The sequence below is a fragment of the Salminus brasiliensis genome, chromosome 6 (genome assembly GCF_030463535.1).
Source record: "Salminus brasiliensis chromosome 6, fSalBra1.hap2, whole genome shotgun sequence".
Taxonomy (NCBI): domain Eukaryota; kingdom Metazoa; phylum Chordata; class Actinopteri; order Characiformes; family Bryconidae; genus Salminus; species Salminus brasiliensis.
The window spans coordinates 17,338,762-17,482,940 of NC_132883.1; positions in this window are offsets into that span (position 1 = coordinate 17,338,762).

A 144,179-nucleotide genomic window follows, 5' to 3' on the forward strand; every position below is an offset into this window, starting at 1 on the left:
GGAGAGAACACATCCTTGAGGAGCACCAATGTTGACGGTCTGTGTGCAGGTGCATGAGTTTCCCCAACTGCACCCGCTGCTTCCTGCCTGACAATGGTGTTGAACGCCGAGCCGAAGTCAAGAAACAGAATTCTTGCATATGTCCCTGGGCTGTGGAGATGTTGCAGGATGTAATGCAGATCCATGTTGACCGCCTTATCCACTGACCTGTTTCCTTGATATGCAAATTGTAGAGGGTCCAGCAGGTGTCCTGTAACATCCTTCAGGTGGGACAGCACCAGACATTTAAAGGACTTCATGACCACTGATGTTAGAGCGACAGGCCTGTAGTCATTCAGAAGAAGAATCTTCACACAGCTCCACAGTGATCTGTTGAAAATGTTTGAGAAGACTGGAGCCAGTTGTACAGCACAGGTTTTAAGGCAGGAAGGTGAAACACCGTCTGGGCCTGGTGCTTTCCTGATCTTTTGTCTCTGGAAGAGTCGGCTCACATCAACTTGACATACCTTCAGAGCAGCTTGAGTGGTGGGGGGGTTGATAGAGGTGCGATGCTGGTTGTAGATTCCGTTGCAGAGTTTGGAAATGAGTGAATGTGTCTCTCTTAAATCTACAATAGAAGTCGTTCAGGTCGTCAGCCAGGCCTTTGTTTGCCACAGCAGGGGGGGGGGGGTCTTCTGTAATTAGTAATGTGTTGAAGACCTCTCCACACTGATCCAGGGTGTCTCCTCTGTCAGTGTGTTCCTGGCCTTTTTACACAGATTTCTGTAGGCTTCTGCTTTAGCCTGACTAAGCTGACTCAGTTTAGTTGTGAACCATTGCTTGTTATTGCTGAATGTGCAGGTGGTCTTGGTTGGCACACACAGCTCTTCACAAAAGCCGATGTAAGAAGTCACAGTGTCAGTCATTACAGCCAGGTTGTCAGTAGCAGCTTCGAAAACACTCCAATCAGTGCAGTCAAAACAGTGCTGCAGTTCTTGCTTTGCTTCTCTGGTTCACTTTTTCACCGTCTTCACTACAGGCTTTGCAGATTGAAGTTTCTGCTTGTAGGTTGGAATCAGTGATCAGTGTCCCAAAGCTGCATGTGGGACAGAGCAATAGGCATCCTTCAGTACAGTGTAGCAGTGGTCTAGTGTGTTAATATCCCTGGTGGGACAATTAACGTGTTGCTTATATTCTGGAAGTTCGTGGTGAAGTTTTGCTCTGTTAAAGTCCTCGAGAATAATGAAAAGTGAGTCTGGATATTTTTGTTCCGGACTAGTTTTTCGCTCCGCCAGGTTTTGCAGTGCGTCGTTCACGCTGGCTTGAGGTGGACTGTAAACACCGAGCAGAATGAATGAAGAAAACTCCCGCGGTGAATAAAAAGCTTTACAGTTTATAAAGTGTGAGTCTCCAGGTTAGAGCTGCAGTGTTTATTCAGCACTGAGACATCTGTACACCAACCTTCGTTAATAGGAAAGCAGATTCCTCCGCCTCTCGCTTTCCCCGGTAGCTCCGTCACACGGTCTGCTCGGTGTAGATGAAAGCCCGGCAGATGTAGCGCGCTGTCCGGGATGGACTCGCTGAGCCAGGTCTCAGTGAAGCAGAGGGCAGCTGACCGGGCCAAACTCTTGTTAGTCCCGTTGAGGAGAAGAAGTTCATCCTCTTTGTTGGGTAAAGAGCGGAGGTTCTCTAGATGAACAGACGGGAGAGCGCTTCTGAATCCTCGCTGTCGGAGCTTTAGGTCCACTCGTCCCCCGCCTGCGTCTCCTGCGCGCTCCCCACAGAGCCGCCGCTCCTCCAACAATTAACTCCAATAAACTGTCCGCGTTCTCGAAAACTGGCGAAACCCTTTCAGATGTGGACTGTCTTGTGTTAAGCGGTTGTCCTCTGGTGTAAATAATGGGGTCTGACCTGCATGAAGCACAAAAAACAAGTGAAAACATACAAATGACCAGAGAGCTCTGTGCCGAGGCAGCCACTCGCGGCGCCATCTTGAAAAGCCTCTAGTTTTATGCCTTTTGCAGGTTCTCCTCTTCCTTCTCTTTCTCTTTCTTTCTACAGGAGATTCTGCTGCAAACCCTTCTGCAGTCTGCAAGTTTAAGAGCTTTAAGTTTCAACTGCAAATATAAAAATACATGTATTATATGAGGTCAACACTGAGAAAGCTCCAGCTTTAAAAGACTGAGACGAGACTAATGCTAACGTTAGACAGTGAGGCTGTGTCCCAAACCGCACACTTTGCACTTTCCCACTACTGACAGCACTTCTAACTGTGGTGTACCATTTTTACACACTATTTAGAGCCGTATGAAGTTCGGGACGAGGCCACAGTCTAACTTGATGTTTCAGTGTGCTTTCTACCAGCTTGAGCACAGTGTGAACGTTTGCTAACCCAAACCCAGAACAGTACCATAACAAGACGTTACACACCTGCTGTTCTCTTAGCTATATATTGTTAGATTTCACTTCAAAGGCAGAAACATGTTTTTGGAGAGGTAGGGTAGTGCACTATAGGCCCCTGTGGTGCGGCCTAAGCTCTTGGCATTTGTTTTTCTGACATTACTTTTACTTTTACACTTTAAGTCATTTTCAAACCAGTACTTTTATACTTTTACTTGAGTAAAAAGCTCAAGTTGATACTTAGACATCTATAGACGTCTTTTTAAACCCTAGTATCTCCACTTCCACCTGAGTAATGAATGTAAATACTTTTGATTCCCACTCATCCCACCTGGTTCCTACGCCAATTGGTTATTGTAGTAAAGCTAAACATATATTCCACATTAGATTCCTCTGTAGAGTTGGTGATAAGAACCAGGGGTTATCATGTTTACAGCACAGCCCCACTCCTTGTAATAGCTGTCAGGTGAGCCTCCTCCTGTTCCTGTGAAAGTGTAGTCTCTATGTGTGGAGCTGTGCCTTAGCTTGGTTCAGGGCAGGCAAATACAGGAACCAGTTCCATTTCAAATGATCAGCTTTTAACAAAGCTGCTTTTGAGTTGATTCTGAGCTTAGTCAAGAGCTCTCCAACTTCACATTTCTTAATACTTCATGTGGTTTTGTAAACAATGTACAGTATTTCTCCACCAGCTAGTGCTCTCTAAATTGTTCTTTTTTTAATTGATTTATTTCACAGTTTACATAATTGATGTAATAACACTTTAAGAATACTGTTGTTCTGTTAACTCTACATTTGCTATTCAATAAACTACTTTAAACTTAATGGTAAGAGTTGTATATTTGACTTTTCCTAAGTATTTTATATTTATGCCATGTGTACCACCCAAGTTTCTCTCCATCCTGCAACAATTGCATGAAACAGTTTGGAGGTATTCCACTTTCTATGCCTTCAATAAATTCTCACACTGTCCTGGGATGAAGGAATCTCACACACTGACATTCTCTCAATGACCAACACCATCTGTATTGAAGCAGCGTCGGAGAAAAAGCGTCTGCGCTGTGTGGGCCACATGATTCGTATGTCTGGCTATGGCCTCCCTCACCAAATACTGTACGGGTAACTGAACAACTCAAAACGAGCTGCTGGCGGTCACTGCAGGACTAGACCAAGGAACATCAATCCAAGCCATCTTGAGGCCCTAGCACTCAACAGGACAACATGGCAAACCGTCTGTAGAACAAATAAACACCATCTTTCTGCAGAGGAGGACTGTTGGTATCGCCCCGACATCAGGGTACCTTTGCTCCATCCGTGGTCGAGTGTGTGGCTCTAAAATCGGCCTTCATGGTCACATGTGAAATATTAAATCGAGGGAACGATTTATTAAGCCAAGAGAACAATTTATACATTGAGGGAATGATTTATTTATTCACTGTTGGTACAATTTATAAGGACAGGGAATGTTTTATCAAAGTGATGGAAAATAAATATTTTTTTTATAGTTTCTAAATATAATATTTCTGCCTTGATCATGTAGGGGCTCCAGATACACTATATGTCCAAATGTGTGTTTGGACATATAGTTACTCCACCAAAAGCAGGACGAACTGTTTTTAATGCTCCTGATTTTGGAAGAAACGATGAATATGAGCAGGTGTCCCAATATTTCTGTCCAAAAGTTCCCAATTAATGTCATGGTAACGCTCCCGTTACCATGTTTCCCACGAGCTCGCATTGTGAGCGCAGCGCAGCGTCAGAGTTCTACGCGGCTGGAATCGAACGCGGAGCTGCAGTCGTTAACCGAACCGACCCAACGAGCTGCGCTAAACCTGAGCTCCGTCTCCCGGCGCTGATGAACTTACTCAAGAGACTGCTTTCGTTACTTCTGCAGGTGTGGAGATGCACGGCAGAGGTCAGCCGTCGATGTGGAGGTCCTGACCGCTGCTGAAAGTAGGTTGTACGCAGCCACAGGCTCCTTTACACAACTTTGCAGAAAAGCTAGCCTAACTCGCTAGCTAACCAGTTAGCACTACTAGCTAGCTGTTGACTAGATCGCAGAGTTGACCACGCCCACGCGAGTTACGTAGCGCCAGATACACGATTTAGAAATGAACTTTTCTTAATATAGTTTAATATTCTCAGCAGCACTGCTAATAAACAGAACACAAGCTCAACTACACACTGTTAGAGGTGTTTATCAGGTGGTTGCTATAGGGTTGCTAGGGAGTTGCTCGGTGGTTACTATGTTAGAGGGAGTTTTTGCTGAACACTTTCCTTTTTTCTCTTTACATGCTGTTTGAGTCCCCGTTTCTAAAAAGGGATACTGACTGACCTTCACCACAATCTCCCTGTAAGTTCATTATGCAGTCCTCCATATTTCTAACAGTCTGTTTATGTTATATAGTGAAATATGTTCACATATTTCTCTCTTCATCCTCCTCTTTCTACCTGCATTCATCTGTGTGATGGAGCTCCAGCACTGCAGTTTGCAGTGAAACCTCCAGAAGGAGCAGTTGGAGATTTCCCACAAGGTGACTTTTCTCTTCTTTTCCCTGATTTTAGCCACACCCACATTTGTAGACATATGAACCCTTCCTTTATTTACCTGGAATGTGTTTATATAGAATCTGCATAGTCTGTGTTTGAGATGCTGTATTATCTGTGTGACATGTTAATTCAAAGTATACTTTATTATCCCAAAATAATAAAGATACCTAAGATACAAAAATAAAAATAAAATCTGTGTGTTTATGACTTTTTGCTGAACACTTTCCTTTTTTCTCTTTACATGCTGTTTGAGTCCCCGTTTCTAAAACGGGATACTGACTGACCTTCACCACAATCTCCCTGTAAGTTCATTATGCAGTCCTCCATATTTCTAACAGTCAGTTTATGTATAGTGTGAATTACACTGAGACTCCCTCTCACCACATATTTCTCTCTTCATCCTCCTCTTTCTACCTGCATTCATCTATGTGATGGAGCTCCAGCACTGCAGTTTGCAGTGAAACCTCCAGAAGGAGCAGTTGGAGATTTCCCACAAGGTGATTTTTCTCTTCTTTTCCCTGATTTTAGCCACACCCACATTTGTAGACATATGAACCCTCCCTTTATTTACCTGGAATGCATTTATATACGTAGAATCTTTGTAGTCTGTGTTTGAGATGCTGTATTATCTGTATGACATGTTAATTTAAAGTATACTTTATTATCCCAAAATAATAAAGATACCTAAGATACAAAAATAAAAATAAAATCTGTGTGTTTATGACTTTTTGCTGAACACTTTCCTTTTTTCTCTTTACATGCTGTTTGAGTCCCCGTTTCTAAAACGGGATACTGACTGACCTTCACCACAATCTCCCTGTAAGTTCATTATGCAGTCCTCCATATTTCTAACAGTCAGTTTATGTATAGTGTGAATTACACTGAGACTCCCTCTCACCACATATTTCTCTCTTCATCCTCCTCTTTCTACCTGCATTCATCTATGTGATGGAGCTCCAGCACTGCAGTTTGCAGTGAAACCTCCAGAAGGAGCAGTTGGAGATTTCCCACAAGGTGATTTTTCTCTTCTTTTCCCTGATTTTAGCCACACCCACATTTGTAGACATATGAACCCTCCCTTTATTTACCTGGAATGCATTTATATAGAATCTTTGTAGTCTGTGTTTGAGATGCTGTATTATCTGTATGACATGTTAATTTAAAGTATACTTTATTATCCCAAAATAATAAAAATACCTAAGATACAAAAATAAAAATAAAGTCTATGTTTTTATGAGTTTTTGCTGAACACTTTCCTTTTTTCTCTTTACATGCTGTTTGAGTCCCCGTTTCTAAAAAGGGATACTGACTGACCTTCACTACAATCTCCCTGTAAGTTCATAATGTAGTACTGCATATTTCTAACAGTCAGTTTATGTATAGTGTAAATTACACTGAGACTCCCTCTCACCACATATTTCTCTCTTCATCCTCCTCTTTCTACCTGCATTCATCTGTGTGATGGAGCTCCAGCACTGCAGTTTGCTGTGAAACCTCCAGAAGGAGCAGTTGGAGATTTCCCACAAGGTGATTTTTCTCTCCTTTTCCCTGATTTTAGCCACACCCACATTTGTAGACATATGAACCCTCCCTTTATTTACCTGGAATGCATTTATATACGTAGAATCTTTGTAGTCTGTGTTTGAGATGCTGTATTATCTGTGTGACATGTTAATTCAAAGTATACTGTATTATCTCAAAATAATAAAGATACCTAAGATACAAAAATAAAAATAAAATCTGTGTTTTATGAGTTTTTGCTGAACACTTTCCTTTTTTTCTCTTTACATGCTGTTTGAGTCCCCGTTTCTAAAAAGGGATACTGACTGACCTTCACCACAATCTCCCTGTAAGTTCATTATGCAGTCCTCCATATTTCTAACAGTCAGTTTATGTATAGTGTGAATTACACTGAGACTCCCTCTCACCACATATTTCTCTCTTCATCCTCCTCTTTCTACCTGCATTCATCTATGTGATGGAGCTCCAGCACTGCAGTTTGCAGTGAAACCTCCAGAAGGAGCAGTTGGAGATTTCCCACAAGGTGATTTTTCTCTTCTTTTCCCTGATTTTAGCCACACCCACATTTGTAGACATGTGAACCCTCTCTTTATTTACCTGGAATGTGTTTATATAGAATCTGCATAGTCTGTGTTTGAGATGCTGTATTATCTGTGTGACATGTTAATTCAAAGTATACTTTATTATCCCAAAATAATAAAGATACCTAAGATACAAAAATAAAAATAAAATCTATGTTTTTATGAGTTTTTGCTGAACACTTTCCTTTTTTCTCTTTACATGCTGTTTGAGTCCCCGTTTCTAAAAACGGATACTGACTGACCTTCACCACAATCTCCCTGTAAGTTCATAATGCACTCCTCCATATTTCTAACAGTCTGTTTATGTTATATAGAGTTATATATCACATATTTCTCTCTTTATGCTCCTCTTTCTATCTGCATTCATCTGTGTGATGGAGCTCCAGCACTGCAGTTTGCAGTGAAACCTCCAGAAGGAGCAGTTGGAGATTTCCCACAAGGTGATTTTTCTCTTCTTTTCCCTGATTTTAGCCACACCCACATTTGTAGACATATGAACCCTCCCTTTATTTACCTGGAATGCATTTATATAGAATCTTTGTAGTCTGTGTTTGAGATGCTGTATTATCTGTATGACATGTTAATTTAAAGTATACTTTATTATCCCAAAATAATAAAAATACCTAAGATACAAAAATAAAAATAAAGTCTATGTTTTTATGAGTTTTTGCTGAACACTTTCCTTTTTTCTCTTTACATGCTGTTTGAGTCCCCGTTTCTAAAACGGGATACTGACTGACCTTCACCACAATCTCCCTGTAAGTTCATTATGCAGTCCTCCATATTTCTAACAGTCAGTTTATGTATAGTGTGAATTACACTGAGACTCCCTCTCACCACATATTTCTCTCTTCATCCTCCTCTTTCTACCTGCATTCATCTATGTGATGGAGCTCCAGCACTGCAGTTTGCAGTGAAACCTCCAGAAGGAGCAGTTGGAGATTTCCCACAAGGTGATTTTTCTCTTCTTTTCCCTGATTTTAGCCACACCCACATTTGTAGACATATGAACCCTCCCTTTATTTACCTGGAATGCATTTATATAGAATCTTTGTAGTCTGTGTTTGAGATGCTGTATTATCTGTATGACATGTTAATTTAAAGTATACTTTATTATCCCAAAATAATAAAAATACCTAAGATACAAAAATAAAAATAAAGTCTATGTTTTTATGAGTTTTTGCTGAACACTTTCCTTTTTTCTCTTTACATGCTGTTTGAGTCCCCGTTTCTAAAAAGGGATACTGACTGACCTTCACTACAATCTCCCTGTAAGTTCATAATGTAGTACTGCATATTTCTAACAGTCAGTTTATGTATAGTGTAAATTACACTGAGACTCCCTCTCACCACATATTTCTCTCTTCATCCTCCTCTTTCTACCTGCATTCATCTGTGTGATGGAGCTCCAGCACTGCAGTTTGCAGTGAAACCTCCAGAAGGAGCAGTTGGAGATTTCCCACAAGGTGATTTTTCTCTTCTTTTCCCTGATTTTAGCCACACCCACATTTGTAGACATATGAACCCTTCCTTTATTTACCTGGAATGTGTTTATATAGAATCTGCATAGTCTGTGTTTGAGATGCTGTATTATCTGTGTGACATGTTAATTCAAAGTATACTTTATTATCCCAAAATAATAAAGATACCTAAGATACAAAAATAAAAATAAAATCTGTGTGTTTATGACTTTTTGCTGAACACTTTCCTTTTTTCTCTTTACATGCTGTTTGAGTCCCCGTTTCTAAAACGGGATACTGACTGACCTTCACCACAATCTCCCTGTAAGTTCATTATGCAGTCCTCCATATTTCTAACAGTCAGTTTATGTATAGTGTGAATTACACTGAGACTCCCTCTCACCACATATTTCTCTCTTCATCCTCCTCTTTCTACCTGCATTCATCTATGTGATGGAGCTCCAGCACTGCAGTTTGCAGTGAAACCTCCAGAAGGAGCAGTTGGAGATTTCCCACAAAGTGATTTTTCTCTTCTTTTCCCTGATTTTAGCCACACCCACATTTGTAGACATGTGAACCCTCTCTTTATTTACCTGGAATGTGTTTATATAGAATCTGCATAGTCTGTGTTTGAGATGCTGTATTATCTGTGTGACATGTTAATTCAAAGTATACTTTATTATCCCAAAATAATAAAGATACCTAAGATACAAAAATAAAAATAAAATCTATGTTTTTATGAGTTTTTGCTGAACACTTTCCTTTTTTCTCTTTACATGCTGTTTGAGTCCCCGTTTCTAAAAACGGATACTGACTGACCTTCACCACAATCTCCCTGTAAGTTCATAATGCACTCCTCCATATTTCTAACAGTCTGTTTATGTTATATAGAGTTATATATCACATATTTCTCTCTTTATGCTCCTCTTTCTATCTGCATTCATCTGTGTGATGGAGCTCCAGCACTGCAGTTTGCAGTGAAACCTCCAGAAGGAGCAGTTGGAGATTTCCCACAAGGTGATTTTTCTCTTCTTTTCCCTGATTTTAGCCACACCCACATTTGTAGACATATGAACCCTCCCTTTATTTACCTGGAATGCATTTATATAGAATCTTTGTAGTCTGTGTTTGAGATGCTGTATTATCTGTATGACATGTTAATTTAAAGTATACTTTATTATCCCAAAATAATAAAAATACCTAAGATACAAAAATAAAAATAAAGTCTATGTTTTTATGAGTTTTTGCTGAACACTTTCCTTTTTTCTCTTTACATGCTGTTTGAGTCCCCGTTTCTAAAACGGGATACTGACTGACCTTCACCACAATCTCCCTGTAAGTTCATTATGCAGTCCTCCATATTTCTAACAGTCAGTTTATGTATAGTGTGAATTACACTGAGACTCCCTCTCACCACATATTTCTCTCTTCATCCTCCTCTTTCTACCTGCATTCATCTATGTGATGGAGCTCCAGCACTGCAGTTTGCAGTGAAACCTCCAGAAGGAGCAGTTGGAGATTTCCCACAAGGTGATTTTTCTCTTCTTTTCCCTGATTTTAGCCACACCCACATTTGTAGACATATGAACCCTCCCTTTATTTACCTGGAATGCATTTATATAGAATCTTTGTAGTCTGTGTTTGAGATGCTGTATTATCTGTATGACATGTTAATTTAAAGTATACTTTATTATCCCAAAATAATAAAAATACCTAAGATACAAAAATAAAAATAAAGTCTATGTTTTTATGAGTTTTTGCTGAACACTTTCCTTTTTTCTCTTTACATGCTGTTTGAGTCCCCGTTTCTAAAAAGGGATACTGACTGACCTTCACTACAATCTCCCTGTAAGTTCATAATGTAGTACTGCATATTTCTAACAGTCAGTTTATGTATAGTGTAAATTACACTGAGACTCCCTCTCACCACATATTTCTCTCTTCATCCTCCTCTTTCTACCTGCATTCATCTGTGTGATGGAGCTCCAGCACTGCAGTTTGCAGTGAAACCTCCAGAAGGAGCAGTTGGAGATTTCCCACAAGGTGATTTTTCTCTTCTTTTCCCTGATTTTAGCCACACCCACATTTGTAGACATATGAACCCTTCCTTTATTTACCTGGAATGTGTTTATATAGAATCTGCATAGTCTGTGTTTGAGATGCTGTATTATCTGTGTGACATGTTAATTCAAAGTATACTTTATTATCCCAAAATAATAAAGATACCTAAGATACAAAAATAAAAATAAAATCTGTGTGTTTATGACTTTTTGCTGAACACTTTCCTTTTTTCTCTTTACATGCTGTTTGAGTCCCCGTTTCTAAAACGGGATACTGACTGACCTTCACCACAATCTCCCTGTAAGTTCATTATGCAGTCCTCCATATTTCTAACAGTCAGTTTATGTATAGTGTGAATTACACTGAGACTCCCTCTCACCACATATTTCTCTCTTCATCCTCCTCTTTCTACCTGCATTCATCTATGTGATGGAGCTCCAGCACTGCAGTTTGCAGTGAAACCTCCAGAAGGAGCAGTTGGAGATTTCCCACAAAGTGATTTTTCTCTTCTTTTCCCTGATTTTAGCCACACCCACATTTGTAGACATGTGAACCCTCTCTTTATTTACCTGGAATGTGTTTATATAGAATCTGCATAGTCTGTGTTTGAGATGCTGTATTATCTGTGTGACATGTTAATTCAAAGTATACTTTATTATCCCAAAATAATAAAGATACCTAAGATACAAAAATAAAAATAAAATCTATGTTTTTATGAGTTTTTGCTGAACACTTTCCTTTTTTCTCTTTACATGCTGTTTGAGTCCCCGTTTCTAAAAACGGATACTGACTGACCTTCACCACAATCTCCCTGTAAGTTCATAATGCACTCCTCCATATTTCTAACAGTCTGTTTATGTTATATAGAGTTATATATCACATATTTCTCTCTTTATGCTCCTCTTTCTATCTGCATTCATCTGTGTGATGGAGCTCCAGCACTGCAGTTTGCAGTGAAACCTCCAGAAGGAGCAGTTGGAGATTTCCCACAAGGTGATTTTTCTCTTCTTTTCCCTGATTTTAGCCACACCCACATTTGTAGACATATGAACCCTCCCTTTATTTACCTGGAATGCATTTATATACGTAGAATCTTTGTAGTCTGTGTTTGAGATGCTGTATTATCTGTGTGACATGTTAATTCAAAGTATACTTTATTATCCCAAAATAATAAAGATACCTAAGATACAAAAATAAAAATAAAATCTATGTTTTTATGAGTTTTTGCTGAACACTTTCCTTTTTTCTCTTTACATGCTGTTTGAGTCCCCGTTTCTAAAACGGGATACTGACTGACCTTCACCACAATCTCCCTGTAAGTTCATTATGCAGTCCTCCATATTTCTAACAGTCAGTTTATATATAGTGTAAATGACACTAAGACTCCCTCTCACCACATATTTCTCTCTTTATCCTCGTCTTTCTAACTGCATTCATCTGTGTGATGGAGCTCCAGCACTGCAGTTTACAGTGTAACCTCCAGAAGGAGCATTTAGAGATTTCCCACAAGGTGATTTTTCTCTGTTCTCAAATTTGAATAGTTTTATGCAGAATCTATGTAGTCCATTTATGTTTTACAAACTTTTCATGATTATTACAATATGTAAAAGCTGACAGAACTGAAAAAAGCAACTGAAACATTTTGCACAATGACAAAATATTAAATATATTATACAAATACTGATCTAGATTCCTTTTTTCTATAGATTCATCATCAATGATTGAATTTTTTAACAGTCTTTACATGTTTGAGTTCACATTTTTAAAGCTGACAGAACCTGAAATACAAAAATAAAATTAAAATCTGTGTTTTTATGAGTTTTTGCTGAACACTTTCCTTTTTTCTCTTTACATGCTGTTTGAGTCCCCGTTTCTAAAAACGGATACTGACTGACCATCACCACAATCTCCCTGTAAGTTCATAATGCAGTCCTCCATATTTCTAACAGTCTGTTTATATGTAGTGTAAATGACACTAAGACTCCCTCTCACCACATATTTCTCTCTTCATCCTCCTCTTTCTACCTGCATTCATCTGTGTGATGGAGCTCCAGCACTGCAGTTTACAGTGTAACCTCCAGAAGGAGCATTTAGAGATTTCCCACAAGGTGATTTTTCTCTTTAATCAGATTTCATGCTGAATCTATGTGGATCCACAATGCCTGACCCATCATTGAGCTTGCTTGGGAACATTTTACTGGACACTGGGTATTAATAAAGTAAGAATGTGTTTGTACTTACCTGAACCTGCTCCTCAATGACTTCCTGGGGGACTGGCGCCCCAGCCAGCTCCCTCTCTTATTGTAGCCATTGGGCCCTCGGCTCACCAATGTGTGGGAGGGTGTTCTCTTCTTCTGGGATACCTGTGGGGGAGAAGAAGGTTAAGTTATTCATTGTAAAGTGATGATACTTACCTGCATTGTGCACAAGAAAAACATGAAACGTCTGTATATATTCTGTGAACAGTAATCCCGGGTTTATATGTTGGTATTTTCTGTTTTTACCCTGTCTGTAGTAATGGTAGAGGCCAGGCTGATTAGGGGCGGAGCTACAGATTGAAAAGAGGGAAGTGGGAGACTTAGGGGGGGCCTGTTTTAGAGGGAAAGTGTTGTGTAGACAGTCCTGTGGCTGTAGACTAATTCTGGCTGATGTCAAGTCAGTAAAACTTACTATATGTACTGTGGGAAATCTTGTGAGACTAGAGTCCTTTAAAGGCATTTAATTTTCTTTTTCTACAGTTTTTCTTTTCTGTTTTTTTTTTTTTTTTGGTATGAGGTGAACATTCATAAAAATCACTTGGGATTTCGAACTTACCTGGCAGTGTTCGGCTGTCTTCAGGTGGTGAACCCCGTTTCCATTCCTGACACATGACGACACAGAAATCCATCTTCAGAAGTCTCCACTATACTTTCAGAAAACATTACATTTTTCAAAAGTTTTAAGGCTGCAATTTAGAATAGAACAACACACTGTATTTTAATTTTTACTGACCAGTGTTTTTTTTTTCTGGACATGATGTTTGAGTCCACATTTCTGAAGCTGACAGAACCTAAAATCCAAAAAATAAATAATAATGTCATAATACAGTACATCACATATGCAGTAGTGTATATGTCTAAATGAGTAAGAGTATATGTCTAAACTGCATAAGACTCCCTCTCACCACATATTTCAATCTTCATCCTCCTCTTTCTACCTGCATTCATCTGTGTGATGGAGCTCCAGCACTGCAGTTTACAGTGAAACTTCCAGAAGGAGCAGTTGGAGATTTCCCACAAGGTGATTTTTCTCTTTTCCCATATTTGAATAGTTTTATGCAGAATATATGTAGTCCTCATTATGTTTATAAAAACTTCAAAATACATTTATGTTTTACAAACTTTTCATGATTACTACAATTTGTAGAAGCTGACAGAACTGAAAAAGTAACCGCACAGCCCTCCATGTGCTCACCAGAGGTAGCCTGACTGCCATTAGGTACCGAGATGAGATCCTCAGATCCCTTGTGAGACCATATGCTGGTGCGGTTGGCCCTGGGTTCCTGCTAATGCAGGACAATGCTAGACCTCATGTGGCTGGAGTGTGTCAGCAGTTCCTGCAAGATGGAGGCATTAAAGCTATGGAGTAGCCCACCCGTTCCCCAGACCGGAATCCGATTAAGCACATCTGGGACATCATGTCTCGCTCCATCCACCAACATCACGTTCCACCAGACTGTCCAGGAGTTGGCGGACGCTTTAGTCCAGGTCTGGGAGGAGATCCTCATCAGGAGCATGCCCAGGCATTGTAGGGAGGTCATACAGGCATGTGGAGGCCACACACAATACTGAGCCTCATTTTGACTTGTTTTGAGGACATTATATCAAACTTGGATCAGCCTGTAGTGTGTTTTTCTACTAATTTTGTGTGTGACTCCAAATCCAGGCCTCCTTTGGTTAATAAATTTGATTTCCATTGATGATTTTTGTGTGATTTTGTTGTCAGCACATTCAACTTTGTACAGAACAAAGTAATCAATGAGAATATTTCATTCATTCAGATCTAGGATGTGTTATTTGAATGTTCCCTTTTATTTAGTTTAAGTACACATTTTTAAAGCTGACAGAACCTACAATACAAAAATAAAATTAAAAACTGTGTTTTCATAATGCAGTCCTCCATATTTCTAACAGTCTGTTTATATGTTTAAATGACACCAAGACTCCCTCTCACCACATATTTCTCTCTTCATCCTCCTCTTTCTTCCTGCATTCATCTGAGTGATGGAGCTCCAGCACTGCAGTTTACAGTGTAACCATTCAGGTGGTTTTTCTTTTTTCCCAGATTTGAATAGTTTCAGAATCAGATTTATTGGCCAAGTATGTTTACACACACAAGGAACTTGTTCCAGCTGTTAGTGACTCTCTAGTGTTAACAATATACAGCTACATATCATCTACAGAGAACAATAGTATACACAGTATACATAGACTATACAAGGACATTTCTATACAGTGTGCTTTACAGTGTTATTTCCAGAATAGCAGTAAGCAACACTATACAGATTAAATATTGTGCAACCACAGCAGTGTTTAACATGAACTCAGTAATGGTGCAGTGATGCAGTGACTGTAGGATAAGAGATTATCTTATGTTTATCATTAGTATCTATGGCCTGTAGCTGATGATGGTGATCAGCTGTTCATGAAGATGCTGGCCAGAGGGTAAAAACTGTGTTTGGGTCTGACAGTCTTAGTAGACATATTTCCGTAGCGTCTGCCAGACGGGAGCGGCTGAAAGAGGTTGTGACCAGTGTGCGAGGAGTCTGTGAGGAATTTCTCTGCCCGTTTTCTGGTTCTTGAGCAGTACAAGTCCTGAAAGGAGGGCAGAGAATCACAGATGATTCTCTCAGCTGTCCTCACTGTTCGCTGCAGTCTGTTCCTGTCCTGCTTTGTGGCTGCTCCAAACCAGACAGGGATGGATGTACACAGGATGGATTCGCACTGCAGTGACTACAGTGTAGAACTGGCTCAACAGCTTCTGAGGCAGACCCAACTTCCTCAGCTGATGCAGAAAGTACATCCTCTGTTGGGCCTTTTTGAGGATGAAGATGTTCCCACTTCAAGTCATGAGAAATGGTGGTACCCAGGAACCTGAATGGTCTCTGTAGCTGACATAGGGTTGTTGAGGATAGTGAGGGGCAGCAGAGCTGGGGGTGTTTCCTAAAGTCCACTCTCATCTCTACAGTCTTGAGCGTGTTCAGCTCCAGGTTGTTCTGACTGCACCAGAGTACTCTCCGCTCCGCCTCCTGTCGACATAATCGTCATCGTCCCAGATGAGTCCGATGACTGTAGCGTCATTTGCAAACTTCAGGAGTTTAGCAGACGGGTAATTTGAGGTGCAGTCATTGGTGTAGAGAGAGAAGAGCAGCGGGGAGAGAACACATCCTTGAGGAGCACCAATGTTGACGGTCTGTGTGCAGGTGCATGAGTTTCCCCAACTGCACCCGCTGCTTCCTGCCTGACAATGGTGTTGAACGCCGAGCCGAAGTCAAGAAACAGAATTCTTGCATATGTCCCTGGGCTGTGGAGATGTTGCAGGATGTAATGCAGATCCATGTTGACCGCCTCATCCACTGACCTGTTTCCTTGATATGCAAATTGTAGAGGGTCCAGCAGGTGTCCTGTAACATCCTTCAGGTGGGACAGCACCAGACATTTAAAGGACTTCATGACCACTGATGTTAGAGCGACAGGCCTGTAGTCATTCAGTCCTGTGATGGAGGATTTCTTGGGGACTTGGATGATGGTGGAGCGTTTGAAGCAGGAAGAACCTTCACACAGCTCCACAGTGATCTGTTGAAAATGTTGGAGAAGACTGGAGCCACTTGTACAGCACAGGTTCTAAGGCAGGAAGGTGAAACACCGTCTGGGCCTGGTGCTTTCCTGATCTTTTGTCTCTGGAAGAGTCGGCTCACATCAACTTCACATACCTTCAGAGCAGCTTGAGTGGTGGGGGGGTTGATAGAGGTGCGATGCTGGTTGTAGATTCCGTTGCAGAGTTTGGAAATGAGTGAATGTGTCTCTCTTAAATCTACAATAGAAGTCGTTCAGGTCGTCAGCCAGGCCTTTGTTGGCCACAGCAGGGGGGGGGGGGGGTCTTCTGTAATTAGTAATGTGTTGAAGACCTCTCCACACTGATCCAGGGTCGTTGGCTGAAAGCATTTTTAGCCACTCTGATCTCCTCTGTCAGTGTGTTCCTGGCCTTTTTACACAGATTTCTGTAGGCTTCTGCTTTAGCCTGACTAAGCTGACTCAGTTTAGTCCATTGCTTGTTATTGCTGAATGTGCAGGTGGTCTTGGTTGGCACACACAGCTCTTCACAAAAGCCGATGTAAGAAGTCACAGTGTCAGTCATTACAGCCAGGTTGTCAGTAGCAGCTTCGAAAACACTCCAATCAGTGCAGTCAAAACAGTGCTGCAGTTCTTGCTTTGCTTCTCTGGTTCACTTTTTCACCGTCTTCACTACAGGCTTTGCAGATTGAAGTTTCTGCTTGTAGGTTGGAATCAGTGATCAGTGTCCCAAAGCTGCATGTGGGACAGAGCAATAGGCATCCTTCAGTACAGTGTAGCAGTGGTCTAGTGTGTTAATATCCCTGGTGGGACAATTAACGTGTTGCTTATATTCTGGAAGTTCGTGGTGAAGTTTTGCTCTGTTAAAGTCCTCGAGAATAATGAAAAGTGAGTCTGGATATTTTTGTTCCGGACTAGTTTTTCGCTCCGCCAGGTTTTGCAGTGCGTCGTTCACGCTGGCTTGAGGTGGACTGTAAACACCGAGCAGAATGAATGAAGAAAACTCCCGCGGTGAATAAAAAGCTTTACAGTTTATAAAGTGTGAGTCTCCAGGTTAGAGCTGCAGTGTTTATTCAGCACTGAGACATCTGTACACCAACCTTCGTTAATAGGAAAGCAGATTCCTCCGCCTCTCGCTTTCCCCGGTAGCTCCGTCACACGGTCTGCTCGGTGTAGATGAAAGCCCGGCAGATGTAGCGCGCTGTCCGGGATGGACTCGCTGAGCCAGGTCTCAGTGAAGCAGAGGGCAGCTGACCGGGCCAAACTCTTGTTAGTCCCGTTGAGGAGAAGAAGTTCATCCTCTTTGTTGGGTAAAGAGCGGAGGTTCTCTAGATGAACAGACGGGAGAGCGCTTCTGAATCCTCGCTGTCGGAGCTTTAGGTCCACTCGTCCCCCGCCTGCGTCTCCTGCGCGCTCCCCACAGAGCCGCCGCTCCTCCAACAATTAACTCCAAAAAACTGTCCGCGTTCTCGAAAACTGGCGAAACCCTTTCAGATGTGGACTGTCTTGTGTTAAGCAGTTGTCCTCTGGTGTAAATAATGGGGTCTGACCTGCATGAAGCACAAAAAAACAAGTGAAAACATACAAATGACCAGAGAGCTCTGTGCCGAGGCAGCCACTCGCGGCGCCATCTTGAAAAGCCTCTAGTTTTATGCCTTTTGCAGGTTCTCCTCTTCCTTCTCTTTCTCCTTCTTTCTACAGGAGATTCTGCTGCAAACCCTTCTGCAGTCTGCAAGTTTAAGAGCTTTAAGTTTAAACTGCAAATATAAAAATACATGTATTATATGAGGTCAACACTGAGAAAGCTCCAGCTTTAAAAGACTGAGACGAGACTAATGCTAACGTTAGACAGTGAGGCTGTGTCCCAAACCGCACACTTTGCACTTTCCCACTACTGACAGCACTTCTAACTGTGGTGTACCATTTTTACACACTATTTAGAGCCGTATGAAGTTCGGGACGAGGCCACAGTCTAACTTGATGTTTCAGTGTGCTTTCTACCAGCTTGAGCACAGTGTGAACGTTTGCTAACCCAAACCCAGAACAGTACCATAACAAGACGTTACACACCTGCTGTTCTCTTAGCTATATATTGTTAGATTTCACTTCAAAGGCAGAAACATGTTTTTGGAGAGGTAGGGTAGTGCACTATAGGCCCCTGTGGTGCGGCCTAAGCTCTTGGCATTTGTTTTTCTGACATTACTTTTACTTTTACACTTTAAGTCATTTTCAAACCAGTACTTTTATACTTTTACTTGAGTAAAAAGCTCAAGTTGATACTTAGACATCTATAGACGTCTTTTTAAACCCTAGTATCTCCACTTCCACCTGAGTAATGAATGTAAATACTTTTGATTCCCACTCATCCCACCTGGTTCCTACGCCAATTGGTTATTGTAGTAAAGCTAAACATATATTCCACATTAGACTCCTCTGTAGAGTTGGTGATAAGAACCAGGGGTTATCATGTTTACAGCACAGCCCCACTCCTTGTAATAGCTGTCAGGTGAGCCTCCTCCTGTTCCTGTGAAAGTGTAGTCTCTATGTGTGGAGCTGTGCCTTAGCTTGGTTCAGGGCAGGCAAATACAGGAACCAGTTCCATTTCAAATGATCAGCTTTTAACAAAGCTGCTTTTGAGTTGATTCTGAGCTTAGTCAAGAGCTCTCCAACTTCACATTTCTTAATACTTCATGTGGTTTTGTAAACAATGTACAGTATTTCTCCACCAGCTAGTGCTCTCTAAATTGTTCTTTTTTTAATTGATTTATTTCACAGTTTACATAATTGATGTAATAACACTTTAAGAATACTGTTGTTCTGTTAACTCTACATTTGCTATTCAATAAACTACTTTAAACTTAATGGTAAGAGTTGTATATTTGACTTTTCCTAAGTATTTTATATTTATGCCATGTGTACCACCCAAGTTTCTCTCCATCCTGCAACAATTGCATGAAACAGTTTGGAGGTATTCCACTTTCTATGCCTTCAATAAATTCTCACACTGTCCTGGGATGAAGGAATCTCACACACTGACATTCTCTCAATGACCAACACCATCTGTATTGAAGCAGCGTCGGAGAAAAAGCGTCTGCGCTGTGTGGGCCACATGATTCGTATGTCTGGCTATGGCCTCCCTCACCAAATACTGTACGGGTAACTGAACAACTCAAAACGAGCTGCTGGCGGTCACTGCAGGACTAGACCAAGGAACATCAATCCAAGCCATCTTGAGGCCCTAGCACTCAACAGGACAACATGGCAAACCGTCTGTAGAACAAATAAACACCATCTTTCTGCAGAGGAGGACTGTTGGTATCGCCCCGACATCAGGGTACCTTTGCTCCATCCGTGGTCGAGTGTGTGGCTCTAAAATCGGCCTTCATGGTCACATGTGAAATATTAAATCGAGGGAACGATTTATTAAGCCAAGAGAACAATTTATACATTGAGGGAATGATTTATTTATTCACTGTTGGTACAATTTATAAGGACAGGGAATGTTTTATCAAAGTGATGGAAAATAAATATTTTTTTTATAGTTTCTAAATATAATATTTCTGCCTTGATCATGTAGGGGCTCCAGATACACTATATGTCCAAATGTGTGTTTGGACATATAGTTACTCCACCAAAAGCAGGACGAACTGTTTTTAATGCTCCTGATTTTGGAAGAAACGATGAATATGAGCAGGTGTCCCAATATTTCTGTCCAAAAGTTCCCAATTAATGTCATGGTAACGCTCCCGTTACCATGTTTCCCACGAGCTCGCATTGTGAGCGCAGCGCAGCGTCAGAGTTCTACGCGGCTGGAATCGAACGCGGAGCTGCAGTCGTTAACCGAACCGACCCAACGAGCTGCGCTAAACCTGAGCTCCGTCTCCCGGCGCTGATGAACTTACTCAAGAGACTGCTTTCGTTACTTCTGCAGGTGTGGAGATGCACGGCAGAGGTCAGCCGTCGATGTGGAGGTCCTGACCGCTGCTGAAAGTAGGTTGTACGCAGCCACAGGCTCCTTTACACAACTTTGCAGAAAAGCTAGCCTAACTCGCTAGCTAACCAGTTAGCACTACTAGCTAGCTGTTGACTAGATCGCAGAGTTGACCACGCCCACGCGAGTTACGTAGCGCCAGATACACGATTTAGAAATGAACTTTTCTTAATATAGTTTAATATTCTCAGCAGCACTGCTAATAAACAGAACACAAGCTCAACTACACACTGTTAGAGGTGTTTATCAGGTGGTTGCTATAGGGTTGCTAGGGAGTTGCTCGGTGGTTACTATGTTAGAGGGAGTTTTTGCTGAACACTTTCCTTTTTTCTCTTTACATGCTGTTTGAGTCCCCGTTTCTAAAAAGGGATACTGACTGACCTTCACCACAATCTCCCTGTAAGTTCATTATGCAGTCCTCCATATTTCTAACAGTCTGTTTATGTTATATAGTGAAATATGTTCACATATTTCTCTCTTCATCCTCCTCTTTCTACCTGCATTCATCTGTGTGATGGAGCTCCAGCACTGCAGTTTGCAGTGAAACCTCCAGAAGGAGCAGTTGGAGATTTCCCACAAGGTGATTTTTCTCTTCTTTTCCCTGATTTTAGCCACACCCACATTTGTAGACATATGAACCCTTCCTTTATTTACCTGGAATGTGTTTATATAGAATCTGCATAGTCTGTGTTTGAGATGCTGTATTATCTGTGTGACATGTTAATTCAAAGTATACTTTATTATCCCAAAATAATAAAGATACCTAAGATACAAAAATAAAAATAAAATCTGTGTGTTTATGACTTTTTGCTGAACACTTTCCTTTTTTCTCTTTACATGCTGTTTGAGTCCCCGTTTCTAAAACGGGATACTGACTGACCTTCACCACAATCTCCCTGTAAGTTCATTATGCAGTCCTCCATATTTCTAACAGTCAGTTTATGTATAGTGTGAATTACACTGAGACTCCCTCTCACCACATATTTCTCTCTTCATCCTCCTCTTTCTACCTGCATTCATCTATGTGATGGAGCTCCAGCACTGCAGTTTGCAGTGAAACCTCCAGAAGGAGCAGTTGGAGATTTCCCACAAGGTGATTTTTCTCTTCTTTTCCCTGATTTTAGCCACACCCACATTTGTAGACATATGAACCCTCCCTTTATTTACCTGGAATGCATTTATATACGTAGAATCTTTGTAGTCTGTGTTTGAGATGCTGTATTATCTGTATGACATGTTAATTTAAAGTATACTTTATTATCCCAAAATAATAAAGATACCTAAGATACAAAAATAAAAATAAAATCTGTGTGTTTATGACTTTTTGCTGAACACTTTCCTTTTTTCTCTTTACATGCTGTTTGAGTCCCCGTTTCTAAAAACGGATACTGACTGACCTTCACCACAATCTCCCTGTAAGTTCATAATGCAGTCCTCCATATTTCTAACAGTCTGTTTATGTTATATAGAGTTATATATCACATATTTCTCTCTTTATGCTCCTCTTTCTACCTGCATTCATCTGTGTGATGGAGCTCCAGCACTGCAGTTTGCAGTGAAACCTCCAGAAGGAGCAGTTGGAGATTTCCCACAAGGTGACTTTTCTCTTCTTTTCCCTGATTTTAGCCACACCCACATTTGTAGACATATGAACCCTTCCTTTATTTACCTGGAATGTGTTTATATAGAATCTGCATAGTCTGTGTTTGAGATGCTGTATTATCTGTGTGACATGTTAATTCAAAGTATACTTTATTATCCCAAAATAATAAAGATACCTAAGATACAAAAATAAAAATAAAATCTGTGTGTTTATGACTTTTTGCTGAACACTTTCCTTTTTTCTCTTTACATGCTGTTTGAGTCCCCGTTTCTAAAACGGGATACTGACTGACCTTCACCACAATCTCCCTGTAAGTTCATTATGCAGTCCTCCATATTTCTAACAGTCAGTTTATGTATAGTGTGAATTACACTGAGACTCCCTCTCACCACATATTTCTCTCTTCATCCTCCTCTTTCTACCTGCATTCATCTATGTGATGGAGCTCCAGCACTGCAGTTTGCAGTGAAACCTCCAGAAGGAGCAGTTGGAGATTTCCCACAAGGTGATTTTTCTCTTCTTTTCCCTGATTTTAGCCACACCCACATTTGTAGACATGTGAACCCTCTCTTTATTTACCTGGAATGTGTTTATATAGAATCTGCATAGTCTGTGTTTGAGATGCTGTATTATCTGTGTGACATGTTAATTCAAAGTATACTTTATTATCCCAAAATAATAAAGATACCTAAGATACAAAAATAAAAATAAAATCTATGTTTTTATGAGTTTTTGCTGAACACTTTCCTTTTTTCTCTTTACATGCTGTTTGAGTCCCCGTTTCTAAAAACGGATACTGACTGACCTTCACCACAATCTCCCTGTAAGTTCATAATGCACTCCTCCATATTTCTAACAGTCTGTTTATGTTATATAGAGTTATATATCACATATTTCTCTCTTTATGCTCCTCTTTCTATCTGCATTCATCTGTGTGATGGAGCTCCAGCACTGCAGTTTGCAGTGAAACCTCCAGAAGGAGCAGTTGGAGATTTCCCACAAGGTGATTTTTCTCTTCTTTTCCCTGATTTTAGCCACACCCACATTTGTAGACATATGAACCCTCCCTTTATTTACCTGGAATGCATTTATATAGAATCTTTGTAGTCTGTGTTTGAGATGCTGTATTATCTGTATGACATGTTAATTTAAAGTATACTTTATTATCCCAAAATAATAAAAATACCTAAGATACAAAAATAAAAATAAAGTCTATGTTTTTATGAGTTTTTGCTGAACACTTTCCTTTTTTCTCTTTACATGCTGTTTGAGTCCCCGTTTCTAAAACGGGATACTGACTGACCTTCACCACAATCTCCCTGTAAGTTCATTATGCAGTCCTCCATATTTCTAACAGTCAGTTTATGTATAGTGTGAATTACACTGAGACTCCCTCTCACCACATATTTCTCTCTTCATCCTCCTCTTTCTACCTGCATTCATCTATGTGATGGAGCTCCAGCACTGCAGTTTGCAGTGAAACCTCCAGAAGGAGCAGTTGGAGATTTCCCACAAGGTGATTTTTCTCTTCTTTTCCCTGATTTTAGCCACACCCACATTTGTAGACATATGAACCCTCCCTTTATTTACCTGGAATGCATTTATATAGAATCTTTGTAGTCTGTGTTTGAGATGCTGTATTATCTGTATGACATGTTAATTTAAAGTATACTTTATTATCCCAAAATAATAAAAATACCTAAGATACAAAAATAAAAATAAAGTCTATGTTTTTATGAGTTTTTGCTGAACACTTTCCTTTTTTCTCTTTACATGCTGTTTGAGTCCCCGTTTCTAAAAAGGGATACTGACTGACCTTCACTACAATCTCCCTGTAAGTTCATAATGTAGTACTGCATATTTCTAACAGTCAGTTTATGTATAGTGTAAATTACACTGAGACTCCCTCTCACCACATATTTCTCTCTTCATCCTCCTCTTTCTACCTGCATTCATCTGTGTGATGGAGCTCCAGCACTGCAGTTTGCAGTGAAACCTCCAGAAGGAGCAGTTGGAGATTTCCCACAAGGTGATTTTTCTCTTCTTTTCCCTGATTTTAGCCACACCCACATTTGTAGACATATGAACCCTTCCTTTATTTACCTGGAATGTGTTTATATAGAATCTGCATAGTCTGTGTTTGAGATGCTGTATTATCTGTGTGACATGTTAATTCAAAGTATACTTTATTATCCCAAAATAATAAAGATACCTAAGATACAAAAATAAAAATAAAATCTGTGTGTTTATGACTTTTTGCTGAACACTTTCCTTTTTTCTCTTTACATGCTGTTTGAGTCCCCGTTTCTAAAACGGGATACTGACTGACCTTCACCACAATCTCCCTGTAAGTTCATTATGCAGTCCTCCATATTTCTAACAGTCAGTTTATGTATAGTGTGAATTACACTGAGACTCCCTCTCACCACATATTTCTCTCTTCATCCTCCTCTTTCTACCTGCATTCATCTATGTGATGGAGCTCCAGCACTGCAGTTTGCAGTGAAACCTCCAGAAGGAGCAGTTGGAGATTTCCCACAAAGTGATTTTTCTCTTCTTTTCCCTGATTTTAGCCACACCCACATTTGTAGACATGTGAACCCTCTCTTTATTTACCTGGAATGTGTTTATATAGAATCTGCATAGTCTGTGTTTGAGATGCTGTATTATCTGTGTGACATGTTAATTCAAAGTATACTTTATTATCCCAAAATAATAAAGATACCTAAGATACAAAAATAAAAATAAAATCTATGTTTTTATGAGTTTTTGCTGAACACTTTCCTTTTTTCTCTTTACATGCTGTTTGAGTCCCCGTTTCTAAAAACGGATACTGACTGACCTTCACCACAATCTCCCTGTAAGTTCATAATGCACTCCTCCATATTTCTAACAGTCTGTTTATGTTATATAGAGTTATATATCACATATTTCTCTCTTTATGCTCCTCTTTCTATCTGCATTCATCTGTGTGATGGAGCTCCAGCACTGCAGTTTGCAGTGAAACCTCCAGAAGGAGCAGTTGGAGATTTCCCACAAGGTGATTTTTCTCTTCTTTTCCCTGATTTTAGCCACACCCACATTTGTAGACATATGAACCCTCCCTTTATTTACCTGGAATGCATTTATATAGAATCTTTGTAGTCTGTGTTTGAGATGCTGTATTATCTGTATGACATGTTAATTTAAAGTATACTTTATTATCCCAAAATAATAAAAATACCTAAGATACAAAAATAAAAATAAAGTCTATGTTTTTATGAGTTTTTGCTGAACACTTTCCTTTTTTCTCTTTACATGCTGTTTGAGTCCCCGTTTCTAAAACGGGATACTGACTGACCTTCACCACAATCTCCCTGTAAGTTCATTATGCAGTCCTCCATATTTCTAACAGTCAGTTTATGTATAGTGTGAATTACACTGAGACTCCCTCTCACCACATATTTCTCTCTTCATCCTCCTCTTTCTACCTGCATTCATCTATGTGATGGAGCTCCAGCACTGCAGTTTGCAGTGAAACCTCCAGAAGGAGCAGTTGGAGATTTCCCACAAGGTGATTTTTCTCTTCTTTTCCCTGATTTTAGCCACACCCACATTTGTAGACATATGAACCCTCCCTTTATTTACCTGGAATGCATTTATATAGAATCTTTGTAGTCTGTGTTTGAGATGCTGTATTATCTGTATGACATGTTAATTTAAAGTATACTTTATTATCCCAAAATAATAAAAATACCTAAGATACAAAAATAAAAATAAAGTCTATGTTTTTATGAGTTTTTGCTGAACACTTTCCTTTTTTCTCTTTACATGCTGTTTGAGTCCCCGTTTCTAAAAAGGGATACTGACTGACCTTCACTACAATCTCCCTGTAAGTTCATAATGTAGTACTGCATATTTCTAACAGTCAGTTTATGTATAGTGTAAATTACACTGAGACTCCCTCTCACCACATATTTCTCTCTTCATCCTCCTCTTTCTACCTGCATTCATCTGTGTGATGGAGCTCCAGCACTGCAGTTTGCAGTGAAACCTCCAGAAGGAGCAGTTGGAGATTTCCCACAAGGTGATTTTTCTCTTCTTTTCCCTGATTTTAGCCACACCCACATTTGTAGACATATGAACCCTTCCTTTATTTACCTGGAATGTGTTTATATAGAATCTGCATAGTCTGTGTTTGAGATGCTGTATTATCTGTGTGACATGTTAATTCAAAGTATACTTTATTATCCCAAAATAATAAAGATACCTAAGATACAAAAATAAAAATAAAATCTGTGTGTTTATGACTTTTTGCTGAACACTTTCCTTTTTTCTCTTTACATGCTGTTTGAGTCCCCGTTTCTAAAACGGGATACTGACTGACCTTCACCACAATCTCCCTGTAAGTTCATTATGCAGTCCTCCATATTTCTAACAGTCAGTTTATGTATAGTGTGAATTACACTGAGACTCCCTCTCACCACATATTTCTCTCTTCATCCTCCTCTTTCTACCTGCATTCATCTATGTGATGGAGCTCCAGCACTGCAGTTTGCAGTGAAACCTCCAGAAGGAGCAGTTGGAGATTTCCCACAAAGTGATTTTTCTCTTCTTTTCCCTGATTTTAGCCACACCCACATTTGTAGACATGTGAACCCTCTCTTTATTTACCTGGAATGTGTTTATATAGAATCTGCATAGTCTGTGTTTGAGATGCTGTATTATCTGTGTGACATGTTAATTCAAAGTATACTTTATTATCCCAAAATAATAAAGATACCTAAGATACAAAAATAAAAATAAAATCTATGTTTTTATGAGTTTTTGCTGAACACTTTCCTTTTTTCTCTTTACATGCTGTTTGAGTCCCCGTTTCTAAAAACGGATACTGACTGACCTTCACCACAATCTCCCTGTAAGTTCATAATGCACTCCTCCATATTTCTAACAGTCTGTTTATGTTATATAGAGTTATATATCACATATTTCTCTCTTTATGCTCCTCTTTCTATCTGCATTCATCTGTGTGATGGAGCTCCAGCACTGCAGTTTGCAGTGAAACCTCCAGAAGGAGCAGTTGGAGATTTCCCACAAGGTGATTTTTCTCTTCTTTTCCCTGATTTTAGCCACACCCACATTTGTAGACATATGAACCCTCCCTTTATTTACCTGGAATGCATTTATATACGTAGAATCTTTGTAGTCTGTGTTTGAGATGCTGTATTATCTGTGTGACATGTTAATTCAAAGTATACTTTATTATCCCAAAATAATAAAGATACCTAAGATACAAAAATAAAAATAAAATCTATGTTTTTATGAGTTTTTGCTGAACACTTTCCTTTTTTCTCTTTACATGCTGTTTGAGTCCCCGTTTCTAAAACGGGATACTGACTGACCTTCACCACAATCTCCCTGTAAGTTCATTATGCAGTCCTCCATATTTCTAACAGTCAGTTTATATATAGTGTAAATGACACTAAGACTCCCTCTCACCACATATTTCTCTCTTTATCCTCGTCTTTCTACCTGCATTCATCTGTGTGATGGAGCTCCAGCACTGCAGTTTACAGTGTAACCTCCAGAAGGAGCATTTAGAGATTTCCCACAAGGTGATTTTTCTCTGTTCTCAAATTTGAATAGTTTTATGCAGAATCTATGTAGTCCATTTATGTTTTACAAACTTTTCATGATTATTACAATATGTAAAAGCTGACAGAACTGAAAAAAGCAACTGAAACATTTTGCACAATGACAAAATATTAAATATATTATACAAATACTGATCTAGATTCCTTTTTTCTATAGATTCATCATCAATGATTGAATTTTTTAACAGTCTTTACATGTTTGAGTTCACATTTTTAAAGCTGACAGAACCTGAAATACAAAAATAAAATTAAAATCTGTGTTTTTATGAGTTTTTGCTGAACACTTTCCTTTTTTCTCTTTACATGCTGTTTGAGTCCCCGTTTCTAAAAACGGATACTGACTGACCATCACCACAATCTCCCTGTAAGTTCATAATGCAGTCCTCCATATTTCTAACAGTCTGTTTATATGTAGTGTAAATGACACTAAGACTCCCTCTCACCACATATTTCTCTCTTCATCCTCCTCTTTCTACCTGCATTCATCTGTGTGATGGAGCTCCAGCACTGCAGTTTACAGTGTAACCTCCAGAAGGAGCATTTAGAGATTTCCCACAAGGTGATTTTTCTCTTTAATCAGATTTCATGCTGAATCTATGTGGATCCACAATGCCTGACCCATCATTGAGCTTGCTTGGGAACATTTTACTGGACACTGGGTATTAATAAAGTAAGAATGTGTTTGTACTTACCTGAACCTGCTCCTCAATGACTTCCTGGGGGACTGGCGCCCCAGCCAGCTCCCTCTCTTATTGTAGCCATTGGGCCCTCGGCTCACCAATGTGTGGGAGGGTGTTCTCTTCTTCTGGGATACCTGTGGGGGAGAAGAAGGTTAAGTTATTCATTGTAAAGTGATGATACTTACCTGCATTGTGCACAAGAAAAACATGAAACGTCTGTATATATTCTGTGAACAGTAATCCCGGGTTTATATGTTGGTATTTTCTGTTTTTACCCTGTCTGTAGTAATGGTAGAGGCCAGGCTGATTAGGGGCGGAGCTACAGATTGAAAAGAGGGAAGTGGGAGACTTAGGGGGGGCCTGTTTTAGAGGGAAAGTGTTGTGTAGACAGTCCTGTGGCTGTAGACTAATTCTGGCTGATGTCAAGTCAGTAAAACTTACTATATGTACTGTGGGAAATCTTGTGAGACTAGAGTCCTTTAAAGGCATTTAATTTTCTTTTTCTACAGTTTTTCTTTTCTGTTTTTTTTTTTTTTTTGGTATGAGGTGAACATTCATAAAAATCACTTGGGATTTCGAACTTACCTGGCAGTGTTCGGCTGTCTTCAGGTGGTGAACCCCGTTTCCATTCCTGACACATGACGACACAGAAATCCATCTTCAGAAGTCTCCACTATACTTTCAGAAAACATTACATTTTTCAAAAGTTTTAAGGCTGCAATTTAGAATAGAACAACACACTGTATTTTAATTTTTACTGACCAGTGTTTTTTTTTTCTGGACATGATGTTTGAGTCCACATTTCTGAAGCTGACAGAACCTAAAATCCAAAAAATAAATAATAATGTCATAATACAGTACATCACATATGCAGTAGTGTATATGTCTAAATGAGTAAGAGTATATGTCTAAACTGCATAAGACTCCCTCTCACCACATATTTCAATCTTCATCCTCCTCTTTCTACCTGCATTCATCTGTGTGATGGAGCTCCAGCACTGCAGTTTACAGTGAAACTTCCAGAAGGAGCAGTTGGAGATTTCCCACAAGGTGATTTTTCTCTTTTCCCATATTTGAATAGTTTTATGCAGAATATATGTAGTCCTCATTATGTTTATAAAAACTTCAAAATACATTTATGTTTTACAAACTTTTCATGATTACTACAATTTGTAGAAGCTGACAGAACTGAAAAAGTAACCGCACAGCCCTCCATGTGCTCACCAGAGGTAGCCTGACTGCCATTAGGTACCGAGATGAGATCCTCAGATCCCTTGTGAGACCATATGCTGGTGCGGTTGGCCCTGGGTTCCTGCTAATGCAGGACAATGCTAGACCTCATGTGGCTGGAGTGTGTCAGCAGTTCCTGCAAGATGGAGGCATTAAAGCTATGGAGTAGCCCACCCGTTCCCCAGACCGGAATCCGATTAAGCACATCTGGGACATCATGTCTCGCTCCATCCACCAACATCACGTTCCACCAGACTGTCCAGGAGTTGGCGGACGCTTTAGTCCAGGTCTGGGAGGAGATCCTCATCAGGAGCATGCCCAGGCATTGTAGGGAGGTCATACAGGCATGTGGAGGCCACACACAATACTGAGCCTCATTTTGACTTGTTTTGAGGACATTATATCAAACTTGGATCAGCCTGTAGTGTGTTTTTCTACTAATTTTGTGTGTGACTCCAAATCCAGGCCTCCTTTGGTTAATAAATTTGATTTCCATTGATGATTTTTGTGTGATTTTGTTGTCAGCACATTCAACTTTGTACAGAACAAAGTAATCAATGAGAATATTTCATTCATTCAGATCTAGGATGTGTTATTTGAATGTTCCCTTTTATTTAGTTTAAGTACACATTTTTAAAGCTGACAGAACCTACAATACAAAAATAAAATTAAAAACTGTGTTTTCATAATGCAGTCCTCCATATTTCTAACAGTCTGTTTATATGTTTAAATGACACCAAGACTCCCTCTCACCACATATTTCTCTCTTCATCCTCCTCTTTCTTCCTGCATTCATCTGAGTGATGGAGCTCCAGCACTGCAGTTTACAGTGTAACCATTCAGGTGGTTTTTCTTTTTTCCCAGATTTGAATAGTTTCAGAATCAGATTTATTGGCCAAGTATGTTTACACACACAAGGAACTTGTTCCAGCTGTTAGTGACTCTCTAGTGTTAACAATATACAGCTACATATCATCTACAGAGAACAATAGTATACACAGTATACATAGACTATACAAGGACATTTCTATACAGTGTGCTTTACAGTGTTATTTCCAGAATAGCAGTAAGCAACACTATACAGATTAAATATTGTGCAACCACAGCAGTGTTTAACATGAACTCAGTAATGGTGCAGTGATGCAGTGACTGTAGGATAAGAGATTATCTTATGTTTATCATTAGTATCTATGGCCTGTAGCTGATGATGGTGATCAGCTGTTCATGAAGATGCTGGCCAGAGGGTAAAAACTGTGTTTGGGTCTGACAGTCTTAGTAGACATATTTCCGTAGCGTCTGCCAGACGGGAGCGGCTGAAAGAGGTTGTGACCAGTGTGCGAGGAGTCTGTGAGGAATTTCTCTGCCCGTTTTCTGGTTCTTGAGCAGTACAAGTCCTGAAAGGAGGGCAGAGAATCACAGATGATTCTCTCAGCTGTCCTCACTGTTCGCTGCAGTCTGTTCCTGTCCTGCTTTGTGGCTGCTCCAAACCAGACAGGGATGGATGTACACAGGATGGATTCGCACTGCAGTGACTACAGTGTAGAACTGGCTCAACAGCTTCTGAGGCAGACCCAACTTCCTCAGCTGATGCAGAAAGTACATCCTCTGTTGGGCCTTTTTGAGGATGAAGATGTTCCCACTTCAAGTCATGAGAAATGGTGGTACCCAGGAACCTGAATGGTCTCTGTAGCTGACATAGGGTTGTTGAGGATAGTGAGGGGCAGCAGAGCTGGGGGTGTTTCCTAAAGTCCACTCTCATCTCTACAGTCTTGAGCGTGTTCAGCTCCAGGTTGTTCTGACTGCACCAGAGTACTCTCCGCTCCGCCTCCTGTCGACATAATCGTCATCGTCCCAGATGAGTCCGATGACTGTAGCGTCATTTGCAAACTTCAGGAGTTTAGCAGACGGGTAATTTGAGGTGCAGTCATTGGTGTAGAGAGAGAAGAGCAGCGGGGAGAGAACACATCCTTGAGGAGCACCAATGTTGACGGTCTGTGTGCAGGTGCATGAGTTTCCCCAACTGCACCCGCTGCTTCCTGCCTGACAATGGTGTTGAACGCCGAGCCGAAGTCAAGAAACAGAATTCTTGCATATGTCCCTGGGCTGTGGAGATGTTGCAGGATGTAATGCAGATCCATGTTGACCGCCTCATCCACTGACCTGTTTCCTTGATATGCAAATTGTAGAGGGTCCAGCAGGTGTCCTGTAACATCCTTCAGGTGGGACAGCACCAGACATTTAAAGGACTTCATGACCACTGATGTTAGAGCGACAGGCCTGTAGTCATTCAGTCCTGTGATGGAGGATTTCTTGGGGACTTGGATGATGGTGGAGCGTTTGAAGCAGGAAGAACCTTCACACAGCTCCACAGTGATCTGTTGAAAATGTTGGAGAAGACTGGAGCCACTTGTACAGCACAGGTTCTAAGGCAGGAAGGTGAAACACCGTCTGGGCCTGGTGCTTTCCTGATCTTTTGTCTCTGGAAGAGTCGGCTCACATCAACTTCACATACCTTCAGAGCAGCTTGAGTGGTGGGGGGGTTGATAGAGGTGCGATGCTGGTTGTAGATTCCGTTGCAGAGTTTGGAAATGAGTGAATGTGTCTCTCTTAAATCTACAATAGAAGTCGTTCAGGTCGTCAGCCAGGCCTTTGTTGGCCACAGCAGGGGGGGGGGGGGTCTTCTGTAATTAGTAATGTGTTGAAGACCTCTCCACACTGATCCAGGGTCGTTGGCTGAAAGCATTTTTAGCCACTCTGATCTCCTCTGTCAGTGTGTTCCTGGCCTTTTTACACAGATTTCTGTAGGCTTCTGCTTTAGCCTGACTAAGCTGACTCAGTTTAGTCCATTGCTTGTTATTGCTGAATGTGCAGGTGGTCTTGGTTGGCACACACAGCTCTTCACAAAAGCCGATGTAAGAAGTCACAGTGTCAGTCATTACAGCCAGGTTGTCAGTAGCAGCTTCGAAAACACTCCAATCAGTGCAGTCAAAACAGTGCTGCAGTTCTTGCTTTGCTTCTCTGGTTCACTTTTTCACCGTCTTCACTACAGGCTTTGCAGATTGAAGTTTCTGCTTGTAGGTTGGAATCAGTGATCAGTGTCCCAAAGCTGCATGTGGGACAGAGCAATAGGCATCCTTCAGTACAGTGTAGCAGTGGTCTAGTGTGTTAATATCCCTGGTGGGACAATTAACGTGTTGCTTATATTCTGGAAGTTCGTGGTGAAGTTTTGCTCTGTTAAAGTCCTCGAGAATAATGAAAAGTGAGTCTGGATATTTTTGTTCCGGACTAGTTTTTCGCTCCGCCAGGTTTTGCAGTGCGTCGTTCACGCTGGCTTGAGGTGGACTGTAAACACCGAGCAGAATGAATGAAGAAAACTCCCGCGGTGAATAAAAAGCTTTACAGTTTATAAAGTGTGAGTCTCCAGGTTAGAGCTGCAGTGTTTATTCAGCACTGAGACATCTGTACACCAACCTTCGTTAATAGGAAAGCAGATTCCTCCGCCTCTCGCTTTCCCCGGTAGCTCCGTCACACGGTCTGCTCGGTGTAGATGAAAGCCCGGCAGATGTAGCGCGCTGTCCGGGATGGACTCGCTGAGCCAGGTTTTTGGAGAGGTAGGGTAGTGCACTATAGGCCCCTGTGGTGCGGCCTAAGCTCTTGGCATTTGTTTTTCTGACATTACTTTTACTTTTACACTTTAAGTCATTTTCAAACCAGTACTTTTATACTTTTACTTGAGTAAAAAGCTCAAGTTGATACTTAGACATCTATAGACGTCTTTTTAAACCCTAGTATCTCCACTTCTACCTGAGTAATGAATGTGAATACTTTTGACACCTTTGGATTTGATTCCCACTCATCCCACCTGGTTCCTACGCCAATTGGTTATTGTAGTAAAGCTAAACATATATTCCACATTAGACTCCTCTGTAAAGTTGGTGATAAGAACCAGGGGTTATCATGTTTACAGCACAGCCCCACTCCTTGTAATAGCTGTCAGGTGAGCCTCCTCCTGTTCCTGTGAAAGTGTAGTCTCTATGTGTGGAGCTGTGCCTTAGCTTGGTTCAGGGCAGGCAAATACAGGAACCAGTTCCATTTCAAATGATCAGCTTTTAACAAAGCTGCTTTTGAGTTGATTCTGAGCTTAGTCAAGAGCTCTCCAACTTCACATTTCTTAATACTTCATGTGGTGCCTTCAATAAATTCTCACACTGTCCTGGGATGAAGGAATCTCACACACTGACATTCTCTCAATGACCAACACCATCTGTATTGAAGCAGCGTCGGAGAAAAAGCGTCTGCGCTGGGTGGGCCACATGATTCGTATGTCTGGCTATGGCCTCCCTCACCAAATACTGTACGGGTAACTGAACAACTCAAAACGAGCTGCTGGCGGTCACTGCAGGACTAGACCAAGGAACATCAATCCAAGCCATCTTGAGGCCCTAGCACTCAACAGGACAACATGGCAAACCGTCTGTAGAACAAATAAACACCATCTTTCTGCAGAGGAGGACTGTTGGTATCGCCCCGACATCAGGGTACCTTTGCTCCATCCGTGGTCGAGTGTGTGGCTCTAAAATCGGCCTTCATGGTCACATGTGAAATATTAAATCGAGGGAACGATTTATTAAGCCAAGAGAACAATTTATACATTGAGGGAATGATTTATTTATTCACTGTTGGTACAATTTATAAGGACAGGGAATGTTTTATCAAAGTGATGGAAAATAAATCTTTTTTTTATAGTTTCTAAATATAATATATCTGCCTTGATCATGTAGGGGCTCCAGATACACTATATGTCCAAATGTGTGTTTGGACATATAGTTACTCCACCAAAAGCAGGACGAACTGTTTTTAATGCTCCTGATTTTGGAAGAAACGATGAATATGAGCAGGTGTCCCAATATTTCTGTCCAAAAGTTCCCAATTAATGTCATGGTAACGCTCCCGTTACCATGTTTCCCACGAGCTCGCATTGTGAGCGCAGCGCAGCGTCAGAGTTCTACGCGGCTGGAATCGAACGCGGAGCTGCAGTCGTTAACCGAACCGACCCAACGAGCTGCGCTAAACCTGAGCTCCGTCTCCCGGCGCTGATGAACTTACTCAAGAGACTGCTTTCGTTACTTCTGCAGGTGTGGAGATGCACGGCAGAGGTCAGCCGTCGATGTGGAGGTCCTGACCGCTGCTGAAAGTAGGTTGTACGCAGCCACAGGCTCCTTTACACAACTTTGCAGAAAAGCTAGCCTAACTCGCTAGCTAACCAGTTAGCACTACTAGCTAGCTGTTGACTAGATCGCAGAGTTGACCACGCCCACGCGAGTTACGTAGCGCCAGATACACGATTTAGAAATGAACTTTTCTTAATATAGTTTAATATTCTCAGCAGCACTGCTAATAAACAGAACACAAGCTCAACTACACACTGTTAGAGGTGTTTATCAGGTGGTTGCTATAGGGTTGCTAGGGAGTTGCTCGGTGGTTACTATGTTAGAGGGAGTTTTTGCTGAACACTTTCCTTTTTTCTCTTTACATGCTGTTTGAGTCCCCGTTTCTAAAAACGGATACTGACTGACCTTCACCACAATCTCCCTGTAAGTTCATAATGCAGTCCTCCATATTTCTAACAGTCTGTTTATGTTATATAGAGTTATATATCACATATTTCTCTCTTTATGCTCCTCTTTCTACCTGCATTCATCTGTGTGATGGAGCTCCAGCACTGCAGTTTGCAGTGAAACCTCCAGAAGGAGCAGTTGGAGATTTCCCACAAGGTGACTTTTCTCTTCTTTTCCCTGATTTTAGCCACACCCACATTTGTAGACATATGAACCCTTCCTTTATTTACCTGGAATGTGTTTATATAGAATCTGCATAGTCTGTGTTTGAGATGCTGTATTATCTGTGTGACATGTTAATTCAAAGTATACTTTATTATCCCAAAATAATAAAGATACCTAAGATACAAAAATAAAAATAAAATCTGTGTGTTTATGACTTTTTGCTGAACACTTTCCTTTTTTCTCTTTACATGCTGTTTGAGTCCCCGTTTCTAAAACGGGATACTGACTGACCTTCACCACAATCTCCCTGTAAGTTCATTATGCAGTCCTCCATATTTCTAACAGTCAGTTTATGTATAGTGTGAATTACACTGAGACTCCCTCTCACCACATATTTCTCTCTTCATCCTCCTCTTTCTACCTGCATTCATCTATGTGATGGAGCTCCAGCACTGCAGTTTGCAGTGAAACCTCCAGAAGGAGCAGTTGGAGATTTCCCACAAGGTGATTTTTCTCTTCTTTTCCCTGATTTTAGCCACACCCACATTTGTAGACATATGAACCCTCCCTTTATTTACCTGGAATGCATTTATATACGTAGAATCTTTGTAGTCTGTGTTTGAGATGCTGTATTATCTGTATGACATGTTAATTTAAAGTATACTTTATTATCCCAAAATAATAAAGATACCTAAGATACAAAAATAAAAATAAAATCTGTGTGTTTATGACTTTTTGCTGAACACTTTCCTTTTTTCTCTTTACATGCTGTTTGAGTCCCCGTTTCTAAAACGGGATACTGACTGACCTTCACCACAATCTCCCTGTAAGTTCATTATGCAGTCCTCCATATTTCTAACAGTCAGTTTATGTATAGTGTGAATTACACTGAGACTCCCTCTCACCACATATTTCTCTCTTCATCCTCCTCTTTCTACCTGCATTCATCTATGTGATGGAGCTCCAGCACTGCAGTTTGCAGTGAAACCTCCAGAAGGAGCAGTTGGAGATTTCCCACAAGGTGATTTTTCTCTTCTTTTCCCTGATTTTAGCCACACCCACATTTGTAGACATATGAACCCTCCCTTTATTTACCTGGAATGCATTTATATAGAATCTTTGTAGTCTGTGTTTGAGATGCTGTATTATCTGTATGACATGTTAATTTAAAGTATACTTTATTATCCCAAAATAATAAAAATACCTAAGATACAAAAATAAAAATAAAGTCTATGTTTTTATGAGTTTTTGCTGAACACTTTCCTTTTTTCTCTTTACATGCTGTTTGAGTCCCCGTTTCTAAAAAGGGATACTGACTGACCTTCACTACAATCTCCCTGTAAGTTCATAATGTAGTACTGCATATTTCTAACAGTCAGTTTATGTATAGTGTAAATTACACTGAGACTCCCTCTCACCACATATTTCTCTCTTCATCCTCCTCTTTCTACCTGCATTCATCTGTGTGATGGAGCTCCAGCACTGCAGTTTGCTGTGAAACCTCCAGAAGGAGCAGTTGGAGATTTCCCACAAGGTGATTTTTCTCTCCTTTTCCCTGATTTTAGCCACACCCACATTTGTAGACATATGAACCCTCCCTTTATTTACCTGGAATGCATTTATATACGTAGAATCTTTGTAGTCTGTGTTTGAGATGCTGTATTATCTGTGTGACATGTTAATTCAAAGTATACTGTATTATCCCAAAATAATAAAGATACCTAAGATACAAAAATAAAAATAAAATCTGTGTTTTATGAGTTTTTGCTGAACACTTTCCTTTTTTTCTCTTTACATGCTGTTTGAGTCCCCGTTTCTAAAAAGGGATACTGACTGACCTTCACCACAATCTCCCTGTAAGTTCATTATGCAGTCCTCCATATTTCTAACAGTCAGTTTATGTATAGTGTGAATTACACTGAGACTCCCTCTCACCACATATTTCTCTCTTCATCCTCCTCTTTCTACCTGCATTCATCTATGTGATGGAGCTCCAGCACTGCAGTTTGCAGTGAAACCTCCAGAAGGAGCAGTTGGAGATTTCCCACAAGGTGATTTTTCTCTTCTTTTCCCTGATTTTAGCCACACCCACATTTGTAGACATGTGAACCCTCTCTTTATTTACCTGGAATGTGTTTATATAGAATCTGCATAGTCTGTGTTTGAGATGCTGTATTATCTGTGTGACATGTTAATTCAAAGTATACTTTATTATCCCAAAATAATAAAGATACCTAAGATACAAAAATAAAAATAAAATCTATGTTTTTATGAGTTTTTGCTGAACACTTTCCTTTTTTCTCTTTACATGCTGTTTGAGTCCCCGTTTCTAAAAACGGATACTGACTGACCTTCACCACAATCTCCCTGTAAGTTCATAATGCACTCCTCCATATTTCTAACAGTCTGTTTATGTTATATAGAGTTATATATCACATATTTCTCTCTTTATGCTCCTCTTTCTATCTGCATTCATCTGTGTGATGGAGCTCCAGCACTGCAGTTTGCAGTGAAACCTCCAGAAGGAGCAGTTGGAGATTTCCCACAAGGTGATTTTTCTCTTCTTTTCCCTGATTTTAGCCACACCCACATTTGTAGACATATGAACCCTCCCTTTATTTACCTGGAATGCATTTATATACGTAGAATCTTTGTAGTCTGTGTTTGAGATGCTGTATTATCTGTGTGACATGTTAATTCAAAGTATACTTTATTATCCCAAAATAATAAAGATACCTAAGATACAAAAATAAAAATAAAATCTGTGTGTTTATGACTTTTTGCTGAACACTTTCCTTTTTTCTCTTTACATGCTGTTTGAGTCCCCGTTTCTAAAACGGGATACTGACTGACCTTCACCACAATCTCCCTGTAAGTTCATTATGCAGTCCTCCATATTTCTAACAGTCAGTTTATGTATAGTGTGAATTACACTGAGACTCCCTCTCACCACATATTTCTCTCTTCATCCTCCTCTTTCTACCTGCATTCATCTATGTGATGGAGCTCCAGCACTGCAGTTTGCAGTGAAACCTCCAGAAGGAGCAGTTGGAGATTTCCCACAAGGTGATTTTTCTCTTCTTTTCCCTGATTTTAGCCACACCCACATTTGTAGACATATGAACCCTCCCTTTATTTACCTGGAATGCATTTATATAGAATCTTTGTAGTCTGTGTTTGAGATGCTGTATTATCTGTATGACATGTTAATTTAAAGTATACTTTATTATCCCAAAATAATAAAAATACCTAAGATACAAAAATAAAAATAAAGTCTATGTTTTTATGAGTTTTTGCTGAACACTTTCCTTTTTTCTCTTTACATGCTGTTTGAGTCCCCGTTTCTAAAAAGGGATACTGACTGACCTTCACTACAATCTCCCTGTAAGTTCATAATGTAGTACTGCATATTTCTAACAGTCAGTTTATGTATAGTGTAAATTACACTGAGACTCCCTCTCACCACATATTTCTCTCTTCATCCTCCTCTTTCTACCTGCATTCATCTGTGTGATGGAGCTCCAGCACTGCAGTTTGCTGTGAAACCTCCAGAAGGAGCAGTTGGAGATTTCCCACAAGGTGATTTTTCTCTCCTTTTCCCTGATTTTAGCCACACCCACATTTGTAGACATATGAACCCTCCCTTTATTTACCTGGAATGCATTTATATACGTAGAATCTTTGTAGTCTGTGTTTGAGATGCTGTATTATCTGTGTGACATGTTAATTCAAAGTATACTGTATTATCTCAAAATAATAAAGATACCTAAGATACAAAAATAAAAATAAAATCTGTGTTTTATGAGTTTTTGCTGAACACTTTCCTTTTTTTCTCTTTACATGCTGTTTGAGTCCCCGTTTCTAAAAAGGGATACTGACTGACCTTCACCACAATCTCCCTGTAAGTTCATTATGCAGTCCTCCATATTTCTAACAGTCAGTTTATGTATAGTGTGAATTACACTGAGACTCCCTCTCACCACATATTTCTCTCTTCATCCTCCTCTTTCTACCTGCATTCATCTATGTGATGGAGCTCCAGCACTGCAGTTTGCAGTGAAACCTCCAGAAGGAGCAGTTGGAGATTTCCCACAAGGTGATTTTTCTCTTCTTTTCCCTGATTTTAGCCACACCCACATTTGTAGACATGTGAACCCTCTCTTTATTTACCTGGAATGTGTTTATATAGAATCTGCATAGTCTGTGTTTGAGATGCTGTATTATCTGTGTGACATGTTAATTCAAAGTATACTTTATTATCCCAAAATAATAAAGATACCTAAGATACAAAAATAAAAATAAAATCTATGTTTTTATGAGTTTTTGCTGAACACTTTCCTTTTTTCTCTTTACATGCTGTTTGAGTCCCCGTTTCTAAAAACGGATACTGACTGACCTTCACCACAATCTCCCTGTAAGTTCATAATGCACTCCTCCATATTTCTAACAGTCTGTTTATGTTATATAGAGTTATATATCACATATTTCTCTCTTTATGCTCCTCTTTCTATCTGCATTCATCTGTGTGATGGAGCTCCAGCACTGCAGTTTGCAGTGAAACCTCCAGAAGGAGCAGTTGGAGATTTCCCACAAGGTGATTTTTCTCTTCTTTTCCCTGATTTTAGCCACACCCACATTTGTAGACATATGAACCCTCCCTTTATTTACCTGGAATGCATTTATATAGAATCTTTGTAGTCTGTGTTTGAGATGCTGTATTATCTGTATGACATGTTAATTTAAAGTATACTTTATTATCCCAAAATAATAAAAATACCTAAGATACAAAAATAAAAATAAAGTCTATGTTTTTATGAGTTTTTGCTGAACACTTTCCTTTTTTCTCTTTACATGCTGTTTGAGTCCCCGTTTCTAAAACGGGATACTGACTGACCTTCACCACAATCTCCCTGTAAGTTCATTATGCAGTCCTCCATATTTCTAACAGTCAGTTTATGTATAGTGTGAATTACACTGAGACTCCCTCTCACCACATATTTCTCTCTTCATCCTCCTCTTTCTACCTGCATTCATCTATGTGATGGAGCTCCAGCACTGCAGTTTGCAGTGAAACCTCCAGAAGGAGCAGTTGGAGATTTCCCACAAGGTGATTTTTCTCTTCTTTTCCCTGATTTTAGCCACACCCACATTTGTAGACATATGAACCCTCCCTTTATTTACCTGGAATGCATTTATATAGAATCTTTGTAGTCTGTGTTTGAGATGCTGTATTATCTGTATGACATGTTAATTTAAAGTATACTTTATTATCCCAAAATAATAAAAATACCTAAGATACAAAAATAAAAATAAAGTCTATGTTTTTATGAGTTTTTGCTGAACACTTTCCTTTTTTCTCTTTACATGCTGTTTGAGTCCCCGTTTCTAAAAAGGGATACTGACTGACCTTCACTACAATCTCCCTGTAAGTTCATAATGTAGTACTGCATATTTCTAACAGTCAGTTTATGTATAGTGTAAATTACACTGAGACTCCCTCTCACCACATATTTCTCTCTTCATCCTCCTCTTTCTACCTGCATTCATCTGTGTGATGGAGCTCCAGCACTGCAGTTTGCAGTGAAACCTCCAGAAGGAGCAGTTGGAGATTTCCCACAAGGTGATTTTTCTCTTCTTTTCCCTGATTTTAGCCACACCCACATTTGTAGACATATGAACCCTTCCTTTATTTACCTGGAATGTGTTTATATAGAATCTGCATAGTCTGTGTTTGAGATGCTGTATTATCTGTGTGACATGTTAATTCAAAGTATACTTTATTATCCCAAAATAATAAAGATACCTAAGATACAAAAATAAAAATAAAATCTGTGTGTTTATGACTTTTTGCTGAACACTTTCCTTTTTTCTCTTTACATGCTGTTTGAGTCCCCGTTTCTAAAACGGGATACTGACTGACCTTCACCACAATCTCCCTGTAAGTTCATTATGCAGTCCTCCATATTTCTAACAGTCAGTTTATGTATAGTGTGAATTACACTGAGACTCCCTCTCACCACATATTTCTCTCTTCATCCTCCTCTTTCTACCTGCATTCATCTATGTGATGGAGCTCCAGCACTGCAGTTTGCAGTGAAACCTCCAGAAGGAGCAGTTGGAGATTTCCCACAAAGTGATTTTTCTCTTCTTTTCCCTGATTTTAGCCACACCCACATTTGTAGACATGTGAACCCTCTCTTTATTTACCTGGAATGTGTTTATATAGAATCTGCATAGTCTGTGTTTGAGATGCTGTATTATCTGTGTGACATGTTAATTCAAAGTATACTTTATTATCCCAAAATAATAAAGATACCTAAGATACAAAAATAAAAATAAAATCTATGTTTTTATGAGTTTTTGCTGAACACTTTCCTTTTTTCTCTTTACATGCTGTTTGAGTCCCCGTTTCTAAAAACGGATACTGACTGACCTTCACCACAATCTCCCTGTAAGTTCATAATGCACTCCTCCATATTTCTAACAGTCTGTTTATGTTATATAGAGTTATATATCACATATTTCTCTCTTTATGCTCCTCTTTCTATCTGCATTCATCTGTGTGATGGAGCTCCAGCACTGCAGTTTGCAGTGAAACCTCCAGAAGGAGCAGTTGGAGATTTCCCACAAGGTGATTTTTCTCTTCTTTTCCCTGATTTTAGCCACACCCACATTTGTAGACATATGAACCCTCCCTTTATTTACCTGGAATGCATTTATATAGAATCTTTGTAGTCTGTGTTTGAGATGCTGTATTATCTGTATGACATGTTAATTTAAAGTATACTTTATTATCCCAAAATAATAAAAATACCTAAGATACAAAAATAAAAATAAAGTCTATGTTTTTATGAGTTTTTGCTGAACACTTTCCTTTTTTCTCTTTACATGCTGTTTGAGTCCCCGTTTCTAAAACGGGATACTGACTGACCTTCACCACAATCTCCCTGTAAGTTCATTATGCAGTCCTCCATATTTCTAACAGTCAGTTTATGTATAGTGTGAATTACACTGAGACTCCCTCTCACCACATATTTCTCTCTTCATCCTCCTCTTTCTACCTGCATTCATCTATGTGATGGAGCTCCAGCACTGCAGTTTGCAGTGAAACCTCCAGAAGGAGCAGTTGGAGATTTCCCACAAGGTGATTTTTCTCTTCTTTTCCCTGATTTTAGCCACACCCACATTTGTAGACATATGAACCCTCCCTTTATTTACCTGGAATGCATTTATATAGAATCTTTGTAGTCTGTGTTTGAGATGCTGTATTATCTGTATGACATGTTAATTTAAAGTATACTTTATTATCCCAAAATAATAAAAATACCTAAGATACAAAAATAAAAATAAAGTCTATGTTTTTATGAGTTTTTGCTGAACACTTTCCTTTTTTCTCTTTACATGCTGTTTGAGTCCCCGTTTCTAAAAAGGGATACTGACTGACCTTCACTACAATCTCCCTGTAAGTTCATAATGTAGTACTGCATATTTCTAACAGTCAGTTTATGTATAGTGTAAATTACACTGAGACTCCCTCTCACCACATATTTCTCTCTTCATCCTCCTCTTTCTACCTGCATTCATCTGTGTGATGGAGCTCCAGCACTGCAGTTTGCAGTGAAACCTCCAGAAGGAGCAGTTGGAGATTTCCCACAAGGTGATTTTTCTCTTCTTTTCCCTGATTTTAGCCACACCCACATTTGTAGACATATGAACCCTTCCTTTATTTACCTGGAATGTGTTTATATAGAATCTGCATAGTCTGTGTTTGAGATGCTGTATTATCTGTGTGACATGTTAATTCAAAGTATACTTTATTATCCCAAAATAATAAAGATACCTAAGATACAAAAATAAAAATAAAATCTGTGTGTTTATGACTTTTTGCTGAACACTTTCCTTTTTTCTCTTTACATGCTGTTTGAGTCCCCGTTTCTAAAACGGGATACTGACTGACCTTCACCACAATCTCCCTGTAAGTTCATTATGCAGTCCTCCATATTTCTAACAGTCAGTTTATGTATAGTGTGAATTACACTGAGACTCCCTCTCACCACATATTTCTCTCTTCATCCTCCTCTTTCTACCTGCATTCATCTATGTGATGGAGCTCCAGCACTGCAGTTTGCAGTGAAACCTCCAGAAGGAGCAGTTGGAGATTTCCCACAAAGTGATTTTTCTCTTCTTTTCCCTGATTTTAGCCACACCCACATTTGTAGACATGTGAACCCTCTCTTTATTTACCTGGAATGTGTTTATATAGAATCTGCATAGTCTGTGTTTGAGATGCTGTATTATCTGTGTGACATGTTAATTCAAAGTATACTTTATTATCCCAAAATAATAAAGATACCTAAGATACAAAAATAAAAATAAAATCTATGTTTTTATGAGTTTTTGCTGAACACTTTCCTTTTTTCTCTTTACATGCTGTTTGAGTCCCCGTTTCTAAAAACGGATACTGACTGACCTTCACCACAATCTCCCTGTAAGTTCATAATGCACTCCTCCATATTTCTAACAGTCTGTTTATGTTATATAGAGTTATATATCACATATTTCTCTCTTTATGCTCCTCTTTCTATCTGCATTCATCTGTGTGATGGAGCTCCAGCACTGCAGTTTGCAGTGAAACCTCCAGAAGGAGCAGTTGGAGATTTCCCACAAGGTGATTTTTCTCTTCTTTTCCCTGATTTTAGCCACACCCACATTTGTAGACATATGAACCCTCCCTTTATTTACCTGGAATGCATTTATATACGTAGAATCTTTGTAGTCTGTGTTTGAGATGCTGTATTATCTGTGTGACATGTTAATTCAAAGTATACTTTATTATCCCAAAATAATAAAGATACCTAAGATACAAAAATAAAAATAAAATCTATGTTTTTATGAGTTTTTGCTGAACACTTTCCTTTTTTCTCTTTACATGCTGTTTGAGTCCCCGTTTCTAAAACGGGATACTGACTGACCTTCACCACAATCTCCCTGTAAGTTCATTATGCAGTCCTCCATATTTCTAACAGTCAGTTTATATATAGTGTAAATGACACTAAGACTCCCTCTCACCACATATTTCTCTCTTTATCCTCGTCTTTCTAACTGCATTCATCTGTGTGATGGAGCTCCAGCACTGCAGTTTACAGTGTAACCTCCAGAAGGAGCATTTAGAGATTTCCCACAAGGTGATTTTTCTCTGTTCTCAAATTTGAATAGTTTTATGCAGAATCTATGTAGTCCATTTATGTTTTACAAACTTTTCATGATTATTACAATATGTAAAAGCTGACAGAACTGAAAAAAGCAACTGAAACATTTTGCACAATGACAAAATATTAAATATATTATACAAATACTGATCTAGATTCCTTTTTTCTATAGATTCATCATCAATGATTGAATTTTTTAACAGTCTTTACATGTTTGAGTTCACATTTTTAAAGCTGACAGAACCTGAAATACAAAAATAAAATTAAAATCTGTGTTTTTATGAGTTTTTGCTGAACACTTTCCTTTTTTCTCTTTACATGCTGTTTGAGTCCCCGTTTCTAAAAACGGATACTGACTGACCATCACCACAATCTCCCTGTAAGTTCATAATGCAGTCCTCCATATTTCTAACAGTCTGTTTATATGTAGTGTAAATGACACTAAGACTCCCTCTCACCACATATTTCTCTCTTCATCCTCCTCTTTCTACCTGCATTCATCTGTGTGATGGAGCTCCAGCACTGCAGTTTACAGTGTAACCTCCAGAAGGAGCATTTAGAGATTTCCCACAAGGTGATTTTTCTCTTTAATCAGATTTCATGCTGAATCTATGTGGATCCACAATGCCTGACCCATCATTGAGCTTGCTTGGGAACATTTTACTGGACACTGGGTATTAATAAAGTAAGAATGTGTTTGTACTTACCTGAACCTGCTCCTCAATGACTTCCTGGGGGACTGGCGCCCCAGCCAGCTCCCTCTCTTATTGTAGCCATTGGGCCCTCGGCTCACCAATGTGTGGGAGGGTGTTCTCTTCTTCTGGGATACCTGTGGGGGAGAAGAAGGTTAAGTTATTCATTGTAAAGTGATGATACTTACCTGCATTGTGCACAAGAAAAACATGAAACGTCTGTATATATTCTGTGAACAGTAATCCCGGGTTTATATGTTGGTATTTTCTGTTTTTACCCTGTCTGTAGTAATGGTAGAGGCCAGGCTGATTAGGGGCGGAGCTACAGATTGAAAAGAGGGAAGTGGGAGACTTAGGGGGGGCCTGTTTTAGAGGGAAAGTGTTGTGTAGACAGTCCTGTGGCTGTAGACTAATTCTGGCTGATGTCAAGTCAGTAAAACTTACTATATGTACTGTGGGAAATCTTGTGAGACTAGAGTCCTTTAAAGGCATTTAATTTTCTTTTTCTACAGTTTTTCTTTTCTGTTTTTTTTTTTTTTTTGGTATGAGGTGAACATTCATAAAAATCACTTGGGATTTCGAACTTACCTGGCAGTGTTCGGCTGTCTTCAGGTGGTGAACCCCGTTTCCATTCCTGACACATGACGACACAGAAATCCATCTTCAGAAGTCTCCACTATACTTTCAGAAAACATTACATTTTTCAAAAGTTTTAAGGCTGCAATTTAGAATAGAACAACACACTGTATTTTAATTTTTACTGACCAGTGTTTTTTTTTTCTGGACATGATGTTTGAGTCCACATTTCTGAAGCTGACAGAACCTAAAATCCAAAAAATAAATAATAATGTCATAATACAGTACATCACATATGCAGTAGTGTATATGTCTAAATGAGTAAGAGTATATGTCTAAACTGCATAAGACTCCCTCTCACCACATATTTCAATCTTCATCCTCCTCTTTCTACCTGCATTCATCTGTGTGATGGAGCTCCAGCACTGCAGTTTACAGTGAAACTTCCAGAAGGAGCAGTTGGAGATTTCCCACAAGGTGATTTTTCTCTTTTCCCATATTTGAATAGTTTTATGCAGAATATATGTAGTCCTCATTATGTTTATAAAAACTTCAAAATACATTTATGTTTTACAAACTTTTCATGATTACTACAATTTGTAGAAGCTGACAGAACTGAAAAAGTAACCGCACAGCCCTCCATGTGCTCACCAGAGGTAGCCTGACTGCCATTAGGTACCGAGATGAGATCCTCAGATCCCTTGTGAGACCATATGCTGGTGCGGTTGGCCCTGGGTTCCTGCTAATGCAGGACAATGCTAGACCTCATGTGGCTGGAGTGTGTCAGCAGTTCCTGCAAGATGGAGGCATTAAAGCTATGGAGTAGCCCACCCGTTCCCCAGACCGGAATCCGATTAAGCACATCTGGGACATCATGTCTCGCTCCATCCACCAACATCACGTTCCACCAGACTGTCCAGGAGTTGGCGGACGCTTTAGTCCAGGTCTGGGAGGAGATCCTCATCAGGAGCATGCCCAGGCATTGTAGGGAGGTCATACAGGCATGTGGAGGCCACACACAATACTGAGCCTCATTTTGACTTGTTTTGAGGACATTATATCAAACTTGGATCAGCCTGTAGTGTGTTTTTCTACTAATTTTGTGTGTGACTCCAAATCCAGGCCTCCTTTGGTTAATAAATTTGATTTCCATTGATGATTTTTGTGTGATTTTGTTGTCAGCACATTCAACTTTGTACAGAACAAAGTAATCAATGAGAATATTTCATTCATTCAGATCTAGGATGTGTTATTTGAATGTTCCCTTTTATTTAGTTTAAGTACACATTTTTAAAGCTGACAGAACCTACAATACAAAAATAAAATTAAAAACTGTGTTTTCATAATGCAGTCCTCCATATTTCTAACAGTCTGTTTATATGTTTAAATGACACCAAGACTCCCTCTCACCACATATTTCTCTCTTCATCCTCCTCTTTCTTCCTGCATTCATCTGAGTGATGGAGCTCCAGCACTGCAGTTTACAGTGTAACCATTCAGGTGGTTTTTCTTTTTTCCCAGATTTGAATAGTTTCAGAATCAGATTTATTGGCCAAGTATGTTTACACACACAAGGAACTTGTTCCAGCTGTTAGTGACTCTCTAGTGTTAACAATATACAGCTACATATCATCTACAGAGAACAATAGTATACACAGTATACATAGACTATACAAGGACATTTCTATACAGTGTGCTTTACAGTGTTATTTCCAGAATAGCAGTAAGCAACACTATACAGATTAAATATTGTGCAACCACAGCAGTGTTTAACATGAACTCAGTAATGGTGCAGTGATGCAGTGACTGTAGGATAAGAGATTATCTTATGTTTATCATTAGTATCTATGGCCTGTAGCTGATGATGGTGATCAGCTGTTCATGAAGATGCTGGCCAGAGGGTAAAAACTGTGTTTGGGTCTGACAGTCTTAGTAGACATATTTCCGTAGCGTCTGCCAGACGGGAGCGGCTGAAAGAGGTTGTGACCAGTGTGCGAGGAGTCTGTGAGGAATTTCTCTGCCCGTTTTCTGGTTCTTGAGCAGTACAAGTCCTGAAAGGAGGGCAGAGAATCACAGATGATTCTCTCAGCTGTCCTCACTGTTCGCTGCAGTCTGTTCCTGTCCTGCTTTGTGGCTGCTCCAAACCAGACAGGGATGGATGTACACAGGATGGATTCGCACTGCAGTGACTACAGTGTAGAACTGGCTCAACAGCTTCTGAGGCAGACCCAACTTCCTCAGCTGATGCAGAAAGTACATCCTCTGTTGGGCCTTTTTGAGGATGAAGATGTTCCCACTTCAAGTCATGAGAAATGGTGGTACCCAGGAACCTGAATGGTCTCTGTAGCTGACATAGGGTTGTTGAGGATAGTGAGGGGCAGCAGAGCTGGGGGTGTTTCCTAAAGTCCACTCTCATCTCTACAGTCTTGAGCGTGTTCAGCTCCAGGTTGTTCTGACTGCACCAGAGTACTCTCCGCTCCGCCTCCTGTCGACATAATCGTCATCGTCCCAGATGAGTCCGATGACTGTAGCGTCATTTGCAAACTTCAGGAGTTTAGCAGACGGGTAATTTGAGGTGCAGTCATTGGTGTAGAGAGAGAAGAGCAGCGGGGAGAGAACACATCCTTGAGGAGCACCAATGTTGACGGTCTGTGTGCAGGTGCATGAGTTTCCCCAACTGCACCCGCTGCTTCCTGCCTGACAATGGTGTTGAACGCCGAGCCGAAGTCAAGAAACAGAATTCTTGCATATGTCCCTGGGCTGTGGAGATGTTGCAGGATGTAATGCAGATCCATGTTGACCGCCTCATCCACTGACCTGTTTCCTTGATATGCAAATTGTAGAGGGTCCAGCAGGTGTCCTGTAACATCCTTCAGGTGGGACAGCACCAGACATTTAAAGGACTTCATGACCACTGATGTTAGAGCGACAGGCCTGTAGTCATTCAGTCCTGTGATGGAGGATTTCTTGGGGACTTGGATGATGGTGGAGCGTTTGAAGCAGGAAGAACCTTCACACAGCTCCACAGTGATCTGTTGAAAATGTTGGAGAAGACTGGAGCCACTTGTACAGCACAGGTTCTAAGGCAGGAAGGTGAAACACCGTCTGGGCCTGGTGCTTTCCTGATCTTTTGTCTCTGGAAGAGTCGGCTCACATCAACTTCACATACCTTCAGAGCAGCTTGAGTGGTGGGGGGGTTGATAGAGGTGCGATGCTGGTTGTAGATTCCGTTGCAGAGTTTGGAAATGAGTGAATGTGTCTCTCTTAAATCTACAATAGAAGTCGTTCAGGTCGTCAGCCAGGCCTTTGTTGGCCACAGCAGGGGGGGGGGGGGGTCTTCTGTAATTAGTAATGTGTTGAAGACCTCTCCACACTGATCCAGGGTCGTTGGCTGAAAGCATTTTTAGCCACTCTGATCTCCTCTGTCAGTGTGTTCCTGGCCTTTTTACACAGATTTCTGTAGGCTTCTGCTTTAGCCTGACTAAGCTGACTCAGTTTAGTCCATTGCTTGTTATTGCTGAATGTGCAGGTGGTCTTGGTTGGCACACACAGCTCTTCACAAAAGCCGATGTAAGAAGTCACAGTGTCAGTCATTACAGCCAGGTTGTCAGTAGCAGCTTCGAAAACACTCCAATCAGTGCAGTCAAAACAGTGCTGCAGTTCTTGCTTTGCTTCTCTGGTTCACTTTTTCACCGTCTTCACTACAGGCTTTGCAGATTGAAGTTTCTGCTTGTAGGTTGGAATCAGTGATCAGTGTCCCAAAGCTGCATGTGGGACAGAGCAATAGGCATCCTTCAGTACAGTGTAGCAGTGGTCTAGTGTGTTAATATCCCTGGTGGGACAATTAACGTGTTGCTTATATTCTGGAAGTTCGTGGTGAAGTTTTGCTCTGTTAAAGTCCTCGAGAATAATGAAAAGTGAGTCTGGATATTTTTGTTCCGGACTAGTTTTTCGCTCCGCCAGGTTTTGCAGTGCGTCGTTCACGCTGGCTTGAGGTGGACTGTAAACACCGAGCAGAATGAATGAAGAAAACTCCCGCGGTGAATAAAAAGCTTTACAGTTTATAAAGTGTGAGTCTCCAGGTTAGAGCTGCAGTGTTTATTCAGCACTGAGACATCTGTACACCAACCTTCGTTAATAGGAAAGCAGATTCCTCCGCCTCTCGCTTTCCCCGGTAGCTCCGTCACACGGTCTGCTCGGTGTAGATGAAAGCCCGGCAGATGTAGCGCGCTGTCCGGGATGGACTCGCTGAGCCAGGTCTCAGTGAAGCAGAGGGCAGCTGACCGGGCCAAACTCTTGTTAGTCCCGTTGAGGAGAAGAAGTTCATCCTCTTTGTTGGGTAAAGAGCGGAGGTTCTCTAGATGAACAGACGGGAGAGCGCTTCTGAATCCTCGCTGTCGGAGCTTTAGGTCCACTCGTCCCCCGCCTGCGTCTCCTGCGCGCTCCCCACAGAGCCGCCGCTCCTCCAACAATTAACTCCAAAAAACTGTCCGCGTTCTCGAAAACTGGCGAAACCCTTTCAGATGTGGACTGTCTTGTGTTAAGCAGTTGTCCTCTGGTGTAAATAATGGGGTCTGACCTGCATGAAGCACAAAAAAACAAGTGAAAACATACAAATGACCAGAGAGCTCTGTGCCGAGGCAGCCACTCGCGGCGCCATCTTGAAAAGCCTCTAGTTTTATGCCTTTTGCAGGTTCTCCTCTTCCTTCTCTTTCTCCTTCTTTCTACAGGAGATTCTGCTGCAAACCCTTCTGCAGTCTGCAAGTTTAAGAGCTTTAAGTTTAAACTGCAAATATAAAAATACATGTATTATATGAGGTCAACACTGAGAAAGCTCCAGCTTTAAAAGACTGAGACGAGACTAATGCTAACGTTAGACAGTGAGGCTGTGTCCCAAACCGCACACTTTGCACTTTCCCACTACTGACAGCACTTCTAACTGTGGTGTACCATTTTTACACACTATTTAGAGCCGTATGAAGTTCGGGACGAGGCCACAGTCTAACTTGATGTTTCAGTGTGCTTTCTACCAGCTTGAGCACAGTGTGAACGTTTGCTAACCCAAACCCAGAACAGTACCATAACAAGACGTTACACACCTGCTGTTCTCTTAGCTATATATTGTTAGATTTCACTTCAAAGGCAGAAACATGTTTTTGGAGAGGTAGGGTAGTGCACTATAGGCCCCTGTGGTGCGGCCTAAGCTCTTGGCATTTGTTTTTCTGACATTACTTTTACTTTTACACTTTAAGTCATTTTCAAACCAGTACTTTTATACTTTTACTTGAGTAAAAAGCTCAAGTTGATACTTAGACATCTATAGACATCTTTTTAAACCCTAGTATCTCCACTTCCACCTGAGTAATGAATGTGAATACTTTTGACACCTTTGGATTTGATTCCCACTCATCCCACCTGGTTCCTACGCCAATTGGTTATTGTAGTAAAGCTAAACATATATTCCACATTAGACTCCTCTGTAGAGTTGGTGATAAAAACCAGGGGTTATCATGTTTACAGCACAGCCCCACTCCTTGTAATAGCTGTCAGGTGAGCCTCCTCCTGTTCCTGTGAAAGTGTAGTCTCTATGTGTGGAGCTGTGCCTTAGCTTGGTTCAGGGCAGGCAAATACAGGAACCAGTTCCATTTCAAATGATCAGCTTTTAACAAAGCTGCTTTTGAGTTGATTCTGAGCTTATTCAAGAGCTCTCCAACTTCACATTTCTTAATACTTCATGTGGTTTTGTAAACAATGTCCAGTATTTCTCCACCAGCTAGTGCTCTCTAAATTGTTCTTTTTTTAATTGATTTATTTCACAGTTTACATAATTGATGTAATAACACTTTAAGAATACTGTTGTTCTGTTAACTCTACATTTGCTCTTCAATAAACTACTTTAAACTTAATGGTAAGAGTTGTATATTTGACTTTTCCTAAGTATTTTATATTTATGCCATGTGTACCACCCAAGTTTCTCTCCATCCTGCAACAATTGCATGAAACAGTTTGGAGGTATTCCACTTTCTATGCCTTCAATAAATTCTCACACTGTCCTGGGATGAAGGAATCTCACACACTGACATTCTCTCAATGACCAACACCATCTGTATTGAAGCAGCGTCGGAGAAAAAGCGTCTGCGCTGGGTGGGCCACATGATTCGTATGTCTGGCTATGGCCTCCCTCACCAAATACTGTACGGGTAACTGAACAACTCAAAACGAGCTGCTGGCGGTCACTGCAGGACTAGACCAAGGAACATCAATCCAAGCCATCTTGAGGCCCTAGCACTCAACAGGACAACATGGCAAACCGTCTGTAGAACAAATAAACACCATCTTTCTGCAGAGGAGGACTGTTGGTATCGCCCCGACATCAGGGTACCTTTGCTCCATCTGTGGTCGAGGGTGTGGCTCTAAAATCGGCCTTCATGGTCACATGTGAAATATTAAATCGAGGGAACGATTTATTAAGCCAAGAGAACAATTTATACATTGAGGGAATGATTTATTTATTCACTGTTGGTACAATTTATAAGGACAGGGAATGTTTTATCAAAGTGATGGAAAATAAATATTTTTTTTATAGTTTCTAAATATAATATTTCTGCCTTGATCATGTAGGGGCTCCAGATACACTATATGTCCAAATGTGTGTTTGGACATATAGTTACTCCACCAAAAGCAGGACGAACTGTTTTTAATGCTCCTGATTTTGGAAGAAACTTTGAATATGAGCAGGTGTCCCAATATTTCTGTCCAAAAGTTCCCAATTAATGTTATGGTAACGCTCCCGTTACCATGTTTCCCACGAGCTCGCATTGTGAGCGCAGCGCAGCGTCAGAGTTCTACGCGGCTGGAATCGAACGCGGAGCTGCAGTCGTTAACCGAACCGACCCAACGAGCTGCGCTAAACCTGAGCTCCGTCTCCCGGCGCTGATGAACTTACTCAAGAGACTGCTTTCGTTACTTCTGCAGGTGTGGAGATGCACGGCAGAGGTCAGCCGTCGATGTGGAGGTCCTGACCGCTGCTGAAAGTAGGTTGTACGCAGCCACAGGCTCCTTTACACAACTTTGCAGAAAAGCTAGCCTAACTCGCTAGCTAACCAGTTAGCACTACTAGCTAGCTGTTGACTAGATCGCAGAGTTGACCACGCCCACGCGAGTTACGTAGCGCCAGATACACGATTTAGAAATGAACTTTTCTTAATATAGTTTAATATTCTCAGCAGCACTGCTAATAAACAGAACACAAGCTCAACTACACACTGTTAGAGGTGTTTATCAGGTGGTTGCTATAGGGTTGCTAGGGAGTTGCTCGGTGGTTACTATGTTAGAGGGAGTTTTTGCTGAACACTTTCCTTTTTTCTCTTTACATGCTGTTTGAGTCCCCGTTTCTAAAAACGGATACTGACTGACCTTCACTACAATCTCCCTGTAAGTTCATTATGCAGTCCTCCATATTTCTAACAGTCTGTTTATGTTATATAGAGTTATATATCACATATTTCTCTCTTTATGCTCCTCTTTCTACCTGCATTCATCTGTGTGATGGAGCTCCAGCACTGCAGTTTGCAGTGAAACCTCCAGAAGGAGCAGTTGGAGATTTCCCACAAGGTGATTTTTCTCTGTTCTCAAATTTGAATAGTTTTATGCAGAATCTATGTAGTCTGTGTTTGAGATGCTGTATTATCTGTGTGACATGTTAATTCACAGTATACTTTATTATCCCAAAATAATAAAGATACCTAAGATACAAAAATAAAAATAAAATCTATGTTTTTATGAGTTTTTACTGAACACTTTCCTTTTTTCTCTTTACATGCTGTTTGAGTCCCCGTTTCTAAAAACGGATACTGACTGACCTTCACCACAATCTCCCTGTAAGTTCATAATGCACTCCTCCATATTTCTAACAGTCTGTTTATGTTATATAGAGTTATATATCACATATTTCTCTCTTTATGCTCCTCTTTCTACCTGCATTCATCTGTGTGATGGAGCTCCAGCACTGCAGTTTACAGTGTAACCTCCAGAAGGAGCAGTTGGAGATTTCCCACAAGGTGATTTTTCTCTCCTTTTCCCTGATTTTAGCCACACCCACATTTGTAGACATATGAACCCTCCCTTTATTTACCTGGAATGCATTTATATACGTAGAATCTTTGTAGTCTGTGTTTGAGATGCTGTATCATCTGTGTGACATGTTAATTCAAAGTATACTGTATTATCCCAAAATAATAAAGATACCCAAGATACAAAAATAAAAATAAAATCTGTGTGTTTATGACTTTTTGCTGAACACTTTCCTTTTTTTCTCTTTACATGCTGTTTGAGTCCCCGTTTCTAAAACGGGATACTGACTGACCTTCACCACAATCTCCCTGTAAGTTCATTATGCAGTCCTCCATATTTCTAACAATCAGTTTATATATAGTGTAAATGACACTAAGACTCCCTCTCACCACATATTTCTCTCTTCATGCTCCTCTTTCTACCTGCATTCATCTGTGTGATGGAGCTCCAGCACTGCAGTTTGCAGTGAAACCTCCAGAAGGAGCAGTTGGAGATTTCCCACAAGGTAATTTTCCTCTTCTTTTCCCTGATTTTAGCCACACCCACATTTGTAGACATGTGAACCCTCTCTTTATTTACCTGGAATGTGTTTATATAGAATCTGCATAGTCTGTGTTTGAGATGCTGTATTATCTGTGTGACATGTTAATTCACAGTATACTTTATTATCCCAAAATAATAAAGATACCTAAGATACAAAAATAAAAATAAAATCTGTGTGTTTATGACTTTTTGCTGAACACTTTCCTTTTTTCTCTTTACATGCTGTTTGAGTCCCCGTTTCTAAAACGGGATACTGACTGACCTTCACCACAATCTCCCTGTAAGTTCATTATGCAGTCCTCCATATTTCTAACAGTCTGTTTATATATAGTGTAAATGACACTAAGACTCCCTCTCACCACATATTTCTCTCTTCATGCTCCTCTTTCTACCTGCATTCATCTGTGTGATGGAGCTCCAGCACTGCAGTTTGCAGTGAAATCTCCAGAAGGAGCAGTTGGAGATTTCCCACAAGGTGATTTTTCTCTTCTTTTCCCTGATTTTAGCCACACCCACATTTGTAGACATATGAACCCTCCCTTTATTTACCTGGAATGCATTTATATACGTAGAATCTTTGTAGTCTGTGTTTGAGATGCTGTATTATCTGTGTGACATGTTAATTCAAAGTATACTTTATTATCCCAAAATAATAAAGATACCTAAGATACAAAAATAAAAATAAAATCTATGTTTTTATGAGTTTTTACTGAACACTTTCCTTTTTTCTCTTTACATGCTGTTTGAGTCCCCGTTTCTAAAAACGGATACTGACTGACCTTCACCACAATCTCCCTGTAAGTTCATAATGCAGTCCTCCATATTTCTAACAGTCTGTTTATGTTATATAGAGTTATATATCACATATTTCTCTCTTCATGCTCCTCTTTCTACCTGCATTCATCTGTGTGATGGAGCTCCAGCACTGCAGTTTGCAGTGAAACCTCCAGAAGGAGCAGTTGGAGATTTCCCACAAGGTGATTTTTCTCTCCTTTTCCCTGATTTTAGCCACACCCACATTTGTAGACATATGAACCCTCCCTTTATTTACCTGGAATGCATTTATATACGTAGAATCTTTGTAGTCTGTGTTTGAGATGCTGTATCATCTGTGTGACATGTTAATTCAAAGTATACTGTATTATCCCAAAATAATAAAGATACCCAAGATACAAAAATAAAAATAAAATCTGTGTTTATGACTTTTTGCTGAACACTTTCCTTTTTTTCTCTTTACATGCTGTTTGAGTCCCCGTTTCTAAAACGGGATACTGACTGACCTTCACCACAATCTCCTTGTAAGTTCATTATGCAGTCCTCCATATTTCTAACAGTCAGTTTATATATAGTGTAAATGACACTAAGACTCCCTCTCACCACATATTTCTCTCTTCATGCTCCTCTTTCTACCTGCATTCATCTGTGTGATGGAGCTCCAGCACTGCAGTTTACAGTGTAACCTCTAGAAGGAGCATTTAGAGATTTCCCACAAGGTGATTTTTCTGTTCTCAAATTTGAATAGTTTAATGCAGAATCTATGTAGTCCATTTATGTTTTACAAACTTTTCATGATTAATACAATTTGTAAAAGCTGACAGAACTGAAAAAAGTAACTGAAACATTTTGCACAATGACAAAATATTAAATATATTATACAAATACTGATCTAGATTCCTTTTTTCTATAGATTCATCATCAATGATTGAATTTTTTAACAGTCTTTACATGTTTGAGTTCACATTTTTAAAGCTGACAGAACCTGAAATACAAAAATAAAATTAAAATCTGTGTTTTTATGAGTTTTTGCTGAACACTTTCCTTTTTTCTCTTTACATGCTGTTTGAGTCCCCGTTTCTAAAAACGGATACTGACTGACCTTCACCACAATCTCCCTGTAAGTTCATAATGCAGTCCTCCATATTTCTAACAGTCTGTTTATATGTAGTGTAAATGACACTAAGACTCCCTCTCACCACATATTTCTCTCTTCATCCTCCTCTTTCTACCTGCATTCATCTGTGTGATGGAGCTCCAGCACTGCAGTTTACAGTGTAACCTCCAGAAGGAGCATTTAGAGATTTCCCACAAGGTGATTTTTCTCTTTAATCAGATTTCATGCTGAATCTATGTGGATCCACAATGCCTGACCCATCATTGAGCTTGCTTGGGAACATTTTACTGGACACTGGGTATTAATAAAGTAAGAATGTGTTTGTACTTACCTGAACCTGCTCCTCAATGACTTCCTGGGGGACTGGCGCCCCAGCCAGCTCCCTCTCTTATTGTAGCCATTGGGCCCTCGGCTCACCAATGTGTGGGAGGGTGTTCTCTTCTTCTGGGATACCTGTGGGGGAGAAGAAGGTTAAGTTATTCATTGTAAAGTGATGATACTTACCTGCATTGTGCACGAGAAAAACATGAAATGTCTGTATATATTCTGTGAACAGTAATCCCGGGTTTATATGTTGGTATTTTCTGTTTTTACCCTGTCTGTGGTAATGGTAGAGGCCAGGCTGATTAGGGGCGGAGCTACAGATTGAAAAGAGGGAAGTGGGAGACTTAGGGGGGGCCTGTTTTAGAGGGAAAGTGTTGTGTAGACAGTCCTGTGGCTGTAGACTAATTCTGGCTGATGTCAAGTCAGTAAAACTTACTATATGTACTGTGGGAAATCTTGTGAGACTAGAGTCCTTTAAAGGCATTTAATTTTCTTTTTCTACAGTTTTTCTTTTCTGTTTTTTTTGGTATGAGGTGAACATTCATAAAAAGCACTTGGGATTTCGAACTTACCTGGCAGTGTTCGGCTGTCTTCAGGTGGTGAACCCCGTTTCCATTCCTGACACATGACGACACAGAAATCCATCTTCAGAAGTCTCCACTATACTTTCAGAAAACATTACATTTTTCAACATTTTCAAGCAATGTAAGTTTTAAGGCTGCAATTTAGAATAGAACAACACACTGTATTTTAATTTTTACTGACCAGTGTTTTTTTTTTTTTCTGGACATGATGTTTGAGTCCACATTTCTGAAGCTGACAGAACCTAAAATCCAAAAAATAAATAATAATAAGTCATAATACAGTACATCACATATGCAGTAGTGTATATGTCTAAATGAGTAAGAGTATATGTCTAAACTGCATAAGACTCCCTCTCACCACATATTTCAATCTTCATCCTCCTCTTTCTACCTGCATTCATCTGTGTGATGGAGCTCCAGCACTGCAGTTTACAGTGAAACTTCCAGAAGGAGCAGTTGGAGATTTCCCACAAGGTGATTTTTGTCTTTTCCCATATTTGAATAGTTTTATGCAGAATATATGTAGTCCTCATTATGTTTATAAAAACTTCAAAATACATTTATGTTTTACAAACTTTTCATGATTACTACAATTTGTAAAAGCTGACAGAACTGAAAAAGTAACCGCACAGCCCTCCATGTGCTCACCAGAGGTAGCCTGACTGCCATTAGGTACCGAGATGAGATCCTCAGATCCCTTGTGAGACCATATGCTGGTGCGGTTGGCCCTGGGTTCCTCCTAATGCAGGACAATGCTAGACCTCATGTGGCTGGAGTGTGTCAGCGGTTCCTGCAAGATGGAGGCATTAAAGCTATGGAGTAGCCCACCCGTTCCCCAGACCGGAATCCGATTAAGCACATCTGGGACATCATGTCTCGCTCCATCCACCAACATCACGTTCCACCAGACTGTCCAGGAGTTGGCGGACGCTTTAGTCCAGGTCTGGGAGGAGATCCTCATCAGGAGCATGCCCAGGCATTGTAGGGAAGTCATACAGGCATGTGGAGGCCACACACAATACTGAGCCTCATTTTGACTTGTTTTGAGGACATTATGTTTGAGGACATTATAAGATATAATGTTATAATCAACTCATTATACATAAGTTGGATCAGCCTGTAGTGTGTTTTTCTACTAATTTTGTGTGTGACTCCAAATCCAGGCCTCCTTTGGTTAATAAATTTGATTTCCACTGATGATTTTTGTGTGATTTTGTGGTCAGCACATTTAACTTTGTACACAAGAAAGTAATCAATGAGAATATTTCATTCATTCAGATCTAGGATGTGTTATTTGAATGTTCCTTTTTATTTAGTTTAAGTTCACATTTTTAAAGCTGACAGAACCTACAATACAAAAATACAATTAAAATCTGTGTTTTCATAATGCAGTCCTCCATATTTCTAACAGTCTGTTTATATGTTTAAATGACACCAAGACTCCCTCTCACCACATATTTCTCTCTTCATCCTCCTCTTTCTACCTGCATTCATCTGAGTGATGGAGCTCCAGCACTGCAGTTTACAGTGTAACCATTCAGGTGATTTTTCTTTTTTCCCAGATTTGAATAGTTTCAGAATCAGATTTATTGGCCAAGTATGTTCACACACACAAGGAACTTGTTCCAGCTGTTAGTGACTCTCTAGTGTTAACAATATACAGCTACATATCATTTACAGAGAACAATAGTATACACAGTATACATAGACTATACAAGGACATTTCTATACAGTGTGCTTTACAGTGTTATTTCCAGAATAGCAGTAAGCAACACTATACAGATTAAATCCTCTGTTGGGCCTTTTTGAGGATGGAGATGTTCCCACTTCAAGTCATGAGAAATGGTGGTACCCAGGAACCTGAATGGTCTCTGAAGCTGACATAGGGTTGTTGAGGATAGTGCGGGGCAGCAGAGCTGGGGGTTTTTTCTTAAAGTCCACTCTCATCTCTACAGTCTTGAGCGTGTTCAGCTCCAGGTTGTTCTGACTGCACCAGAGTACTCTCCGCTCCGCCTCCTGTCGACATAATCGTCATCGTCCCAGATGAGTCCGATGACTGTAGCGTCATTTGCAAACTTCAGGAGTTTAGCAGATGGGTAATTTGAGGTGCAGTCATTGGTGTAGAGAGAGAAGAGCAGCGGGGAGAGAACACATCCTTGAGGAGCACCAATGTTGACAGTCTGTGTGCAGGTGCATGAGTTTCCCCAACTGCACCCGCTGCTTCCTGCCTGACAATGGTGTTGAACGCCGAGCCGAAGTCAAGAAACAGAATTCTTGTATATGTCCCTGGGCTGTGGAGATGTTGCAGGATGTAATGCAGATCCATGTTGACCGCCTCATCCACTGACCTGTTTCCTTGATATGCAAATTGTAGAGAGTCCAGCAGGTGTCCTGTAACATCCTTCAGGTGGGACAGCACCAGACATTTAAAGGACTTCATGACCACTGATGTTAGAGCGACAGGCCTGTAGTCATTCAGTCCTGTGATGGAGGATTTCTTGGGGACTTGGATGATGGTGGAGCGTTTGAAGCAGGAAGAACCTTCACACAGCTCCACAGTGATCTGTTGAAAATGTTGGAGAAGACTGGAGCCACTTGTACAGCACAGTTTTTAAGGCAGGAAGGTGGAACACCGTCTGGGCCTGGTGCTTTCCTGATCTTTTGTCTCTGGAAGAGTCGGCTCACATCAACTTCACATACCTTCAGAGCAGCTTGAGTGGTGGGGGGGTTGATAGAGGTGCGATGCTGGTTGTGGATTCCGTTGCAGAGTTTGGAAATGAGTGAATGTGTCTCTCCTAAATCTACAATAGAAGTCGTTCAGGTCGTCAGCCAGGCCTTTGTTTGTCACAGCGGGGGGGGGGTCTTCTGTAATTAGTAATGTGTTGAAGACCTCTCCACACTGATCCAGGGTCGTTGGCTGAAAGCATTTTTAGCCACTCTGATCTCCTCTGTCAGTGTGTTCCTGGCCTTTTTACACAGATTTCTGTAGGCTTCTGCTTTAGCCTGACTAAGCTGACTCAGTTTAGTCCATTGCTTGTTATTGCTGAATGTGCAGGTGGTCTTGGTTGGCACACACAGCTCTTCACAAAAGCCCCGATGTAAGAAGTCACAGTGTCAGTCATTACAGCCAGGTTGTCAGTAGCAGCTTCGAAAACACTCCAATCAGTGCAGTCAAAACAGTGCTGCAGTTCTTGCTTTGCTTCTCTGGTTCACTTTTTCACCGTCTTCACTACAGGCTTTGCAGATTGAAGTTTCTGCTTGTAGGTTGGAATCAGTGATCAGTGTCCCAAAGCTGCATGTGGGACAGAGCAATAGGCATCCTTCAGTACAGTGTAGCAGTGGTCTAGTGTGTTAATATCCCTGGTGGGACAATTAACGTGTTGCTTATATTCTGGAAGTTCGTGGTGAAGTTTTGCTCTGTTAAAGTCCTCGAGAATAATGAAAAGTGAGTCTGGATATTTTTGTTCCGGACTAGTTTTTCGCTCCGCCAGGTTTTGCAGTGCGTCGTTCACGCTGGCTTGAGGTGGACTGTAAACACCGAGCAGAATGAATGAAGAAAACTCCCGCGGTGAATAAAAAGCTTTACAGTTTATAAAGTGTGAGTCTCCAGGTTAGAGCTGCAGTGTTTATTCAGCACTGAGACATCTGTACACCAACCTTCGTTAATAGGAAAGCAGATTCCTCCGCCTCTCGCTTTCCCCGGTAGCTCCGTCACACGGTCTGCTCGGTGTAGATGAAAGCCCGGCAGATGTAGCGCGCTGTCCGGGATGGACTCGCTGAGCCAGGTCTCAGTGAAGCAGAGGGCAGCTGACCGGGCCAAACTCTTGTTAGTCCCGTTGAGGAGAAGAAGTTCATCCTCTTTGTTGGGTAAAGAGCGGAGGTTCTCTAGATGAACAGACGGGAGAGCGCTTCTGAATCCTCGCTGTCGGAGCTTTAGGTCCACTCGTCCCCCGCCTGCGTCTCCTGCGCGCTCCCCACAGAGCCGCCGCTCCTCCAACAATTAACTCCAATAAACTGTCCGCGTTCTCGAAAACTGGCGAAACCCTTTCAGATGTGGACTGTCTTGTGTTAAGCGGTTGTCCTCTGGTGTAAATAATGGGGTCTGACCTGCATGAAGCACAAAAAACAAGTGAAAACATACAAATGACCAGAGAGCTCTGTGCCGAGGCAGCCACTCGCGGCGCCATCTTGAAAAGCCTCTAGTTTTATGCCTTTTGCAGGTTCTCCTCTTCCTTCTCTTTCTCTTTCTTTCTACAGGAGATTCTGCTGCAAACCCTTCTGCAGTCTGCAAGTTTAAGAGCTTTAAGTTTCAACTGCAAATATAAAAATACATGTATTATATGAGGTCAACACTGAGAAAGCTCCAGCTTTAAAAGACTGAGACGAGACTAATGCTAACGTTAGACAGTGAGGCTGTGTCCCAAACCGCACACTTTGCACTTTCCCACTACTGACAGCACTTCTAACTGTGGTGTACCATTTTTACACACTATTTAGAGCCGTATGAAGTTCGGGACGAGGCCACAGTCTAACTTGATGTTTCAGTGTGCTTTCTACCAGCTTGAGCACAGTGTGAACGTTTGCTAACCCAAACCCAGAACAGTACCATAACAAGACGTTACACACCTGCTGTTCTCTTAGCTATATATTGTTAGATTTCACTTCAAAGGCAGAAACATGTTTTTGGAGAGGTAGGGTAGTGCACTATAGGCCCCTGTGGTGCGGCCTAAGCTCTTGGCATTTGTTTTTCTGACATTACTTTTACTTTTACACTTTAAGTCATTTTCAAACCAGTACTTTTATACTTTTACTTGAGTAAAAAGCTCAAGTTGATACTTAGACATCTATAGACATCTTTTTAAACCCTAGTATCTCCACTTCCACCTGAGTAATGAATGTGAATACTTTTGACACCTTTGGATTTGATTCCCACTCATCCCACCTGGTTCCTACGCCAATTGGTTATTGTAGTAAAGCTAAACATATATTCCACATTAGACTCCTCTGTAGAGTTGGTGATAAAAACCAGGGGTTATCATGTTTACAGCACAGCCCCACTCCTTGTAATAGCTGTCAGGTGAGCCTCCTCCTGTTCCTGTGAAAGTGTAGTCTCTATGTGTGGAGCTGTGCCTTAGCTTGGTTCAGGGCAGGCAAATACAGGAACCAGTTCCATTTCAAATGATCAGCTTTTAACAAAGCTGCTTTTGAGTTGATTCTGAGCTTATTCAAGAGCTCTCCAACTTCACATTTCTTAATACTTCATGTGGTTTTGTAAACAATGTCCAGTATTTCTCCACCAGCTAGTGCTCTCTAAATTGTTCTTTTTTTAATTGATTTATTTCACAGTTTACATAATTGATGTAATAACACTTTAAGAATACTGTTGTTCTGTTAACTCTACATTTGCTCTTCAATAAACTACTTTAAACTTAATGGTAAGAGTTGTATATTTGACTTTTCCTAAGTATTTTATATTTATGCCATGTGTACCACCCAAGTTTCTCTCCATCCTGCAACAATTGCATGAAACAGTTTGGAGGTATTCCACTTTCTATGCCTTCAATAAATTCTCACACTGTCCTGGGATGAAGGAATCTCACACACTGACATTCTCTCAATGACCAACACCATCTGTATTGAAGCAGCGTCGGAGAAAAAGCGTCTGCGCTGGGTGGGCCACATGATTCGTATGTCTGGCTATGGCCTCCCTCACCAAATACTGTACGGGTAACTGAACAACTCAAAACGAGCTGCTGGCGGTCACTGCAGGACTAGACCAAGGAACATCAATCCAAGCCATCTTGAGGCCCTAGCACTCAACAGGACAACATGGCAAACCGTCTGTAGAACAAATAAACACCATCTTTCTGCAGAGGAGGACTGTTGGTATCGCCCCGACATCAGGGTACCTTTGCTCCATCTGTGGTCGAGGGTGTGGCTCTAAAATCGGCCTTCATGGTCACATGTGAAATATTAAATCGAGGGAACGATTTATTAAGCCAAGAGAACAATTTATACATTGAGGGAATGATTTATTTATTCACTGTTGGTACAATTTATAAGGACAGGGAATGTTTTATCAAAGTGATGGAAAATAAATCTTTTTTTTATAGTTTCTAAATATAATATTTCTGCCTTGATCATGTAGGGGCTCCAGATACACTATATGTCCAAATGTGTGTTTGGACATATAGTTACTCCACCAAAAGCAGGACGAACTGTTTTTAATGCTCCTGATTTTGGAAGAAACTTTGAATATGAGCAGGTGTCCCAATATTTCTGTCCAAAAGTTCCCAATTAATGTTATGGTAACGCTCCCGTTACCATGTTTCCCACGAGCTCGCATTGTGAGCGCAGCGCAGCGTCAGAGTTCTACGCGGCTGGAATCGAACGCGGAGCTGCAGTCGTTAACCGAACCGACCCAACGAGCTGCGCTAAACCTGAGCTCCGTCTCCCGGCGCTGATGAACTTACTCAAGAGACTGCTTTCGTTACTTCTGCAGGTGTGGAGATGCACGGCAGAGGTCAGCCGTCGATGTGGAGGTCCTGACCGCTGCTGAAAGTAGGTTGTACGCAGCCACAGGCTCCTTTACACAACTTTGCAGAAAAGCTAGCCTAACTCGCTAGCTAACCAGTTAGCACTACTAGCTAGCTGTTGACTAGATCGCAGAGTTGACCACGCCCACGCGAGTTACGTAGCGCCAGATACACGATTTAGAAATGAACTTTTCTTAATATAGTTTAATATTCTCAGCAGCACTGCTAATAAACAGAACACAAGCTCAACTACACGCTGTTAGAGGTGTTTATCAGGTGGTTGCTATAGGGTTGCTAGGGAGTTGCTCGGTGGTTACTATGTTAGAGGGAGTTTTTACTGAACACTTTCCTTTTTTTCTCTTTACATGCTGTTTGAGTCCCCGTTTCTAAAAGGGATACTGACTGACCTTCACCACAATCTCCCTGTAAGTTCATAATGCACTCCTCCATATTTCTAACAGTCTGTTTATGTTATATAGAGTTATATATCACATATTTCTCTCTTTATGCTCCTCTTTCTACCTGCATTCATCTGTGTGATGGAGCTCCAGCACTGCAGTTTACAGTGTAACCTCCAGAAGGAGCAGTTGGAGATTTCCCACAAGGTGATTTTTCTCTGTTCTCAAATTTGAATAGTTTTATGCAGAATCTATGTAGTCTGTGTTTGAGATGCTGTATTATCTGTGTGACATGTTAATTCACAGTATACTTTATTATCCCAAAATAATAAAGATACCTAAGATACAAAAATAAAAATAAAATCTATGTTTTTATGAGTTTTTACTGAACACTTTCCTTTTTTCTCTTTACATGCTGTTTGAGTCCCCGTTTCTAAAAACGGATACTGACTGACCTTCACCACAATCTCCCTGTAAGTTCATAATGCACTCCTCCATATTTCTAACAGTCTGTTTATGTTATATAGAGTTATATATCACATATTTCTCTCTTTATGCTCCTCTTTCTACCTGCATTCATCTGTGTGATGGAGCTCCAGCACTGCAGTTTACAGTGTAACCTCCAGAAGGAGCAGTTGGAGATTTCCCACAAGGTGATTTTTCTCTCCTTTTCCCTGATTTTAGCCACACCCACATTTGTAGACATATGAACCCTCCCTTTATTTACCTGGAATGCATTTATATACGTAGAATCTTTGTAGTCTGTGTTTGAGATGCTGTATCATCTGTGTGACATGTTAATTCAAAGTATACTGTATTATCCCAAAATAATAAAGATACCCAAGATACAAAAATAAAAATAAAATCTGTGTGTTTATGACTTTTTGCTGAACACTTTCCTTTTTTTCTCTTTACATGCTGTTTGAGTCCCCGTTTCTAAAACGGGATACTGACTGACCTTCACCACAATCTCCCTGTAAGTTCATTATGCAGTCCTCCATATTTCTAACAATCAGTTTATATATAGTGTAAATGACACTAAGACTCCCTCTCACCACATATTTCTCTCTTCATGCTCCTCTTTCTACCTGCATTCATCTGTGTGATGGAGCTCCAGCACTGCAGTTTGCAGTGAAACCTCCAGAAGGAGCAGTTGGAGATTTCCCACAAGGTAATTTTCCTCTTCTTTTCCCTGATTTTAGCCACACCCACATTTGTAGACATGTGAACCCTCTCTTTATTTACCTGGAATGTGTTTATATAGAATCTGCATAGTCTGTGTTTGAGATGCTGTATTATCTGTGTGACATGTTAATTCACAGTATACTTTATTATCCCAAAATAATAAAGATACCTAAGATACAAAAATAAAAATAAAATCTGTGTGTTTATGACTTTTTGCTGAACACTTTCCTTTTTTCTCTTTACATGCTGTTTGAGTCCCCGTTTCTAAAACGGGATACTGACTGACCTTCACCACAATCTCCCTGTAAGTTCATTATGCAGTCCTCCATATTTCTAACAGTCTGTTTATATATAGTGTAAATGACACTAAGACTCCCTCTCACCACATATTTCTCTCTTCATGCTCCTCTTTCTACCTGCATTCATCTGTGTGATGGAGCTCCAGCACTGCAGTTTGCAGTGAAATCTCCAGAAGGAGCAGTTGGAGATTTCCCACAAGGTGATTTTTCTCTTCTTTTCCCTGATTTTAGCCACACCCACATTTGTAGACATATGAACCCTCCCTTTATTTACCTGGAATGCATTTATATACGTAGAATCTTTGTAGTCTGTGTTTGAGATGCTGTATTATCTGTGTGACATGTTAATTCAAAGTATACTTTATTATCCCAAAATAATAAAGATACCTAAGATACAAAAATAAAAATAAAATCTATGTTTTTATGAGTTTTTACTGAACACTTTCCTTTTTTCTCTTTACATGCTGTTTGAGTCCCCGTTTCTAAAAACGGATACTGACTGACCTTCACCACAATCTCCCTGTAAGTTCATAATGCACTCCTCCATATTTCTAACAGTCTATTTATGTTATATAGTGAAATATGTTCACATATTTCTCTCTTCATCCTCCTCTTTCTACCTGCATTCATCTGTGTGATGGAGCTCCAGCACTGCAGTTTGCAGTGAAACCTCCAGAAGGAGCAGTTGGAGATTTCCCACAAGGTGATTTTTCTCTCCTTTTCCCTGATTTTAGCCACACCCACATTTGTAGACATATGAACCCTCCCTTTATTTACCTGGAATGCATTTATATACGTAGAATCTTTGTAGTCTGTGTTTGAGATGCTGTATCATCTGTGTGACATGTTAATTCAAAGTATACTGTATTATCCCAAAATAATAAAGATACCCAAGATACAAAAATAAAAATAAAATCTGTGTTTATGACTTTTTGCTGAACACTTTCCTTTTTTTCTCTTTACATGCTGTTTGAGTCCCCGTTTCTAAAACGGGATACTGACTGACCTTCACCACAATCTCCTTGTAAGTTCATTATGCAGTCCTCCATATTTCTAACAGTCAGTTTATATATAGTGTAAATGACACTAAGACTCCCTCTCACCACATATTTCTCTCTTCATGCTCCTCTTTCTACCTGCATTCATCTGTGTGATGGAGCTCCAGCACTGCAGTTTACAGTGTAACCTCTAGAAGGAGCATTTAGAGATTTCCCACAAGGTGATTTTTCTGTTCTCAAATTTGAATAGTTTAATGCAGAATCTATGTAGTCCATTTATGTTTTACAAACTTTTCATGATTAATACAATTTGTAAAAGCTGACAGAACTGAAAAAAGTAACTGAAACATTTTGCACAATGACAAAATATTAAATATATTATACAAATACTGATCTAGATTCCTTTTTTCTATAGATTCATCATCAATGATTGAATTTTTTAACAGTCTTTACATGTTTGAGTTCACATTTTTAAAGCTGACAGAACCTGAAATACAAAAATAAAATTAAAATCTGTGTTTTTATGAGTTTTTGCTGAACACTTTCCTTTTTTCTCTTTACATGCTGTTTGAGTCCCCGTTTCTAAAAACGGATACTGACTGACCTTCACCACAATCTCCCTGTAAGTTCATAATGCAGTCCTCCATATTTCTAACAGTCTGTTTATATGTAGTGTAAATGACACTAAGACTCCCTCTCACCACATATTTCTCTCTTCATCCTCCTCTTTCTACCTGCATTCATCTGTGTGATGGAGCTCCAGCACTGCAGTTTACAGTGTAACCTCCAGAAGGAGCATTTAGAGATTTCCCACAAGGTGATTTTTCTCTTTAATCAGATTTCATGCTGAATCTATGTGGATCCACAATGCCTGACCCATCATTGAGCTTGCTTGGGAACATTTTACTGGACACTGGGTATTAATAAAGTAAGAATGTGTTTGTACTTACCTGAACCTGCTCCTCAATGACTTCCTGGGGGACTGGCGCCCCAGCCAGCTCCCTCTCTTATTGTAGCCATTGGGCCCTCGGCTCACCAATGTGTGGGAGGGTGTTCTCTTCTTCTGGGATACCTGTGGGGGAGAAGAAGGTTAAGTTATTCATTGTAAAGTGATGATACTTACCTGCATTGTGCACAAGAAAAACATGAAATGTCTGTATATATTCTGTGAACAGTAATCCCGGGTTTATATGTTGGTATTTTCTGTTTTTACCCTGTCTGTGGTAATGGTAGAGGCCAGGCTGATTAGGGGCGGAGCTACAGATTGAAAAGAGGGAAGTGGGAGACTTAGGGGGGGCCTGTTTTAGAGGGAAAGTGTTGTGTAGACAGTCCTGTGGCTGTAGACTAATTCTGGCTGATGTCAAGTCAGTAAAACTTACTATATGTACTGTGGGAAATCTTGTGAGACTAGAGTCCTTTAAAGGCATTTAATTTTCTTTTTCTACAGTTTTTCTTTTCTGTTTTTTTTGGTATGAGGTGAACATTCATAAAAAGCACTTGGGATTTCGAACTTACCTGGCAGTGTTCGGCTGTCTTCAGGTGGTGAACCCCGTTTCCATTCCTGACACATGACGACACAGAAATCCATCTTCAGAAGTCTCCACTATACTTTCAGAAAACATTACATTTTTCAACATTTTCAAGCAATGTAAGTTTTAAGGCTGCAATTTAGAATAGAACAACACACTGTATTTTAATTTTTACTGACCAGTGTTTTTTTTTTTTTCTGGACATGATGTTTGAGTCCACATTTCTGAAGCTGACAGAACCTAAAATCCAAAAAATAAATAATAATAAGTCATAATACAGTACATCACATATGCAGTAGTGTATATGTCTAAATGAGTAAGAGTATATGTCTAAACTGCATAAGACTCCCTCTCACCACATATTTCAATCTTCATCCTCCTCTTTCTACCTGCATTCATCTGTGTGATGGAGCTCCAGCACTGCAGTTTACAGTGAAACTTCCAGAAGGAGCAGTTGGAGATTTCCCACAAGGTGATTTTTGTCTTTTCCCATATTTGAATAGTTTTATGCAGAATATATGTAGTCCTCATTATGTTTATAAAAACTTCAAAATACATTTATGTTTTACAAACTTTTCATGATTACTACAATTTGTAAAAGCTGACAGAACTGAAAAAGTAACCGCACAGCCCTCCATGTGCTCACCAGAGGTAGCCTGACTGCCATTAGGTACCGAGATGAGATCCTCAGATCCCTTGTGAGACCATATGCTGGTGCGGTTGGCCCTGGGTTCCTCCTAATGCAGGACAATGCTAGACCTCATGTGGCTGGAGTGTGTCAGCGGTTCCTGCAAGATGGAGGCATTAAAGCTATGGAGTAGCCCACCCGTTCCCCAGACCGGAATCCGATTAAGCACATCTGGGACATCATGTCTCGCTCCATCCACCAACATCACGTTCCACCAGACTGTCCAGGAGTTGGCGGACGCTTTAGTCCAGGTCTGGGAGGAGATCCTCATCAGGAGCATGCCCAGGCATTGTAGGGAAGTCATACAGGCATGTGGAGGCCACACACAATACTGAGCCTCATTTTGACTTGTTTTGAGGACATTATGTTTGAGGACATTATAAGATATAATGTTATAATCAACTCATTATACATAAGTTGGATCAGCCTGTAGTGTGTTTTTCTACTAATTTTGTGTGTGACTCCAAATCCAGGCCTCCTTTGGTTAATAAATTTGATTTCCACTGATGATTTTTGTGTGATTTTGTGGTCAGCACATTTAACTTTGTACACAAGAAAGTAATCAATGAGAATATTTCATTCATTCAGATCTAGGATGTGTTATTTGAATGTTCCTTTTTATTTAGTTTAAGTTCACATTTTTAAAGCTGACAGAACCTACAATACAAAAATACAATTAAAATCTGTGTTTTCATAATGCAGTCCTCCATATTTCTAACAGTCTGTTTATATGTTTAAATGACACCAAGACTCCCTCTCACCACATATTTCTCTCTTCATCCTCCTCTTTCTACCTGCATTCATCTGAGTGATGGAGCTCCAGCACTGCAGTTTACAGTGTAACCATTCAGGTGATTTTTCTTTTTTCCCAGATTTGAATAGTTTCAGAATCAGATTTATTGGCCAAGTATGTTCACACACACAAGGAACTTGTTCCAGCTGTTAGTGACTCTCTAGTGTTAACAATATACAGCTACATATCATTTACAGAGAACAATAGTATACACAGTATACATAGACTATACAAGGACATTTCTATACAGTGTGCTTTACAGTGTTATTTCCAGAATAGCAGTAAGCAACACTATACAGATTAAATCCTCTGTTGGGCCTTTTTGAGGATGGAGATGTTCCCACTTCAAGTCATGAGAAATGGTGGTACCCAGGAACCTGAATGGTCTCTGAAGCTGACATAGGGTTGTTGAGGATAGTGCGGGGCAGCAGAGCTGGGGGTTTTTTCTTAAAGTCCACTCTCATCTCTACAGTCTTGAGCGTGTTCAGCTCCAGGTTGTTCTGACTGCACCAGAGTACTCTCCGCTCCGCCTCCTGTCGACATAATCGTCATCGTCCCAGATGAGTCCGATGACTGTAGCGTCATTTGCAAACTTCAGGAGTACACATCCTTGAGGAGCACCAATGTTGACAGTCTGTGTGCAGGTGCATGAGTTTCCCCAACTGCACCCGCTGCTTTCTGCCTGACCATGGTGTTGAACACCGAGCCGAAGTCAAGAAAAAGAATTCTTGCATATGTCCCTGGGCTGTGGAGATGTTGCAGGATGTAATGCAGATCCATGTTGACCGCCTCATCCACTGACCTGTTTCCTTGATATGCAAATTGTAGAGGGTCCAGCAGGTGTCCTGTAACATCCTTCAGGTGGGACAGCACCAGACATTTAAAGGACTTCATGACCACTGATGTTAGAGCGACAGGCCTGTAGTCATTCAGTCCTGTGATGGAGGATTTCTTGGGGACTTGGATGATGGTGGAGCGTTTGAAGCAGGAAGAACCTTCACACAGCTCCACAGTGATCTGTTGAAAATGTTGGAGAAGACTGGAGCCACTTGTACAGCACAGGTTTTAAGGCAGGAAGGTGGAACACCGTCTGGGCCTGGTGCTTTCCTGATCTTTTGTCTCTGGAAGAGTCGGCTCACATCAACTTCACATACCTTCAGAGCAGCTTGAGTGGTGGGGGGGTTGATAGAGGTGCGATGCTGGTTGTAGATTCCGTTGCAGAGTTTGGAAATGAGTGAATGTGTCTCTCCTAAATCTACAATAGAAGTCGTTCAGGTCGTCAGCCAGGCCTTTGTTTGCCACAGCAGGGGGGGGGGGGGGTCTTCTGTAATTAGTAATGTGTTGAAGACCTCTCCACACTGATCCAGGGTCGTTGGCTGAAAGCATTTTTAGCCACTCTGATCTCCTCTGTCAGTGTGTTCCTGGCCTTTTTACACAGATTTCTGTAGGCTTCTGCTTTAGCCTGACTAAGCTGACTCAGTTTAGTTGTGAACCATTGCTTGTTATTGCTGAATGTGCAGGTGGTCTTGGTTGGCACACACAGCTCTTCACAAAAGCCGATGTAAGAAGTCACAGTGTCAGTCATTACAGCCAGGTTGTCAGTAGCAGCTTCGAAAACACTCCAATCAGTGCAGTCAAAACAGTCCTGCAGTTCTTGCTTTGCTTCTCTGGTTCACTTTTTCACCGTCTTCACTACAGGCTTTGCAGATTGAAGTTTCTGCTTGTAGGTTGGAATCAGTGATCAGTGTCCCAAAGCTGCATGTGGGACAGAGCAATAGGCATCCTTCAGTACAGTGTAGCAGTGGTCTAGTGTGTTAATATCCCTGGTGGGACAATTAACGTGTTGCTTATATTCTGGAAGTTCGTGGTGAAGTTTTGCTCTGTTAAAGTCCTCGAGAATAATGAAAAGTGAGTCTGGATATTTTTGTTCCGGACTAGTTTTTCGCTCCGCCAGGTTTTGCAGTGCGTCGTTCACGCTGGCTTGAGGTGGACTGTAAACACCGAGCAGAATGAATGAAGAAAACTCCCGCGGTGAATAAAAAGCTTTACAGTTTATAAAGTGTGAGTCTCCAGGTTAGAGCTGCAGTGTTTATTCAGCACTGAGACATCTGTACACCAACCTTCGTTAATAGGAAAGCAGATTCCTCCGCCTCTCGCTTTCCCCGGTAGCTCCGTCACACGGTCTGCTCGGTGTAGATGAAAGCCCGGCAGATGTAGCGCGCTGTCCGGGATGGACTCGCTGAGCCAGGTCTCAGTGAAGCAGAGGGCAGCTGACCGGGCCAAACTCTTGTTAGTCCCGTTGAGGAGAAGAAGTTCATCCTCTTTGTTGGGTAAAGAGCGGAGGTTCTCTAGATGAACAGACGGGAGAGCGCTTCTGAATCCTCGCTGTCGGAGCTTTAGGTCCACTCGTCCCCCGCCTGCGTCTCCTGCGCGCTCCCCACAGAGCCGCCGCTCCTCCAACAATTAACTCCAAAAAACTGTCCGCGTTCTCGAAAACTGGCGAAACCCTTTCAGATGTGGACTGTCTTGTGTTAAGCGGTTGTCCTCTGGTGTAAATAATGGGGTCTGACCTGCATGAAGCACAAAAAAACAAGTGAAAACATACAAATGACCAGAGAGCTCTGTGCCGAGGCAGCCACTCGCGGCGCCATCTTGAAAAGCCTCTAGTTTTATGCCTTTTGCAGGTTCTCCTCTTCCTTCTCTTTCTCCTTCTTTCTACAGGAGATTCTGCTGCAAACCCTTCTGCAGTCTGCAAGTTTAAGAGCTTTAAGTTTAAACTGCAAATATAAAAATACATGTATTATATGAGGTCAACACTGACAAAGCTCCAGCTTTAAAAGACTGAGACGAGACTAATGCTAACGTTAGACAGTGAGGCTGTGTCCCAAACAGCACACTTTGCACTTTCCCACTACTGACAGCACTTCTAACTGTGGTGTACCATTTTTACACACTATTTAGAGCCGTATGAAGTTCGGGACGAGGCCACAGTCTAACTTGATGTTTCAGTGTGCTTTCTACCAGCTTGAGCACAGTGTGAACGTTTGCTAACCCAAACCCAGAACAGTACCATAACAAGACGTTACACACCTGCTGTTCTCTTAGCTATATATTGTTAGATTTCACTTCAAAGGCAGAAACATGTTTTTGGAGAGGTAGGGTAGTGCACTATAGGCCCCTGTGGTGCGGCCTAAGCTCTTGGCATTTGTTTTTCTGACATTACTTTTACTTTTACACTTTAAGTCATTTTCAAACCAGTACTTTTATACTTTTACTTGAGTAAAAAGCTCAAGTTGATACTTAGACATCTATAGACGTCTTTTTAAACCCTAGTATCTCCACTTCCACCTGAGTAATGAATGTGAATACTTTTGACACCTTTGGATTTGATTCCCACTCATCCCACCTGGTTCCTACGCCAATTGGTTATTGTAGTAAAGCTAAACATATATTCCACATTAGATTCCTCTGTAGAGTTGGTGATAAGAACCAGGGGTTATCATGTTTACAGCACAGCCCCACTCCTTGTAATAGCTGTCAGGTGAGCCTCCTCCTGTTCCTGTGAAAGTGTAGTCTCTATGTGTGGAGCTGTGCCTTAGCTTGGTTCAGGGCAGGCAAATACAGGAACCAGTTCCATTTCAAATGATCAGCTTTTAACAAAGCTGCTTTTGAGTTGATTCTGAGCTTAGTCAAGAGCTCTCCAACTTCACATTTCTTAATACTTCATGTGGTTTTGTAAACAATGTCCAGTATTTCTCCACCAGCTAGTGCTCTCTAAATTGTTCTTTTTTTAATTGATTTATTTCACAGTTTACATAATTGATGTAATAACACTTTAAGAAAACTGTTGTTCTGTTAACTCTACATTTGCTATTCAATAAACTACTTTAAACTTAATGGTAAGAGTTGTATATTTGACTTTTCCTAAGTATTTTATATTTATGCCATGTGTACCACCCAAGTTTCTCTCCATCCTGCAACAATTGCATGAAACAGTTTGGAGGTATTCCACTTTCTATGCCTTCAATAAATTCTCACACTGTCCTGGGATAAAGGAATCTCACACACTGACATTCTCTCAATGACCAACACCATCTGTATTGAAGCAGCGTCGGAGAAAAAGCGTCTGCGCTGGGTGGGCCACATGATTCGTATGTCTGGCTATGGCCTCCCTCACCAAATACTGTACGGGTAACTGAACAACTCAAAACGAGCTGCTGGCGGTCACTGCAGGACTAGACCAAGGAACATCAATCCAAGCCATCTTGAGGCCCTAGCACTCAACAGGACAACATGGCAAACCGTCTGTAGAACAAATAAACACCATCTTTCTGCAGAGGAGGACTGTTGGTATCGCCCCGACATCAGGGTACCTTTGCTCCATCTGTGGTCGAGGGTGTGGCTCTAAAATCGGCCTTCATGGTCACATGTGAAATATTAAATCGAGGGAACGATTTATTAAGCCAAGAGAACAATTTATACATTGTGGGAATGATTTATTTATTCACTGTTGGTACAATTTATAAGGACAGGGAATGTTTTATCAAAGTGATGGAAAATAAATCTTTTTTTTATAGTTTCTAAATATAATTTTTCTGCCTTGATCATGTAGGGGCTCCAGATACACTATATGTCCAAATGTGTGTTTGGACATATAGTTACTCCACCAAAAGCAGGACGAACTGTTTTCAATGCTCCTGATTTTGGAAGAAACGATGAATATGAGCAGGTGTCCCAATATTTCTGTCCAAAAGTTCCCAATTAATGTCATGGTAACGCTCCCGTTACCATGTTTCCCACGAGCTCGCATTGTGAGCGCAGCGCAGCGTCAGAGTTCTACGCGGCTGGAATCGAACGCGGAGCTGCAGTCGTTAACCGAACCGACCCAACGAGCTGCGCTAAACCTGAGCTCCGTCTCCCGGCGCTGATGAACTTACTCAAGAGACTGCTTTCGTTACTTCTGCAGGTGTGGAGATGCACGGCAGAGCTCAGCCGTCGATGTGGAGGTCCTGACCGCTGCTGAAAGTAGGTTGTACGCAGCCACAGGCTCCTTTACACAACTTTGCAGAAAAGCTAGCCTAACTCGCTAGCTAACCAGTTAGCACTACTAGCTAGCTGTTGACTAGATCGCAGAGTTGACCACGCCCACGCGAGTTACGTAGCGCCAGATACACGATTTAGAAATGAACTTTTCTTAATATAGTTTAATATTCTCAGCAGCACTGCTAATAAACAGAACACAAGCTCAACTACACACTGTTAGAGGTGTTTATCAGGTGGTTGCTATAGGGTTGCTAGGGAGTTGCTCGGTGGTTACTATGTTAGAGGGAGTTTTTACTGAACACTTTCTTTTTTTCTCTTTAGATGCTGTTTGAGTCCCCGTTTCTAAAAACGGATACTGACTGACCTTCACCACAATCTCCCTGTAAGTTCATTATGCAGTCCTCCATATTTCTAACAGTCTGTTTATGTTATATAGAGTTATATATCACATATTTCTCTCTTCATCCTCCTCTTTCTACCTGCATTCATCTGTGTGATGGAGCTCCAGCACTGCAGTTTGCAGTGAAACCTCCAGAAGGAGCAGTTGGAGATTTCCCACAAGGTGATTTTTCTCTGTTCTCAAATTTGAATAGTTTTATGCAGAATCTATGTAGTCTGTGTTTGAGATGCTGTATTATCTGTGTAACATGTTAATTCACAATATACTTTATTATCCCAAAATAATAAAGATACCTAAGATACAAAAATAAAAATAAAATCTGTGTTTTATGAGTTTTTGCTGAACACTTTCCTTTTTTTCTCTTTACATGCTGTTTGAGTCCCCGTTTCTAAAACGGGATACTGACTGACCTTCACCACAATCTCCCTGTAAGTTCATTATGCAGTCCTCCATATTTCTAACAGTCTGTTTATGTTATATAGAGTTATATATCACATATTTCTCTCTTCATGCTCCTCTTTCTACCTGCATTCATCTGTGTGATGGAGCTCCAGCACTGCAGTTTGCAGTGAAACCTCCAGAAGGAGCAGTTGGAGATTTCCCACAAGGTGATTTTTCTCTTCTTTTCCCTAATTTTAGCCACACCCACATTTGTAGACATATGAACCCTCCTTTTATTTACCTGGAATGCATTTATATACGTAGAATCTTTGTAGTCTGTGTTTGAGATGCTGTATTATCTGTGTAACATGTTAATTCACAGTATACTTTATTATCCCAAAATAATAAAGATACCTAAGATACAAAAATAAAAATAAAATCTGTGTTTTATGAGTTTTTGCTGAACACTTTCCTTTTTTTCTCTTTACATGCTGTTTGAGTCCCCGTTTCTAAAAAGGGATACTGACTGACCTTCACCACAATCTCCCTGTAAGTTCATTATGTAGTCCTCCATATTTCTAACAGTCTGTTTATATATAGTGTAAATTACACTGAGACTCCCTCTTACCACATATTTCTCACTTCATGCTCCTCTTTCTACCTGCATTCATCTGTGTGATGGAGCTCCAGCACTGCAGTTTGCAGTGAAACCTCCAGAAGGAGCAGTTGGAGATTTCCCACAAGGTGATTTTTCTCTGTTCTCAAATTTGAATAGTTTTATGCAGAATCTATGTAGTCTGTGTTTGAGATGCTGTATTATCTGTGTAACATGTTAATTCAAAGTATACTTTATTATCCCAAAATAATAAAGATACCTAAGATACAAAAATAAAAATAAAATCTGTGTTTTATGAGTTTTTGCTGAACACTTTCCTTTTTTTCTCTTTACATGCTGTTTGAGTCCCCGTTTCTAAAACGGGATACTGACTGACCTTCACCACAATCTCCCTGTAAGTTCATAATGCACTCCTCCATATTTCTAACAGTCTGTTTATGTTATATAGAGTTATATATCACATATTTCTCTCTTTATGCTCCTCTTTCTACCTGCATTCATCTGTGTGATGGAGCTCCAGCACTGCAGTTTACAGTGTAACCTCCAGAAGGAGCAGTTGGAGATTTCCCACAAGGTGATTTTTCTCTGTTCTCAAATTTGAATAGTTTTATGCAGAATCTATGTAGTCCATTTATGTTTTACAAACTTTTCATGATTAATACAATTTGTAAAAGCTGACAGAACTGAAAAAAATAACTGAAACATTTTGCACAATAACAAAATATTAAATATATTATACAAATACTGATCTAGATTCCTTTTTTCTATAGATTCATCATCAAGGATTGAATTTTTTAACAGTCTTTACATGTTTGAGTTCACATTTTTAAAGCTGACAGAACCTGAAATACAAAAATTAAATTAAAATCTGTGTTTTTATGAGTTTTTGCTGAACACTTTCCTTTTTTATCTTTACATGCTGTTTGAGTCCCCGTTTCTAAAAACGGATACTGACTGACCTTCACCACAATCTCCCTGTAAGTTCATAATGCAGTCCTCCATATTTCTAACAGTCTGTTTATGTTATATAGTGAAATATGTTCACATATTTCTCTCTTCATGCTCCTCTTTCTACCTGCATTCATCTGTGTGATGGAGCTCCAGCACTGCAGTTTGCAGTGAAACCTCCAGAAGGAGCAGTTGGAGATTTCCCACAAGGTGATTTTTCTCTTCTTTTCCCTGATTTTAGCCACACCCACATTTGTAGACACATGAACCCTCCCTTTATTTACCTGGAATGCATTTATATACGTAGAATCTTTGTAGTCTGTGTTTGAGATGCTGTATTATCTGTGTGACATGTTAATTCAAAGTATACTGTATTATCCCAAAATAATAAAGATACCCAAGATACAAAAATAAAAATAAAATCTGTGTTTTATGACTTTTTGCTGAACACTTTACTTTTTTTCTCTTTACATGCTGTTTGAGTCCCCGTTTCTAAAACGGGATACTGACTGACCTTGACCACAATCTCCCTGTAAGTTCATAATGCAGTCCTCCATATTTCTAACAGTCTCTTTATGTTATATAGTGAAATATGTTCACATATTTCTCTCTTCATACTCCTCTTTCTACCTGCATTCATCTGTGTGATGGAGCTCTAGCACTGCAGTTTGCAGTGAAACCTCCAGAAGGAGCAGTTGGAGATTTCCCACAAGGTGATTTTTTTCTTCTTTTCCCTGATTTTAGCCACACCCACATTTGTAGACATATGAACCCTCTCTTTATTTACCTGGAATGTGTTTATATACGTAGAATCTTTGTAGTCTGTGTTTGAGATGCTGTATTATCTGTATGACATGTTAATTTAAAGTATACTTTATTATCCCAAAATAATAAAGATACCTAAGATACAAAAATAAAAAGAAAGTCTATGTTTTTATGAGTTTTTGCTGAACACTTTCCTTTTTTCTCTTTACATGCTGTTTGAGTCCCCGTTTCTAAAAAGGGATACTGACTGACCTTCACCACAATCTCCCTGTAAGTTCATAATGTAGTACTGCATATTTCTAACAGTCAGTTTATGTATAGTGTAAATTACACTGAGACTCCCTCTTACCACATATTTCTCTCTTCATGCTCCTTTTTCTACCTGCATTCATCTGTGTGATGGAGCTCCATCACTGCAGTTTGCAGTGAAACCTCCAGAAGGAGCATTCAGAGATTTCCCACAAGGTGACTTTTCTCTTCTTTTCCCTGATTTTAGCCACACCCACATTTGTAGACATATGAACCCTCCCTTTATTTACCTGGAATGTGTTTATATAGAATCTTTGTAGTCTGTGTTTGAGATGCTGTATTATCTGTGTAACATGTAAATTCACAGTATACTTTATTATCCCAAAATAATAAAGATACCTAAGATACAAAAATAAAAATAAAATCTGTGTTTTATGAGTTTTTGCTGAACACTTTCCTTTTTTTCTCTTTACATGCTGTTTGAGTCCCCGTTTCTAAAAAGGGATACTGACTGACCTTCACCACAATCTCCCTGTAAGTTCATTATGCAGTCCTCCATATTTCTAACAGTCAGTTTATATATAGTGTAAATGACACTAAGACTCCCTCTCACCACATATTTCTCTCTTCATGCTCCTCTTTCTACCTGCATTCATCTGTGTGATGGAGCTCCAGCACTGCAGTTTGCAGTGAAACCTCCAGAAGGAGCAGTTGGAGATTTCCCACAAGGTGATTTTTCTCTGTTTTCAAATTTGAATAGTTTTATGCAGAATCTATGTAGTCTGTGTTTGAGATGCTGTATTATCTGTGTAACATGTTAATTCACAGTATACTTTATTATCCCAAAATAATAAAGATACCTAAGATACAAAAATAAAAATAAAATCTGTGTTTATATGAGTTTTTGCTGAACACTTTCCTTTTTTCTCTTTACATGCTGTTTGAGTCCCCGTTTCTAAAAACGGATACTGACTGACCATCACCACAATCTCCCTGTAAGTTCATAATGCAGTCCTCCATATTTCTAACAGTCTGTTTATATGTAGTGTAAATGACACTAAGACTCCCTCTCACCACATATTTCTCTCTTCATCCTCCTCTTTCTACCTGCATTCATCTGTATGATGGAGCTCCAGCACTGCAGTTTACAGTGTAACCTCCAGAAGGAGCATTTAGAGATTTCCCACAAGGTGATTTTTCTCTTTAATCAGATTTCATGCTGAATCTATGTGGATCCACAATGCCTGACCCATCATTGAGCTTGCTTGGGAACATTTTACTGGACACTGGGTATTAATAAAGTAAGAATGTGTTTGTACTTACCTGAACCTGCTCCTCAATGACTTCCTGGGGTACTGGCACCCCAGCCAGCTCCCTCTCTTATTGTAGCCATTGGGCCCTCGGCTCACCAATGTGTGGGAGGGTGTTCTCTTCTTCTGGGATACCTGTGGGGGAGAAGAAGGTTAAGTTATTCATTGTAAAGTGATGACACTTACCTGCATTGTGCACAAGAATAACATGAAATGTCTGTATATATTCTGTGGACAGTAATCCCGGGTTTATATGTTGGTATTTTCTGTTTTTACCCTGTCTGTAGTAATGGTAGAGGCCAGGCTGATTAGGGGCGGAGCTACAGATTGAAAAGAGGGAAGTGGGAGACTTAGGGGGGGCCTGTTTTAGAGGGAAAGTGTTGTGTAGACAGTCCTGTGGCTGTAGACTAATTCTGGCTGATGTCAAGTCAGTAAAACTTACTATATGTACTGTGGGAAATCTTGTGAGACTAGAGTCCTTTAAAGGCATTTAATTTTCTTTTTCTACAGTTTTTCTTTTCTGTTTTTTTTGGTATGAGGTGAACATTCATAAAAAGCACTTGGGATTTCGAACTTACCTGGCAGTGTTCGGCTGTCTTCAGGTGGTGAACCCCGTTTCCATTCCTGACACATGACGACACAGAAATCCATCTTCAGAAGTCTCCACTATACTTTCAGAAAACATTACATTTTTCAAAATTTTCAAGCAATGTAAGTTTTAAGGCTGCAATTTAGAATAGAACAACACACTGTATTTTAATTTTTACTGACCAGTGTTTTTTTTTTTTTCTGGACATGATGTTTGAGTCCACATTTCTGAAGCTGACAGAACCTAAAATCCAAAAAATAAATAATAATAAGTCATAATACAGTACATCACATATGCAGTAGTGTATATGTCTAAATGAGTAAGAGTATATGTCTAAACTGCATAAGACTCCCTCTCACCACATATTTCAATCTTCATCCTCCTCTTTCTACCTGCATTCATCTGTGTGATGGAGCTCCAGCACTGCAGTTTACAGTGAAACTTCCAGAAGGAGCAGTTGGAGATTTCCCACAAGGTGATTTTTCTCTTTTCCCATATTTGAATAGTTTTATGCAGAATATATGTAGTCCTCATTATGTTTATAAAAACCTCAAAATACATTTATGTTTTACAAACTTTTCATGATTACTACAATTTGTAAAAGCTGACAGAACTGAAAAAGTAACCGCACAGCCCTCCATGTGCTCACCAGAGGTAGCCTGACTGCCATTAGGTACCGAGATGAGATCCTCAGATCCCTTGTGAGACCATATGCTGGTGCGGTTGGCCCTGGGTTCCTCCTAATGCAGGACAATGCTAGACCTCATGTGGCTGGAGTGTGTCAGCAGTTCCTGCAAGATGGAGGCATTAAAGCTATGGAGTAGCCCACCCGTTCCCCAGACCGGAATCCGATTAAGCACATCTGGGACATCATGTCTCGCTCCATCCACCAACATCACGTTCCACCAGACTGTCCAGGAGTTGGCGGACGCTTTAGTCCAGGTCTGGGGGGAGATCCTCATCAGGAGCATGCCCAGGCATTGTAGGGAGGTCATACAGGCATGTGGAGGCCACACACAATACTGAGCCTCATTTTGACTTGTTTTGAGGGCATTATATCAAAGTTGGATCAGCCTGTAGTGTGTTTTTCTACTAATTTTGTGTGTGACTCCAAATCCAGGCCTCCTTTGGTTAATAAATTTGATTTCTATTGATGATTTTTGTGTGATTTTGTTGTCAACACATTCAACTTTGTACAGAACAAAGTAATCAATGAGAATGTTTCATTCATTTAGATCTAGGATGTGTTATTTGAATGTTCCCTTTTATATAGTTTAAGTTCACATTTTTAAAGCTGACAGAACCTACAATACAAAAATACAATTAAAAACTGTGTTTTCATAATGCAGTCCTCCATATTTCTAACAGTCTGTTTATATGTTTAAATGACACTAAGACTCCCTCTCACCACATATTTCTCTCTTCATCCTCCTCTTTCTACCTGCATTCATCTGTGTGATGGAGCTCCAGCACTGCAGTTTACAGTGTAACCATTCAGGTGATTTTTCTTTTTTCCCAGATTTGAATAGTTTCAGAATCAGATTTATTGGCCAAGTATGTTCACACATACAAGGAACTTGTTCCAGCTGTTAGTGACTCTCTAGTGTTAACAATATACAGCTACATATCATTTACAGAGAACAATAGTATACACAGTATACATAGACTATACAAGGACATTTCTATACAGTGTGCTTTACAGTGTTATTTCCAGAATAGCAGTAAGCAACACTATACAGATTAAATATTGTGCAACCACAGCAGTGTTTAACATGAACTCAGTAATGGTGCAGTGATGCAGTGACTGTAGGATAAGAGATTATCTTATGTTTATCATTAGTATCTATGGCCTGTAGCTGATGATGGTGATCAGCTGTTCATGAAGATGCTGGCCAGAGGGTAAAAACTGTGTTTGGGTCTGACAGTCTTAGTAGCGGCTGAAAGAGGTTGTGACCAGTGTGCGAGGAGTCTGTGAGGAATTTCTCCGCCCGTTTTCTGGTTCTTGAGCAGTACAAGTCCTGAAAGGAGGGCAGAGAATCACAGATGATTCTCTCAGCTGTCCTCACTGTTCGCTGCAGTCTGTTCCTGTCCTGCTTTGTGGCTGCTCCAAACCAGACAGGGATGGATGTACACAGGATGGATTCGCACTGCAGTGACTACAGTGTAGAACTGGCTCAACAGCTTCTGAGGCAGACCCAACTTCCTCAGCTGATGCAGAAAGTACATCCTCTGTTGGGCCTTTTTGAGGATGGAGATGTTCCCACTTCAAGTCATGAGAAATGGTGGTACCCAGGAACCTGAATGGTCTCTGTAGCTGACATAGGGTTGTTGAGGATAGTGAGGGGCAGCAGAGCTGGGGGTGTTTCCTAAAGTCCACTCTCATCTCTACAGTCTTGAGCGTGTTCAGCTCCAGGTTGTTCTGACTGCACCAGAGTACTCTCCGGTCCGCCTCCTGTCGACATAATCGTCATCGTCCCAGATGAGTCCGATGACTGTAGCGTCATTTGCAAACTTCAGGAGTTTAGCAGACGGGTAATTTGAGGTGCAGTCATTGGTGTAGAGAGAGAAGAGCAGCGGGGAGAGAACACATCCTTGAGGAGCACCAATGTTGACGGTCTGTGTGCAGGTGCATGAGTTTCCCCAACTGCACCCGCTGCTTCCTGCCTGACAATGGTGTTGAACGCCGAGCCGAAGTCAAGAAACAGAATTCTTGCATATGTTCCTGGGCTGTGGAGATGTTGCAGGATGTAATGCAGATCCATGTTGACCGCCTTATCCACTGACCTGTTTCCTTGATATGCAAATTGTAGAGGGTCCAGCAGGTGTCCTGTAACATCCTTCAGGTGGGACAGCACCAGACATTTAAAGGACTTCATGACCACTGTTGTTAGAGCGACAGGCCTGTAGTCATTCAGTCCTGTGATGGAGGATTTCTTGGGGACTGGGATGATGGTGGAGCGTTTGAAGCAGGAAGAATCTTCACACAGCTCCACAGTGATCTGTTGAAAATGTTTGAGAAGACTGGAGCCAGTTGTACAGCACAGGTTTTAAGGCAGGAAGGTGAAACACCGTCTGGGCCTGGTGCTTTCCTGATCTTTTGTCTCTGGAAGAGTCGGCTCATATCAACTTCACATACCTTCAGAGCAGCTTGAGTGGTGGGGGGGTTGATAGAGGTGCGATGCTGGTTGTAGATTCCGTTGCAGAGTTTGGAAATGAGTGAATGTGTCTCTCCTAAATCTACAATAGAAGTCGTTCAGGTCGTCAGCCAGGCCTTTGTTTGCCACAGCAGGGGGTGGGGGGTCTTCTGTAATTAGTAATGTGTTGAAGACCTCTCCACACTGATCCAGGGTCGTTGGCTGAAAGCATTTTTAGCCACTCTGATCTCCTCTGTCAGTGTGTTCCTGGCCTTTTTACACAGATTTCTGTAGGCTTCTGCTTTAGCCTGACTAAGCTGACTCAGTTTAGTCCATTGCTTGTTATTGCTGAATGTGCAGGTGGTCTTGGTTGGCACACACAGCTCTTCACAAAAGCCCCGATGTAAGAAGTCACAGTGTCAGTCATTACAGCCAGGTTGTCAGTAGCAGCTTCGAAAACACTCCAATCAGTGCCGTCAAAACAGTGCTGCAGTTCTTGCTTTGCTTCTCTGGTTCACTTTTTTTTTCTCTGGTTCACTTTTTCACCGTCTTCACTACAGGCTTTGCAGATTGAAGTTTCTGCTTGTAGGTTGGAATCAGTGATCAGTGTCCCAAAGCTGCATGTGGGACAGAGCAATAGGCATCCTTCAGTACAGTGTAGCAGTGGTCTAGTGTGTTAATATCCCTGGTGGGACAATTAACGTGTTGCTTATATTCTGGAAGTTCGTGGTGAAGTTTTGCTCTGTTAAAGTCCTCGAGAATAATGAAAAGTGAGTCTGGATATTTTTGTTCCGGACTAGTTTTTCGCTCCGCCAGGTTTTGCAGTGCGTCGTTCACGCTGGCTTGAGGTGGACTGTAAACACCGAGCAGAATGAATGAAGAAAACTCCCGCGGTGAATAAAAAGCTTTACAGTTTATAAAGTGTGAGTCTCCAGGTTAGAGCTGCAGTGTTTATTCAGCACTGAGACATCTGTACACCAACCTTCGTTAATAGGAAAGCAGATTCCTCCGCCTCTCGCTTTCCCCGGTAGCTCCGTCACACGGTCTGCTCGGTGTAGATGAAAGCCCGGCAGATGTAGCGCGCTGTCCGGGATGGACTCGCTGAGCCAGGTCTCAGTGAAGCAGAGGGCAGCTGACCGGGCCAAACTCTTGTTAGTCCCGTTGAGGAGAAGTTGTTCATCCTCTTTGTTGGGTAAAGAGCGGAGGTTCTCTAGATGAACAGACGGGAGAGCGCTTCTGAATCCTCGCTGTCGGAGCTTTAGGTCCACTCGTCCCCCGCCTGCGTCTCCTGCGCGCTCCTCACGGAGCCGCCGCTCCTCCAACAATTAACTCCAAAAAACTGTCCGCGTTCTCGAAAACTGGCGAAACCCTTTCAGATGTGGACTGTCTTGTGTTAAGCGGTTGTCCTCTGGTGTAAATAATGGGGTCTGACCTGCATGAAGCACAAAAAAACAAGTGAAAACATACAAATGACCAGAGAGCTCTGTGCCGAGGCAGCCACTCGCGGCGCCATCTTGAAAAGCCTCTAGTTTTATGCCTTTTGCAGGTTCTCCTCTTCCTTCTCTTTCTCCTTCTTTCTACAGGAGATTCTGCTGCAAACCCTTCTGCAGTCTGCAAGTTTAAGAGCTTTAAGTTTAAACTGCAAATATAAAAATACATGTATTATATGAGGTCAACACTGACAAAGCTCCAGCTTTAAAAGACTGAGACGAGACTAATGCTAACGTTAGACAGTGAGGCTGTGTCCCAAACAGCACACTTTGCACTTTCCCACTACTGACAGCACTTCTAACTGTGGTGTACCATTTTTACACACTATTTAGAGCCGTATGAAGTTCGGGACGAGGCCACAGTCTAACTTGATGTTTCAGTGTGCTTTCTACCAGCTTGAGCACAGTGTGAACGTTTGCTAACCCAAACCCAGAACAGTACCATAACAAGACGTTACACACCTGCTGTTCTCTTAGCTATATATTGTTAGATTTCACTTCAAAGGCAGAAACATGTTTTTGGAGAGGTAGGGTAGTGCACTATAGGCCCCTGTGGTGCGGCCTAAGCTCTTGGCATTTGTTTTTCTGACATTACTTTTACTTTTACACTTTAAGTCATTTTCAAACCAGTACTTTTATACTTTTACTTGAGTAAAAAGCTCAAGTTGATACTTAGACATCTATAGACGTCTTTTTAAACCCTAGTATCTCCACTTCCACCTGAGTAATGAATGTGAATACTTTTGACACCTTTGGATTTGATTCCCACTCATCCCACCTGGTTCCTACGCCAATTGGTTATTGTAGTAAAGCTAAACATATATTCCACATTAGATTCCTCTGTAGAGTTGGTGATAAGAACCAGGGGTTATCATGTTTACAGCACAGCCCCACTCCTTGTAATAGCTGTCAGGTGAGCCTCCTCCTGTTCCTGTGAAAGTGTAGTCTCTATGTGTGGAGCTGTGCCTTAGCTTGGTTCAGGGCAGGCAAATACAGGAACCAGTTCCATTTCAAATGATCAGCTTTTAACAAAGCTGCTTTTGAGTTGATTCTGAGCTTATTCAAGAGCTCTCCAACTTCACATTTCTTAATACTTCATGTGGTTTTGTAAACAATGTCCAGTATTTCTCCACCAGCTAGTGCTCTCTAAATTGTTCTTTTTTTAATTGATTTATTTCACAGTTTACATAATTGATGTAATAACACTTTAAGAAAACTGTTGTTCTGTTAACTCTACATTTGCTATTCAATAAACTACTTTAAACTTAATGGTAAGAGTTGTATATTTGACTTTTCCTAAGTATTTTATATTTATGCCATGTGTACCACCCAAGTTTCTCTCCATCCTGCAACAATTGCATGAAACAGTTTGGAGGTATTCCACTTTCTATGCCTTCAATAAATTCTCACACTGTCCTGGGATAAAGGAATCTCACACACTGACATTCTCTCAATGACCAACACCATCTGTATTGAAGCAGCGTCGGAGAAAAAGCGTCTGCGCTGGGTGGGCCACATGATTCGTATGTCTGGCTATGGCCTCCCTCACCAAATACTGTACGGGTAACTGAACAACTCAAAACGAGCTGCTGGCGGTCACTGCAGGACTAGACCAAGGAACATCAATCCAAGCCATCTTGAGGCCCTAGCACTCAACAGGACAACATGGCAAACCGTCTGTAGAACAAATAAACACCATCTTTCTGCAGAGGAGGACTGTTGGTATCGCCCCGACATCAGGGTACCTTTGCTCCATCTGTGGTCGAGGGTGTGGCTCTAAAATCGGCCTTCATGGTCACATGTGAAATATTAAATCGAGGGAACGATTTATTAAGCCAAGAGAACAATTTATACATTGTGGGAATGATTTATTTATTCACTGTTGGTACAATTTATAAGGACAGGGAATGTTTTATCAAAGTGATGGAAAATAAATCTTTTTTTTATAGTTTCTAAATATAATTTTTCTGCCTTGATCATGTAGGGGCTCCAGATACACTATATGTCCAAATGTGTGTTTGGACATATAGTTACTCCACCAAAAGCAGGACGAACTGTTTTCAATGCTCCTGATTTTGGAAGAAACGATGAATATGAGCAGGTGTCCCAATATTTCTGTCCAAAAGTTCCCAATTAATGTCATGGTAACGCTCCCGTTACCATGTTTCCCACGAGCTCGCATTGTGAGCGCAGCGCAGCGTCAGAGTTCTACGCGGCTGGAATCGAACGCGGAGCTGCAGTCGTTAACCGAACCGACCCAACGAGCTGCGCTAAACCTGAGCTCCGTCTCCCGGCGCTGATGAACTTACTCAAGAGACTGCTTTCGTTACTTCTGCAGGTGTGGAGATGCACGGCAGAGGTCAGCCGTCGATGTGGAGGTCCTGACCGCTGCTGAAAGTAGGTTGTACGCAGCCACAGGCTCCTTTACACAACTTTGCAGAAAAGCTAGCCTAACTCGCTAGCTAACCAGTTAGCACTACTAGCTAGCTGTTGACTAGATCGCAGAGTTGACCACGCCCACGCGAGTTACGTAGCGCCAGATACACGATTTAGAAATGAACTTTTCTTAATATAGTTTAATATTCTCAGCAGCACTGCTAATAAACAGAACACAAGCTCAACTACACACTGTTAGAGGTGTTTATCAGGTGGTTGCTATAGGGTTGCTAGGGAGTTGCTCGGTGGTTACTATGTTAGAGGGAGTTTTTACTGAACACTTTCTTTTTTTCTCTTTACATGCTGTTTGAGTCCCCGTTTCTAAAAACGGATACTGACTGACCTTCACCACAATCTCCCTGTAAGTTCATTATGCAGTCCTCCATATTTCTAACAGTCTGTTTATGTTATATAGAGTTATATATCACATATTTCTCTCTTCATCCTCCTCTTTCTACCTGCATTCATCTGTGTGATGGAGCTCCAGCACTGCAGTTTGCAGTGAAACCTCCAGAAGGAGCAGTTGGAGATTTCCCACAAGGTGATTTTTCTCTGTTCTCAAATTTGAATAGTTTTATGCAGAATCTATGTAGTCTGTGTTTGAGATGCTGTATTATCTGTGTAACATGTTAATTCACAATATACTTTATTATCCCAAAATAATAAAGATACCTAAGATACAAAAATAAAAATAAAATCTGTGTTTTATGAGTTTTTGCTGAACACTTTCCTTTTTTTCTCTTTACATGCTGTTTGAGTCCCCGTTTCTAAAACGGGATACTGACTGACCTTCACCACAATCTCCCTGTAAGTTCATTATGCAGTCCTCCATATTTCTAACAGTCTGTTTATGTTATATAGAGTTATATATCACATATTTCTCTCTTCATGCTCCTCTTTCTACCTGCATTCATCTGTGTGATGGAGCTCCAGCACTGCAGTTTGCAGTGAAACCTCCAGAAGGAGCAGTTGGAGATTTCCCACAAGGTGATTTTTCTCTTCTTTTCCCTAATTTTAGCCACACCCACATTTGTAGACATATGAACCCTCCTTTTATTTACCTGGAATGCATTTATATACGTAGAATCTTTGTAGTCTGTGTTTGAGATGCTGTATTATCTGTGTAACATGTTAATTCACAGTATACTTTATTATCCCAAAATAATAAAGATACCTAAGATACAAAAATAAAAATAAAATCTGTGTTTTATGAGTTTTTGCTGAACACTTTCCTTTTTTTCTCTTTACATGCTGTTTGAGTCCCCGTTTCTAAAAAGGGATACTGACTGACCTTCACCACAATCTCCCTGTAAGTTCATTATGTAGTCCTCCATATTTCTAACAGTCTGTTTATATATAGTGTAAATTACACTGAGACTCCCTCTTACCACATATTTCTCACTTCATGCTCCTCTTTCTACCTGCATTCATCTGTGTGATGGAGCTCCAGCACTGCAGTTTGCAGTGAAACCTCCAGAAGGAGCAGTTGGAGATTTCCCACAAGGTGATTTTTCTCTGTTCTCAAATTTGAATAGTTTTATGCAGAATCTATGTAGTCTGTGTTTGAGATGCTGTATTATCTGTGTAACATGTTAATTCAAAGTATACTTTATTATCCCAAAATAATAAAGATACCTAAGATACAAAAATAAAAATAAAATCTGTGTTTTATGAGTTTTTGCTGAACACTTTCCTTTTTTTCTCTTTACATGCTGTTTGAGTCCCCGTTTCTAAAACGGGATACTGACTGACCTTCACCACAATCTCCCTGTAAGTTCATAATGCACTCCTCCATATTTCTAACAGTCTGTTTATGTTATATAGAGTTATATATCACATATTTCTCTCTTTATGCTCCTCTTTCTACCTGCATTCATCTGTGTGATGGAGCTCCAGCACTGCAGTTTACAGTGTAACCTCCAGAAGGAGCAGTTGGAGATTTCCCACAAGGTGATTTTTCTCTGTTCTCAAATTTGAATAGTTTTATGCAGAATCTATGTAGTCCATTTATGTTTTACAAACTTTTCATGATTAATACAATTTGTAAAAGCTGACAGAACTGAAAAAAATAACTGAAACATTTTGCACAATAACAAAATATTAAATATATTATACAAATACTGATCTAGATTCCTTTTTTCTATAGATTCATCATCAAGGATTGAATTTTTTAACAGTCTTTACATGTTTGAGTTCACATTTTTAAAGCTGACAGAACCTGAAATACAAAAATTAAATTAAAATCTGTGTTTTTATGAGTTTTTGCTGAACACTTTCCTTTTTTATCTTTACATGCTGTTTGAGTCCCCGTTTCTAAAAACGGATACTGACTGACCTTCACCACAATCTCCCTGTAAGTTCATAATGCAGTCCTCCATATTTCTAACAGTCTGTTTATGTTATATAGTGAAATATGTTCACATATTTCTCTCTTCATGCTCCTCTTTCTACCTGCATTCATCTGTGTGATGGAGCTCCAGCACTGCAGTTTGCAGTGAAACCTCCAGAAGGAGCAGTTGGAGATTTCCCACAAGGTGATTTTTCTCTTCTTTTCCCTGATTTTAGCCACACCCACATTTGTAGACACATGAACCCTCCCTTTATTTACCTGGAATGCATTTATATACGTAGAATCTTTGTAGTCTGTGTTTGAGATGCTGTATTATCTGTGTGACATGTTAATTCAAAGTATACTGTATTATCCCAAAATAATAAAGATACCCAAGATACAAAAATAAAAATAAAATCTGTGTTTTATGACTTTTTGCTGAACACTTTACTTTTTTTCTCTTTACATGCTGTTTGAGTCCCCGTTTCTAAAACGGGATACTGACTGACCTTGACCACAATCTCCCTGTAAGTTCATAATGCAGTCCTCCATATTTCTAACAGTCTCTTTATGTTATATAGTGAAATATGTTCACATATTTCTCTCTTCATACTCCTCTTTCTACCTGCATTCATCTGTGTGATGGAGCTCTAGCACTGCAGTTTGCAGTGAAACCTCCAGAAGGAGCAGTTGGAGATTTCCCACAAGGTGATTTTTTTCTTCTTTTCCCTGATTTTAGCCACACCCACATTTGTAGACATATGAACCCTCTCTTTATTTACCTGGAATGTGTTTATATACGTAGAATCTTTGTAGTCTGTGTTTGAGATGCTGTATTATCTGTATGACATGTTAATTTAAAGTATACTTTATTATCCCAAAATAATAAAGATACCTAAGATACAAAAATAAAAAGAAAGTCTATGTTTTTATGAGTTTTTGCTGAACACTTTCCTTTTTTCTCTTTACATGCTGTTTGAGTCCCCGTTTCTAAAAAGGGATACTGACTGACCTTCACCACAATCTCCCTGTAAGTTCATAATGTAGTACTGCATATTTCTAACAGTCAGTTTATGTATAGTGTAAATTACACTGAGACTCCCTCTTACCACATATTTCTCTCTTCATGCTCCTTTTTCTACCTGCATTCATCTGTGTGATGGAGCTCCATCACTGCAGTTTGCAGTGAAACCTCCAGAAGGAGCATTCAGAGATTTCCCACAAGGTGACTTTTCTCTTCTTTTCCCTGATTTTAGCCACACCCACATTTGTAGACATATGAACCCTCCCTTTATTTACCTGGAATGTGTTTATATAGAATCTTTGTAGTCTGTGTTTGAGATGCTGTATTATCTGTGTAACATGTAAATTCACAGTATACTTTATTATCCCAAAATAATAAAGATACCTAAGATACAAAAATAAAAATAAAATCTGTGTTTTATGAGTTTTTGCTGAACACTTTCCTTTTTTTCTCTTTACATGCTGTTTGAGTCCCCGTTTCTAAAAAGGGATACTGACTGACCTTCACCACAATCTCCCTGTAAGTTCATTATGCAGTCCTCCATATTTCTAACAGTCAGTTTATATATAGTGTAAATGACACTAAGACTCCCTCTCACCACATATTTCTCTCTTCATGCTCCTCTTTCTACCTGCATTCATCTGTGTGATGGAGCTCCAGCACTGCAGTTTGCAGTGAAACCTCCAGAAGGAGCAGTTGGAGATTTCCCACAAGGTGATTTTTCTCTGTTTTCAAATTTGAATAGTTTTATGCAGAATCTATGTAGTCTGTGTTTGAGATGCTGTATTATCTGTGTAACATGTTAATTCACAGTATACTTTATTATCCCAAAATAATAAAGATACCTAAGATACAAAAATAAAAATAAAATCTGTGTTTATATGAGTTTTTGCTGAACACTTTCCTTTTTTCTCTTTACATGCTGTTTGAGTCCCCGTTTCTAAAAACGGATACTGACTGACCATCACCACAATCTCCCTGTAAGTTCATAATGCAGTCCTCCATATTTCTAACAGTCTGTTTATATGTAGTGTAAATGACACTAAGACTCCCTCTCACCACATATTTCTCTCTTCATCCTCCTCTTTCTACCTGCATTCATCTGTGTGATGGAGCTCCAGCACTGCAGTTTACAGTGTAACCTCCAGAAGGAGCATTTAGAGATTTCCCACAAGGTGATTTTTCTCTTTAATCAGATTTCATGCTGAATCTATGTGGATCCACAATGCCTGACCCATCATTGAGCTTGCTTGGGAACATTTTACTGGACACTGGGTATTAATAAAGTAAGAATGTGTTTGTACTTACCTGAACCTGCTCCTCAATGACTTCCTGGGGTACTGGCACCCCAGCCAGCTCCCTCTCTTATTGTAGCCATTGGGCCCTCGGCTCACCAATGTGTGGGAGGGTGTTCTCTTCTTCTGGGATACCTGTGGGGGAGAAGAAGGTTAAGTTATTCATTGTAAAGTGATGATACTTACCTGCATTGTGCACAAGAATAACATGAAATGTCTGTATATATTCTGTGGACAGTAATCCCGGGTTTATATGTTGGTATTTTCTGTTTTTACCCTGTCTGTAGTAATGGTAGAGGCCAGGCTGATTAGGGGCGGAGCTACAGATTGAAAAGAGGGAAGTGGGAGACTTAGGGGGGGCCTGTTTTAGAGGGAAAGTGTTGTGTAGACAGTCCTGTGGCTGTAGACTAATTCTGGCTGATGTCAAGTCAGTAAAACTTACTATATGTACTGTGGGAAATCTTGTGAGACTAGAGTCCTTTAAAGGCATTTAATTTTCTTTTTCTACAGTTTTTCTTTTCTGTTTTTTTTGGTATGAGGTGAACATTCATAAAAAGCACTTGGGATTTCGAACTTACCTGGCAGTGTTCGGCTGTCTTCAGGTGGTGAACCCCGTTTCCATTCCTGACACATGACGACACAGAAATCCATCTTCAGAAGTCTCCACTATACTTTCAGAAAACATTACATTTTTCAAAATTTTCAAGCAATGTAAGTTTTAAGGCTGCAATTTAGAATAGAACAACACACTGTATTTTAATTTTTACTAACCAGTGTTTTTTTTTTTTTCTGGACATGATGTTTGAGTCCACATTTCTGAAGCTGACAGAACCTAAAATCCAAAAAATAAATAATAATAAGTCATAATACAGTACATCACATATGCAGTAGTGTATATGTCTAAATGAGTAAGAGTATATGTCTAAACTGCATAAGACTCCCTCTCACCACATATTTCAATCTTCATCCTCCTCTTTCTACCTGCATTCATCTGTGTGATGGAGCTCCAGCACTGCAGTTTACAGTGAAACTTCCAGAAGGAGCAGTTGGAGATTTCCCACAAGGTGATTTTTCTCTTTTCCCATATTTGAATAGTTTTATGCAGAATATATGTAGTCCTCATTATGTTTATAAAAACCTCAAAATACATTTATGTTTTACAAACTTTTCATGATTACTACAATTTGTAAAAGCTGACAGAACTGAAAAAGTAACCGCACAGCCCTCCATGTGCTCACCAGAGGTAGCCTGACTGCCATTAGGTACCGAGATGAGATCCTCAGATCCCTTGTGAGACCATATGCTGGTGCGGTTGGCCCTGGGTTCCTCCTAATGCAGGACAATGCTAGACCTCATGTGGCTGGAGTGTGTCAGCAGTTCCTGCAAGATGGAGGCATTAAAGCTATGGAGTAGCCCACCCGTTCCCCAGACCGGAATCCGATTAAGCACATCTGGGACATCATGTCTCGCTCCATCCACCAACATCACGTTCCACCAGACTGTCCAGGAGTTGGCGGACGCTTTAGTCCAGGTCTGGGGGGAGATCCTCATCAGGAGCATGCCCAGGCATTGTAGGGAGGTCATACAGGCATGTGGAGGCCACACACAATACTGAGCCTCATTTTGACTTGTTTTGAGGGCATTATATCAAAGTTGGATCAGCCTGTAGTGTGTTTTTCTACTAATTTTGTGTGTGACTCCAAATCCAGGCCTCCTTTGGTTAATAAATTTGATTTCTATTGATGATTTTTGTGTGATTTTGTTGTCAACACATTCAACTTTGTACAGAACAAAGTAATCAATGAGAATGTTTCATTCATTTAGATCTAGGATGTGTTATTTGAATGTTCCCTTTTATATAGTTTAAGTTCACATTTTTAAAGCTGACAGAACCTACAATACAAAAATACAATTAAAAACTGTGTTTTCATAATGCAGTCCTCCATATTTCTAACAGTCTGTTTATATGTTTAAATGACACTAAGACTCCCTCTCACCACATATTTCTCTCTTCATCCTCCTCTTTCTACCTGCATTCATCTGTGTGATGGAGCTCCAGCACTGCAGTTTACAGTGTAACCATTCAGGTGATTTTTCTTTTTTCCCAGATTTGAATAGTTTCAGAATCAGATTTATTGGCCAAGTATGTTCACACATACAAGGAACTTGTTCCAGCTGTTAGTGACTCTCTAGTGTTAACAATATACAGCTACATATCATTTACAGAGAACAATAGTATACACAGTATACATAGACTATACAAGGACATTTCTATACAGTGTGCTTTACAGTGTTATTTCCAGAATAGCAGTAAGCAACACTATACAGATTAAATATTGTGCAACCACAGCAGTGTTTAACATGAACTCAGTAATGGTGCAGTGATGCAGTGACTGTAGGATAAGAGATTATCTTATGTTTATCATTAGTATCTATGGCCTGTAGCTGATGATGGTGATCAGCTGTTCATGAAGATGCTGGCCAGAGGGTAAAAACTGTGTTTGGGTCTGACAGTCTTAGTAGCGGCTGAAAGAGGTTGTGACCAGTGTGCGAGGAGTCTGTGAGGAATTTCTCCGCCCGTTTTCTGGTTCTTGAGCAGTACAAGTCCTGAAAGGAGGGCAGAGAATCACAGATGATTCTCTCAGCTGTCCTCACTGTTCGCTGCAGTCTGTTCCTGTCCTGCTTTGTGGCTGCTCCAAACCAGACAGGGATGGATGTACACAGGATGGATTCGCACTGCAGTGACTACAGTGTAGAACTGGCTCAACAGCTTCTGAGGCAGACCCAACTTCCTCAGCTGATGCAGAAAGTACATCCTCTGTTGGGCCTTTTTGAGGATGGAGATGTTCCCACTTCAAGTCATGAGAAATGGTGGTACCCAGGAACCTGAATGGTCTCTGTAGCTGACATAGGGTTGTTGAGGATAGTGAGGGGCAGCAGAGCTGGGGGTGTTTCCTAAAGTCCACTCTCATCTCTACAGTCTTGAGCGTGTTCAGCTCCAGGTTGTTCTGACTGCACCAGAGTACTCTCCGGTCCGCCTCCTGTCGACATAATCGTCATCGTCCCAGATGAGTCCGATGACTGTAGCGTCATTTGCAAACTTCAGGAGTTTAGCAGACGGGTAATTTGAGGTGCAGTCATTGGTGTAGAGAGAGAAGAGCAGCGGGGAGAGAACACATCCTTGAGGAGCACCAATGTTGACGGTCTGTGTGCAGGTGCATGAGTTTCCCCAACTGCACCCGCTGCTTCCTGCCTGACAATGGTGTTGAACGCCGAGCCGAAGTCAAGAAACAGAATTCTTGCATATGTTCCTGGGCTGTGGAGATGTTGCAGGATGTAATGCAGATCCATGTTGACCGCCTTATCCACTGACCTGTTTCCTTGATATGCAAATTGTAGAGGGTCCAGCAGGTGTCCTGTAACATCCTTCAGGTGGGACAGCACCAGACATTTAAAGGACTTCATGACCACTGTTGTTAGAGCGACAGGCCTGTAGTCATTCAGTCCTGTGATGGAGGATTTCTTGGGGACTGGGATGATGGTGGAGCGTTTGAAGCAGGAAGAATCTTCACACAGCTCCACAGTGATCTGTTGAAAATGTTTGAGAAGACTGGAGCCAGTTGTACAGCACAGGTTTTAAGGCAGGAAGGTGAAACACCGTCTGGGCCTGGTGCTTTCCTGATCTTTTGTCTCTGGAAGAGTCGGCTCATATCAACTTCACATACCTTCAGAGCAGCTTGAGTGGTGGGGGGGTTGATAGAGGTGCGATGCTGGTTGTAGATTCCGTTGCAGAGTTTGGAAATGAGTGAATGTGTCTCTCCTAAATCTACAATAGAAGTCGTTCAGGTCGTCAGCCAGGCCTTTGTTTGCCACAGCAGGGGGTGGGGGGTCTTCTGTAATTAGTAATGTGTTGAAGACCTCTCCACACTGATCCAGGGTCGTTGGCTGAAAGCATTTTTAGCCACTCTGATCTCCTCTGTCAGTGTGTTCCTGGCCTTTTTACACAGATTTCTGTAGGCTTCTGCTTTAGCCTGACTAAGCTGACTCAGTTTAGTCCATTGCTTGTTATTGCTGAATGTGCAGGTGGTCTTGGTTGGCACACACAGCTCTTCACAAAAGCCCCGATGTAAGAAGTCACAGTGTCAGTCATTACAGCCAGGTTGTCAGTAGCAGCTTCGAAAACACTCCAATCAGTGCCGTCAAAACAGTGCTGCAGTTCTTGCTTTGCTTCTCTGGTTCACTTTTTTTTTCTCTGGTTCACTTTTTCACCGTCTTCACTACAGGCTTTGCAGATTGAAGTTTCTGCTTGTAGGTTGGAATCAGTGATCAGTGTCCCAAAGCTGCATGTGGGACAGAGCAATAGGCATCCTTCAGTACAGTGTAGCAGTGGTCTAGTGTGTTAATATCCCTGGTGGGACAATTAACGTGTTGCTTATATTCTGGAAGTTCGTGGTGAAGTTTTGCTCTGTTAAAGTCCTCGAGAATAATGAAAAGTGAGTCTGGATATTTTTGTTCCGGACTAGTTTTTCGCTCCGCCAGGTTTTGCAGTGCGTCGTTCACGCTGGCTTGAGGTGGACTGTAAACACCGAGCAGAATGAATGAAGAAAACTCCCGCGGTGAATAAAAAGCTTTACAGTTTATAAAGTGTGAGTCTCCAGGTTAGAGCTGCAGTGTTTATTCAGCACTGAGACATCTGTACACCAACCTTCGTTAATAGGAAAGCAGATTCCTCCGCCTCTCGCTTTCCCCGGTAGCTCCGTCACACGGTCTGCTCGGTGTAGATGAAAGCCCGGCAGATGTAGCGCGCTGTCCGGGATGGACTCGCTGAGCCAGGTCTCAGTGAAGCAGAGGGCAGCTGACCGGGCCAAACTCTTGTTAGTCCCGTTGAGGAGAAGTTGTTCATCCTCTTTGTTGGGTAAAGAGCGGAGGTTCTCTAGATGAACAGACGGGAGAGCGCTTCTGAATCCTCGCTGTCGGAGCTTTAGGTCCACTCGTCCCCCGCCTGCGTCTCCTGCGCGCTCCTCACGGAGCCGCCGCTCCTCCAACAATTAACTCCAAAAAACTGTCCGCGTTCTCGAAAACTGGCGAAACCCTTTCAGATGTGGACTGTCTTGTGTTAAGCGGTTGTCCTCTGGTGTAAATAATGGGGTCTGACCTGCATGAAGCACAAAAAAACAAGTGAAAACATACAAATGACCAGAGAGCTCTGTGCCGAGGCAGCCACTCGCGGCGCCATCTTGAAAAGCCTCTAGTTTTATGCCTTTTGCAGGTTCTCCTCTTCCTTCTCTTTCTCCTTCTTTCTACAGGAGATTCTGCTGCAAACCCTTCTGCAGTCTGCAAGTTTAAGAGCTTTAAGTTTAAACTGCAAATATAAAAATACATGTATTATATGAGGTCAACACTGACAAAGCTCCAGCTTTAAAAGACTGAGACGAGACTAATGCTAACGTTAGACAGTGAGGCTGTGTCCCAAACAGCACACTTTGCACTTTCCCACTACTGACAGCACTTCTAACTGTGGTGTACCATTTTTACACACTATTTAGAGCCGTATGAAGTTCGGGACGAGGCCACAGTCTAACTTGATGTTTCAGTGTGCTTTCTACCAGCTTGAGCACAGTGTGAACGTTTGCTAACCCAAACCCAGAACAGTACCATAACAAGACGTTACACACCTGCTGTTCTCTTAGCTATATATTGTTAGATTTCACTTCAAAGGCAGAAACATGTTTTTGGAGAGGTAGGGTAGTGCACTATAGGCCCCTGTGGTGCGGCCTAAGCTCTTGGCATTTGTTTTTCTGACATTACTTTTACTTTTACACTTTAAGTCATTTTCAAACCAGTACTTTTATACTTTTACTTGAGTAAAAAGCTCAAGTTGATACTTAGACATCTATAGACGTCTTTTTAAACCCTAGTATCTCCACTTCCACCTGAGTAATGAATGTGAATACTTTTGACACCTTTGGATTTGATTCCCACTCATCCCACCTGGTTCCTACGCCAATTGGTTATTGTAGTAAAGCTAAACATATATTCCACATTAGATTCCTCTGTAGAGTTGGTGATAAGAACCAGGGGTTATCATGTTTACAGCACAGCCCCACTCCTTGTAATAGCTGTCAGGTGAGCCTCCTCCTGTTCCTGTGAAAGTGTAGTCTCTATGTGTGGAGCTGTGCCTTAGCTTGGTTCAGGGCAGGCAAATACAGGAACCAGTTCCATTTCAAATGATCAGCTTTTAACAAAGCTGCTTTTGAGTTGATTCTGAGCTTATTCAAGAGCTCTCCAACTTCACATTTCTTAATACTTCATGTGGTTTTGTAAACAATGTCCAGTATTTCTCCACCAGCTAGTGCTCTCTAAATTGTTCTTTTTTTAATTGATTTATTTCACAGTTTACATAATTGATGTAATAACACTTTAAGAAAACTGTTGTTCTGTTAACTCTACATTTGCTATTCAATAAACTACTTTAAACTTAATGGTAAGAGTTGTATATTTGACTTTTCCTAAGTATTTTATATTTATGCCATGTGTACCACCCAAGTTTCTCTCCATCCTGCAACAATTGCATGAAACAGTTTGGAGGTATTCCACTTTCTATGCCTTCAATAAATTCTCACACTGTCCTGGGATAAAGGAATCTCACACACTGACATTCTCTCAATGACCAACACCATCTGTATTGAAGCAGCGTCGGAGAAAAAGCGTCTGCGCTGGGTGGGCCACATGATTCGTATGTCTGGCTATGGCCTCCCTCACCAAATACTGTACGGGTAACTGAACAACTCAAAACGAGCTGCTGGCGGTCACTGCAGGACTAGACCAAGGAACATCAATCCAAGCCATCTTGAGGCCCTAGCACTCAACAGGACAACATGGCAAACCGTCTGTAGAACAAATAAACACCATCTTTCTGCAGAGGAGGACTGTTGGTATCGCCCCGACATCAGGGTACCTTTGCTCCATCTGTGGTCGAGGGTGTGGCTCTAAAATCGGCCTTCATGGTCACATGTGAAATATTAAATCGAGGGAACGATTTATTAAGCCAAGAGAACAATTTATACATTGTGGGAATGATTTATTTATTCACTGTTGGTACAATTTATAAGGACAGGGAATGTTTTATCAAAGTGATGGAAAATAAATCTTTTTTTTATAGTTTCTAAATATAATTTTTCTGCCTTGATCATGTAGGGGCTCCAGATACACTATATGTCCAAATGTGTGTTTGGACATATAGTTACTCCACCAAAAGCAGGACGAACTGTTTTCAATGCTCCTGATTTTGGAAGAAACGATGAATATGAGCAGGTGTCCCAATATTTCTGTCCAAAAGTTCCCAATTAATGTCATGGTAACGCTCCCGTTACCATGTTTCCCACGAGCTCGCATTGTGAGCGCAGCGCAGCGTCAGAGTTCTACGCGGCTGGAATCGAACGCGGAGCTGCAGTCGTTAACCGAACCGACCCAACGAGCTGCGCTAAACCTGAGCTCCGTCTCCCGGCGCTGATGAACTTACTCAAGAGACTGCTTTCGTTACTTCTGCAGGTGTGGAGATGCACGGCAGAGCTCAGCCGTCGATGTGGAGGTCCTGACCGCTGCTGAAAGTAGGTTGTACGCAGCCACAGGCTCCTTTACACAACTTTGCAGAAAAGCTAGCCTAACTCGCTAGCTAACCAGTTAGCACTACTAGCTAGCTGTTGACTAGATCGCAGAGTTGACCACGCCCACGCGAGTTACGTAGCGCCAGATACACGATTTAGAAATGAACTTTTCTTAATATAGTTTAATATTCTCAGCAGCACTGCTAATAAACAGAACACAAGCTCAACTACACACTGTTAGAGGTGTTTATCAGGTGGTTGCTATAGGGTTGCTAGGGAGTTGCTCGGTGGTTACTATGTTAGAGGGAGTTTTTACTGAACACTTTCTTTTTTTCTCTTTACATGCTGTTTGAGTCCCCGTTTCTAAAAACGGATACTGACTGACCTTCACCACAATCTCCCTGTAAGTTCATTATGCACTCCTCCATATTTCTAACAGTCTGTTTATGTTATATAGAGTTATATATCACATATTTCTCTCTTCATCCTCCTCTTTCTACCTGCATTCATCTGTGTGATGGAGCTCCAGCACTGCAGTTTGCAGTGAAACCTCCAGAAGGAGCAGTTGGAGATTTCCCACAAGGTGATTTTTCTCTGTTCTCAAATTTGAATAGTTTTATGCAGAATCTATGTAGTCTGTGTTTGAGATGCTGTATTATCTGTGTAACATGTTAATTCACAATATACTTTATTATCCCAAAATAATAAAGATACCTAAGATACAAAAATAAAAATAAAATCTGTGTTTTATGAGTTTTTGCTGAACACTTTCCTTTTTTTCTCTTTACATGCTGTTTGAGTCCCCGTTTCTAAAACGGGATACTGACTGACCTTCACCACAATCTCCCTGTAAGTTCATTATGCAGTCCTCCATATTTCTAACAGTCTGTTTATGTTATATAGAGTTATATATCACATATTTCTCTCTTCATGCTCCTCTTTCTACCTGCATTCATCTGTGTGATGGAGCTCCAGCACTGCAGTTTGCAGTGAAACCTCCAGAAGGAGCAGTTGGAGATTTCCCACAAGGTGATTTTTCTCTTCTTTTCCCTAATTTTAGCCACACCCACATTTGTAGACATATGAACCCTCCTTTTATTTACCTGGAATGCATTTATATACGTAGAATCTTTGTAGTCTGTGTTTGAGATGCTGTATTATCTGTATGACATGTTAATTTAAAGTATACTTTATTATCCCAAAATAATAAAGATACCTAAGATACAAAAATAAAAATAAAGTCTATGTTTTTATGAGTTTTTGCTGAACACTTTCCTTTTTTCTCTTTACATGCTGTTTGAGTCCCCGTTTCTAAAAAGGGATACTGACTGACCTTCACCACAATCTCCCTGTAAGTTCATAATGTAGTACTGCATATTTCTAACAGTCAGTTTATATGTAGTGTATATTACACTGAGACTCCCTCTTACCACATATTTCTCTCTTCATGCTCCTTTTTCTACCTGCATTCATCTGTGTGATGGAGCTCCATCACTGCAGTTTGCAGTGAAACCTCCAGAAGGAGCAGTTGGAGATTTCCCACAAGGTGATTTTTCTCTTCTTTTCCCTGATTTTAGCCACACCCACATTTGTAGACATATGAACCCTTCCTTTATTTACCTGGAATGTGTTTATATAGAATCTTTGTAGTCTGTGTTTGAGATGCTGTATTATCTGTGTAACATGTTAATTCACAGTATACTTTATTATCCCAAAATAATAAAGATACCTAAGATACAAAAATAAAAATAAAATCTGTGTTTTATGAGTTTTTGCTGAACACTTTCCTTTTTTTCTCTTTACATGCTGTTTGAGTCCCCGTTTCTAAAAAGGGATACTGACTGACCTTCACCACAATCTCCCTGTAAGTTCATTATGTAGTCCTCCATATTTCTAACAGTCTGTTTATATATAGTGTAAATTACACTGAGACTCCCTCTTACCACATATTTCTCACTTCATGCTCCTCTTTCTACCTGCATTCATCTGTGTGATGGAGCTCCAGCACTGCAGTTTGCAGTGAAACCTCCAGAAGGAGCAGTTGGAGATTTCCCACAAGGTGATTTTTCTCTGTTCTCAAATTTGAATAGTTTTATGCAGAATCTATGTAGTCTGTGTTTGAGATGCTGTATTATCTGTGTAACATGTTAATTCAAAGTATACTTTATTATCTCAAAATAATAAAGATACCTAAGATACAAAAATAAAAATAAAATCTGTGTTTTATGAGTTTTTGCTGAACACTTTCCTTTTTTTCTCTTTACATGCTGTTTGAGTCCCCGTTTCTAAAACGGGATACTGACTGACCTTCACCACAATCTCCCTGTAAGTTCATAATGCACTCCTCCATATTTCTAACAGTCTGTTTATGTTATATAGAGTTATATATCACATATTTCTCTCTTTATGCTCCTCTTTCTACCTGCATTCATCTGTGTGATGGAGCTCCAGCACTGCAGTTTACAGTGTAACCTCCAGAAGGAGCAGTTGGAGATTTCCCACAAGGTGATTTTTCTCTGTTCTCAAATTTGAATAGTTTTATGCAGAATCTATGTAGTCCATTTATGTTTTACAAACTTTTCATGATTAATACAATTTGTAAAAGCTGACAGAACTGAAAAAAATAACTGAAACATTTTGCACAATAACAAAATATTAAATATATTATACAAATACTGATCTAGATTCCTTTTTTCTATAGATTCATCATCAAGGATTGAATTTTTTAACAGTCTTTACATGTTTGAGTTCACATTTTTAAAGCTGACAGAACCTGAAATACAAAAATTAAATTAAAATCTGTGTTTTTATGAGTTTTTGCTGAACACTTTCCTTTTTTCTCTTTACATGCTGTTTGAGTCCCCGTTTCTAAAAACGGATACTGACTGACCTTCACCACAATCTCCCTGTAAGTTCATAATGCAGTCCTCCATATTTCTAACAGTCTGTTTATGTTATATAGTGAAATATGTTCACATATTTCTCTCTTCATGCTCCTCTTTCTACCTGCATTCATCTGTGTGATGGAGCTCCAGCACTGCAGTTTGCAGTGAAACCTCCAGAAGGAGCAGTTGGAGATTTCCCACAAGGTGATTTTTCTCTTCTTTTCCCTGATTTTAGCCACACCCACATTTGTAGACACATGAACCCTCCCTTTATTTACCTGGAATGCATTTATATACGTAGAATCTTTGTAGTCTGTGTTTGAGATGCTGTATTATCTGTGTGACATGTTAATTCAAAGTATACTGTATTATCCCAAAATAATAAAGATACCCAAGATACAAAAATAAAAATAAAATCTGTGTTTTATGACTTTTTGCTGAACACTTTCCTTTTTTTCTCTTTACATGCTGTTTGAGTCCCCGTTTCTAAAACGGGATACTGACTGACCTTGACCACAATCTCCCTGTAAGTTCATAATGCAGTCCTCCATATTTCTAACAGTCTCTTTATGTTATATAGTGAAATATGTTCACATATTTCTCTCTTCATACTCCTCTTTCTACCTGCATTCATCTGTGTGATGGAGCTCTAGCACTGCAGTTTGCAGTGAAACCTCCAGAAGGAGCAGTTGGAGATTTCCCACAAGGTGATTTTTTTCTTCTTTTCCCTGATTTTAGCCACACCCACATTTGTAGACATATGAACCCTCTCTTTATTTACCTGGAATGTGTTTATATACGTAGAATCTTTGTAGTCTGTGTTTGAGATGCTGTATTATCTGTATGACATGTTAATTTAAAGTATACTTTATTATCCCAAAATAATAAAGATACCTAAGATACAAAAATAAAAAGAAAGTCTATGTTTTTATGAGTTTTTGCTGAACACTTTCCTTTTTTCTCTTTACATGCTGTTTGAGTCCCCGTTTCTAAAAAGGGATACTGACTGACCTTCACCACAATCTCCCTGTAAGTTCATAATGTAGTACTGCATATTTCTAACAGTCAGTTTATGTATAGTGTAAATTACACTGAGACTCCCTCTCACCACATATTTCTCTCTTCATCCTCCTCTTTCTACCTGCATTCATCTGTGTGATGGAGCTCCAGCACTGCAGTTTGCAGTGAAACCTCCAGAAGGAGCAGTTGGAGATTTCCCACAAGGTGATTTTTCTCTCCTTTTCCGTGATTTTAGCCACACCCACATTTGTAGACATATGAACCCTCCCTTTATTTACCTGGAATGCATTTATATACGTAGAATCTTTGTAGTCTGTGTTTGAGATGCTGTATTATCTGTGTGACATGTTAATTCAAAGTATACTGTATTATCCCAAAATAATAAAGATACCCAAGATACAAAAATAAAAATAAAATCTGTGTTTTATGACTTTTTGCTGAACACTTTCCTTTTTTTCTCTTTACATGCTGTTTGAGTCCCCGTTTCTAAAACGGGATACTGACTGACCTTGACCACAATCTCCCTGTAAGTTCATAATGCAGTCCTCCATATTTCTAACAGTCTCTTTATGTTATATAGTGAAATATGTTCACATATTTCTCTCTTCATACTCCTCTTTCTACCTGCATTCATCTGTGTGATGGAGCTCTAGCACTGCAGTTTGCAGTGAAACCTCCAGAAGGAGCAGTTGGAGATTTCCCACAAGGTGATTTTTTTCTTCTTTTCCCTGATTTTAGCCACACCCACATTTGTAGACATATGAACCCTCTCTTTATTTACCTGGAATGCATTTATATACGTAGAATCTTTGTAGTCTGTGTTTGAGATGCTGTATTATCTGTATGACATGTTAATTTAAAGTATACTTTATTATCCCAAAATAATAAAGATAACTAAGATACAAAAATAAAATCTGTGTTTTTATGAGTTTTTGCTGAACACTTTCCTTTTTTCTCTTTACATGCTGTTTGAGTCCCCGTTTCTAAAAAGGGATACTGACTGACCTTCACCACAATCTCCCTGTACGTTCATAATGCAGTACTGCATATTTCTAACAGTCTGTTTATATGTAGTGTAATGACACTGAGACTCCCTCTCACCACATATTTCTCTCTTCATGCTCCTCTTTCTACCTGCATTCATCTGTGTGATGGAGCTCCAGCACTGCATTTAACAGAGAAACTTCTGGACAGACAGTTTGGAGATTTTCCACAAGGTGATTTTTCTCTTTAATCACATTTGAATAGTTTCATGCTGACTCTATGTGGATCCACAATGCCTGACCCATCATTGAGCTTGCTTGGGAACATTTTACTGGACACTGGGTTTTAATAAAGTAAGAATGTGTTTGTACTTACCTGAACCTGCTCCTCAATGACTTCCTGGGGGACTGGCGCCCCAGCCAGCTCCCTCTCTTATTGTAGCCAGTGGGCCCTCGGCTCACCAATGTGTGGGAGGGTGTTCTCTTCTTCTGGGATACCTGTGGGGGAGAAGAAGGTTAAGTTATTCATTGTAAAGTGATGATACTTACCTGCATTGTGCACAAGAAAAACATGAAATGTCTGTATATATTCTGTGGACAGTAATCCCGGGTTTATATGTTGGTATTTTCTGTTTTTACCCTGTCTGTAGTAATGGTAGAGGCCAGGCTGATTAGGGGCGGAGCTACAGATTGAAAAGAGGTAAGTGGGAGACATGGGTGGGGCTGTTTTGGAGGGAAAGTGTTGTGTAGACAGTCCTGTGGCTGTAGACTAATTCTGGCTGATGTCAAGTCAGTAAAACTTACTATATGTACTGTGGGAAATCTTGTGAGACTAGAGTCCTTTAAAGGCATTTAATTGTCTTTTTCTACAGTTTTTCTTTTCTGTTTTTTTTTTTTTTTTTGGTATGAGGTGAACATTCATAAAAAGCACTTGGGATTTCGAACTTACCTGGCAGGGTTCGGCTGTCTTCAGGTGGTGAACCCCGTTTCCATTCCTGACACATGACGACACAGAAATCCATCTTCAGAAGTCTCCACTATACTTTCAGAAAACATTACATTTTTCAAAATTTTCAAGCAATGTAAGTTTGAGGCTGCAAATTAGAATAGAACAACACACTGTATTTTAATTTTTACTGACCAGTGTTTTTTTTCCTGGACATGATGTTTGATTCCACATTTCTGAAGCTGACAGAACCTAAAATCCAAAAAATAAATAATAATAAGTCATAATACAGAACATCACATATCCAGTAGTGTATATGTCTAAATGAGTAAGAGTATATGTCTAAACTGCATAAGACTCCCTCTCACCACATATTTCAATCTTCATCCTCCTCTTTCTACCTGCATTCATCTGTGTGATGGAGCTCCAGCACTGCAGTTTACAGTGAAACTTCCAGAAGGAGCAGTTGGAGATTTCCCACAAGGTGATTTTTCTCTTTTCCCATATTTGAATAGTTTTATGCAGAATATATGTAGTCCTCATTATGTTTATAAAAACTTCAAAATACATTTATATTTTACAAACTTTTCATGATTACTACAATTTGTAAAAGCTGACAGAACTGAAAAAGTAACCGCACAGCCCTCCATGTGCTCACCAGAGGTAGCCTGACTGCCATTAGGTACCGAGATGAGATCCTCAGATCCCTTGTGAGACCATATGCTGGTGCGGTTGGCCCTGGGTTCCTCCTAATGCAGGACAATGCTAGACCTCATGTGGCTGGAGTGTGTCAGCAGTTCCTGCAAGATGGAGGCATTAAAGCTATGGAGTAGCCCACCCGTTCCCCAGACCGGAATCCGATTAAGCACATCTGGGACATCATGTCTCGCTCCATCCACCAACATCACGTTCCACCAGACTGTCCAGGAGTTGGCGGACGCTTTAGTCCAGGTCTGGGAGGAGATCCTCATCAGGAGCATGCCCAGGCATTGTAGGGAGGTCATACAGGCATGTGGAGGCCACACACAATACTGAGCCTCATTTTGACTTGTTTTGAGGACATTATGTTTGAGGACATTATAAGATATAATGTTATAATCAACTTATTATACATAAGTTGGATCAGCCTGTAGTGTGTTTTCCTACTTTAATTTTGTGTGTGACTCCAAATCCAGGCCTCCTTTGGTTAATAAATTTGATTTCCACTGATGATTTTTGTGTGATTTTGTTGTCAGCACATTCAACTTTGTACACAACAAAGTAATCAATGAGAATATTTCATTCATTCAGATCTAGGATGTGTTATTTGAATGTTCCTTTTTATTTAGTTTAAGTTCACATTTTTAAAGCTGACAGAACCTACAATACAAAAATACAATTAAAATCTGTGTTTTCATAATGCAGTTCTCCATATTTCTAACAGTCTGTTTATATGTTTAAATGACACCAAGACTCCCTCTCACCACATATTTCTCTCTTCATCCTCCTCTTTCTTCCTGCATTCATCTGAGTGATGGAGCTCCAGCACTGCAGTTTAAAGTGTAACCATTCAGGTGATTTTTCTTTTTTCCCCAGATTTGAATAGTTTCAGAATCAGATTTATTGGCCAAGTATGTTCACACACACAAGGAACTTGTTCCAGCTGTTAGTGACTCTCTAGTGTTAACAATATACAGCTACATATCATTTACAGAGAACAATAGTATACACAGTATACATAGACTATACAAGGACATTTCTATACAGTGTGCTTTACAGTGTTATTTCCAGAATAGCAGTAAGCAACACTATACAGATTAAATCCTCTGTTGGGCCTTTTTGAGGATGGAGATGTTCCCACTTCAAGTCATGAGAAATGGTGGTACCCAGGAACCTGAATGGTCTCTGAAGCTGACATAGGGTTGTTGAGGATAGTGCGGGGCAGCAGAGCTGGGGGTGTTTCCTAAAGTCCACTCTCATCTCTACAGTCTTGAGCGTGTTCAGCTTCAGGTTGTTCTGACTGCACCAGAGTACTCTCCGCTCCGCCTCCTGTCGACATAATCGTCATCGTCCCAGATGAGTCCGATGACTGTAGCGTCATTTGCAAACTTCAGGAGTTTAGCAGATGGGTAATTTGAGGTGCAGTCATTGGTGTAGAGAGAGAAGAGCAGCGGGGAGAGAACACATCCTTGAGGAGCACCAATGTTGACAGTCTGTGTGCAGGTGCATGAGTTTCCCCAACTGCACCCGCTGCTTTCTGCCTGACCATGGTGTTGAACGCCGAGCCGAAGTCAAGAAACAGAATTCTTGCATATGTCCCTGGGCTGTGGAGATGTTGCAGGATGTAATGCAGATCCATGTTGACCGCCTCATCCACTGACCTGTTTCCTTGATATGCAAATTGTAGAGGGTCCAGCAGGTGTCCTGTAACATCCTTCAGGTGGGACAGCACCAGACATTTAAAGGACTTCATGACCACTGTTGTTAGAGCGACAGGCCTGTAGTCATTCAGTCCTGTGATGGAGGATTTCTTGGGGACTTGGATGATGGTGGAGCGTTTGAAGCAGGAAGAACCTTCACACAGCTCCACAGTGATCTGTTGAAAATGTTGGAGAAGACTGGAGCCAGTTGTACAGCACAGGTTTTAAGGCAGGAAGGTGGAACACCGTCTGGGCCTGGTGCTTTCCTGATCTTTTGTCTCTGGAAGAGTCGGCTCACATCAACTTCACATACCTTCAGAGCAGCTTGAGTGGTGGGGGGGTTGATAGAGGTGCGATGCTGGTTGTAGATTCCGTTGCAGAGTTTGGAAATGAGTGAATGTGTCTCTCTTAAATCTACAATAGAAGTCGTTCAGGTCGTCAGCCAGGCCTTTGTTTGCCACAGCAGGGGGTGGGGGGTCTTCTGTAATTAGTAATGTGTTGAAGACCTCTCCACACTGATCCAGGGTCGTTGGCTGAAAGCATTTTTAGCCACTCTGATCTCCTCTGTCAGTGTGTTCCTGGCCTTTTTACACAGATTTCTGTAGGCTTCTGCTTTAGCCTGACTAAGCTGACTCAGTTTAGTCCATTGTTATTGCTGAATGTGCAGGTGGTCTTGGTTGGCACACACAGCTCTTCACAAAAGCCCCGATGTAAGAAGTCACAGTGTCAGTCATTACAGCCAGGTTGTCAGTAGCAGCTTCGAAAACACTCCAATCAGTGCCGTCAAAACAGTGCTGCAGTTCTTGCTTTGCTTCTCTGGTTCACTTTTTCACCGTCTTCACTACAGGCTTTGCAGATTGAAGTTTCTGCTTGTAGGTTGGAATCAGTGATCAGTGTCCCAAAGCTGCATGTGGGACAGAGCAATAGGCATCCTTCAGTACAGTGTAGCAGTGGTCTAGTGTGTTAATATCCCTGGTGGGACAATTAACGTGTTGCTTATATTCTGGAAGTTCGTGGTGAAGTTTTGCTCTGTTAAAGTCCTCGAGAATAATGAAAAGTGAGTCTGGATATTTTTGTTCCGGACTAGTTTTTTGCAGTGCGTCGTTCACGCTGGCTTGAGGTGGACTGTAAACACCGAGCAGAATGAATGAAGAAAACTCCCGCGGTGAATAAAAAGCTTTACAGTTTATAAAGTGTGAGTCTCCAGGTTAGAGCTGCAGTGTTTATTCAGCACTGAGACATCTGTACACCAACCTTCGTTAATAGGAAAGCAGATTCCTCCGCCTCTCGCTTTCCCCGGTAGCTCCGTCACACGGTCTGCTCGGTGTAGATGAAAGCCCGGCAGATGTAGCGCGCTGTCCGGGATGGACTCGCTGAGCCAGGTTTTTGGAGAGGTAGGGTAGTGCACTATAGGCCCCTGTGGTGCGGCCTAAGCTCTTGGCATTTGTTTTTCTGACATTACTTTTACTTTTACACTTTAAGTCATTTTCAAACCAGTACTTTTATACTTTTACTTGAGTAAAAAGCTCAAGTTGATACTTAGACATCTATAGACGTCTTTTTAAACCCTAGTATCTCCACTTCTACCTGAGTAATGAATGTGAATACTTTTGACACCTTTGGATTTGGTTCCTACGCCAATTGGTTATTGTAGTAAAGCTAAACATATATTCCACATTAGATTCCTCTGTAGAGTTGGTGATAAGAACCAGGGGTTATCATGTTTACAGCACAGCCCCACTCCTTGTAATAGCTGTCAGGTGAGCCTCCTCCTGTTCCTGTGAAAGTGTAGTCTCTATGTGTGGAGCTGTGCCTTAGCTTGGTTCAGGGCAGGCAAATACAGGAACCAGTTCCATTTCAAATGATCAGCTTTTAACAAAGCTGCTTTTGAGTTGATTCTGAGCTTAGTCAAGAGCTCTCCAACTTCACATTTCTTAATACTTCATGTGGTTTTGTAAACAATGTCCAGTATTTCTCCACCAGCTAGTGCTCTCTAAATTGTTCTTTTTTTAATTGATTTATTTCACAGTTTACATAATTGATGTAATAACACTTTAAGAATACTGTTGTTCTGTTAACTCTACATTTGCTATTCAATAAACTACTTTAAACTTAATGGTAAGAGTTGTATATTTGACTTTTCCTAAGTATTTTATATTTATACCATGTGTACCACCCAAGTTTCTCTCCATCCTGCAACAATTGCATTGCAGTTTGGAGGTATTCCACTTTCTATGCCTTCAATAAATTCTCACACTGTCCTGGGATAAAGGAATCTCACACACTGACATTCTCTCAATGACCAACACCATCTGTATTATAGCAGCGTCGGAGAAAAAGCGTCTGCGCTGGGTGGGCCACATGATTCGTATGTCTGGCTATGGCCTCCCTCACCAAATACTGTACGGGTAACTGAACAACTCAAAACGAGCTGCTGGCGGTCACTGCAGGACTAGACCAAGGAACATCAATCCAAGCCATCTTGAGGCCCTAGCACTCAACAGGACAACATGGCAAACCGTCTGTAGAACAAATAAACACCATCTTTCTGCAGAGGAGGACTGTTGGTATCGCCCCGACATCAGGGTACCTTTGCTCCATCTGTGGTCGAGGGTGTGGCTCTAAAATCGGCCTTCATGGTCACATGTGAAATATTAAATCGAGGGAACGATTTATTAAGCCAAGAGAACAATTTATACATTGAGGGAATGATTTATTTATTCACTGTTGGTACAATTTATAAGGACAGGGAATGTTTTATCAAAGTGATGGAAAATAAATCTTTTTTTTATAGTTTCTAAATATAATATTTCTGCCTTGATCATGTAGGGGCTCCAGATACACTATATGTCCAAATGTGTGTTTGGACATATAGTTACTCCACCAAAAGCAGGACGAACTGTTTTTAATGCTCCTGATTTTGGAAGAAACGATGAATATGAGCAGGTGTCCCAATATTTCTGTCCAAAAGTTCCCAATTAATGTCATGGTAACGCTCCCGTTACCATGTTTCCCACGAGCTCGCATTGTGAGCGCAGCGCAGCGTCAGAGTTCTACGCGGCTGGAATCGAACGCGGAGCTGCAGTCGTTAACCGAACCGACCCAACGAGCTGCGCTAAACCTGAGCTCCGTCTCCCGGCGCTGATGAACTTACTCAAGAGACTGCTTTCGTTACTTCTGCAGGTGTGGAGATGCACGGCAGAGGTCAGCCGTCGATGTGGAGGTCCTGACCGCTGCTGAAAGTAGGTTGTACGCAGCCACAGGCTCCTTTACACAACTTTGCAGAAAAGCTAGCCTAACTCGCTAGCTAACCAGTTAGCACTACTAGCTAGCTGTTGACTAGATCGCAGAGTTGACCACGCCCACGCGAGTTACGTAGCGCCAGATACACGATTTAGAAATGAACTTTTCTTAATATAGTTTAATATTCTCAGCAGCACTGCTAATAAACAGAACACAAGCTCAACTACACACTGTTAGAGGTGTTTATCAGGTGGTTGCTATAGGGTTGCTAGGGAGTTGCTCGGTGGTTACTATGTTAGAGGGAGTTTTTGCTGAACACTTTACTTTTTTTCTCTTTACATGCTGTTTGAGTCCCCGTTTCTAAAACGGGATACTGACTGACCTTCACCACAATCTCCCTGTAAGTTCATTATGCAGTCCTCCATATTTCTAACAGTCTGTTTATGTTATATAGTGAAATATGTTCACATATTTCTCTCTTCATACTCCTCTTTCTACCTGCATTCATCTGTGTGATGGAGCTCCAGCACTGCAGTTTGCAGTGAAACCTCCAGAAGGAGCAGTTGGAGATTTCCCACAAGGTGATTTTTCTCTTCTTTTCCCTGATTTTAGCCACACCCACATTTGTAGACACATGAACCCTCCCTTTATTTACCTGGAATGCATTTATATACGTAGAATCTTTGTAGTCTGTGTTTGAGATGCTGTATTATCTGTGTGACATGTTAATTCAAAGTATACTTTATTATTCCAAAATAATAAAGATACCTAAGATGCAAAAATAAAAATAAAATCTGTGTTTTATGAGTTTTTGCTGAACACTTTCCTTTTTTTCTCTTTACATGCTGTTTGAGTCCCCGGTTCTAAAAACGGATACTGACTGACCTTCACCACAATCTCCCTGTAAGTTCATAATGCAGTCCTCCATATTTCTAACAGTCTGTTTATGTATAGTGTAAATTACACTGAGACTCCCTCTCACCACATATTTCTCTCTTCATCCTCCTCTTTCTACCTGCATTCATCTGTGTGATGGAGCTCCAGCACTGCAGTTTGCAGTGAAACCTCCAGAAGGAGCAGTTGGAGATTTCCCACAAGGTGATTTTTCTCTCCTTTTCCGTGATTTTAGCCACACCCACATTTGTAGACATATGAACCCTCCCTTTATTTACCTGGAATGCATTTATATACGTAGAATCTTTGTAGTCTGTGTTTGAGATGCTGTATTATCTGTGTGACATGTTAATTCAAAGTATACTGTATTATCCCAAAATAATAAAGATACCCAAGATACAAAAATAAAAATAAAATCTGTGTTTTATGACTTTTTGCTGAACACTTTCCTTTTTTTCTCTTTACATGCTGTTTGAGTCCCCGTTTCTAAAACGGGATACTGACTGACCTTGACCACAATCTCCCTGTAAGTTCATAATGCAGTCCTCCATATTTCTAACAGTCTCTTTATGTTATATAGTGAAATATGTTCACATATTTCTCTCTTCATACTCCTCTTTCTACCTGCATTCATCTGTGTGATGGAGCTCTAGCACTGCAGTTTGCAGTGAAACCTCCAGAAGGAGCAGTTGGAGATTTCCCACAAGGTGATTTTTTTCTTCTTTTCCCTGATTTTAGCCACACCCACATTTGTAGACATATGAACCCTCTCTTTATTTACCTGGAATGCATTTATATACGTAGAATCTTTGTAGTCTGTGTTTGAGATGCTGTATTATCTGTATGACATGTTAATTTAAAGTATACTTTATTATCCCAAAATAATAAAGATACCTAAGATACAAAAATAAAAATAAAATCTGTGTTTTTATGAGTTTTTGCTGAACACTTTCCTTTTTTCTCTTTACATGCTGTTTGAGTCCCCGTTTCTAAAAAGGGATACTGACTGACCTTCACCACAATCTCCCTGTAAGTTCATAATGCAGTACTGCATATTTCTAACAGTCTGTTTATATGTAGTGTAATGACACTGAGACTCCCTCTCACCACATATTTCTCTCTTCATGCTCCTCTTTCTACCTGCATTCATCTGTGTGATGGAGCTCCAGCACTGCATTTAACAGAGAAACCTCTGGACGGACAGGAGATTTTCCACAAGGTGATTTTTCTCTTTAATCACATTTGAATAGTTTCATGCTGACTCTATGTGGATCCACAATGCCTGACCCATCATTGAGCTTGCTTGGGAACATTTTACTGGACACTGGGTTTTAATAAAGTAAGAATGTGTTTGTACTTACCTGAACCTGCTCCTCAATGACTTCCTGGGGGACTGGCGCCCCAGCCAGCTCCCTCTCTTATTGTAGCCAGTGGGCCCTCGGCTCACCAATGTGTGGGAGGGTGTTCTCTTCTTCTGGGATACCTGTGGGGGAGAAGAAGGTTAAGTTATTCATTGTAAAGTGATGATACTTACCTGCATTGTGCACAAGAAAAACATGAAATGTCTGTATATATTCTGTGGACAGTAATCCCGGGTTTATATGTTGGTATTTTCTGTTTTTACCCTGTCTGTAGTAATGGTAGAGGCCAGGCTGATTAGGGGCGGAGCTACAGATTGAAAAGAGGTAAGTGGGAGACATGGGTGGGGCTGTTTTGGAGGGAAAGTGTTGTGTAGACAGTCCTGTGGCTGTAGACTAATTCTGGCTGATGTCAAGTCAGTAAAACTTACTATATGTACTGTGGGAAATCTTGTGAGACTAGAGTCCTTTAAAGGCATTTAATTTTCTTTTTCTACAGTTTTTCTTTTCTGTTTTTTTTTTTTTTTTTTGGTATGAGGTGAACATTCATAAAAAGCACTTGGGATTTCGAACTTACCTGGCAGTGTTCGGCTGTCTTCAGGTGGTGAACCCCGTTTCCATTCCTGACACATGACGACACAGAAATCCATCTTCAGAAGTCTCCACTATACTTTCAGAAAACATTACATTTTTCAAAATTTTCAAGCAATGTAAGTTTGAGGCTGCAAATTAGAATAGAACAACACACTGTATTTTAATTTTTACTGACCAGTGTTTTTTTTTTTTCTGGACATGATGTTTGAGTCCACATTTCTGAAGCTGACAGAACCTAAAATCCAAAAAAATAAATAATAATAAGTCATAATACAGAACATCACATATCCAGTAGTGTATATGTCTAAATGAGTAAGAGTATATGTCTAAACTGCATAAGACTCCCTTTCACCACATATTTCAATCTTCATCCTCCTCTTTCTACCTGCATTCATCTGTGTGATGGAGCTCCAGCACTGCAGTTTACAGTGAAACTTCCAGAAGGAGCAGTTGGAGATTTCCCACAAGGTGATTTTTCTCTTTTCCCATATTTGAATAGTTTTATGCAGAATATATGTAGTCCTCATTATGTTTATAAAAACTTCAAAATACATTCATGTTTTACAAACTTTTCATGATTACTACAATTTGTAAAAGCTGACAGAACTGAAAAAGTAACCGCACAGCCCTCCATGTGCTCACCAGAGGTAGCCTGACTGCCATTAGGTACCGAGATGAGATCCTCAGATCCCTTGTGAGACCATATGCTGGTGCGGTTGGCCCTGGGTTCCTCCTAATGCAGGACAATGCTAGACCTCATGTGGCTGGAGTGTGTCAGCAGTTCCTGCAAGATGGAGGCATTAAAGCTATGGAGTAGCCCACCCGTTCCCCAGACCGGAATCCGATTAAGCACATCTGGGACATCATGTCTCGCTCCATCCACCAACATCACGTTCCACCAGACTGTCCAGGAGTTGGCGGACGCTTTAGTCCAGGTCTGGAAGGAGATCCTCATCAGGAGCATGCCCAGGCATTGTAGGGAGGTCATACAGGCATGTGGAGGCCACACACAATACTGAGCCTCATTTTGACTTGTTTTGAGGACATTATATCAGCCTGTAGTGTGTTTTTCTACTAATTTTGTGTGTGACTCCAAATCCAGGCCTCCTTTGGTTAATAAATTTGATTTCTATTGATGATTTTTGTGTGATTTTGTTGTCAGCACATTCAACTTTGTACAGAACAAAGTAATCAATGAGAATGTTTCATTCATTTAGATCTAGGATGTGTTATTTGAATGTTCCCTTTTATATAGTTTAAGTTCACATTTTTAAAGCTGACAGAACCTACAATACAAAAATAAAATTAAAAACTGTGTTTTCATAATGCAGTCCTCCATATTTCTAACAGTCTGTTTATATGTTTAAATGACACTAAGACTCCCTCTCACCACATATTTCTCTCTTCATCCTCCTCTTTCTTCCTGCATTCATCTGAGTGATGGAGCTCCAGCACTGCAGTTTACAGTGTAACCATTCAGGTGATTTTTCTTTTTTCCCCAGATTTGAATAGTTTCAGAATCAGATTTATTGGCCAAGTATGTTTACACATACAAGGAACTTGTTCCAGCTGTTAGTGACTCTCTAGTGTTAACAATATACAGCTACATATCATCTACAGAGAACAATAGTATACACAGTATACATAGACTATACAAGGACATTTCTATACAGTGTGCTTTACAGTGTTATTTCCAGAATAGCAGTAAGCAACACGATACAGATTAAATATTGTGCAACCACAGCAGTGTTTAACATGAACTCAGTAATGGTGCAGTGATGCAGTGACTGTAGGATAAGAGATTATCTTATGTTTATCATTAGTATCTATGGCCTGTAGCTGATGATGGTGATCAGCTGTTCATGAAGATGCTGGCCAGAGGGTAAAAACTGTGTTTGGGTCTGACAGTCTTAGTAGACATATTTCCGTAGTGTCTGCCAGACGGGAGCGGCTGAAAGAGGTTGTGACCAGTGTGCGAGGAGTCTGTGAGGAATTTCTCTGCCCGTTTTCTGGTTCTTGAGCAGTACAAGTCCTGAAAGGAGGGCAGAGAATCACAGATAATTCTCTCAGCTGTCCTCACTGTTCGCTGCAGTCTGTTCCTGTCCTGCTTTGTGGCTGCTCCAAACCAGACAGGGATGGATGTACACAGGATGGATTCGCACTGCAGTGACTACAGTGTAGAACTGGCTCAACAGCTTCTGAGGCAGACCCAACTTCCTCAGCTGACGCAGAAAGTACATCCTCTGTTGGGCCTTTTTGAGGATGGAGATGTTCCCACTTCAAGTCATGAGAAATGGTGGTACCCAGGAACCTGAATGGTCTCTGAAGCTGACATAGGGTTGTTGAGGATAGTGAGGGGCAGCAGAGCTGGGGGTGTTTCCTAAAGTCCACTCTCATCTCTACAGTCTTGAGCGTGTTCAGCTCCAGGTTGTTCTGACTGCACCAGAGTACTCTCCGCTCCGCCTCCTGTCGACATAATCGTCATCGTCCCAGATGAGTCCGATGACTGTAGCGTCATTTGCAAACTTCAGGAGTTTAGCAGACGGGTAATTTGAGGTGCAGTTATTGGTGTAGAGAGAGAAGAGCAGCGGGGAGAGAACACATCCTTGAGGAGCACCAATGTTGACAGTCTGTGTGCAGGTGCATGAGTTTCCCCAACTGCACCCGCTGCTTCCTGCCTGACAATGGTGTTGAACGCCGAGCCGAAGTCAAGAAACAGAATTCTTGCATATGTCCCTGGGCTGTGGAGATGTTGCAGGATATAATGCAGATCCATGTTGACCGCCTCATCCACTGACCTGTTTCCTTGATATGCAAATTGTAGAGAGTCCAGCAGGTGTCCTGTAACATCCTTCAGGTGGGACAGCACCAGACATTTAAAGGACTTCATGACCACTGATGTTAGAGCGACAGGCCTGTAGTCATTCAGTCCTGTGATGGAGGATTTCTTGGGGACTTGGATGATGGTGGAGCGTTTGAAGCAGGAAGAATCTTCACACAGCTCCACAGTGATCTGTTGAAAATGTTTGAGAAGACTGGAGCCAGTTGTACAGCACAGTTTTTAAGGCAGGAAGGTGGAACACCGTCTGGGCCTGGTGCTTTCCTGATCTTTTGTCTCTGGAAGAGTCGGCTCACATCAACTTCACATACCTTCAGAGCAGCTTGAGTGGTGGGGGGGTTGATAGAGGTGCGATGCTGGTTGTAGATTCCGTTGCAGAGTTTGGAAATGAGTGAATGTGTCTCTCCTAAATCTACAATAGAAGTCGTTCAGGTCGTCAGCCAGGCCTTTGTTTGCCACAGCGGGGGGGGGTCTTCTGTAATTAGTAATGTGTTGAAGACCTCTCCACACTGATCCAGGGTCGTTGGCTGAAAGCATTTTTAGCCACTCTGATCTCCTCTGTCAGTGTGTTCCTGGCCTTTTTACACAGATTTCTGTAGGCTTCTGCTTTAGCCTGACTAAGCTGACTCAGTTTAGTTGTGAACCATTGCTTGTTATTGCTGAATGTGCAGGTGGTCTTGGTTGGCACACACAGCTCTTCACAAAAGCCGATGTAAGAAGTCACAGTGTCAGTCATTACAGCCAGGTTGTCAGTAGCAGCTTCGAAAACACTCCAATCAGTGCAGTCAAAACAGTGCTGCAGTTCTTGCTTTGCTTCTCTGGTTCACTTTTTCACCGTCTTCACTACAGGCTTTGCAGATTGAAGTTTCTGCTTGTAGGTTGGAATCAGTGATCAGTGTCCCAAAGCTGCATGTGGGACAGAGCAATAGGCATCCTTCAGTACAGTGTAGCAGTGGTCTAGTGTGTTAATATCCCTGGTGGGACAATTAACGTGTTGCTTATATTCTGGAAGTTCGTGGTGAAGTTTTGCTCTGTTAAAGTCCTCGAGAATAATGAAAAGTGAGTCTGGATATTTTTGTTCCGGACTAGTTTTTCGCTCCGCCAGGTTTTGCAGTGCGTCGTTCACGCTGGCTTGAGGTGGACTGTAAACACCGAGCAGAATGAATGAAGAAAACTCCCGCGGTGAATAAAAAGCTTTACAGTTTATAAAGTGTGAGTCTCCAGGTTAGAGCTGCAGTGTTTATTCAGCACTGAGACATCTGTACACCAACCTTCGTTAATAGGAAAGCAGATTCCTCCGCCTCTCGCTTTCCCCGGTAGCTCCGTCACACGGTCTGCTCGGTGTAGATGAAAGCCCAGCAGATGTAGCGCGCTGTCCGGGATGGACTCGCTGAGCCAGGTTTTTGGAGAGGTAGGGTAGTGCACTATAGGCCCCTGTGGTGCGGCCTAAGCTCTTGGCATTTGTTTTTCTGACATTACTTTTACTTTTACACTTTAAGTCATTTTCAAACCAGTACTTTTATACTTTTACTTGAGTAAAAAGCTCAAGTTGATACTTAGACATCTATAGACGTCTTTTTAAACCCTAGTATCTCCACTTCCACCTGAGTAATGAATGTGAATACTTTTGACACCTTTGGATTTGATTCCCACTCATCCCACCTGGTTCCTACGCCAATTGGTTATTGTAGTAAAGCTAAACATATATTCCACATTAGATTCCTCTGTAGAGTTGGTGATAAGAACCAGGGGTTATCATGTTTACAGCACAGCCCCACTCCTTGTAATAGCTGTCAGGTGAGCCTCCTCCTGTTCCTGTGAAAGTGTAGTCTCTATGTGTGGAGCTGTGCCTTAGCTTGGTTCAGGGCAGGCAAATACAGGAACCAGTTCCATTTCAAATGATCAGCTTTTAACAAAGCTGCTTTTGAGTTGATTCTGAGCTTAGTCAAGAGCTCTCCAACTTCACATTTCTTAATGCTTCATGTGGTTTTGTAAACAATGTCCAGTATTTCTCCACCAGCTAGTGCTCTCTAAATTGTTCTTTTTTTAATTGATTTATTTCACAGTTTACATAATTGATGTAATAACACTTTAAGAATACTGTTGTTCTGTTAACTCTACATTTGCTATTCAATAAACTACTTTAAACTTAATGGTAAGAGTTGTATATTTGTCTTTTCCTAAGTATTTTATATTTATGCCATGTGTACCACCCAAGTTTCTCTCCATCCTGCAACAATTGCATGAAACAGTTTGGAGGTATTCCACTTTCTATGCCTTCAATAAATTCTCACACTGTCCTGGGATGAAGGAATCTCACACACTGACATTCTCTCAATGACCAACACCATCTGTATCGAAGCAGCGTCAGAGAAAAAGCGTCTGCGCTGGGTGGGCCACATGATTCGTATGTCTGGCTATGGCCTCCCTCACCAAATACTGTACGGGTAACTGAACAACTCAAAACGAGCTGCTGGCGGTCACTGCAGGACTAGACCAAGGAACATCAATCCAAGCCATCTTGAGGCCCTAGCACTCAACAGGACAACATGGCAAACCGTCTGTAGAACAAATAAACACCATCTTTCTGCAGAGGAGGACTGTTGGTATCGCCCCGACATCAGGGTACCTTTGCTCCATCCGTGGTCGAGGGTGTGGCTCTAAAATCGGCCTTCATGGTCACATGTGAAATATTAAATCGAGGGAACGATTTATTAAGCCAAGAGAACAATTTATACATTAAGGGAATGATTTATTTATTCACTGTTGGTACAATTTATAAGGACAGGGAATGTTTTATCAAAGTGATGGAAAATAAATCTTTTTTTTATAGTTTCTAAATATAATATTTCTGCCTTGATCATGTAGGGGCTCCAGATACACTATAAGTCCAAATGTGTGTTTGGACATATAGTTACTCCACCAAAAGCAGGACGAACTGTTTTTAATGCTCCTGATTTTGGAAGAAACGATGAATATGAGCAGGTGTCCCAATATTTCTGTCCAAAAGTTCCCAATTAATGTCATGGTAACGCTCCCGTTACCATGTTTCCCACGAGCTCGCATTGTGAGCGCAGCGCAGCGTCAGAGTTCTACGCGGCTGGAATCGAACGCGGAGCTGCAGTCGTTAACCGAACCGACCCAACGAGCTGCGCTAAACCTGAGCTCCGTCTCCCGGCGCTGATGAACTTACTCAAGAGACTGCTTTCGTTACTTCTGCAGGTGTGGAGATGCACGGCAGAGGTCAGCCGTCGATGTGGAGGTCCTGACCGCTGCTGAAAGTAGGTTGTACGCAGCCACAGGCTCCTTTACACAACTTTGCAGAAAAGCTAGCCTAACTCGCTAGCTAACCAGTTAGCACTACTAGCTAGCTGTTGACTAGATCGCAGAGTTGACCACGCCCACGCGAGTTACGTGTCGCCAGATACACGATTTAGAAATGAACTTTTCTTAATATAGTTTAATATTCTCAGCAGCACTGCTAATAAACAGAACACAAGCTCAACTACACACTGTTAGAGGTGTTTATCAGGTGGTTGCTATAGGGTTGCTAGGGAGTTGCTCGGTGGTTACTATGTTAGAGGGAGTTTTTGCTGAACACTTTCCTTTTTTCTCTTTACATGCTGTTTGAGTCCCTGTTTCTAAACACGGATACTGACTGACCTTCACCACAATCTCCCTGTAAGTTCATTATGCAGTCCTCCATATTTCTAACAGTCTGTTTATGTTAAATAGAGTTATATATCACATATTTCTCTCTTCATCCTCCTCTTTCTACCTGCATTCATCTGTGTGATGGAGCTCCAGCACTGCAGTTTGCAGTGAAACCTCCAGAAGGAGCAGTTGGAGATTTCCCACAAGGTGATTTTTCTCTTCTTTTCCCTGATTTTAGCCACACCCACATTTGTAGACATATGAACCCTTAATTTATTTACCTGGAATGCATTTATATACGTAGAATCTTTGTAGTCTGTGTTTGAGATGCTGTATTATCTGTATGACATGTTAATTTAAAGTATACTTTATTATCCCAAAATAATAAAGATACCTAAGATACAAAATTAAAAATAAAGTCTATGTTTTTATGAGTTTTTGCTGAACACTTTCCTTTTTTCTCTTTACATGCTGTTTGAGTCACCGTTTCTAAAAAGGGATACTGACTGACCTTCACCACAATCTCCCTGTAAGTTCATTATGCAGTCCTCCATATTTCTAACAGTCTGTTTATATATAGTGTAAATTACACTGAGACTCCCTCTCACCACATATTTCTCTCTTCATCCTCCTCTTTCTACCTGCATTCATCTGTGTGATGGAGCTCCAGCACTGCAGTTTGCAGTGAAACCTCCAGAAGGAGCAGTTGGAGATTTCCCACAAGGTGATTTTTCTCTTCTTTTCCCTGATTTTAGCCACACCCACATTTGTAGACATGTGAACCCTCTCTTTATTTACCTGGAATGTGTTTATATAGAATCTGCATAGTCTGTGTTTGAGATGCTGTATTATCTGTGTGACATGTTAATTCAAAGTATACTTTATTATCCCAAAATAATAAAGATACCTAAGATACAAAAATAAAAATAAAATCTGTGTGTTTATGACTTTTTGCTGAACACTTTCCTTTTTTCTCTTTACATGCTGTTTGAGTCCCCGTTTCTAAAACGGGATACTGACTGACCTTCACCACAATCTCCCTGTAAGTTCATTATGCAGTCCTCCATATTTCTAACAGTCTGTTTATGTTATATAGAGCTATATATCACATATTTCTCTCTTCATCCTCCTCTTTCTACCTGCATTCATCTGTGTGATGGAGCTCCAGCACTGCAGTTTGCAGTGAAACCTCCAGAAGGAGCAGTTGGAGATTTCCCACAAGGTGATTTTTCTCTTCTTTTCCCTGATTTTAGCCACACCCACATTTGTAGACATATGAACCCTCCCTTTATTTACCTGGAATGCATTTATATACGTAGAATCTTTGTAGTCTGTGTTTGAGATGCTGTATTATCTGTATGACATGTTAATTTAAAGTATACTTTATTATCCCAAAATAATAAAGATACCTAAGATACAAAAATAAAAATAAAGTCTATGTTTTTATGAGTTTTTGCTGAACACTTTCCTTTTTTCTCTTTACATGCTGTTTGAGTCCCCGTTTCTAAAAAGGGATACTGACTGACCTTCACCACAATCTCCCTGTAAGTGCATAATGTAGTACTGCATATTTCTAACAGTCAGTTTATGTATAGTGTAAATTACACTGAGACTCCCTCTCACCACATATTTCTCTCTTCATCCTCCTCTTTCTACCTGCATTCATCTGTGTGATGGAGCTCCAGCACTGCAGTTTGCAGTGAAACCTCCAGAAGGAGCAGTTGGAGATTTCCCACAAGGTGATTTTTCTCTGTTCTCAAATTTGAATAGTTTTATGCAGAATCTATGTAGTCTGTGTTTGAGATGCTGTATTATCTGTGTAACATGTTAATTCACAGTATACTTTATTATCCCAAAATAATAAAGATACCTAAGATACAAAAATAAAAATAAAATCTGTGTTTTATGAGTTTTTGCTGAACACTTTCCTTTTTTTCTCTTTACATGCTGTTTGAGTCCCCGTTTCTAAAAAGGGATACTGACTGACCTTCACCACAATCTCCCTGTAAGTTCATTATGCAGTCCTCCATATTTCTAACAGTCTGTTTATATGTAGTGTAAATGACACTAAGACTCCCTCTCACCACATATTTCTCTCTTCATGCTCCTCTTTCTACCTGCATTCATCTGTGTGATGGAGCTCCAGCACTGCAGTTTGCAGTGAAACCTCCAGAAGGAGCAGTTGGAGATTTCCCACAAGGTGATTTTTGTCTTCTTTTCCCTGATTTTAGCCACACCCACATTTGTAGACATATAAACCCTCCCTTTATTTACCTGGAATGCATTTATATACGTAGAATCTTTGTAGTCTGTGTTTGAGATGCTGTATTATCTGTGTGACATGTTAATTCAAAGTATACTTTATTATCCCAAAATAATAAAGATACCTAAGATACAAAAATAAAAATAAAATCTATGTTTTTATGAGTTTTTACTGAACACTTTCCTTTTTTCTCTTTACATGCTGTTTGAGTCCCCGTTTCTAAAAACGGATACTGACTGACCTTCACCACAATCTCCCTGTAAGTTCATAATGCACTCCTCCATATTTCTAACAGTCTGTTTATGTTATATAGAGTTATATATCACATATTTCTCTCTTTATGCTCCTCTTTCTACCTGCATTCATCTGTGTGATGGAGCTCCAGCACTGCAGTTTACAGTGTAACCTCCAGAAGGAGCAGTTGGAGATTTCCCACAAGGTGATTTTTCTCTCCTTTTCCCTGATTTTAGCCACACCCACATTTGTAGACATATGAACCCTCCCTTTATTTACCTGGAATGCATTTATATACGTAGAATCTTTGTAGTCTGTGTTTGAGATGCTGTATCATCTGTGTGACATGTTAATTCAAAGTATACTGTATTATCCCAAAATAATAAAGATACCCAAGATACAAAAATAAAAATAAAATCTGTGTGTTTATGACTTTTTGCTGAACACTTTCCTTTTTTTCTCTTTACATGCTGTTTGAGTCCCCGTTTCTAAAACGGGATACTGACTGACCTTCACCACAATCTCCCTGTAAGTTCATTATGCAGTCCTCCATATTTCTAACAGTCTGTTTATATGTAGTGTAAATGACACTAAGACTCCCTCTCACCACATATTTCTCTCTTCATCCTCCTCTTTCTACCTGCATTCATCTGTGTGATGGAGCTCCAGCACTGCAGTTTACAGTGAAACTTCCAGAAGGAGCAGTTGGAGATTTCCCACAAGGTGATTTTTGTCTTTTCCCATATTTGAATAGTTTTATGCAGAATATATGTAGTCCTCATTATGTTTATAAAAACTTCAAAATACATTTATGTTTTACAAACTTTTCATGATTACTACAATTTGTAAAAGCTGACAGAACTGAAAAAGTAACCGCACAGCCCTCCATGTGCTCACCAGAGGTAGCCTGACTGCCATTAGGTACCGAGATGAGATCCTCAGATCCCTTGTGAGACCATATGCTGGTGCGGTTGGCCCTGGGTTCCTCCTAATGCAGGACAATGCTAGACCTCATGTGGCTGGAGTGTGTCAGCAGTTCCTGCAAGATGGAGGCATTAAAGCTATGGAGTAGCCCACCCGCTCCCCAGACCGGAATCCGATTAAGCACATCTGGGACATCATGTCTCGCTCCATCCACCAACATCACGTTCCACCAGACTGTCCAGGAGTTGGCGGACGCTTTAGTCAAGGTCTGGGAGGAGATCCTCATCAGGAGCATGCCCAGGCATTGTAGGGAGGTCATACAGGCATGTGGAGGCCACACACAATACTGAGCCTCATTTTGACTTGTTTTGAGGACATTATGTTTGAGGACATTATAAGATATAATGTTATAATCAACTTATTATACATAAGTTGGATCAGCCTGTAGTGTGTTTTCCTACTTTAATTTTGTGTGTGACTCCAAATCCAGGCCTCCTTTGGTTAATAAATTTGATTTCCACTGATGATTTTTGTGTGATTTTGTTGTCAGCACATTCAACTTTGTACACAACAAAGTAATCAATGAGAATATTTCATTCATTCAGATCTAGGATGTGTTATTTGAATGTTCCATTTTATTTAGTTTAAGTTCACATTTTTAAAGCTGACAGAACCTACAATACAAAAATACAATTAAAATCTGTGTTTTCATAATGCAGTCCTCCATATTTCTAACAGTCTGTTTATATGTTTAAATGACACCAAGACTCCCTCTCACCACATATTTCTCTCTTCATCCTCCTCTTTCTTCCTGCATTCATCTGAGTGATGGAGCTCCAGCACTGCAGTTTACAGTGTAACCATTCAGGTGATTTTTCTTTTTTCCCAGATTTGAATAGTTTCAGAATCAGATTTATTGGCCAAGTATGTTCACACACACAAGGAACTTGTTCCAGCTGTTAGTGACTCTCTAGTGTTAACAATATACAGCTACATATCATTTACAGAGAACAATAGTATACACAGTATACATAGACTATACAAGGACATTTCTATACAGTGTGCTTTACAGTGTTATTTCCAGAATAGCAGTAAGCAACACTATACAGATTAAATCCTCTGTTGGGCCTTTTTGAGGATGGAGATGTTCCCATTTCAAGTCATGAGAAATGGTGGTACCCAGGAACCTGAATGGTCTCTGAAGCTGACATAGGGTTGTTGAGGATAGTGCGGGGCAGCAGAGCTGGGGGTGTTTCCTAAAGTCCACTCTCATCTCTACAGTCTTGAGCGTGTTCAGCTTCAGGTTGTTCTGACTGCACCAGAGTACTCTCCGCTCCGCCTCCTGTCGACATAATCGTCATCGTCCCAGATGAGTCCGATGACTGTAGCGTCATTTGCAAACTTCAGGAGTTTAGCAGATGGGTAATTTGAGGTGCAGTCATTGGTGTAGAGAGAGAAGAGCAGCGGGGAGAGAACACATCCTTGAGGAGCACCAATGTTGACGGTCTGTGTGCAGGTGCATGAGTTTCCCCAACTGCACCCGCTGCTTTCTGCCTGACCATGGTGTTGAACGCCGAGCCGAAGTCAAGAAACAGAATTCTTGCATATGTCCCTGGGCTGTGGAGATGTTGCAGGATGTAATGCAGATCCATGGTGACCGCCTCATCCACTGACCTGTTTCCTTGATATGCAAATTGTAGAGGGTCCAGCAGGTGTCCAATAACATCCTTCAGGTGGGACAGCACCAGACATTTAAAGGACTTCATGACCACTGATGTTAGAGCGACAGGCCTGTAGTCATTCAGTCCTGTGATGGAGGATTTCTTGGGGACTTGGATGATGGTGGAGCGTTTGAAGCAGGAAGAACCTTCACACAGCTCCACAGTGATCTGTTGAAAATGTTTGAGAAGACTGGAGCCAGTTGTACAGCACAGGTTTTAAGGCAGGAAGGTGGAACACCGTCTGGGCCTGGTGCTTTCCTGATCTTTTGTCTCTGGAAGAGTCGGCTCACATCAACTTCACATACCTTCAGAGCAGCTTGAGTGGTGGGGGGGTTGATAGAGGTGCGATGCTGGTTGTAGATTCCGTTGCAGAGTTTGGAAATGAGTGAATGTGTCTCTCTTAAATCTACAATAGAAGTCGTTCAGGTCGTCAGCCAGGCCTTTGTTTGCCACAGCAGGGGGGGGGGGGGGGGTCTTCTGTAATTAGTAATGTGTTGAAGACCTCTCCACACTGATCCAGGGTCGTTGGCTGAAAGCATTTTTAGCCACTCTGATCTCCTCTGTCAGTGTGTTCCTGGCCTTTTTACACAGATTTCTGTAGGCTTCTGCTTTAGCCTGACTAAGCTGACTCAGTTTAGTTGTGAACCATTGCTTGTTATTGCTGAATGTGCAGGTGGTCTTGGTTGGCACACACAGCTCTTCACAAAAGCCGATGTAAGATGTCACAGTGTCAGTCATTACAGCCAGGTTGTCAGTAGCAGCTTCGAAAACACTCCAATCAGTGCAGTCAAAACAGTGCTGCAGTTCTTGCTTTGCTTCTCTGGTTCACTTTTTCACCGTCTTCACTACAGGCTTTGCAGATTGAAGTTTCTGCTTGTAGGTTGGAATCAGTGATCAGTGTCCCAAAGCTGCATGTGGGACAGAGCAATAGGCATCCTTCAGTACAGTGTAGCAGTGGTCTAGTGTGTTAATATCCCTGGTGGGACAATTAACGTGTTGCTTATATTCTGGAAGTTCGTGGTGAAGTTTTGCTCTGTTAAAGTCCTCGAGAATAATGAAAAGTGAGTCTGGATATTTTTGTTCCGGACTAGTTTTTCGCTCCGCCAGGTTTTGCAGTGCGTCGTTCACGCTGGCTTGAGGTGGACTGTAAACACCGAGCAGAATGAATGAAGAAAACTCCCGCGGTGAATAAAAAGCTTTACAGTTTATAAAGTGTGAGTCTCCAGGTTAGAGCTGCAGTGTTTATTCAGCACTGAGACATCTGTACACCAACCTTCGTTAATAGGAAAGCAGATTCCTCCGCCTCTCGCTTTCCCCGGTAGCTCCGTCACACGGTCTGCTCGGTGTAGATGAAAGCCCGGCAGATGTAGCGCGCTGTCCGGGATGGACTCGCTGAGCCAGGTTTTTGGAGAGGTAGGGTAGTGCACTATAGGCCCCTGTGGTGCGGCCTAAGCTCTTGGCATTTGTTTTTCTGACATTACTTTTACTTTTACACTTTAAGTCATTTTCAAACCAGTACTTTTATACTTTTACTTGAGTAAAAAGCTCAAGTTGATACTTAGACATCTATAGACGTCTTTTTAAACCCTAGTATCTCCACTTCTACCTGAGTAATGAATGTGAATACTTTTGACACCTTTGGATTTGGTTCCTACGCCAATTGGTTATTGTAGTAAAGCTAAACATATATTCCACATTAGATTCCTCTGTAGAGTTGGTGATAAGAACCAGGGGTTATCATGTTTACAGCACAGCCCCACTCCTTGTAATAGCTGTCAGGTGAGCCTCCTCCTGTTCCTGTGAAAGTGTAGTCTCTATGTGTGGAGCTGTGCCTTAGCTTGGTTCAGGGCAGGCAAATACAGGAACCAGTTCCATTTCAAATGATCAGCTTTTAACAAAGCTGCTTTTGAGTTGATTCTGAGCTTAGTCAAGAGCTCTCCAACTTCACATTTCTTAATACTTCATGTGGTTTTGTAAACAATGTCCAGTATTTCTCCACCAGCTAGTGCTCTCTAAATTGTTCTTTTTTTAATTGATTTATTTCACAGTTTACATAATTGATGTAATAACACTTTAAGAATACTGTTGTTCTGTTAACTCTACATTTGCTATTCAATAAACTACTTTAAACTTAATGGTAAGAGTTGTATATTTGACTTTTCCTAAGTATTTTATATTTATACCATGTGTACCACCCAAGTTTCTCTCCATCCTGCAACAATTGCATTGCAGTTTGGAGGTATTCCACTTTCTATGCCTTCAATAAATTCTCACACTGTCCTGGGATAAAGGAATCTCACACACTGACATTCTCTCAATGACCAACACCATCTGTATTATAGCAGCGTCGGAGAAAAAGCGTCTGCGCTGGGTGGGCCACATGATTCGTATGTCTGGCTATGGCCTCCCTCACCAAATACTGTACGGGTAACTGAACAACTCAAAACGAGCTGCTGGCGGTCACTGCAGGACTAGACCAAGGAACATCAATCCAAGCCATCTTGAGGCCCTAGCACTCAACAGGACAACATGGCAAACCGTCTGTAGAACAAATAAACACCATCTTTCTGCAGAGGAGGACTGTTGGTATCGCCCCGACATCAGGGTACCTTTGCTCCATCTGTGGTCGAGGGTGTGGCTCTAAAATCGGCCTTCATGGTCACATGTGAAATATTAAATCGAGGGAACGATTTATTAAGCCAAGAGAACAATTTATACATTGAGGGAATGATTTATTTATTCACTGTTGGTACAATTTATAAGGACAGGGAATGTTTTATCAAAGTGATGGAAAATAAATCTTTTTTTTATAGTTTCTAAATATAATATTTCTGCCTTGATCATGTAGGGGCTCCAGATACACTATATGTCCAAATGTGTGTTTGGACATATAGTTACTCCACCAAAAGCAGGACGAACTGTTTTTAATGCTCCTGATTTTGGAAGAAACGATGAATATGAGCAGGTGTCCCAATATTTCTGTCCAAAAGTTCCCAATTAATGTCATGGTAACGCTCCCGTTACCATGTTTCCCACGAGCTCGCATTGTGAGCGCAGCGCAGCGTCAGAGTTCTACGCGGCTGGAATCGAACGCGGAGCTGCAGTCGTTAACCGAACCGACCCAACGAGCTGCGCTAAACCTGAGCTCCGTCTCCCGGCGCTGATGAACTTACTCAAGAGACTGCTTTCGTTACTTCTGCAGGTGTGGAGATGCACGGCAGAGGTCAGCCGTCGATGTGGAGGTCCTGACCGCTGCTGAAAGTAGGTTGTACGCAGCCACAGGCTCCTTTACACAACTTTGCAGAAAAGCTAGCCTAACTCGCTAGCTAACCAGTTAGCACTACTAGCTAGCTGTTGACTAGATCGCAGAGTTGACCACGCCCACGCGAGTTACGTAGCGCCAGATACACGATTTAGAAATGAACTTTTCTTAATATAGTTTAATATTCTCAGCAGCACTGCTAATAAACAGAACACAAGCTCAACTACACACTGTTAGAGGTGTTTATCAGGTGGTTGCTATAGGGTTGCTAGGGAGTTGCTCGGTGGTTACTATGTTAGAGGGAGTTTTTGCTGAACACTTTACTTTTTTTCTCTTTACATGCTGTTTGAGTCCCCGTTTCTAAAACGGGATACTGACTGACCTTCACCACAATCTCCCTGTAAGTTCATTATGCAGTCCTCCATATTTCTAACAGTCTGTTTATATATAGTGTAAATTACACTAAGACTCCCTCTCACCACATATTTCTCTCTTCATCCTCCTCTTTCTACCTGCATTCATCTGTGTGATGGAGCTCCAGCACTGCAGTTTGCAGTGAAACCTCCAGAAGGAGCAGTTGGAGATTTCCCACAAGGTGATTTTTCTCTGTTCTCAAATTTGAATAGTTTTATGCAGAATCTATGTAGTCTGTGTTTGAGATGCTGTATTATCTGTGTAACATGTTAATTCACAGTATACTTTATTATCCCAAAATAATAAAGATACCTAAGATACAAAAATAAAATTAAAATCTGTGTTTTATGAGTTTTTGCTGAACACTTTCCTTTTTTTCTCTTTACATGCTGTTTGAGTCCCCGTTTCTAAAACGGGATACTGACTGACCTTCACCACAATCTCCCTGTAAGTTCATTATGCAGTCCTCCATATTTCTAACAGTCTGTTTATGTTATATAGTGAAATATGTTCACATATTTCTCTCTTCATACTCCTCTTTCTACCTGCATTCATCTGTGTGATGGAGCTCCAGCACTGCAGTTTGCAGTGAAACCTCCAGAAGGAGCAGTTGGAGATTTCCCACAAGGTGATTTTTCTCTTCTTTTCCCTGATTTTAGCCACACCCACATTTGTAGACACATGAACCCTCCCTTTATTTACCTGGAATGCATTTATATACGTAGAATCTTTGTAGTCTGTGTTTGAGATGCTGTATTATCTGTGTGACATGTTAATTCAAAGTATACTTTATTATTCCAAAATAATAAAGATACCTAAGATGCAAAAATAAAAATAAAATCTGTGTTTTATGAGTTTTTGCTGAACACTTTCCTTTTTTTCTCTTTACATGCTGTTTGAGTCCCCGGTTCTAAAAACGGATACTGACTGACCTTCACCACAATCTCCCTGTAAGTTCATAATGCAGTCCTCCATATTTCTAACAGTCTGTTTATGTATAGTGTAAATTACACTGAGACTCCCTCTCACCACATATTTCTCTCTTCATCCTCCTCTTTCTACCTGCATTCATCTGTGTGATGGAGCTCCAGCACTGCAGTTTGCAGTGAAACCTCCAGAAGGAGCAGTTGGAGATTTCCCACAAGGTGATTTTTCTCTCCTTTTCCGTGATTTTAGCCACACCCACATTTGTAGACATATGAACCCTCCCTTTATTTACCTGGAATGCATTTATATACGTAGAATCTTTGTAGTCTGTGTTTGAGATGCTGTATTATCTGTGTGACATGTTAATTCAAAGTATACTGTATTATCCCAAAATAATAAAGATACCCAAGATACAAAAATAAAAATAAAATCTGTGTTTTATGACTTTTTGCTGAACACTTTCCTTTTTTTCTCTTTACATGCTGTTTGAGTCCCCGTTTCTAAAACGGGATACTGACTGACCTTGACCACAATCTCCCTGTAAGTTCATAATGCAGTCCTCCATATTTCTAACAGTCTCTTTATGTTATATAGTGAAATATGTTCACATATTTCTCTCTTCATACTCCTCTTTCTACCTGCATTCATCTGTGTGATGGAGCTCTAGCACTGCAGTTTGCAGTGAAACCTCCAGAAGGAGCAGTTGGAGATTTCCCACAAGGTGATTTTTTTCTTCTTTTCCCTGATTTTAGCCACACCCACATTTGTAGACATATGAACCCTCTCTTTATTTACCTGGAATGCATTTATATACGTAGAATCTTTGTAGTCTGTGTTTGAGATGCTGTATTATCTGTATGACATGTTAATTTAAAGTATACTTTATTATCCCAAAATAATAAAGATACCTAAGATACAAAAATAAAAATAAAATCTGTGTTTTTATGAGTTTTTGCTGAACACTTTCCTTTTTTCTCTTTACATGCTGTTTGAGTCCCCGTTTCTAAAAAGGGATACTGACTGACCTTCACCACAATCTCCCTGTAAGTTCATAATGCAGTACTGCATATTTCTAACAGTCTGTTTATATGTAGTGTAATGACACTGAGACTCCCTCTCACCACATATTTCTCTCTTCATGCTCCTCTTTCTACCTGCATTCATCTGTGTGATGGAGCTCCAGCACTGCATTTAACAGAGAAACCTCTGGACGGACAGGAGATTTTCCACAAGGTGATTTTTCTCTTTAATCACATTTGAATAGTTTCATGCTGACTCTATGTGGATCCACAATGCCTGACCCATCATTGAGCTTGCTTGGGAACATTTTACTGGACACTGGGTTTTAATAAAGTAAGAATGTGTTTGTACTTACCTGAACCTGCTCCTCAATGACTTCCTGGGGGACTGGCGCCCCAGCCAGCTCCCTCTCTTATTGTAGCCAGTGGGCCCTCGGCTCACCAATGTGTGGGAGGGTGTTCTCTTCTTCTGGGATACCTGTGGGGGAGAAGAAGGTTAAGTTATTCATTGTAAAGTGATGATACTTACCTGCATTGTGCACAAGAAAAACATGAAATGTCTGTATATATTCTGTGGACAGTAATCCCGGGTTTATATGTTGGTATTTTCTGTTTTTACCCTGTCTGTAGTAATGGTAGAGGCCAGGCTGATTAGGGGCGGAGCTACAGATTGAAAAGAGGTAAGTGGGAGACATGGGTGGGGCTGTTTTGGAGGGAAAGTGTTGTGTAGACAGTCCTGTGGCTGTAGACTAATTCTGGCTGATGTCAAGTCAGTAAAACTTACTATATGTACTGTGGGAAATCTTGTGAGACTAGAGTCCTTTAAAGGCATTTAATTTTCTTTTTCTACAGTTTTTCTTTTCTGTTTTTTTTTTTTTTTTTTGGTATGAGGTGAACATTCATAAAAAGCACTTGGGATTTCGAACTTACCTGGCAGTGTTCGGCTGTCTTCAGGTGGTGAACCCCGTTTCCATTCCTGACACATGACGACACAGAAATCCATCTTCAGAAGTCTCCACTATACTTTCAGAAAACATTACATTTTTCAAAATTTTCAAGCAATGTAAGTTTGAGGCTGCAAATTAGAATAGAACAACACACTGTATTTTAATTTTTACTGACCAGTGTTTTTTTTTTTTCTGGACATGATGTTTGAGTCCACATTTCTGAAGCTGACAGAACCTAAAATCCAAAAAAATAAATAATAATAAGTCATAATACAGAACATCACATATCCAGTAGTGTATATGTCTAAATGAGTAAGAGTATATGTCTAAACTGCATAAGACTCCCTTTCACCACATATTTCAATCTTCATCCTCCTCTTTCTACCTGCATTCATCTGTGTGATGGAGCTCCAGCACTGCAGTTTACAGTGAAACTTCCAGAAGGAGCAGTTGGAGATTTCCCACAAGGTGATTTTTCTCTTTTCCCATATTTGAATAGTTTTATGCAGAATATATGTAGTCCTCATTATGTTTATAAAAACTTCAAAATACATTCATGTTTTACAAACTTTTCATGATTACTACAATTTGTAAAAGCTGACAGAACTGAAAAAGTAACCGCACAGCCCTCCATGTGCTCACCAGAGGTAGCCTGACTGCCATTAGGTACCGAGATGAGATCCTCAGATCCCTTGTGAGACCATATGCTGGTGCGGTTGGCCCTGGGTTCCTCCTAATGCAGGACAATGCTAGACCTCATGTGGCTGGAGTGTGTCAGCAGTTCCTGCAAGATGGAGGCATTAAAGCTATGGAGTAGCCCACCCGTTCCCCAGACCGGAATCCGATTAAGCACATCTGGGACATCATGTCTCGCTCCATCCACCAACATCACGTTCCACCAGACTGTCCAGGAGTTGGCGGACGCTTTAGTCCAGGTCTGGAAGGAGATCCTCATCAGGAGCATGCCCAGGCATTGTAGGGAGGTCATACAGGCATGTGGAGGCCACACACAATACTGAGCCTCATTTTGACTTGTTTTGAGGACATTATATCAGCCTGTAGTGTGTTTTTCTACTAATTTTGTGTGTGACTCCAAATCCAGGCCTCCTTTGGTTAATAAATTTGATTTCTATTGATGATTTTTGTGTGATTTTGTTGTCAGCACATTCAACTTTGTACAGAACAAAGTAATCAATGAGAATGTTTCATTCATTTAGATCTAGGATGTGTTATTTGAATGTTCCCTTTTATATAGTTTAAGTTCACATTTTTAAAGCTGACAGAACCTACAATACAAAAATAAAATTAAAAACTGTGTTTTCATAATGCAGTCCTCCATATTTCTAACAGTCTGTTTATATGTTTAAATGACACTAAGACTCCCTCTCACCACATATTTCTCTCTTCATCCTCCTCTTTCTTCCTGCATTCATCTGAGTGATGGAGCTCCAGCACTGCAGTTTACAGTGTAACCATTCAGGTGATTTTTCTTTTTTCCCCAGATTTGAATAGTTTCAGAATCAGATTTATTGGCCAAGTATGTTTACACATACAAGGAACTTGTTCCAGCTGTTAGTGACTCTCTAGTGTTAACAATATACAGCTACATATCATCTACAGAGAACAATAGTATACACAGTATACATAGACTATACAAGGACATTTCTATACAGTGTGCTTTACAGTGTTATTTCCAGAATAGCAGTAAGCAACACGATACAGATTAAATATTGTGCAACCACAGCAGTGTTTAACATGAACTCAGTAATGGTGCAGTGATGCAGTGACTGTAGGATAAGAGATTATCTTATGTTTATCATTAGTATCTATGGCCTGTAGCTGATGATGGTGATCAGCTGTTCATGAAGATGCTGGCCAGAGGGTAAAAACTGTGTTTGGGTCTGACAGTCTTAGTAGACATATTTCCGTAGTGTCTGCCAGACGGGAGCGGCTGAAAGAGGTTGTGACCAGTGTGCGAGGAGTCTGTGAGGAATTTCTCTGCCCGTTTTCTGGTTCTTGAGCAGTACAAGTCCTGAAAGGAGGGCAGAGAATCACAGATAATTCTCTCAGCTGTCCTCACTGTTCGCTGCAGTCTGTTCCTGTCCTGCTTTGTGGCTGCTCCAAACCAGACAGGGATGGATGTACACAGGATGGATTCGCACTGCAGTGACTACAGTGTAGAACTGGCTCAACAGCTTCTGAGGCAGACCCAACTTCCTCAGCTGACGCAGAAAGTACATCCTCTGTTGGGCCTTTTTGAGGATGGAGATGTTCCCACTTCAAGTCATGAGAAATGGTGGTACCCAGGAACCTGAATGGTCTCTGAAGCTGACATAGGGTTGTTGAGGATAGTGAGGGGCAGCAGAGCTGGGGGTGTTTCCTAAAGTCCACTCTCATCTCTACAGTCTTGAGCGTGTTCAGCTCCAGGTTGTTCTGACTGCACCAGAGTACTCTCCGCTCCGCCTCCTGTCGACATAATCGTCATCGTCCCAGATGAGTCCGATGACTGTAGCGTCATTTGCAAACTTCAGGAGTTTAGCAGACGGGTAATTTGAGGTGCAGTTATTGGTGTAGAGAGAGAAGAGCAGCGGGGAGAGAACACATCCTTGAGGAGCACCAATGTTGACAGTCTGTGTGCAGGTGCATGAGTTTCCCCAACTGCACCCGCTGCTTCCTGCCTGACAATGGTGTTGAACGCCGAGCCGAAGTCAAGAAACAGAATTCTTGCATATGTCCCTGGGCTGTGGAGATGTTGCAGGATATAATGCAGATCCATGTTGACCGCCTCATCCACTGACCTGTTTCCTTGATATGCAAATTGTAGAGAGTCCAGCAGGTGTCCTGTAACATCCTTCAGGTGGGACAGCACCAGACATTTAAAGGACTTCATGACCACTGATGTTAGAGCGACAGGCCTGTAGTCATTCAGTCCTGTGATGGAGGATTTCTTGGGGACTTGGATGATGGTGGAGCGTTTGAAGCAGGAAGAATCTTCACACAGCTCCACAGTGATCTGTTGAAAATGTTTGAGAAGACTGGAGCCAGTTGTACAGCACAGTTTTTAAGGCAGGAAGGTGGAACACCGTCTGGGCCTGGTGCTTTCCTGATCTTTTGTCTCTGGAAGAGTCGGCTCACATCAACTTCACATACCTTCAGAGCAGCTTGAGTGGTGGGGGGGTTGATAGAGGTGCGATGCTGGTTGTAGATTCCGTTGCAGAGTTTGGAAATGAGTGAATGTGTCTCTCCTAAATCTACAATAGAAGTCGTTCAGGTCGTCAGCCAGGCCTTTGTTTGCCACAGCGGGGGGGGGTCTTCTGTAATTAGTAATGTGTTGAAGACCTCTCCACACTGATCCAGGGTCGTTGGCTGAAAGCATTTTTAGCCACTCTGATCTCCTCTGTCAGTGTGTTCCTGGCCTTTTTACACAGATTTCTGTAGGCTTCTGCTTTAGCCTGACTAAGCTGACTCAGTTTAGTTGTGAACCATTGCTTGTTATTGCTGAATGTGCAGGTGGTCTTGGTTGGCACACACAGCTCTTCACAAAAGCCGATGTAAGAAGTCACAGTGTCAGTCATTACAGCCAGGTTGTCAGTAGCAGCTTCGAAAACACTCCAATCAGTGCAGTCAAAACAGTGCTGCAGTTCTTGCTTTGCTTCTCTGGTTCACTTTTTCACCGTCTTCACTACAGGCTTTGCAGATTGAAGTTTCTGCTTGTAGGTTGGAATCAGTGATCAGTGTCCCAAAGCTGCATGTGGGACAGAGCAATAGGCATCCTTCAGTACAGTGTAGCAGTGGTCTAGTGTGTTAATATCCCTGGTGGGACAATTAACGTGTTGCTTATATTCTGGAAGTTCGTGGTGAAGTTTTGCTCTGTTAAAGTCCTCGAGAATAATGAAAAGTGAGTCTGGATATTTTTGTTCCGGACTAGTTTTTCGCTCCGCCAGGTTTTGCAGTGCGTCGTTCACGCTGGCTTGAGGTGGACTGTAAACACCGAGCAGAATGAATGAAGAAAACTCCCGCGGTGAATAAAAAGCTTTACAGTTTATAAAGTGTGAGTCTCCAGGTTAGAGCTGCAGTGTTTATTCAGCACTGAGACATCTGTACACCAACCTTCGTTAATAGGAAAGCAGATTCCTCCGCCTCTCGCTTTCCCCGGTAGCTCCGTCACACGGTCTGCTCGGTGTAGATGAAAGCCCAGCAGATGTAGCGCGCTGTCCGGGATGGACTCGCTGAGCCAGGTTTTTGGAGAGGTAGGGTAGTGCACTATAGGCCCCTGTGGTGCGGCCTAAGCTCTTGGCATTTGTTTTTCTGACATTACTTTTACTTTTACACTTTAAGTCATTTTCAAACCAGTACTTTTATACTTTTACTTGAGTAAAAAGCTCAAGTTGATACTTAGACATCTATAGACGTCTTTTTAAACCCTAGTATCTCCACTTCCACCTGAGTAATGAATGTGAATACTTTTGACACCTTTGGATTTGATTCCCACTCATCCCACCTGGTTCCTACGCCAATTGGTTATTGTAGTAAAGCTAAACATATATTCCACATTAGATTCCTCTGTAGAGTTGGTGATAAGAACCAGGGGTTATCATGTTTACAGCACAGCCCCACTCCTTGTAATAGCTGTCAGGTGAGCCTCCTCCTGTTCCTGTGAAAGTGTAGTCTCTATGTGTGGAGCTGTGCCTTAGCTTGGTTCAGGGCAGGCAAATACAGGAACCAGTTCCATTTCAAATGATCAGCTTTTAACAAAGCTGCTTTTGAGTTGATTCTGAGCTTAGTCAAGAGCTCTCCAACTTCACATTTCTTAATGCTTCATGTGGTTTTGTAAACAATGTCCAGTATTTCTCCACCAGCTAGTGCTCTCTAAATTGTTCTTTTTTTAATTGATTTATTTCACAGTTTACATAATTGATGTAATAACACTTTAAGAATACTGTTGTTCTGTTAACTCTACATTTGCTATTCAATAAACTACTTTAAACTTAATGGTAAGAGTTGTATATTTGTCTTTTCCTAAGTATTTTATATTTATGCCATGTGTACCACCCAAGTTTCTCTCCATCCTGCAACAATTGCATGAAACAGTTTGGAGGTATTCCACTTTCTATGCCTTCAATAAATTCTCACACTGTCCTGGGATGAAGGAATCTCACACACTGACATTCTCTCAATGACCAACACCATCTGTATCGAAGCAGCGTCAGAGAAAAAGCGTCTGCGCTGGGTGGGCCACATGATTCGTATGTCTGGCTATGGCCTCCCTCACCAAATACTGTACGGGTAACTGAACAACTCAAAACGAGCTGCTGGCGGTCACTGCAGGACTAGACCAAGGAACATCAATCCAAGCCATCTTGAGGCCCTAGCACTCAACAGGACAACATGGCAAACCGTCTGTAGAACAAATAAACACCATCTTTCTGCAGAGGAGGACTGTTGGTATCGCCCCGACATCAGGGTACCTTTGCTCCATCCGTGGTCGAGGGTGTGGCTCTAAAATCGGCCTTCATGGTCACATGTGAAATATTAAATCGAGGGAACGATTTATTAAGCCAAGAGAACAATTTATACATTAAGGGAATGATTTATTTATTCACTGTTGGTACAATTTATAAGGACAGGGAATGTTTTATCAAAGTGATGGAAAATAAATCTTTTTTTTATAGTTTCTAAATATAATATTTCTGCCTTGATCATGTAGGGGCTCCAGATACACTATAAGTCCAAATGTGTGTTTGGACATATAGTTACTCCACCAAAAGCAGGACGAACTGTTTTTAATGCTCCTGATTTTGGAAGAAACGATGAATATGAGCAGGTGTCCCAATATTTCTGTCCAAAAGTTCCCAATTAATGTCATGGTAACGCTCCCGTTACCATGTTTCCCACGAGCTCGCATTGTGAGCGCAGCGCAGCGTCAGAGTTCTACGCGGCTGGAATCGAACGCGGAGCTGCAGTCGTTAACCGAACCGACCCAACGAGCTGCGCTAAACCTGAGCTCCGTCTCCCGGCGCTGATGAACTTACTCAAGAGACTGCTTTCGTTACTTCTGCAGGTGTGGAGATGCACGGCAGAGGTCAGCCGTCGATGTGGAGGTCCTGACCGCTGCTGAAAGTAGGTTGTACGCAGCCACAGGCTCCTTTACACAACTTTGCAGAAAAGCTAGCCTAACTCGCTAGCTAACCAGTTAGCACTACTAGCTAGCTGTTGACTAGATCGCAGAGTTGACCACGCCCACGCGAGTTACGTGTCGCCAGATACACGATTTAGAAATGAACTTTTCTTAATATAGTTTAATATTCTCAGCAGCACTGCTAATAAACAGAACACAAGCTCAACTACACACTGTTAGAGGTGTTTATCAGGTGGTTGCTATAGGGTTGCTAGGGAGTTGCTCGGTGGTTACTATGTTAGAGGGAGTTTTTGCTGAACACTTTCCTTTTTTCTCTTTACATGCTGTTTGAGTCCCTGTTTCTAAACACGGATACTGACTGACCTTCACCACAATCTCCCTGTAAGTTCATTATGCAGTCCTCCATATTTCTAACAGTCTGTTTATGTTAAATAGAGTTATATATCACATATTTCTCTCTTCATCCTCCTCTTTCTACCTGCATTCATCTGTGTGATGGAGCTCCAGCACTGCAGTTTGCAGTGAAACCTCCAGAAGGAGCAGTTGGAGATTTCCCACAAGGTGATTTTTCTCTTCTTTTCCCTGATTTTAGCCACACCCACATTTGTAGACATATGAACCCTTAATTTATTTACCTGGAATGCATTTATATACGTAGAATCTTTGTAGTCTGTGTTTGAGATGCTGTATTATCTGTATGACATGTTAATTTAAAGTATACTTTATTATCCCAAAATAATAAAGATACCTAAGATACAAAATTAAAAATAAAGTCTATGTTTTTATGAGTTTTTGCTGAACACTTTCCTTTTTTCTCTTTACATGCTGTTTGAGTCACCGTTTCTAAAAAGGGATACTGACTGACCTTCACCACAATCTCCCTGTAAGTTCATTATGCAGTCCTCCATATTTCTAACAGTCTGTTTATATATAGTGTAAATTACACTGAGACTCCCTCTCACCACATATTTCTCTCTTCATCCTCCTCTTTCTACCTGCATTCATCTGTGTGATGGAGCTCCAGCACTGCAGTTTGCAGTGAAACCTCCAGAAGGAGCAGTTGGAGATTTCCCACAAGGTGATTTTTCTCTTCTTTTCCCTGATTTTAGCCACACCCACATTTGTAGACATGTGAACCCTCTCTTTATTTACCTGGAATGTGTTTATATAGAATCTGCATAGTCTGTGTTTGAGATGCTGTATTATCTGTGTGACATGTTAATTCAAAGTATACTTTATTATCCCAAAATAATAAAGATACCTAAGATACAAAAATAAAAATAAAATCTGTGTGTTTATGACTTTTTGCTGAACACTTTCCTTTTTTCTCTTTACATGCTGTTTGAGTCCCCGTTTCTAAAACGGGATACTGACTGACCTTCACCACAATCTCCCTGTAAGTTCATTATGCAGTCCTCCATATTTCTAACAGTCTGTTTATGTTATATAGAGCTATATATCACATATTTCTCTCTTCATCCTCCTCTTTCTACCTGCATTCATCTGTGTGATGGAGCTCCAGCACTGCAGTTTGCAGTGAAACCTCCAGAAGGAGCAGTTGGAGATTTCCCACAAGGTGATTTTTCTCTTCTTTTCCCTGATTTTAGCCACACCCACATTTGTAGACATATGAACCCTCCCTTTATTTACCTGGAATGCATTTATATACGTAGAATCTTTGTAGTCTGTGTTTGAGATGCTGTATTATCTGTATGACATGTTAATTTAAAGTATACTTTATTATCCCAAAATAATAAAGATACCTAAGATACAAAAATAAAAATAAAGTCTATGTTTTTATGAGTTTTTGCTGAACACTTTCCTTTTTTCTCTTTACATGCTGTTTGAGTCCCCGTTTCTAAAAAGGGATACTGACTGACCTTCACCACAATCTCCCTGTAAGTGCATAATGTAGTACTGCATATTTCTAACAGTCAGTTTATGTATAGTGTAAATTACACTGAGACTCCCTCTCACCACATATTTCTCTCTTCATCCTCCTCTTTCTACCTGCATTCATCTGTGTGATGGAGCTCCAGCACTGCAGTTTGCAGTGAAACCTCCAGAAGGAGCAGTTGGAGATTTCCCACAAGGTGATTTTTCTCTGTTCTCAAATTTGAATAGTTTTATGCAGAATCTATGTAGTCTGTGTTTGAGATGCTGTATTATCTGTGTAACATGTTAATTCACAGTATACTTTATTATCCCAAAATAATAAAGATACCTAAGATACAAAAATAAAAATAAAATCTGTGTTTTATGAGTTTTTGCTGAACACTTTCCTTTTTTTCTCTTTACATGCTGTTTGAGTCCCCGTTTCTAAAAAGGGATACTGACTGACCTTCACCACAATCTCCCTGTAAGTTCATTATGCAGTCCTCCATATTTCTAACAGTCTGTTTATATGTAGTGTAAATGACACTAAGACTCCCTCTCACCACATATTTCTCTCTTCATGCTCCTCTTTCTACCTGCATTCATCTGTGTGATGGAGCTCCAGCACTGCAGTTTGCAGTGAAACCTCCAGAAGGAGCAGTTGGAGATTTCCCACAAGGTGATTTTTGTCTTCTTTTCCCTGATTTTAGCCACACCCACATTTGTAGACATATAAACCCTCCCTTTATTTACCTGGAATGCATTTATATACGTAGAATCTTTGTAGTCTGTGTTTGAGATGCTGTATTATCTGTGTGACATGTTAATTCAAAGTATACTTTATTATCCCAAAATAATAAAGATACCTAAGATACAAAAATAAAAATAAAATCTATGTTTTTATGAGTTTTTACTGAACACTTTCCTTTTTTCTCTTTACATGCTGTTTGAGTCCCCGTTTCTAAAAACGGATACTGACTGACCTTCACCACAATCTCCCTGTAAGTTCATAATGCACTCCTCCATATTTCTAACAGTCTGTTTATGTTATATAGAGTTATATATCACATATTTCTCTCTTTATGCTCCTCTTTCTACCTGCATTCATCTGTGTGATGGAGCTCCAGCACTGCAGTTTACAGTGTAACCTCCAGAAGGAGCAGTTGGAGATTTCCCACAAGGTGATTTTTCTCTCCTTTTCCCTGATTTTAGCCACACCCACATTTGTAGACATATGAACCCTCCCTTTATTTACCTGGAATGCATTTATATACGTAGAATCTTTGTAGTCTGTGTTTGAGATGCTGTATCATCTGTGTGACATGTTAATTCAAAGTATACTGTATTATCCCAAAATAATAAAGATACCCAAGATACAAAAATAAAAATAAAATCTGTGTGTTTATGACTTTTTGCTGAACACTTTCCTTTTTTTCTCTTTACATGCTGTTTGAGTCCCCGTTTCTAAAACGGGATACTGACTGACCTTCACCACAATCTCCCTGTAAGTTCATTATGCAGTCCTCCATATTTCTAACAGTCTGTTTATATGTAGTGTAAATGACACTAAGACTCCCTCTCACCACATATTTCTCTCTTCATCCTCCTCTTTCTACCTGCATTCATCTGTGTGATGGAGCTCCAGCACTGCAGTTTACAGTGAAACTTCCAGAAGGAGCAGTTGGAGATTTCCCACAAGGTGATTTTTGTCTTTTCCCATATTTGAATAGTTTTATGCAGAATATATGTAGTCCTCATTATGTTTATAAAAACTTCAAAATACATTTATGTTTTACAAACTTTTCATGATTACTACAATTTGTAAAAGCTGACAGAACTGAAAAAGTAACCGCACAGCCCTCCATGTGCTCACCAGAGGTAGCCTGACTGCCATTAGGTACCGAGATGAGATCCTCAGATCCCTTGTGAGACCATATGCTGGTGCGGTTGGCCCTGGGTTCCTCCTAATGCAGGACAATGCTAGACCTCATGTGGCTGGAGTGTGTCAGCAGTTCCTGCAAGATGGAGGCATTAAAGCTATGGAGTAGCCCACCCGCTCCCCAGACCGGAATCCGATTAAGCACATCTGGGACATCATGTCTCGCTCCATCCACCAACATCACGTTCCACCAGACTGTCCAGGAGTTGGCGGACGCTTTAGTCAAGGTCTGGGAGGAGATCCTCATCAGGAGCATGCCCAGGCATTGTAGGGAGGTCATACAGGCATGTGGAGGCCACACACAATACTGAGCCTCATTTTGACTTGTTTTGAGGACATTATGTTTGAGGACATTATAAGATATAATGTTATAATCAACTTATTATACATAAGTTGGATCAGCCTGTAGTGTGTTTTCCTACTTTAATTTTGTGTGTGACTCCAAATCCAGGCCTCCTTTGGTTAATAAATTTGATTTCCACTGATGATTTTTGTGTGATTTTGTTGTCAGCACATTCAACTTTGTACACAACAAAGTAATCAATGAGAATATTTCATTCATTCAGATCTAGGATGTGTTATTTGAATGTTCCATTTTATTTAGTTTAAGTTCACATTTTTAAAGCTGACAGAACCTACAATACAAAAATACAATTAAAATCTGTGTTTTCATAATGCAGTCCTCCATATTTCTAACAGTCTGTTTATATGTTTAAATGACACCAAGACTCCCTCTCACCACATATTTCTCTCTTCATCCTCCTCTTTCTTCCTGCATTCATCTGAGTGATGGAGCTCCAGCACTGCAGTTTACAGTGTAACCATTCAGGTGATTTTTCTTTTTTCCCAGATTTGAATAGTTTCAGAATCAGATTTATTGGCCAAGTATGTTCACACACACAAGGAACTTGTTCCAGCTGTTAGTGACTCTCTAGTGTTAACAATATACAGCTACATATCATTTACAGAGAACAATAGTATACACAGTATACATAGACTATACAAGGACATTTCTATACAGTGTGCTTTACAGTGTTATTTCCAGAATAGCAGTAAGCAACACTATACAGATTAAATCCTCTGTTGGGCCTTTTTGAGGATGGAGATGTTCCCATTTCAAGTCATGAGAAATGGTGGTACCCAGGAACCTGAATGGTCTCTGAAGCTGACATAGGGTTGTTGAGGATAGTGCGGGGCAGCAGAGCTGGGGGTGTTTCCTAAAGTCCACTCTCATCTCTACAGTCTTGAGCGTGTTCAGCTTCAGGTTGTTCTGACTGCACCAGAGTACTCTCCGCTCCGCCTCCTGTCGACATAATCGTCATCGTCCCAGATGAGTCCGATGACTGTAGCGTCATTTGCAAACTTCAGGAGTTTAGCAGATGGGTAATTTGAGGTGCAGTCATTGGTGTAGAGAGAGAAGAGCAGCGGGGAGAGAACACATCCTTGAGGAGCACCAATGTTGACGGTCTGTGTGCAGGTGCATGAGTTTCCCCAACTGCACCCGCTGCTTTCTGCCTGACCATGGTGTTGAACGCCGAGCCGAAGTCAAGAAACAGAATTCTTGCATATGTCCCTGGGCTGTGGAGATGTTGCAGGATGTAATGCAGATCCATGGTGACCGCCTCATCCACTGACCTGTTTCCTTGATATGCAAATTGTAGAGGGTCCAGCAGGTGTCCAATAACATCCTTCAGGTGGGACAGCACCAGACATTTAAAGGACTTCATGACCACTGATGTTAGAGCGACAGGCCTGTAGTCATTCAGTCCTGTGATGGAGGATTTCTTGGGGACTTGGATGATGGTGGAGCGTTTGAAGCAGGAAGAACCTTCACACAGCTCCACAGTGATCTGTTGAAAATGTTTGAGAAGACTGGAGCCAGTTGTACAGCACAGGTTTTAAGGCAGGAAGGTGGAACACCGTCTGGGCCTGGTGCTTTCCTGATCTTTTGTCTCTGGAAGAGTCGGCTCACATCAACTTCACATACCTTCAGAGCAGCTTGAGTGGTGGGGGGGTTGATAGAGGTGCGATGCTGGTTGTAGATTCCGTTGCAGAGTTTGGAAATGAGTGAATGTGTCTCTCTTAAATCTACAATAGAAGTCGTTCAGGTCGTCAGCCAGGCCTTTGTTTGCCACAGCAGGGGGGGGGGGGGGGGTCTTCTGTAATTAGTAATGTGTTGAAGACCTCTCCACACTGATCCAGGGTCGTTGGCTGAAAGCATTTTTAGCCACTCTGATCTCCTCTGTCAGTGTGTTCCTGGCCTTTTTACACAGATTTCTGTAGGCTTCTGCTTTAGCCTGACTAAGCTGACTCAGTTTAGTTGTGAACCATTGCTTGTTATTGCTGAATGTGCAGGTGGTCTTGGTTGGCACACACAGCTCTTCACAAAAGCCGATGTAAGATGTCACAGTGTCAGTCATTACAGCCAGGTTGTCAGTAGCAGCTTCGAAAACACTCCAATCAGTG